This window comes from Atractosteus spatula, chromosome 3, assembly GCF_055471065.1.
Source record: "Atractosteus spatula isolate fAtrSpa1 chromosome 3, fAtrSpa1.hap1, whole genome shotgun sequence".
Lineage (NCBI taxonomy): Eukaryota > Metazoa > Chordata > Actinopteri > Semionotiformes > Lepisosteidae > Atractosteus > Atractosteus spatula.
The window spans coordinates 13,060,493-13,204,671 of record NC_142708.1 but is presented as its reverse complement, the minus strand read 5'-3'; positions in this window follow the sequence as shown (position 1 = coordinate 13,204,671).

Genomic DNA, 144,179 nt, shown 5'->3' with positions numbered 1-144,179 from the left:
TACATTTTACTATAAACTGTGATATGACATGTATATATATACAGTATTATATTATGAAATGCTATAGTTTTTGTACAGTACTTAGGTTTGCTTCAGAGAACAGAAAAATGGTAAATGCATTAATATTTTTAATAAAAAGAATTAAGAAGACTAAACTAAGTAATAAAATGAGTGTTTAATATTATATCTATTCAATATAATCTAGAAGTAGCAGACAAAAACAAATATTTGTCAAATATGATATATTTGGACATAACTTGCATTATATTGTAAGGGGTACGACACAGCGGACATTTTTCCAAGTCAAAAATCCACTGTTCGCCACTTGAGCTAAGGCAAAGAATTTGGTTTGGTCCTTTTCTCCCTGAAAACAATGTGGGCATGCAAAAATAATGTCATTGCCAGTAGCTGCTCCCTTTAATTGATGCAAACATATTAGATGCTCTGGCAGATGTTCAGCTTTCGTTGCAGAACCTCGTCCAAGCTCTATCTATCTTTTCTTTTCCCTCCTAAGAGGAGAAAAAGCTTTTTTCTACCATTCTAACATCTCCTTTTCATGGAGAGTAAGAATAATTATCCCCGAGAGATCTCATCTGTGACCTTCTATCTATGACAAGATGCATGGACGACAAGAGAAATCTTTTTACAGTGACATTTGTGATGCAATTCTTTCTTAGTCACATTCAGATGACATTAAATTAAGTAAAGAATTAAAGAATTCCTTACAGAAAATAGGCTGAGCGGCATAATCAATAAGTAAAATAAATAATTATAACCCCTAAATTGTAAAGATTATGCCAAGAACATACCTGAGTGGTTGGTATAATTAGACGCACATGAATTCTTTGTTCTCTGACACAGCTTTGATGAAAAGAGAATTAATCGGGCACACTAAGTCAAACAAAACATACTAAACAACACAACATAAAACATACATCTTATTATGTTACTCTATTTACAAACAAGGCGCTCAAAAAGCTCTATGTCCTAAACTAGCCAGAAAATTCAACAGCTGCTACCAAATATTCAAATCCTATATAACACCTACAGTACATAGGCCAACAAGAAAAATAATGTGCTTTCTAAACTAAACAGAATATACTGTAACCTATCTTTCTATAAATCTAGATGCTACAAACTGAATGGGAAACCTATCTCCCTGTTCTAAAAATGCATTCACTAACCAGGAGAGGCTGTTTGTTACCTAGGGATTCTCCATACTGGAAATCAGAGTTTTTCAGATCTTAAAGGCCGATTGGAACAAGAACCTTTCGCCTGGCGCATGCTTCCTTCTCTCTCCTTGTGTCTTTCTGTCTCTTCCATTGTCCTCTCTCTCTCTGGCTCTGTCTGTCTTTTTATGCAGGTTTCCTGGACTGTTTATGACTCCTAATCATTTACCATAACGTAATTAACCAAGGTAAACCAGATTATTCCTTAAACTCATGAGTCTCAGAGACTACTTACAACTCTGCAAACACCTTATCTTCCATACATTGTTTATATTTGCTTTGAAGCTCACAAAAATTGCAAATCTTGATAATGGCCAGGTGTTTTCTATATTTTTCTTTTATAGTAAAGTCAATAATTTGCATAACACTGAAGTGTTACTATGCCTTAATTATATACAGGAATGTTAATTCCTGGAAATTTCATTTCCAGCCCAGCCAGAAGTGGAGAGAAAACTATAGGATGCTTACAGCATGAGACAGAGATTGAGCTAGAGGTCATCCCTACAATTCAAGCAGGGATAGAAAGCAAGTCTGCACAGAAAGTTGAGCTAGTACTTCATGAATATCTCAAATGGAGAATGCATGCAATGCCATGGGAACAAAATAATTTGATCAAAAGCAAAATTCAAAGGCACATGATGTTACCTCTGTGGTGCCCATGGTTCTGGAGGAGGAGACCTACTTCGTGAAGTTTGGAGCCTTCACTGTAGCAGATTATATGGATCTGCTAGTATGACAGTGAACAAGTAATCACGAGGTCAAACTCCATCACTATGTCATGGACAAAGGTGTCCGCAGTTTCTGTGAAGGAGTTCCACTATGGAGGTAAGGTAACTTTTCACAGGACTGATGAGTGCAGCACCACCAACAGCATAGAAGTGGCCAGTGAGCCTGTCTGTGGGCAGGTTCAGTTTGTTAGTGTTCTATTTGTTGAAGTTAAACAAAAAAACGTTGTTTTCTTTTTTGAACTGGATTATAAAATCCAGAAATCTCTGCCACCTGGCATGTGGATTACATATGGCAATTGGGACTGAAATGGTTAAATGTAATTTTGGTGCTTTGCTAACTAAATGCTTTTTAGTTTTTCAAGAGCCAAGTGTTAAATGAGTGTTTAAAGTTTAAACAAAGCACAAACATTTGTCTTACTGGCTCAATGCAGAAAGTGAACCCTGTTGTTTCAGTAAATTTACTTAGGAAATTGATTTTGCCTTTTCTGTTGAAATAAAGCATTGCATAGAATGACATGCTGCTTCACTTTGAATGAAAAACATCTGTATTCTTGTCCTGTATTTCTTATTTATACAGTTTAATTTAACTCTTTTGTTTCTGTCACATTTCCTCTCAACAAAAACAATTAAATTAAACATTTAATTATTTCCAGCATTATTTTGTGTATTTAAAGCATAATGAACAGACCATCCTCAATTTACATAGGTTCCTGAACCTGATAAGAAAGCCTAAGATATGAAAATCGAAGTCGGAATAGATATACACAAAGCATTTCTATTATGTATAGTATTGAGTCTAATACCTTAGGTAACCCTATGTAACAGAGACAAGAATCAATGTGTTTATACAGTACATAAAATTACAATATTATTTATGAGTTAAAAAAACTTCACACTAAAAACCAATATGCCCAATCATATACTGTAATTACTGTATTTGTTGCATTTTATAAGGGATTGATACTATGTGTGAAAGACACTCACACCTACAACAAACACAAGCATTAGAGACATGATCTAATGCATCCATATATAGAATTTCAATAAATATCTATAGATTTCCATCTATCTGAAAAATAAAAATTATTTAATATGATCATTGAATAAATGTAATATTTAACAATACTTAATTGTTTGTATTCGCCAGTATATATGAACCGACATTTGTGGAGATATAGCAGGTAGATACAGAGAAAGAAGCCTGGTGGCTGGTGGTACATTATGAGGCAAGGTCTTAAGATCTATGAAACAAGCCCTTCCTGGCTATAAAACTAACCTCAGTTATTCCTTTTTGGTTTTCGAATCCTCATACAAATACTGTGCTTTTTCATGAATGAGCCTCATGCTTAGAGGCATGTGTTTTTCTGTTTAATCTTCTATCCACAAAATTAAATGTAATTCAATTTCCTCAATCATATTTCCTCTCCACATAGGATTCACAGTTCATTCACGGGGTCCACTATGTCCACTAGGTCCACAAATGTGTTCTGCTATTTGATCTTTGTCTTTCACAATGGTATTCACTGAAAATGCTAATTCAAGTTCATGTGCAATCCTTGATAGTGAATCATCTTTTTATTATTATTTAATATTCATTTTTGTACCATGATCATTTTACGCTGCTTATTCACTCTAGTAGCATCCATTTTCACATTAGATTTGCACTTGTTTGCCATGGTTAAAGCAAATCTGCAAGAAATTATCAAATATGTGTGCTACACAGAATGCATCATGGAGGCACAGCATGCATCTAAATTACTCAAAAGTATGAAAGTTGAATCCAACTAATGGACAACAAATCAAATGAGTAAAATGCACCAATGATATACCAGGACACAAAAGGTGATTACATGGTTATATATTGATTAAATATTTGGACAATTTTTATTATTGCATCGTACTCATAATGCCATGCAGCATTGACATTCGTTCGACTTAAAGTCTTACTTATACTGTACATGCCCTACTCACTTTAATTTGAACCCCATTGTATCTTATACAGAACTTGTCACTTTCAAAGTAGACCCCTTGTTTTTTAGCCCTACTGATGACAAGTATTAATTAAGCATAGTACACATTTTATGAAATGAAATGTGTCAGCTCACCTGTCACATATAATATTTGGTCATTTTTCTAACGATAATATTGTTGCTATCATGCAGTTCTGAGTGATAACATTATTTTGATGCTGTGTATACACATACATTATTTGCCTGTACAAGATTAGTTTAAGAATTATTAATATCATATTTGCTATAAATGGATTTGCCACTGAAGGCTTACTTTTCACACATACTATAACACTGGTTAATGTTACATTCATCACAGCTTTGTCAGTCTAGATTGAAAAATTTGATCCAGGTTATTATCCAATTAAAGACAACCATAATTCAGTCAGTTTTGTCATCCTACTGAAATTTCTTTAAACTATTGCTTGATCAAAACTCAGATGTATTTTGATAAACAGGAGAACATCTGTCTCCATACACATTCTATCTCATGGGTTGTATGTCTGTAATACACAAATCAATTGGCCTTCAGCTTGTCTTTTCCTGATGCATCTGCTTGGGAATACAGAAACATGAAGTGTCATTAATCATTTTTGTCTTGATTAAGACTTGTTAAATATAGATTTAAAATCAAGTAATAATTTCTTTCCACATATAAGCACCTAATATTCAATAGAGAGTGTATTTCCTTAAATTATTTATTTTACATTAGTAAATTACATTCCAGTATCTGAAATATATAATTTATAAAACAAAGTTTATCTCAAACATGAATAGAAAAAACTCACCATGTAACTAATCTTAAAATCATTAGCTGTTGTTCTAATTCACTCTTTATATTTACACCTACAAGCAGTCTGTTTTTGCTAACTTATTTAATTTTTTGTAACATAATTCAAAACTCTCATCTTTACATGTATCATGTACCTGTGACCTCATACTGTGGTAAAATCCCATCTACTTTAGTAACAAAATAGTGCAACCAAAATCAAGAAGCATGAAAAGAAACTGAGGCAGTGATGAACTCTTTAACCAAGATGTTACTGGTTTATTAACATAAGGTACTGTAAATGGAATTCCTCAAGCAGTGGTATACAATTAGAATTGTAAGGATTGTAAGAATTGTAATTGTAAGGACTTTTGTTTGCCTCACAGCAGCAATTGCTAGGACCTGCTTTGTAATCGTTACTAATTCTCTTGTGAGGTCTACTGTACCTGTGCATTTCGCATGTCAAATGATGAATGGCTCTTATTGATAAGTACTTTGGAAGAATGGATTTACTGAAACTATGGTATACAGGGATTACAATGATGATAAATTGGTATAAAACAGAAAAATGTTGATTTAATTATTTAAATGAATTAAATTCAATGCTTTAGGTAAAGTAGATAGAACTGAGTTTTTGTTCTTTTTGTACTGTACTTTAATAATAAAAACAATTTTGTTATGCAACAACCCTGGCAATTGGTTGGTGAAAGGTTTGTTTAGTAACACGATGATGAGTGTAAATACACAGTCTACTTTATCTCAATATGAATCACGTACATTAGGAAAAGAGAACAGAGTGTTTTAAAATTGATTGTCTTGTCTCACCAGTTGCCTGACCTTAACAACTCTGAAACTGTACGAAATGAGATGAGAGATGAGAGACAGGAGTGAAAAAATCCATCTTTTGATGAAGTCACCTGAAAACACGAGAAAGGAGAATTGAATTCAACATTTTCAGTTTATCAGTGGATCATTCTGGAGCAAATATAGTATAATACAGTGCTTTACAAATGTATTCACCCCTTTAAAATTACTGTATGTCCCATTTTGCTGAAATACAAATAAAGTATACACAAAATGGAAAAACTAAAATATTCTGGTTGCATAAGTATTCACCCCCCAAGTCAGTACTTGGACAAATTAATAAAGACTATAGTTAGGCCCATTTAAAGGAATGTTAGTGGAGAAAAGCTCTTGCCCTGCCAGGACTCAATCACAGATGCTCACAATAAACTCTGTGAATCTGTGAATCACAGGCTTCAGGCCACACACCACCAATCCCCAGAGAGTATGATTTTGCTATGTTATACTGGCAAAAATGCCAGCCACCCACTGCAGGAGAATTCAACTTTCCAGGTTTCAAGGGAATTTGCATAACATTCTGTAAAAATCTCAAAATCTCAGTGGGAAGCCCAGCACTGTCACACATACCATGCAATGATATTTTTTTATTTTACGTCTACAGTTTTTGTTCCTCATTTTGTTCCTCAGGTTTCCAACACAATAAACATTTAAAGATATTTTTGACCGTGCTACCAAAATAATTCTTCTTTTCTTAAAAATGTGTTGGTCTCTACAATTAAGACTGTGCTTATTTGTGTGCTCTTATAGAAACTCCCTCATATTATAGTTTGCTTCTATAAAGAGGACCAAAATGTTAGTGTTGAGTATTAAATGAGTTGATTATAAACACTAGTATTATAGCATTTTAATTAATAGATGATTGAGTTTATAAAAAGAAACAAAAACAAATGTAAATAAGAGAGCAGCATGAACAATGAGCCTGTAAAAGTAGCTTCTAATGTCCTTTAATAATTAAATATATGTTGAAATATAAATTGCCACAATAATGGGGCAATAGTAGGGTATGAACATTTGTGAGGACTCTTTGTAAAGAACTTTCACAGATAGCCAAATTCTCATATAACCAGGTTAACTCCTATATCATCACATAATGTACTACAGTATATAGTATGTATAATTAAAATTACTTTTATGTGTATAAATACAATTACATTGATCAACTAAAACAAAAGTAAACACAAACTTATGGTAATCAGCTGAAATAAACAACATGAACCCCTCTTTTTGCCTCCATGATTAGCTGTCAGTCAGCCTCCGTCATCTCCAGCCTGTCATTCCCCACATCGCCAACACAACCAGGAGCGTTTCTTACAATACAAAAACAAGACCCCATTAAGATGCGGATGATAGGTAGTGAGTACTTCGGCAAGGGGGCAGGAAAAGGATCACTCACTAGCTAGACACTTCTCACGATCTTAGTCTGTTGCACCACTAAATTGAGCTTAACAACCCTTTGTTCAATTTCATCCCACTCTGCTCTTCTCCCAACTCTGTTACTGTCTCCTTGTTTTACTGACGATACACAGAGAAGATAAAACTACCATACTTCAAGCGTATGAGATAAAATATGATGACCACATATCACTATCACATATCGTAAGGAGCTGTATTAAATAAGAAAAATTTAAAACAGAACAATGTTTCAATTTATTAAATAATCATTTTAACACAGATGACACCACACTCATCATGTAAAATGTGGTAGCCATGCAAACAAAACCGCTTAAGTCTTCTATTTGAACATACAGCGCTAATCCTGCTAATAAAAGTCCCAGAGCAGCCAAAAAAGTTATGAAAAAGAACATTTTTGATAAATGAAACAGGATTTCAAGTTTTCAGTTTCTAAAAGTATACTAGATAAAAAGGTTAAAAAAAAAGGTCAAAAAGGCCCAGCAATGGAACTAGGAGATGTTAACATGAAGTTTTGTATTTGTTTTAGGTGGAGAAAATAACAGGATCAACATCTTGCAATACTCTCAGGAAATTACTTATTTGGAAGAAATGTTAGTTTTCAACCTCCACCAGATTTTGTTGATAATGCACCTTGATTTGTCACAAGCGATAAAGATAACAAATGGATCAGTTGTCTGACCTCATCCCTGTAGATATAGCTATAGATATAGATGTAGTTATAAGAGTGCACCCAGTGCAAATATTGTTACAAATGGGGGTTACAAAACTGGTGAATATTAACAATAGGCTGAGTAGACTATAGACTGAGTAATCATAAACAAGTGTGCCAAGAAAAAACCCAGATGGTTGGTATAATTAGAGGTACCTGAGTTCTCAGGCACAACTTTTGTAAAAGGAGTAATAAGTCAAGCACTTTGGGTTCACAAATATTTATCAATAATGGCAATACACACAATAAATATCACACTAAATAAATATACAGCATACATGTTAGACTGTTTAAAAAATTACAAACAAGATGTTCCAGAGACCTACGATCTGAACACCCAGAAAACCCTAGACTGCTACCGAATATTAAACTCTTATATAATACCTACAAAGGCCAAAAGACTTAGTATGACTTATCTCTCTATATATAAATCTGGGTGCTGCAAAAGTGTAGAGAAGACCTGTCTATTCTAAAGTTGCATCCACTAATGGGGAGAGGAAGTTTTTTACTGAGGGATTCTTAGGAATCCAAAGTTTCCTAAATACAACAGTTTTGAATACTTACTGTAAGTTTAATCTCGCTTTCTGTATTTCTCTACTCTCTCTCTTGTTTTTCCCTTTTTTCTCTTTCCATGTCCTCCCTTCACCTCAAGCTCTTCGGAACCTACCAGTTTTATGCTGTGTTCCTGGACTGTTGATTGACACTTAATGATTTACCAAGAACTTACTGTAATTAATCAAGGTAAACCAGAAAATTCCTTTGATCAATATGTCTCACACCCAACACAACTAAAAAAACACCATGGTTCTTTCCTTGCTGTGAAGCTCTGAGAACTTTAAATGTTCACCTTAGCCACTTGTTAACCATTGTATCTAGATTCTTAAAGACTAAAACCTTCAATAGTCTCTTACTGTACAATAGGTGTAACACTATTATTAGGACTAAATGAATAAAATGCATGGCTGTGTAAATGAATGCCTTCTGTTCACGTTGACTACTTCTTAATATAAGTGGTATAAATTAATATAATTAATATAAATTAATAACATTCTATACTGCTTATATTAGATAATATATACATATTTATTACATAACACTATGCATGCAACCTAAGACATCAATGTTCCAGACAATTGTTATCAGTTATAAACATAATGTTTTTCCAAATTTGTTCTATCAAAAGAGATAATAAAACAATTTTAAACTTGATTCAGGAGTAATCGCTAAAGATTTTTTTAGCAAGAACACATTGGTATTTCTGGAAGGGAGCAAAGTTGTATGTGAGGAGTTTTAAATGATATACCTGGGAGAAACAGGCATGAATAAAATACTCAGAGGCAAGGAGACTCAAATTGAGTGTGTGGGTCTGACTCGAAGACTACAAGAACAGCCACTGATAATTTAATCAATAAAAAATTAATGTTTACTTTTAAATAGTTAACATAGCATTTTTGAAAATCTATAATATCAGTAATGTTCTGATCAGTAAAGTTCTAACAAAAACATAGAATGACTATAAGAACTTAATTCTGCCTGCCAGGATATATCTATTTTATGTACAACATGAAAAATTACACGTGTGTAATATAAAAGCCAATTGTCATATGCAGTCTTAATAGCATATTGTTTGAACAGTTAAAAGAAGAGTTATTGTTTATTTATTTATAATAATTGATGAAGTCTCTCAGATTGAGGGTGTGCAGGGATATTTATTAAATTTGATGTGTGTTCTGTCATAGGTAATGATAATGGTGCTGGGCTGGATGTGATTTGAAAGAACATCACGAAAGCCTGTCCTTGATAAAATTCAGTGGGAATCAGATTTTCAACTCACTCTCTCAAGTTATACCATGATTAATTCAGCATGATATCATTTTCCTCTAGTTGTGACAGTCTGGCAGAGGAGCTCTTGGAGGCTAAATTCCTGAGACCCAACAAATCCTTTGTGCAGATAGAAGCTTTTTATTCCTATTTTACTGTAACTCCACATAATTTATATGATCTTCAACATTACAAAGGACAGATATTAATAATTATTTAATGTATATGCTGGTGCATTAAAGAAAATAAAAAAATGAATAACATGATTGTCATGTTACTTGATTACTTTTAATTTCTTATGTACAAATATTTTGCCTGGATCTGTGCTATTTGTCTGTTCTTAATAAAGCCTACCTAAGTCAATACCTCTTGTTTTGGTGGAAGTTTCTATATGAGGTGATGTTTGCCCTTCAGGAATTGAAATACCATTTTCAGGCTCCTTGTGGTTAGCAATTGTTGTTGATCTGTGAAGTGTTTTATGAAGGTAGTGTACATTGACTATATTTATATGAAAATGTACAGTATGTGATGTTGCAGTTTTTCTATCTTGTGAGGATGATTTTTTTCATTTTTTAAACCTATAACATTTTTTCTTTTCAATAAACCATATTACTCCAGATAACATTTCATAAAATCATGCATACAAAGTTTTCACTGAGTAAGGGACACAACTTTTTTTTTACATTACATATCCCGAGGGTACTATATGTGCATCTTTACCTTTATTGTTGAGAAATCAGTTGTTGTAGTCTGTGCAGCATCCATTGCAGTAAAAGTCTGAATTAACAGGTTTCTTTATCAGAAAGACCAAAGATTTATAATATTAGCCGTTCAATATTACCACCTCCAACAAAAAAATCAGTAAATTTAAAATGTACAAAATGTGTCAAAATGCCACATCAAAAAGAATCCAATCAGAAGAAATCAGTCAGTAATCTGTCAGTATATTTAAATTACATCTCTGTTGCAACATTGTAGCTGCAAACCTCCAGGGGATGAGTGATTGAGGTGATAACCCAAGAGATTAGTGTAAAAATTCTCTCTCTAGGCAAGCTTTGAAGAAACATGAAAAGAAATCATGAGAGTCCCAGGGGAGAGAGAAGACATATCTTGTAAGTCAACTGGATGGTGCATGTGTTCCAGTGTGCAAAGGCACTATTTAGGACAGGGGTCAGCAACCTATTTCACATGTGCCATTATTGGCACACACAGGGGTTTTTAACAGAACATACAGTACAATGAAAGGGGCATGTGCAATAAATATCTTATAAAACACAAAAAAATAAGCTTTGCTTGACTGTTCTGGAAATCTCTACAACCCGCTATCCAATGAAAGCTATTTGTTGCTGAAAAAAACCCCCAAGTCATTTACTGCATTATTTTTAGCAGGGCTAGCCTATTGTTTTACAGGAAAGCTCGCAATTCGTACTGCTGATAACATTTTTCACACTTAAGTGTAAAGTCATTTTGGACAAAATATCAAAGTTTGCTGTTCACACAAAGAAAGAAAAGTTTGATGTTCACACATCACAAAACAGGCCTTTTGGAGAAATGAATATGGGTTTGTTCAACATAAAGACTGTGATCAAAACTACTTTGAAGTGCATAATGAAAAATGGGTTGCAAAACCAATGTTTCTAAGCAACATCACCATGCATACTGTATGCATAAACTTAACCTCCATTTGAAGGGTGCAGATGAAACTGTTAAGGGACTTTTTGAAACATGGAAGGCATTTCGTGCAAATAATTTTTCACAGGACATCAACACCTCAACTTTGCTATTTTAACATCTTAAAGAACTTTCAAATCATTGCACAATCTGTGTGTTACTCTTGGTGGGGTGTTGCTATGCCTGCCCCCTGCTACATTACGGCAGGTATGTTGCAGTTGCTGTGGCTGCCAGCTACGCCTGCACTGATCACTATGGAGACAACTTATGCAGAGTACTGTACTTGGCTGTTGTGATTAGGACTTCTGCGGCATTAGGTGCTCTAAGGTATTTATACCCTGCCCTGTTTCTCCTTGGCAATCTGGCATTGATGCTCACACCACTCTAATCCTGAGCAACCCTGCAGCATTCCAGCAAAGCTCTTCCTGTTCCTGGTCTCCAGTTCTCTTGGACTCCACTGGAAGCTCTGCCTGTGGCTGTGCTGTCCAGGGTTTTACCAGGCTACTGACTATGGACTGGAAGTTGGGACCTCGCTTCAGACCCAGACCTCAACAGACGACTCCCTTGGGCTGATCTATGGTGTGTCTCTCTAGTCTGCCCTGACGTTGTGGGCCAGTCTAGTCTCTGGAGAAGATCCCCCGATGAGCACGCACCCCATTCAGCCTGGAAACAGATGCACCTAGAGAATGACCACCCTGGCTGGGGAGTATCCCACCCAGCCTGAGGTCCATATCCCTAATCCCTGCACTTCACCCTGTAACGAAACAGAGCTCTGTGCCATGGTGGCTCTCCCTGTCCTACACCTTCTTCCCTTGCATTCTGTCCCTCCTGCCTACATTCTGGGTGTACATATCTGCTGTCTCATGTGGCTCTTACTCTGGAAGCCTGGCTGAAGGAATCTGGACCAACGTCACAAGTGCAACTTCCAGTGCTGCCCTTCCTTCCAGACTTTGACCGTGGATTTCTGCAGACAATACTGCCTTAGGTTTTATGCCAGCCTGTCTTGTGCCTGAGGTGCAGTGAGCCAGCCACTTTCACTGGAATTTAACACCCTTCATTTTGGGTCGTTGGCACCTACAGCATCCAGATGTTTGCGTGCTACTTAAAGTGTCAAGCTACATGCCTGAGATGGCCTAGCAAGGAAGTGCAAGGATCATACTAAAAGGTTAGATGTGCATATTAAATTATTAATTTTAAATAACCTTATATTTTAGTATAATTTTTTTATGAATCAAAATTCAAGTAGGGGTTATTATTAACATTAAAAATGTATCAATGTAACACAAAACTGTAGCATGAGCACTCCCCTTCTGATGGTCCCACAGAGGATGATTTTGTAGGCAGATACAGCTGCCAGGACACACAAAGTAGTCGAAAAGAGATTTGTGCCTACAATATCAATGTTGATTCTGTTGTGGAAAGCTGATATTGTTGGCAGGAATATTTTTATTGTGGCAGGTGCAGGTGCTTTTCCATCATCAAACAGGGAGTGTAGGAAGTAAAAGACTGGAGATGGGACAGGAGATTATGTCCATATTCTGAGTTGTTCACCAGGATGAGAAGGGTCCCCCCTTTGTAGGTTTAAAGGCACCTGGTAGAGGACACAAATGCTCTTTGAATAGTTTAAACCATAGTCAACTGTGGTCCACAATACCGCAATTGTTGAATGTTCCAGGAATTCTCTATCATTTGGGGGATTCCAGTAACTTCTCTGCAATCAAATAATGTTTTTTTAAGATTCAGCACCTTTGAGAAGGTCTGATCAACCTTTAAGATGGGGGACATGATCACACCTTACAGATGTTGGGGCTAATTCTGGAGTTGCTGTGAAGCAACAGAGAGGTGACTAGAGCATTATCAAGCATATGGACACTTTTTATTGTCTCAACCATCAAGTAATTGCCCTTGTACTTATGTACAGTGTGTTACAATGCAGCAGTGGGAGGAGCCATGGCAAACACCGGTAACTTAGCGATGGCTCATGTGAGGGGGCAGAAGCACTGGTGTGAGGTTTGCGAGAACCAAAAAGAAAACAAAAAAAAAGGAAAATACAAAATTAAGCCGTTACCAAAAGCGACGCTGCTCCATTGGTGTAGAGTGGCACCCAGGCTGGACTTACCCTATCTAACAGGGTCTAGCCAGGGAAAAATAACCCTGCATGACGGCGGGGACCAGACTGGACTGTTTCCTATCATGCGGGGGGCCAATCTGGGAGCAGGCAGAGAGCGCAAGGCCAAATATAAAAATAAAACTTGTGAAAAAGCTAAGCCTGCCCCAGTGATCTCCCCTTCTGGGGTAGGGCCCTGCTCATCCTGTCAGAGGGGTGTCCAGTGTGGTTATGTATTGCCTGTACAGCTGCTCTCCATTAGGCTAAGGCGGTCCAACTGTGACTTGTCAGGCGATGTGTCACCCCTTCGTCCAGGGCTCCACCTCCACACTAAACACGTCCCTCGCGTACTACAAGTGCCTTACAGAAATTTTAGACTCATCCCGTGTTAATTCAATCTCTTTCATTCTTCATGACAGATTCTACAATTTTTCAGATTTTTCGTAAGCTTTTAAAACTAATTAGGATGGTATTACTGTTACCTGTAATATTATGCACAAGAAAAAAGTTATGTGACTTAATTATGGTGCAAAAAACATTCCAGAGGTCAACAATGACTGAAACACAACTGAACAGCATTTAGATACTGAACAGCATTTAGGTGCTCCATATTCATTGAGATTTTGTCATTGAATATTGAAGATACCTTAAATAATGTCATGAGTATCAAATCATCAGATATGATAAATATCAAGTTCTGACACTAGGTTGCTAAGCAGACAAATTCTAAAAAATAATAATTACACCCCCTACAGGCAATGAATAATAATTATTTTTTGGCTTCTCAGGGACACGTTTTTGATAAAATAATAACCACATGGTGAGCTTAAATGTTTTTTACAATAAATTATATTTACACAACACCTAGTGTTCATTATTATGGATATGTGCAGTTCTCTTGGTGTCCCACCTTCAATAGAAATAAAAAACACAGAATTCTCCCTAGGATAAGGAATGCAATTAGAGAGGAAAGAGGGATGAAACCTGTGTCTTATCAAACACAAGGATTCTATTCAGGGCTAAGTCAATCTGTAAAACAGATGCCTAACAAATGGGAATCTATTATCCTATTCAAATAATGCATCACTAAACTGGCAGATGTCTTTAAGCTTGAAGGATAACACAATAAAAAATCAATATTTCAGCAAATATAAAACAACATATCTCTTTTTTAAGGCCAATAATCTATTTATCTTTTGCTTTCAAATTACCTGTCCAGATTCTAGTCTGTGGTTCATAGTGTTACAAGCATTTGTGATTTCAAAGAATGCAAAGTAGAAAGGTTGGTGTTTCTCACAATGTTTTTCTTGTAATTGACTGACTTAAAATATTATGCCAACTGTGCCTATAGATGTTGTAAAACAACACTGGGAGTCTGGTAAATTCTTGTAACAATTTGCCCATTTGGGATTTTCATCACCATGTATTTCTTCTTTGTTCTTCATTTGTATGATACTTATATCACCTCATTAAATGTTTGTAGAACTCTGTGCGTAACTAGGTGTTGTACTATACAGTTGAACATCCTATTGTTGTGATTATTGAATTAATGCAGAAACCACAGATATCTTTTGTCATCAAGATGTTGAATTTTCTTTGCTCTGTGTGTCCACCTTGTCTTTTTGTTTCTTCATGTCATGGGTCTCCTCTAATCTTAAGCATTTGCTTCCCAGTAGGTACTTCTCTTTTGTTATGGATGAGAACAAAAAAGGATTGAGAGCTTTTCTCTAATGCATCCTGTACTGTACCTTAACTTTTACCTCAATTTTAGATGGGCATCCTTCTCATCTTTCCAGGAACTCTAGTGGGGTGTTTTTCCAGAGGGGCGTTGGTGATGACAACTCCATGCTCCTGGCATTTGGTGTTAAGGAGGAGATTGTTGTTGAAGATGAGAAGAACATCTCTGGTGTTTTTGGAGTTCAACTAGAGTGTGGAAATCTGTCCAGTTAAAGTCTGAACAGTCCATGAAGGTTCCTTGTCCCAAATTTTTATATTTTCTTGGTGTTTTTTCAAGTGCAGAAAAATGATCCCTCTGAACGCAAATAAACAGTCATAAGTGATGAGTCAAACTATCTCTAGAACACCTTTTCAAATCTTCTTCACAAAAGGAGATGAACATTTACAGTTACAGCTGTCAAAATGCAATTCTGCCTCAACCCAAGTGCTTAATAACCCTCTTGTAACTGACATATATTTTCCAGATCATGTACGATGTAGTCATTTCCTAATCACCAACAGAATTGCAGAATGTTTTGGGTGTGGAAAATGACTGTGAAATTGGTTATTATGAAGAAAATTACAAACCAAATTTGATTGCTGGTCAAATAAATAATGACCTTGATCCAATGTCATGGAGACAAAGATGATTGGCAGTTTTTGCTGCAGCCAATCTGGCAGAGCAGCCATTGAGATATTCCATGTAGTACATCTTCTTTTATCTATACAGAACTGCATTTCCTGAAAATCCAGAACAGGAGTTCTTCTGTACTAAATTCTGTTGATGTTAGCTCTTTATTTATTATTACCCCAATGTTCCTTGGTGGATTATGGAACCAAAGCTCTTTTAAGCATTTAGCATATATTGCACTCATTCATACACTACAGAAACATTTAGTAAAAGGTTTGTCTTAAAAAACTAAGAAGAATAAATTCATGAATATATGTGGTTTTATATCAAGGGAGCAGTGCTTGATACAGTAGTCTCTTTTATAAAGCCTTGTGTGCCACTGTTTTCATTAGCTTTTCTCAAAGATTCTTCAGAGTGGATTTTTAATTTAAATGTGTATATGAAATAGGTCACACACTCCCTATAAAACAGCACAATACAGCAGGTATCTTAAGACAATCCTTTGAGATTAAAAAAAAGTTATTTATGCATTCCTTGCATTCCAGAATTTCCTTGATAACAGGAACCTGGGATATTGAGGGTACATAAAATACTTTATTATTATGGCAACTTACTGCTATCATAGAAGACCGCTAAACACTTTAGACATTTCAAAAAGCAGAGATTAATTTTAATGAGAGAGATATATTTATAAAATATATTTATATTTATAAAATATGTAATAAAGCTAAATTAGATTGCAAGCATTCTGATAATACTGTATTAATTTCTAAAGTAAAATATTACTCATTAATCATCCTGTGAATTTTACAAAACAGTAAACTTATTGATTGTATTGTTATACGAAGAAAGTAAATTTATAAGTGAGATTTGTAACTTGGGAAACTGTGCTTGAGTGGAAAGTGGACAAACTATTACAGTATTCCTTGTTTAGATCATATTTGAGCTGAAATATAATTTTTTCTTTAGTTTCCTGAAGCTTGCACTACCAAGAAACAGATATTTGCAATATTATATTGTTATGATATTGAATGAATATGGTATTGTTTTAAAAAACACTGACTACCTGGTGTAGTATGTATCAAATGGCATTGACTTTTTTAGAAGGGTATTCAAATCCAGTTTTGAAACATATTTAGATCAAGGTACTGTTAAAAGGAACAGGGTAAAAAGATGCCAAACAAACATAGTTTTTTTTGTGAGAGATCAAATGCCACTGCCTTGTCTTTCTCACACCTGAAGAAGGCTCCACGACTGAAACATTGTTTTTTTTCTTCTTTTTTTCAGCATGGAATAAACCTATTACTTGTTAGTTGTTTTTTTTGTTCTTACTTATAGTCTCCAAAATGATAGGTGCATTTTTACATATATAAAACATTTACAATTGTCCTCCAAAATGGAGATTCTTATAAAATGACTGAATCTGATTGCTACATAGAAGATAAGGTACATGATATTCCATTTATACGTTTATGTTAGCCCTTCTTATATACTGTAAGTTCACCAGTGTACTAAGAATGCTTGAACACTAACTCAAATTAAAAAGGACAATCAAAGGACTCAAACAGAAGACACTATCATTATAAAGATCGTTATGTATGCCCCAAACAAGCAGTACAGCCATTTTGTTGAAGCAGATTCCATTGGACCCTTCAAAAAACATCACGATGAGATCTTTGGATTTATAAGATTCCAGTAATCGAATTAACTGTTCTCTATGCCTCTCTCTGTCACGGTCGTCATCCCTCCTCTAGAGGGCGCTCCCACCTTTCTTGTATTATTTACTTTCATTCTGTGCACCTGTCCCTTGTTCTCCTCTTATTATTTAAGTCTGGCGTCTCCGTGGTTCCGGGCTCAACTTTGGAAGACGGACGCCTGGAAGCCCATCTACCACTGGGTCCAGGAGTGGCTCCGAGGGCATAGGTTTCAGCACGGTGTCCTGACCTCTGGGTCCGGGGCTCGGAGCGCCTAGCCCCATCATGCTTTTAATCCTTCATGTTCCTGGTTCTAGTTCCCTCTTCCCTGGCTTTAATTATACTGTCTCACATAAGGTCTTTACCAATGCATTTCACTAGAGTTGGATTCGGCTCCCATGACACTCTCCTTAGATTTCAGTTACTGTGATATAAAAATGTGCATACACAGAAATGTTTCAGTGATACAGTGATTACAATGTAATTTAAAATGACTTCACAATAAGGAATGAGGTTATTTGAGTGTCTTCACAATCAAATCGAGTTCACCACGATAAGAAAACTGAACTCTTAAAAAGAGTAAATAATATACTGTACAGTATATAGCAAACTTAAACATTGCTCTCAAACAGGCAGTGCTACAATAAACACTGAGGAAAGATATTCTGCTTTATGTATCGTTTAATAGCATGGCATCAGCACCACTTGTCATCACTATATCTTCCACTGCAGGGTTTCTATCCCAGACTTTTCACATAATAAGGTGACATACACAAATAAGAAAATTATTGGGTTTATTATTTTTTTAATAATAGCTACCATTCACTCGATGGTTATCAATTATGCATAAGGATTCTCTTTTTCTTTTTTGAACATTCTCCAATGTGGTAAAATTACCTTGATAAAATGATATTCTTTTAAATTAATGCTTTTTCACTTGTATTCATTTAAACTTTTTAGGTATCTTATTGCTTAAAGCATATTATTTTTTATTTCTTTCTTTCTACAAAATACTTACATGCTATCTAAACTTAGGGTGGTAAATAGCAAATAAAAGTGTGTATGTGATCTTAGTACACCATGAAAACATTTTTTTGGAAATAATGCTTAAAAGTAAAAAATCTAGACGGCATGCCTGCCAAGACTACTTTATGCTATAGTTTAATGTATGCTTGGCTGCTTTCCTACACCCTATGAATAATAGGACTAAAAATAATTCTATTCAGAAAATTCTATTCACCTTCTACATACATTTTGGTTGATGAGACGGTTTGAACATATATTGATATTTGTTCACAATACATATTTGAGACATTTTGGGGATCACATTACAAATATGTTGGTAACTTGCTCTTCACAGTGGTATGAAATCATAGGTATAATATTTATAAAAGATTCATCAGTATATCAAGAAAATCAGTGGCATTTTAGTGTAGTTTAAATGATTTTCAATTTAAAGCTTTTAGCACATATGGGTTAAGGCTGCTACAGATTTTACTATATTCATAAAATGTGAATTAGATTTAATATCTGATTTGTAAAAAAGGAGATAAGAAGCACTCTACATTTTATTAAATACAGCACATAAAGAAAAATTATAAGTTTATTAGAACTGACATTTTTTCATTAAGGTGTAGCAGCAATGCTTATTAATAATACAGGAATTAAGTTTGCCAATATCTCTCTCCCTCATCTCTGTGGTGCTGGAATCGCAAAGTCGATTTTCTAATAGCCATCAAAGAATCATTTTGTGATTGACTGCTACAATTAATCATTGTCCCAGTGAATGCACAAAACCCCTACAAAGGACTAAAAAATAGTTAACTGTTTAGTCAATTTATTTAATAGATAAGCTCTGGAGTTTTCGGAACAGCTCCAAAGCCTAAGATTCTCCAGCCACCTTAATGAATGGTCATCTCTGGCGCCTTTCTGTCTGGGAGATTGCAAGGGAGAGTCTCATCCCAAGTTGTTTACAACTCTACGGGCAGAGAGCATTGTTACTCATCCTCCACCTTGATCAGCCAATCAGGAACTGGTAGAGCAGGGTAACCCCATGTGGGTCTCGAATGCCCTCGAAATTTTCAACCAATGAACTACCATAGTTCTTCCAGGTAAAAGAGGCAGCACAGGGCTCCCCCAGGACGTTTTCAGACTCAGCTCGGACATCATGTGCCGGCCAGTGTGTCTCACTGCTAGGACTTTACCTTGTTCTAAGAGTCGAGACCTGAGGTCGCCCACCTGTAACCAAAGGCTCCGCCTGAGGTTAGCCCAACAGCAAGCCTCGTGAACTGTCGGTAACCCACCAGAGTGCTCGCCTGATCAACAAGTGAAGTACGGTTGGAACTGTTGACAGCTGAATCTTAGTATTTAGGACTAGCACTACATTGGAAACAAACCAGTCTTCCTTCCGTCTAAAGAGCGTGACTTGCTTGGACCCGTAGTCACTTTTCATGTGCACAGACTTTGCTAGTTCAGCCAGGACTAAATAGTCTGGTCCTTAGAGAGGCACTGCCAGCACGCAGCAGCAGGAATCCCTCCCTCCTTCTCCCACACCTCCAGCCTCAGCAGGACTGACTGGCACCAAGCCAGAGGATGCCGATTGGACGCAGCAACAGCTTGTTGATGTTCCTTTGTGTCCGCGGGAGATCTGAATCCACATGAATTGGATGAGTATTCAACATTCTACATTGTAGCTCGAGAATTCAATTGTTACCTCAATCCCAGTTTTAATGTCAATTTAATTCATATGAGTGATGTACTTGCTTTTGAATATCTAGTGTAGAAGTTGTAATCAAAAAGCTCATTAACAAAACGGTAGAAATGAATGGTATACTGAATGTAAGTATCTCTTCGTATTTGTAACTCTTCTTGATTGAATATATACCTTTTGTATTCTGCTAACCCTCACTTTAAGATCCGTTATGTCTATATGCACATTTTGTGCATTAATAAATGTTTTCTCATGCATTAGTATCATGTGTGTGCGTTGTTGAATTGTTCCGCAAGGTTGATTTTCTAATAGCCATCAAAGAATAATTTTGTGATTAACAGCTACAATTAATCATTGTCCCAGTGAATGCACAAAACCCCTACAAAGGACTAAAAAATAGTTAAATGTTTAGTCAATCTATTTAATAGATAAGCTCTATCCAACATGACATGATTTGCCATGACATATTATTTTAAACATTTTCACTTCTTGTGGATGACTCCATTTCATTTGGTATTCATTAAATATTAAACAAGGACTTGAATGCTTCCTTCTTTGCAAATCAGTGTTTTTTTTACTCAATGCGAAATGGCTTTTATTTTTCAATGTGTGATGTAAACCCAGAAATAAATCCCAAGCTTAACATTGTTAGTTAATGCAATAATGTTATGGATTACAGAGGCTTCGGTCTAATGAACTTTCAGACCAGACATTAATCATCTTTCAAAGTACTCTCTGATTGACAAGATCATTCTGATTTAAGGAAACTCAACTATCTACGCTCAGAACATTTTTAGCTCACTTATAAGTAATATGCATAGATTTTAAAACAGAATCCAAATATTAGTGGAAAAATAAATGAATAAAGGCTTTTAAATGCAAAAAGAGAAATAAACATTTGATTATAACTTCTTCTGTGCAACATTTTTATGCAAATTCAGTATATTGGAAATCAACGTACTGAAATACAAAAGAATGTAATGATACTCCTATGTTATTACTGCTTTTTAACAAAGTAGTAAAATGGGTTTTTATGCTTTCAGTTTTTGCTGTTTTAACATAAGTCCATATACCTTTTCAAGCAACCAAGGATTTGACACTTATGATATAGTAAGCATCACATTCCCACATTAGGATGATAGAAAGAGGATATCATAGCCTCAAGCCCACCCAGGTGATGGCAGGGTAAAATGGGGTTGAAAATGTAGTCACATTCAACTAAAGACATAGTCCAGAATCATGTTGCAATGTCTGGCCTCTCATTTAGGTGGAATACTCAAGAGCCTTAGGTAAGGCATTTTAATTCCAGTTCTGTACTTTAACAATAGTAGAAATTAAAGCTCTAAAAAAGGATGATGCATGAAAAAACATAAGAATTTAATCAAATTCTTCTTCTTTCAGAAATAATTAAACTCTTTTCACACTCACATATTTAACTACAGTATATATTTAACATAAACTATATTTATCACTTATGTATCCGCCTTTGTCCTAGCTATTTGTGCAGTATAAATCCTTTGCTCGTTTTCTCTGTTGTAGTTTTCAGTTTTGTCATTTCTGGCTCTTCTGGGTCTTCTAAATGCCTGTCTTTGAAATTCATTTGGTAATAATAAAACTCCACTGATTTTCTCACCTCTTAATCTAATACAGGGATGCAGAAGAGCCGGAGCCTATCTGAGAAAATAACGGTTGCAAGGATGCCAGTTTATCACAGGGTACACACAAACACATACACATTGGGGCAATTTTCCCAGAAGCCAATTAATCTAGGAGTATATTTTTGGATTGTGGGATGAAATCCATGTGAACATGGAGAAAAATCATATCAAAACCATGCAGATACCATCCCAGGAATGGAACCCAGGGCCCTAGTGCTGCATGGCAGCAATTCTAACCACTGCAGTACCATGCCACCCTAAAACAATAATTTCATCTTCAATGCACAGCATTCAAATGAGATTTTAGTTTTTTTCACAGAGTGTTTGAAATTTTTTCTTTTGCTTTTTGAAATTGGTATTTTCTTCCGGATAACATCTGCTCTGATGGAACCTAAACATCAAATGTTATTACACTCAAAGGAAAATACTGTTTCAAGTAATTGCTAGTGAAATGAGGAAAACAAACAGTTTAAAGCAAAAACATTCAAAGTGTCTATCCATCATCAGAAAACATCTTATTCATTTTGGAGCAACTCAGAACCAATGCCCGAAGTAATCTTGCTCAAGGCAGGGATGTACTCCATACAGGGTGCTAGGCCAATGCAAGGTGCACACACATGCTCTTACATACTGTATGGAAGGAAAATTCAGTTACATCACTTAACCTAGAAAGCATTCCTTTGGATTGTGAGAGGACACCTGGGGAAAGCCCCGGTGAACATAAAGAATATACATCCATGCAGACATTTGTATACGAGTTGATGTGACACTAGTCTGGAATCAAACTGAAGACCTGAGGTGTGAGGTATCAGCATTAATCACCAAGCCATTGTGCTATACAGTACACTAAAACAAAAAAGCACTGGCAGTATCATGACAGCCAAATAAGCTCAGTGTGCATTTTCTATTCAGGAAATCAATGAGTCAATAAATTTTCAAATAAATCAATTTATGCTGAATCATCTTTCCTTAGGTTTATTTAATTATGTAAATATGTATAAGGAGAGAAATAAGAGTTCAAAGTCAATATTCTACATTTATTGTTAATTTTGGCAGGAAAAGGAGAATATTTTGAGTATAACATGTATTAGCTGTCATTTCTTGGATGATTTTGAATGCTTTAATGATGCAGACAAAATATTTATGTCAAAACAGATTTATTGTGTATTTTGGCAGTTTCTCCTTTTTTCTTCATAAAGGGTCAATTAACAGGAAAAATATCCCATTAGAGGAGCTACTCCAGTAAGTGCATGTCAGTGATAAGCATCATAAAACGTCCATAAATCAACTCCTTGCTATTGAACAGTTAAAAAGGAAAAGACCATGGTGCAATCTGATAAATCTCCAAAAAATATAGCACTTTTATAATACCTTAAGCAATATCTTTTGATACAATTTAAATAGCAAAATAGAGTAAGGAGAGCAAAATAGTAGTGCCAATTACAAGTAATTCCTAACAGCACTGGGAATTTAATAAAATGTTTTAAAAGAATCGGCAAGGAGAGCATATAAAGTTGAAAAACCCAACCTTACAGCTAAAACAGATACCTGACTGTATATGCATAATGTATGTACTTGTATATAACATACAACACATACTGTACCAAATTGGTCTATTTGCATACATTATCTAGACACATTCCTCAGCACAGTGAAATCTTTTTCTCTAACTCTTTTAACATCTTCTTCCACTCATTCATGTGGGACTGGGCCTTATACTCATATTTCATTCACTTTAACTCTGTTCAGCCTACTTGCCCTCTTTTTGAGAGAATTCAATCACTGCTCTCTGCTGTAACACACATTGCATGATCACAATTTTGACAGGAAAAAACAAAGCCGTCCAAGGCCTGAAATTTCAGATAGACCTGTATTCTAGAGATGATGGCTAACCTTCAAGACCTTATATGACATACACTGAATTAATATCTTCTTTTCTATACTAAAAGTAAATATAGTTTTAGAAATGCCTCTGTGCTTAACAATTAATGCTCATGAAAAGTATTTTAGTTATAAATTACAAGTTATAAATCGTATAAGCTAAATATTTTAGTTATATGCAGATGCAGCTACCTGTATCTACAGTACTTGAAATATTTTAATTATAGTCTAAACAGTGTTAGGGGAAATTATAAAAAAAACATTCAAACATGCTTCTTGACTTATTCTCTTTTATGCTCACTCTTTTTTGTACATTAAGGAGTATCCAAAAGAAATATACTGTAATATTCAGACAGGTCAATGGAATTGAATGCTTTTAGTATGGAATAGAAAACATTATACTGAGACTTGATCTAGGTATGTAAAATCCTGAAAGGTTCTGACAAAGTCAATCCAGAGGACATCTTCAAAATCAAAAAGATACAAAGACCAGGGAATATAAGGGATAATTTGGTTAAAGAGAATTCAGGACAGGAAACAGGAGATATTTATGAGGATATGGAACAAGCTTCCTAGCCTTGTTATTGAAACTGACTGATGGGAGCTGAGATTTTTTTATTCGACTTGATGGAAGTCTTGGATCATTAAGCTACAAGCAATCAAATAAGAAAGATATGCTGATTGCTCCCCTACTGATTGTAACTGCTCTTACTGTATATGTTTATATCCATCTTATGTAAAATACATAATGGCTAAGTAAAATTAAAAGGCTTTTAGAATGAATGGCCCAAATGTTTGCTACAGTTTAACAGCCTTTGGCCCATCTAGCCCATTTAGTTGTTAGTAGCTAATTGGTTCAAAGAACTCATCAAGACATTTCTTGAAAGAAGCCAGGGTATTGACTTCAACAAGAACTTCCATGTAGTTTCCACTTTTGTCCTGTGGTTTTTATTTTAATGTTTTTTTCTGAAGAAGAATAACATTGAGAATTTTCAATTCTTGTATAAGGCTTACAAGTAATCGTCAATGCTCAGGACTAAAAGTGTTCAGTCTCTTAAGCCTGTCTTTGTTGGACATTCCTATTAGACCTTAAACGATTCTTTATGTCTTTTTCTGGACTGTTTCTAGAGACGCAATCCAGTTTTCCTCTGCTCTTTGATCATTTAGTTGTAATTTAGACCAGAAAGAAGAACAGTGTAATAATTGCCTATTTTTACCAATTCCAAACTTTTTAAGAAAAAATTACTTTGGGTTGCTTAATTGTTAGTCAAAACATTGACACATTGGGGAAAATCATGTGGGAGATATACAATGTAAAACAGACAAGCACCTATTTCTGCTGTGACCCACTATAAATCTTTTTCTTGACCTCTTCATCATTCCTTCTCTTCCTCTCTGGGCTACTTGCCTCCCTCTCTTACTAAACCAGCATTCTGTCTCTTCATAGCGATCTGTTCCAAGACCAGGGTTTCTAACCACCTCATATTCCTTTACAGATGTCGTTGTTATAATATAATTCCTAAACGATTTCACCTGAATTTTACACTTTTTCTTTTGACTCTGACACCACCTAGAGTAACATCAGAGGCTTCTACAACAATTTTCGAGGAAACTAATGCTTTCTACCATTTTCTCCCTCAAACAACAGATTACCCTTTCTGACAACAACATCAAAGAAGCCAAGGATTTTTTATGGCTAACAACTCCACATCATCTTCCCTTTATAATAAACCTCATCAGATACCTCAACTCCCAACCAGTTCCTCACTTCAGAGAAGGATAAAAAACTCAATCATCTTCTACAGAAAAAAAAACACCAACTCCTCTACCACCTCCAGCAATCCTAATCTTGTCGTTATTATACCCTCTGACCTTTCCCTTTCACAGGATGAGCGATCTCTTCTCAGCAAAGGCCTCAGTTTTGTACCAGTCCCCAAGACACTGGACATCCCCCAAACCCAAGTCGACCCCAACTGCTTTTACCGCAGGATTCATTTCAGAGCACATTTTGCTGATGACTCCTCCTCATAGGCAGCTGACAACAAACCGGTTATTGATGCCATTAACAATATTAATCCTAAACAGAGCTGTTGGACTCTCCCCTCTGGCCGTTTTCCACCAGTTGATTACTTCATTAACCAATGCATCAATCAAGCTCCCAAGACCGTTTCTATACCCAGTAAACACAGGTGCTTCAGTCTCTCCGCAACAGAGATGATATCGTCTTCAAACCATCTGTATCACTTCATCAACTTCCATCCGACCCTCAAATATACAGTTGACATATCCTCCGCTAGTCTTCCATTTCTAGACATAAACCTATCCATTAACCATCCCCAACTCTCTACTTAGGTCTATTACAAACCCAAAGATTCACACAGCTATCTTCTGTACAGCTCATTTCACCCCAGACACACTAAAAACTCTCTCCCTTTTTCACAGTTCCTTCGGCTACCATGACTCTGCAGTGATGACGTCAATTTGCAGAACGAAGCACTCAAAATGCACTCTTTTTTCATCAACAGAGGATACCCCACCCATGTTATTGACAGGGCCCTCAATCAGGATCTCCCGGCCTAACAACCGCATTCCTTTGGTGCTTCCTTATCACCCTAACACACTCTCTTTCCCCAGGATCGTAAGCAACAACTTAACTATCCTACAGAATTATCCTTCCATTAGGGCCCTCTTTCCTGACTGCCCTATAATCTCATATCGCTGACAACCTAATCTGCGTAACCTTCTTGTTCGCAGCTCCTTTGACCGCCCTCACCAGTCATCCACACCAAGTACTTTCCCCTGCAACAGAGCTAACTGTATCACCTGCAAGTACATATCTAACACCACACTCATTCAAGGCCCCTCAGGATGATTCTGGATCACTCAGATGACATCTTGTACCTCCAGCAACCTTATTGACTGTATCTTTTGCAGTAAATGCCCAGCCATCTTCATTGGGGAAACAGAAAAGAGACTCGGAGACCACTTCAGAGAACATATTAGGGTTGTGAAGATTAAAGGTTTCTCTAAGCCCAAAGTTTCTCATTTCACCTCTGACAGCCATGATCACACTGATCTCCCTGTCTGCATTCTCAAAGTAGGGTTTCTTAACTCCTATTTCAGAAAGACATCAGAAACTAAAATTATACTAAAACTTGGTTCAGACCTTCCCCCTTCACTCAACGACAGACTTGTTTTCTTAACATTCTCTCTATTCATTTGTAGGTTTCGTTTCACACCTCTCCTCACCTCTCTCAACCTCACACCACTTGATTGGCCACTCTACCTCTCATCTGTTCCCGCCTTCTCTCTCCTGGCTTTTGTTTTCCCATGCTACTGTATATTATCTTTGATGACTGCCCTATCTTTTTTACACCCGAAGAAGGCTCCACAGCCAAAATGTGTTTTCTTTCTTCTCTTTTCAGCATGGAACAAGCCTATTACTTGTTCCTTTGCAGCCTACGCATGCTGACACAGCTACCCACCTGAACTAAAACAGACAATGCTGTAAAAGAGGCTGAAGTCCATGCCATCATCAAAAAAACTGAAGAAAATGGAGAGACAAGACCCCAGATTAAACCAAGGAAGAACTAATGTTAAACAGAACAATATTCACTCAGCCAGTTGCATTTATAGAGAGATGCAAACACAAACCTCCATTAACCTTCTATGGCTTTCCATTTGTGCAAAATGTTTTCATTCAAGCCCTGTGACTCTAATACTTTCTCAGTCTACATAATCCAGTATGCAGGCAGAAAATTATAACTAAATAAAAAGTGAAAAGGATGGTGTATTTGTACTGCCAGAAAAAAAAGGCACTACAACTACCTGTACCACTTCTTAAGAGATGCTTAATATGTTATTTTAAAATTTTCCCGTGTTGATTTAATTCTCAATAATGATGTTTAGTTTTAGTGTTAGAAATCAGAGGATTTATAAAATGCATATACTGTAGAATACAGTACTTCACATTTTTACTGTTTATCAGATATAGTGGAATATCATGTCATGGTTAATAAGTGACGGCTTGTGTTATACTGTACAGTTCTTATAAACAAGCAGATGTTTTAACACCAACCTCCTGCTATCAGCTGTATACTCTTTGCATATTTGTTTAATTTCCATTAAAAAACAGACATTGATGAACTGAAAGATTGTGAAGCAGTATTGTAAGAATTTAGGGGATTTTGATTTTATTTGCTTGTGTTACTCTTCGAGGTATTGTTCTAATTTCTGTACATACTGTAGTTTATTTTCACACTAAAAGGGTTACTTCCATACCCAGATTTCAGATTAAGGATTGATTGAGAAAGGCAAAGGCAACCCCAAAAATGTATGGTACTGTATGGGTGTTGAAAGAAAATAACACAGAATCCAAACTCATTTGTTGAAGAAACAACTTAGAAAAATAAGTTTAGATTAAGGCTCACATTTTGATTTTTAGCTTCACAATTCTTTGAGTATAAAAGAATCTTGAAAAAATCTTGAAAATAACATTCCTCTGTAGTTCATCCAGAATAAATTTGGTGGTAAAACTGTAAAGGAAGCTGCCAACACTATAGTGTGCTATGAGCAATGTAAATGATGTCTTAATCTGTGTATAACTCTATTTTGTATGCAACTCTCTTTATAAAATACTGCATTGTTTTTCAAATAATGATGACAGATATTCACAAATAATGTTCTCCCATATTGAGTGAACTACAAAACATAAAGTATACAGTATGTAGCCTGGCAAAGAATAATTAGCACAGAACACAAATACAATTTTGGGGTTCTTTACTTCTAGGTGAGTATGTGGTCTGATCTTTTCTTAGTTTCAAAAAAATAAAAATAAAAAAACAAAAGAAATGACATATAACGATATTTCTATATACACAAAATACGGCAGTGGTTCTTTCACGCAGAGGGGAAAACAAAGAAAACATGTTTAGTTTTACAGTTTTTTACATTCCATCTGACCGTTACAGAAACGCATCTACACTGAACAATAAAAATAAATAAATAAATTACATTACAGTTGAAGTTTAAACAACTCACCACGCAGCGCGTGCAGAAATAAGCCGCTCACAGGCTGCGCAGGTCACCTCTCAGCCCTCACTGAGAACTACATCACGACAATAATTAGTATAAGACTTACAATTGCGTACACTTAACAAACGGTGCTAAACATAAGTCCCTGTAAAGAATGAAGGAACAGAAAATACAAGGAGCATGTTAAACCCATTACTTACAAACCAATAAACAGATATCCACAGCCCGAGTAGTTGTCTAAAAACTGGCTACCGCCTCAGTGTACTCCGTTAAAATCTAATATCCATCTTGCTAATCTTGTCTCAATCCTATGAAATACCCCTTTATACTCATTTATGAATGTTACAAATGTTACAAAGACAAAGGAACTGGTGGTAGATTTCAGGAGGAAAAAGGTCAAACCTACTCCTGTCTACATCCATGGGAGTGGCGTGGAGATGGTGGACTCGTACAAGTACCTGGGAGTGCACATCGACGATAGACTGGAATGGTATAAGAACACCGAGGCCATCTATAAGAAGGGACAGAGCCGACTCTACTTCTTGAGGAGGCTCAGGTCCTTCAATGTGTGTAGTAAGATGCTACACATGTTCTATCAGTCGGTGGTAGCGAGTGCCATTTTCTACGCAGTGGTGTGCTGGGGCTCGGGGATTAGAGCAGTAGATTCCAAAAGGCTGAACAAGCTCATCAGGAGAGCAAGCTCTGTCATTGGGTCTGACCTGGACTCCTTGGAGGTAGTGGCTGAGAGGAGAATGATGTCCAAACTAGAGGCCATCATGGACAACTTCTCCCATCCCCTCTATGACAGGCTTGCAGGAATGAAGAGCACGTACAGCAATAGACTGATTCATCCACGGTGCAACAGGGAGCGCTACAGGAGGTCATTCTTGCCGTCTGCCATAAGACTGTACAACGCATCCACCTTGCGTCTTGGCAGAGGCAACATCGACAGTGACCTGTATCTGGATTAAACGCATCTACACATCTACTGCTACATCTGTTCTCTTCTTCTTCTTTTTCTTTTTCTTTTTCCCGTTTACAACCACTTTCTGTGCAATATATGCCAGGGACCTGTGCAATACATTTATATTTATATCTACAGTTACATCTATATTTATATCCATATGTGTGATATGAGTGTGATATGATTTTCTGTGTACTGTTCTGTTCTAGTTTGTTCTTGTGCGTCTGGACTGTGAGTAACTCTTGTATTGTATTGTATGTATTGTACTATTATTATATAATTCGTTACATTGTGGCTGTGTTGTGTGTGTTAAGCTGCTGTTGCACTGCAATTTCCCTCACGGGATCAATAAAGTATCTATCTATCTATCTATCTATCTATCTATCATTTAGGGTGTAAAATGGGGAAACAACACCGTATTTACCATTACAACTCTCTGTAGTAATTTTGGGGTTTTTTTAACGGTAACTCACTGCTTCTTAGTTCCTACCTTTACTTGTTCCTTTGCAGCCTACGCATGGGAAGTACTTGAAGAGAAAGCTGGAGGCTGGAGGTAAAAGCTTCATTTTTACTGATAACAAAGAATAACACTGAAAGCTCACAGGAATGTTGCCTCTGTTTATTACTAGTGCAAGTGTGTTTGTATCCATTATAAACTGTTAATGAACTAGTTAAACTACTGGTAAAAAGAATACCCATCCATTCATTTTCTAACCACATTATCCAATACATGGTTGTTGACTTAGAGCCTAATCCTGTATGCAATGGGTACAATGCAGGAAACAGCATAGAAGGGATGACAATGTAATCACAGGGCACATAAAGACACAAACATATCTTTTTTAAACTCAGGTTTTGGCACCCTCAGCATACATGTTTCTTAAGCACGGCATCCAAACTCACTTACTCTTAAAAGTACTGTACAAGCCCTTGTCTTACTCATTCTTTCATGTGTTATACAAACAACAGTAGTTTGTATATAACTGTGGTTTCACTGGAACTGAGTGCATTTTTTTTACATACACGTATAACAAAATTCACTCAATACAGTGAAACCACAGCATACATGACTTATTTCTCAATCAGTGTTTTTGTGGATTTTTTAGGTGGTCTAGTGTGGCTGCAAACTTCTCTCAGTTTGGTGAGCTATGCCAAATATACTCTGCATATTTCTTTTCCATCTCACTTTTATTAGGATCTGACCAAACTATTGAACTGGAGTTTATCCCACAATCACAGAGCACAAGACAGCACTACAAACTCTATTATAGTCAGTCTATTATAGGACATGCATATGCACATTAAAAGCACTCAGGGACAAATTTGGAAGCACCTGTTCATCTAGCTTGCATGTATATATAGGGTAGAAACCTATCACCTGAGAAAATCACATGGACGTAGACCATGCAAAGCCCCATCACAAGGCCTGCAGTCCAGAATCAAGCCCATGACGCAGGAGAGCTGTTAAAAAGTACCACTGTGCTGTGCTCTTGTGAATGTTTCAGAAAATAAATCATGAGTTTACCTCTGAATTTCTAACATCTTAGAATATATTAATATTAGATATTGAAACAATGAATTTTAATGTGGGAAAGAAGAAGCTATTACAGGAAGCAAGAACATTTATTTAAAATATTAAAGGGTGGCAATGAACTGGAAAAGGCTATTTTTTAAGGAAAAATCTAGGAGTTTATTTAGGCTCATCACTTCCTTCAAATAGACAGTACTGGGCAACAAAAAATATTTTGATATACAGTACAACATTCCTTGCCAACTATGACTGTTACATTCCTAAAAATTCTCACGGTAGAACAGACTGTGGTTAGTAAACAGGACTTCATAGGCAAAACAGAATTACGATGACCAGTCACAATAGAACCTAAAAAAAGCCCTTAAACATACTTATTACAGCTCCAATACTAAAATGCAATGGAGGAAGCTGAGACTTAGTTAAAGCATCCTCCTTTTAGGGAGTAAATTGGACACACCTGGCTTGATTGACTGATTGGCAGAAAAGGATTCATTATAATTGAATGAATGAGCATAATTGGACATACTTCAGGAGTAGCAGAAGGCAGTATATTAGCAGTCAGGTGCAGATGGTACAGTTCAGGGAGAGAATGTAGTAGCACAGGAGTTTTTATTCAACTCTTGTGCTTTAACATCAGCAGTCAATCAATAAACTATAGGTTTATTTGAAAAGTTAGGGAGAGACAATGTAGACTTGCAAGGATTTTGTTATGGATTAGATTTTGTAACAAAGATGGTTTACAAGAGAATTCATCATTTGTTTTTCTAGAGTGTACAGTATTTCAGTTTTATTTGAATTCTCTGTAATCTCTATCAAGTAATAGACTGGTATTTAGAGTTGCAAAACGGATATCAGTAGGTTTTGGATGAGATTGGAAAATGTGTCTCCTCCAGTTAAGGGAAGACAGGCTGATGGTGAGAGAGCCCAGTTGAGTGGGCCAGGGGTTCCATCATATGAAAGTAATGAGTTTATATTGGCAAAGAAGAGAAATAGAGAACTAATAGGAGTTTGCTATAACTTTTGTCTGTTCTGGCCTTTCCAGTGGAATACAGTTTTTCTACAGGAGAACAGGAACTGAAGATCTTTTAGCTGACTAATACCTCTGTGAAAGACGGGCTTTTGGGGATTTAGGAGGCTTCTGCAAAAGGGGACCATCAATACATCCTAGGAGCTCAGAGAATTTCTGCAAGCCAGTAGTGACAGACCACTGAAACACGTACACATAATCTGGGGACATGCTGGCTCAGAGCTACAGTTTGTAGCTTGGGTAGGGGGATCAGCATTCCCACATAAAACACCAGACTGAAATGTAATATAGTATATCTCAACAAAAGATAATATGCTATCAATGTCAAATCTTAAAAATACAATGTGAAAAATGGTAGATAATCTCTTTTCTTAATAATCTTACCAATCAGGCATAGACTTCCAAAATAGACCAGTTTTGTCAGCATTGACAAATAGCCTTTTTATTCAATCAGCTTTTTCATTTTGGTAAGAAACCTGGATTCTGTTTCCTCATCTGCTGATGCTGTCTTCTTGATAACTACATGTTATGTAGACTGTAAAGTTTTTTAAAATTGCCAAACCACCCTTTTCAAATTAGAAACTTTTCTAATCTGGAGGAGTCTCACTCTCCTAAACGTTCTACAGGATGCTTGTAAATTAACTTCTCTTTATGACATATTATAAGTGTACTCAGAGGTATTTATTTGTCTGCCTTCAATCCAAATGTTTAAAACCTATTCCATTTTCAATGGAAAAGGTTTTGTACTAAACCTTAAATTAGACAGCATGCAATTGGCACCAATCATTCTGATAGGAGCCTTATTTTTCGTTACTGTACACGTAGTAGATTCATTAACACCAACTAATCTACATCAGCTCTATTGCTTTAACTGACTTGCATCTTTAATTTTATTCTCTAGAGCAGAGGTTTCCCAATCTTGGTTCCTCCCCACACCTGATGTTTTTTTTTTCCACCTGAACTCTCAGTTACACAATCAAGCCCTTCATTGACTTGATAATAATAAGATAAATCTAGACTATTTGTTCCCAGCTCTTAAACAATTTGGAGCTTTAACCATTGTATTTTGTAAGTAAAACAAAATCCCAAACTCTAGTATTAAATTTAGAAACTTCTTAGATCGGTTAAGGCTTCAATTACTGTATCTAATTAAGGTGGGATGGCATTTAGACCAGCAGATGTGTGTGTCACCAGGAGTAAGATTGGGAACCACTGCACTAGAGATATCACTGATCTTTCACACTTAGCAACACCCAAATAAACTCTTTCTCATATTCTTAGGAACCACGTTAATTGTTTTAGTTGTTTGGTCAAATTCTAATAATGATGAAATGAGCTGATGAGTGTAAAGAGATAGCGTGCTTAGTACTTTGGCTTTAACTTCCTAGTATTACCACAACAACTGACATCCCCTTATCCACTACTGTAATTACACACTAAGATGACTAACCACCAATATATAAGGCCAGTTTCTACACCATGCTTCATCTTGGAGCTTTGTCCTGGTCTTGGAGTTCCATTGGTTGTCTTCAGCTCCTCTGGTTTTGACTAGATTATATTCTGGACTAATTTGTGGATTTCCCTCTGGTATTTTGCTACTATGCTTTCTTGGCTATGGACTTTGCTTGCTTTTACCCAGACCCATTTATGCTCTGGGGCATTGATACATAGTGACTTGGTTTCTGTATTCTCCTGGCTTTGGACTTGGGATTTTCCCTGGATTGTTTTTCTCACGCCTGTTTCATCTGCATCTAGTCTCAACCTGCTCCATGGAGTACTGCACCACTTAAGGTAAGAGCAGGACATTCAATCTGGTTGAGGAAATAACAGTGTTGGTCTGAGATCAGTACTGTCACCTCCGACCAAAGAAATCCCCAAAATATCAATGCAGATTTTAAATACTGGTCTAAGAGCAAGTCACTTAGGCTGTGGTTGCCTAACAGAGCACGACATGAATGTAATAAATGAAAAACATGTATGAGGCAGACTTGCACTTGATTGAGCTAGTCAATTCAGATGCTATGCCAGATAAGTTTGTATTCTGTATGTGACAAAACATGAGTCAGAGAACAGATGGCAGCACTAGTGCCTAGCAAAAGTAGCTTGACTGGTTAGCTTGGATTGAAACTCTGTAGTGAGCAGCTGAAGACACTGGGCAACTGGAAGAGCTGCTGTGGCCTGGGAGAGATGTGTGATACAGAAACTGGAAGAGTTCTGCCCCTTGCTGAATTAAGTTAGAAGGAATATTAGCTGCATATGCAGTTGGAAGCTTTGGGTAGTTAGTGGAAGCCTAATACTGACCAGTGGATGCAGGGAGGATAAACGGGCCAGGGAACCCATTACTTTAGCCGCCTAAACCAGAGTGCAAGGGGGAGCATGGGGCTGAATAACGCAGACTGACTCTGTGTGCGTGCATCCACAGCGCAGAGCAGTAGTCAACATCCAGGATCTCCTGTGGTTGACTGTGAAAAGAAGAAGAGGCCAAACAACATACAATGTTCATAAAATCATACAATGCATTAATTAGACCTTGCTTACAATATTGTCAGACTGGGTCACAAGGACCAAAGAAGAATATTGCACAACAAGCATAAAGGAGAGCACCCACATATACTGTGTATGTATGAACTAAAGGTAAAACTTGTACTAAAGTCATAATAAGTGAATTGAATATTTTTATCCTGGAACACTTGAAAAGTATGTGTGGTCTTGATTCAAGTATTTGACATCTTGAAAAAAAAATATTGACCGAAACCTCTTCATATTAGCAACAACACAAGCAAGAGAAATTTACATTAAGGGTCATTTCCATAATCCTAGAAAAAAAAATTAAACAGCAAATCAATAATATAGAGTGATTTTTTATAATATTAAGCTACAGTATATGGAAGAAAAATGAGCAAGATCTGCAAAATGAATTTCTCTCATTTATAACCTTTCTTATGTTCTTAGTTTCTTGATGATGAGTAATGAATGCATATTTGGACTTGCGTTTATTGACAGGTGAGGCTGAGTCTGGAGACAATGAAATTATTTTTTCCATCTTAAAATCTCAGGATATATAAGTATGGAGATAAATGTGTTATGGTATGGATTATTCTCTCATTACCTTCTTACTCATAACATGCTGATGCATACTGATGCAGCCTGCACTCAGTTTGGTTGATAAGTCCATTATTACCATCCCAGTCTCATAGGATTCCCAGTATCAGTTTTAAGGATTGTGCAGTTGAATAAAATAAAAAGTAAAGGAAAAGATGGACTTTACTTTTTTTTATTTTTAAACATTTGCACATGAAATACACTTTGCACTAAAATAATTTCAATAGGATTTTTTTCATGTTTTGTGCAGTGCAAAGGAGCTAGACCAAAAACTGTGCTTTATTTTATATGAACAGTCTTAAAAAGCTGTTCTATTCTCGTAAGCTTTAGAACTAGCATTTGGACTGCTTTAAAAATTAAATTCAAAAGAAATATTTTTTTAAAAGAGTTTCAAAGGACAATCAAAAAACTTCTATATTAAATATTGAATGATATGAAACGTATAAAATATGTTTAACCTCTCGATTAAATTAGATTAAAGGAGTCTGTAGAAAAGAATAAAAGAAGATTATTGCAAGTTCAAATAGATTTTAACATGGAAGAAGAAGGACAAATACAGTCTAGTAATGCTAATTCTATCATAAGAAAAATAACAAAACCAGGAATAGGAATACACTCTTTGGAATTCACAATTACAACATAGTGCACAGAGCATATTTGTTTAAGGTAATTTTGTACATTCACAGTGATGTAGTTATTTATGTTGAGACTCTATTTTCAAATATTATTGATGGAGAAAAGTATTTTTTTTAATTGTGTTGATGCTGTTAATCATGCTTCAGAAACCAGTAGACTAAAACTGTGAAGTGTATAGCATTACTAGTTGATCGCTGGAGGGTGCAGTCTATCATGAATTGGTTCCAAAACCCTGGAACGCTTTTAGTGTTAAAAAAATACAGAGCTGATACACCAATTCTTTGTTATTTCTGAAGAAAGTGCATCATAATTGCACACCATTCTATGGTGTACTCAGGAAGAAGGGTGAAGACCTGCAGGCATAGGACCAGCAGAGAAAGAACTTGAGTCTAAAATGATAAACTGTAAGACAGATCCACTAGGTGTGCTTCAGCCCGGGTGAATTAGAAGAGAAACTAGCTGTACAAATTTCAGCTTTACAACAACAGCTTACATGCAGAACTAAAAAAGGCCAAACTGTAGAGGAAACACTCTTAAATACAATAGCAACTGACCAGGAATAGGAGGATTCGCAGTCCTAGCTACCAAGGATCTTTACAAATAATTAATTTGTAAAACGCCTTCCTATCTTAATACACTGAAGTTCTCTATGTTCTACCAACTTTGGATGCAGGTCATTACAAGTTATTAAAATGTCAGTGACTGGAAAATTATCTGCCTTTGTATCTGAAGGTTTTTGTAAGATATTTTATTTGTATATTGTTTTCATTTTGTGAATGTTCTTTTGTCTTCTGTGCAACAATGGTGTAAGTCTTTTGACATTGTGATTATGGTAGAGTTGGTTTTCAAGTAACTTAATGCCATAGATTTCAGTTTCAATCAAGTTAAGCAAGCATATCACAATTCAAAATATGGCACTTATAGTTTGCGTAACTTTGTCTAGGTGAATCTGAAAATTATTTCTATGTAGAGATTGTTCATGTAGCGGAGCTTGTGTGGTAACGTCAGCACCCTCACTGCGCGTATCAGGGTCCTCAGCTGCCTGGGCTGAGGGATGTCTCCTTTAGCTCACGCGGTTGGTGCCCTGTTGCGTTAGGCCGGAGACCCTCGCCGCCCGTTCCGGACCCCACACCTGGGGCGCAACCCTGCGCGGAACCATGACTGTCACATTCACATAATTGAAAATTCAATCACAATATGTTGAAATGAGGTCTGAGGAAGAGAAAATTGTACTGTATATTCTGAACAGCCAGCAGCATGGACCAAGTGATAGGAAAAATGACTGAAAATAATGTTATATTGTTTGAAAAGTGTTTTGCACAAATGTTTACAAAATGTAGTGTATTACAGTATTTCTACTTGGTTTCTGGCACCTTAGCATAGTGCAATCAAGCCAGGGTTTGCCATCTATAGATTTTCAGGTGCTTGGATAATAACTGTATATTTTAGATTTAATTACTTATTATAAATGGTTCTAAGTAAACTTTGTGTCTAAAATGTTTTTTCATTCAAATATGCATTGACATTGTGCATTCTCTTAACATATAAATAGAACAAAAAGTACTGGAACCTAAATTAGTCAAGGAGACAGTAGTTTTATTTCAATTGTGTTTGTTTGATGTAAAAAAAAACAATAGTATCAGTATCTTTTTACTAAAATATTGTATATGTAAAGTTAAAAAAATATGACCATAAAGCATAGCTGCATAAACATGTAGTTAAATATTCCAACTTATGTAAATATCTTCAAAAATCGTCCTGTTTCATAGGAAACAAAGTGTCATAGCATTCACTATTTAATTTTGTTTTTATTTTTGTATCCCTGTGCTGTCATCTTGTGTGGTATAGTGTGCATTAATGATTGATACAGAAACTACTGCACTTTTCTAGTCAGTCATGTGTAGTGCTGGTCGTGCCTACATAAATCATTTTAATGACAGAGAACAGTGAATACCAATCAGATGCTGGCATATTGCTAGAACTAAATCTAAGTGCATTACAAGTGATTTAAACACTGTTTAAGTATAACACTGGAACATAACAATTCAGTCCTCAGAAACTATAATGAGAAGACTTTAAAAAGAATCTTTACAAAAGAAAAATGACAAATTTGTTTACCACTGCAACAAATTAGCAATGTTATTATTAAGTAAATGGCAATTTTTTGTAGCACGTGTACTTTTATTTTAAGAGACATAACAGGTAGATGGATTATACTGATTAATATTTATTATAAACAAGGTTCAACGTTATAAAGAGTTACTTGTTCTCTTAATACGCAGGGTGTTTTGGTTCTTTTCTGACTTTTTCATTCTTTACATTGAACAAATTAAATTTCCTTATTCCCTTTTATAACAGACACTTAGTGATTATTATAAAATGTATAATTCATTTTATCATAGTGAAAGGATAAAGTAATACAAACACATTAGAATGGTGCTTGAAATGTAATTTTGAGGATATACATTTTTATATGCTGTATACAGTAGTACATACATGAAATGAAAAGTGAAAAATAATTTGGTTATTTCATTTTTCATCAAACAAGATGATTTTTAAATGCATGTGTGAATTGCCTGATTAAATGTTATCACTATAGTAATAAAAAAAAGACAATAATTCATCAATGTTCAGGTTACTATCTGACGTGTAGTTGTATCACCTTCTCAGCAAGGTAGGTAAAATAGCATTCATTAACCTTTAAGAATTATTTGAAGAAGCTCTCCACTATGTGGTAAAACCATTAACTCCTGTATATTGTTGTGAAGTATGAAGACATTGTAAATTAAAAACCTGCCTTTGTATTATAATAGATTGAAGATTGTTATCCCAATTAAGTGTAAGTGTTTTCTCTTTGCTGCAGTATCAATTCAAAAAGTTGCTAATTGTTAATAAGACCAAGACTGATTACAAAGTCGGTAACACAACCTTTTATAACATATTATAAAAACATAATATGTTACAGTTTTAATAAGGCTTTTTGTGTTAACAATATTTTGGAGCTGTGTAAAATACAACTGTTAAGAGTGTTTTCACATTACTACCCAAATACAAATATGCATTGCCATAACATGTATATGCTAAGTTGCAGCTGCTTATTATATTGCCACAATACAGTAGTTTCTGTTTAGCTGAGAAGCAGTTTTTAGAAAGATATTGAAACTGTAAGAAATGTATTGTTAAAAGTCTCATTTATACTGTATACAACACCATTAGAAGGGTTCTAAACCCTTCAGGACGGAGTGGTGGCTCTGTGGCTAAGGTTCTGTGCCTGTATAAATGGCTGACCATGCGCTCTGACCCCAAGCTTCTCTCTCCCCATCTGTGTGTCCCATGGAGAGCAAGCTGGGGTATGTGAAAAGACAAATTCCTAATGCAAGAAATTGTATTTGGCTAATAAAGTGATCTTATCTAAATGATAAGCCCTCACCCAGGCTCAATTTAAAAATATATATATATAAAATGAAGTACTCTAAAATATGCCATGCATTTTAATTCTGACAGATATGGCAAACGTTTCAAAGATCTCCATGTCTCTGCATGTGGGCTGACTACGCAGCTGTTTCAGTGTCTGTCTGAATTTGACATTGTCAATTAAAAACACCCTGTATTTTGTGACAGCCAAAGGCCTCAGGACATCGTATTCCAGAATATTTTCCATTAGAAAGTCTACTTTAAATGCTGCCATAGTGAAATTGTTATGTTGCCATAAAAGGCCAAAACGTTTATTTTGACCATCTGTGCAATATTCCTCAATGTTGCCTAGTTTGTTTGTTTTTTCTGTAATTGTTAACAGTACCCAGTTTGAAAAAATCGATGTATTTGATCTTTTACATTTTGTTGCCCATTATATTTAAAATAAATAAATCACTACCAGAAAGTGAAAACTATACAAGCTGTATGCCAAGACCATTTAGAAATCAATAAAACACAAAATTTTATAGCAGTCATAAATAACTGAACCTATTCATGCATTCTCATTCAGACGTTTCTGGAATCATTAGACTGACATAGAAGTAAAAGATAAAACACCAGCTGCCTCCAGTTAATTGCTGCATAAAATTATTAACAGAATAATTACTTCTAACAATGTCTATTCATGAAAATTGTTCAATGTATTCTACAGTATGTACTATTTTCAAAGTACTATGGCACACATGTTGTGCATAACTTATACCAGAACAAAAGAACTAAGTTCTAGCACATCTCAGTTTTAGATTGTCTGCATTCTGGAACCTCCTTGTGATTAAAAATATCTTAGAATACATTATAATAGCATTTATTATAAATGATATTTTAAAAATTTAATATTTTAACAAATAATATTTTATGTATCTGCTTTAATCGATTAATTTTAATGTATTTAATTATTTGATTTAAATGAATAACATATTTTATAATATTTTAACAAATAATACTGCACAGGAAGAAAGAACAGTGATGCACTAGATTCAAGGAATACTTGAAAGGAAAGGAGAAACCTAGTCCTGAAACAGCACTGATGGGCAAGAAAACAAAGATTTCTGCATCAGCACCTTTGAAGAAATACCGGAGCTGTGGGGAAAGGAGAGACAGAGCAGGTGCAGACAGTGAAAGAGTGGTCAGCACTGCAGGTCAGCAATCCCAGGGGGACTGTGACATCACAATCAATAAACATCTATTGTAGTTTTCAATGATCAAGAAAATTAGTACAGTTGGACTTTCATTGACCAGCCTGAACACAAATCATAGTATGTTCAGTAGTAGCAGGTACGTCCCAGATAAACATATTTTCTTCCCACTTCCATATCACTTGTGGAATGGACTAGAATCAGACTCCACAAACTGTTGGAAAAGATTGAATCTACAGTAAGAGGGATTTTTTCCATGCTAGAGAAACCAAGGACAAAGAACTTCTCTCTCTTTTACCTTCAACACAGGCCACTTATGGTGACATTCTACAGAACAAGTAGAATAAGTGTGAACACAACTGTGATTAACCCTGCCCATTCTCACACTGGGATTTTCAAGCTATCGATTGACTGGCCTGCCCAAACCCCTCCCCACCCCTCCAGCTTAACCCAACTAGTTGAGCTCAGACCTGCCACAAGGACCAGACAAGCATCAGTGTTATTCTTTCACTCCTGGGTCAAATGTCTAGCTCCTTGCTTACAGTATTTCCACATGCATGTGCTCCTTCAGCAGCATGCCAGGGTAGCTGTGACCCTTTCTGGGAATAAGGGCCTTGCTAAGGATGGATGTGTAAATGAAAAACATGATTTGCAGATCCATCCTCAAAAATAATAAAATTTAACACAACATCATTGATATGAAAAATAGAATGCACAAACTCATTTCACATTCTGACAAACGTTTTTAGGCATCAGTAAGTCATTATTTTGAGTTCCTGCTCATTTGCTTCCTTTATGGCTTCCAGTCTTTTTTGTACTTAGGAAAGTTACTCCTGGTATTTTTCCAGATGTTCTTGTTTTTTGCACAAACCCTGCAACATATATAGTACAGTTCACTTTAGCTTCTCTGCAACATTTTCCTTGAAGTCAATCCATAAAGTTTCAGTGTAATTCAAGGGGACTGGGAGGACCAATCGGTAACCATAAACCCTTTTTTTCTGAAATTCTTTTGTAGACTTTTCTCAGAATGCTCAGGGTTATAATCCTGCTAGAATATGAACTTCCATCCAATTAGCCTTCTAGCAGTGGGTAGCATTCCGAAAGTGAAACATTTCTTGATATTTTGATTCTTCTACAATGAAAAGGTTGCCAGTGCCCAAGGAAGCAAAACATACATATCATCTAGCAGCCTCTACCACTGTATGTTTAATACCTTGCCTGAGGATAGCTCCAGTAAAGTCTTCTCCTGTTTACCAGCAAATGTATTGTGTTAGTCCTAAAAAATAACTTTTTACTCTGGGTTTGTCTGATTGAAGAAATAATGCAGTTTAAGTATTCAGTAAAAAACTAATAGCTTTGATTGCAAGTTGTTTTCAACAGAAGTAGCATCTTGTTTTCTTTTTTCCATTGACTTCACTCTGCAGTTTTTGCAGTACTGTTTCCATTTCACCATCATCACTGCTTTTTAAATTACTCAAATTAAATTATTTTGCAGTACTCAAATGTCCCCTTGTTTTCTTATTATACAATAATTGTAATTTAATTATTTTAACTCTTTGTCCAATTACTTTTGTCCAAGTACAGCATTTATTTTTATACATTTATATCATAAAACCATGTGAAGCTAAATATCTGCTTTGCATTATATCTTTTCGAAAGAATAATTAGAGATTTTAGAAATTGCTCAGATTAGTTGGTTAAAACTATGCTTGTGTATACAGTATAAAAAATGTCTTAATATTTAATTTGGTCACCATTTAATAAACATCAGAAGTTATATGATTGACTGTATAAGGTTTAGAATTTGCTGCAATATCTTTAAAATTCCTTCAAGGAGTTTAGAAGTCCATCTGAAGATTTAGGTCAGCTGGTTGTTTTGCTGGTGACCATTGATTCATAAAATAAAGAAAATCAAATGATTTCATAAATATTTTAAGAAGCTGTCAGTGATATTCAAATCAAGGAATCCTAATATTAAACTTATGATCCATACATTTATGATAACTTGGTGTCTTTAACACCATCTTAACTCATGTTTTATCTACAATATACTATACGCAGTTGTTTCCCACTAATTTCAATATGGATTTAAATAAAGTTTTATATTTTTTTTGTATGATGGAATTCTGCTTTAATTAGAGATTGAGCAGGACATAAAAATAGTTTCCCCTGTGTATCTTATACCCAGCAGATTTTCATTAGATTTAGCTCAGCATCAATTACAAGTGCATTCATTAATTTAGTTGACAGATAATTTATTTAGGATGTCAACAGAGAAAAGGAGATATGAATATATATTTTAATATAACTACTAATTGGTGTTCAACATGTTTAAAATATTTTAGGTATAGTCATTTGATTTTTTTAAATTAGAAATACATTATATTTGTATAATTTCAATAATTAAATATTCATAATTTTACATACATATTCATCTTAGTGGAATTTCTAAAATTAAATATCAATATATGTTTTACAAGCGCAAGTTCGTTCCATTATTTGTAGTTTAGAAAAATCAATTACCATGATATCTATTACAGAATCTAATTTGCACAGGCTTTTTGTCATTATCAAAACTGTATTGCATTTTAATGAACATAACTAGGGAAGGTTAGTACATTAATGACTTTCATTTTATTATAGTCGCTTAGTTGATACTACAGTACAGGTTTCGTTGTTACTAACAAAGAACATGCAAATATTGATCAGTCAGTAGCCTCTTACAAAAATGCTACCAACAGCTATGTTAAGTTTCAAATAAGCTGTTAAAAAATCTAAAATATTATTCTAAAAATTGATTTCTCTATATCTGACTGTAGAACAATAAAAGTGTTCATATGCCTCTCAAGGTATATGAGAACTGCTCATTAAGAAAAGTGTGCATTCAAGACATTTTTATCTATAAGAAATATAAAAAATATTTTATTGTTTTTGAAGTTTTTGCAGACATTTAATTTTTTTTCAGCAATAGAAGTGTGAGCATTCATGTTGTGACTAAAATACTAACATTACAAATGTGTACATGTCATTTGTAATTCAACAAATACTTTTACAAGACACTATTTAATATTGTAAAATGTATCAGCAATGAAAACACAGGCACCAGTCTTGTGGTTTCTATGTCAATATGTCAAAGTACACTATTACCAATCTGCTGTAATGTTGATGTGTATCCTTCATTCAGATCTTTATACATTCAACTAAATATTTTAAGAACTAGCTCTGAAAAGGTTTGCACTGAAAAGTCAAGGAATACAACTAAAAGCAAATAGTTAGAAATGCTGGTATTTTATATTTATATTTGTTATTTTATTTAACATTTTATATGTGGTATTCTGTGTCATTCAATGGAATTTGTTTCTCAGACTAAAGTTTTAAAAAAGGAAATGCAGTATGGGATAAGTTTATGTTAATGTGCTAGATCACACACATCACAAAATTGCAATAAATATATATGAATTGCAGTATTGATATCATACAGTTGTACTGTCCAAAATCTTGTTTTGTTAAGGTTGTTAAAAAAATCATATGGTGATGTAAGTTTTACAAAACCTTTTTTTCTTTTTACTTCATGTTTGCTCAAATTATGTCAGGGCTGAAGATAATTCCAAAGAGAAATACAACAATTCCTGCAAACAAACAATTTTGTTACTAGAATTTATGTGGCTCCAGGATATCATCTGTCTTTATTAAAACCACAAAAGACATTTGAGAAAGGTTGCCAAACTTCAGACTAAAGTTTAGAAGTGAACAGTAAGGAAATATTGATCCAGGCTTGTATTTTGTAGCAAGATAAATGGTCAAAAATATATATTGTATGTATACACAATATGTTAAGAATGATATGTACCGTAGGTCTGAAGTTTGAACATCAGTGCCTTCCAGAGTCATATTTCAAGGATGATTAACATTTATAGAATCTGAAAATTCACATTAAAACCCATAGTAATCTATAATACATGAACAGAACATTAATACAGTGTGGATACCCTGGTGGCAAGTTATCCTTACTAATGATTAATTGCATGGCTCATTCCCTTAAATGTCCCCTGGCTAAGTGTTTTAGAGGTACAGGTATTATAGCTGTACCTGTCTAAAACAATTTTATATTCACAGTTCACAGTTTATTGGATGTGAATGAAACATTTGTATTATATGTGATTATCAATAATAATAATAATAATAATAATAATAATAATAATAATGTTTAAACACAGAGACTCCTGCTTATGAGAAGTATTGTATCAGACCCTAATATATTTCAAATATTTCTTTATTAAAATCAATTAAAATTTTAATTGAACATACTGTAGGGAATTTAACTTCTGAAGAAAGTATATTTTAGATTTAGATTTATTTTTTAATTCACTAAGCTTACTGATAATCACAATCGCAATTCCATTATTATTATTATTAACAATAATAAGAATAGAAATAATTATTTTGATCTTCAATGACTTTTGAGTTGTTGTATATTTCTTTATACTGTAGATTTAATAAAAACCTGTTTCCTTGGCATAACTACTTCTTGTAAAATATCAGATTTTGCAGATACAGGCAATTCAAAGTGATGAATTAGAACCTTTTATCTATTATCTATACTTCCTAGATTTTAAAATGCAATACATCTGAACAGAAACATTAAAATTTCAAAATGAATTGAACTTGAAGGAATTAAAGTTTTGATCCTTACAACCCAAACTAAACTTGACCCTGGAAGACCTTATGATTTATCCCTAGCGACAAATAATACAGTATATAAGTGCTTTACAGGCACTAGACTCAAAATTCTGATACAATTGAAAACCAGATAGGCCACTGAACCTCAGTTCATCAGCTTTCTCCCACGTTCATACTTTTGACAAATTCTTTTTGTTGCCTCTTTACCTCAGCTCTTGTCTTTTTCTGTGCTGCATTTAAACATTATTTGTGGAAGGATTGAAATTCTGTCCTATGTTCTACCAGCTTTTCTGTATTCAATTATCTCTCTCCATTGCATGGCTTCGATTCTTTTCACTCTTATCTGTCATCCTCAATTTTCATTTGATCTCTGCTTCTACAGTACTGTATATCATAGCTAGCCCTATCTCAGAGGGGATAAATAGGATTGTGGTCGGGATTCTGAATGAAAAAAAAAAGATTTCAGCATAATTCTACATAGGATTTATTGTTCCATTGTCTCTTGGAATGTTGTGTACAGATGCAGCCATCTAGAATACTGAATGCACTGGGGTATTCTGGACAGCAGTGTATCATGTCATTTTTATTTATTCAAATAATGTGATGCACGATCGCAGTACTCTGTAAAACAGCCGGGTGGTACAATGTACTGTATCTTTAATGTTTTTCTTAACTCATTAGCCCAATAGCCAATAATAAGCAATAACCCATTAACCTGTTATTAACGCAATGACCCCCCCCCCCCCCCCCAAAAAAAAGCTTTATGATATGTTTTGAGTACTTGCTGTTACATCCCAGTGTGTGGTCTATGTGTGTTTGTTGTTGTGTTCCACACTTCTGACTTTGATTGTTCTCCCTCCCCCATTGGCCCACCATTACACCACTGTTTCCGAATGACATCTTTTCAATCAGCTTCTCAGCCAATCAGAGTGCATCTTATTCAGTAAAAAACATGGAGGTTTTCAGAAGGAAGGGGCCTTTTGTTCGACTTCGATCCCGCTTGGCTTTGGTTTTTGCTTCGCTTCGCTTCGTTGGTTTGTTGTTTTGCTTTGTGTGTGTGTTTTCGTATAGCTTTGTTGTTTTGTTGCTTTCTGTTCATCTCTTTGTACTTTGTTTGTGTTATCCTTATTTTGCCATTACCTTGCCCAAACTTGTTATTATATCAACCTCTGTGTTCTTTTGTACCCTCTTACTTGTCTACTCTTGTTTGTATTCGTAGTTCACTTGTGTATTTGTAAGAGAACTTTTGTGCATAGAGTTAGTTCAGGTTGTTGGGTACATTTTGCACACACATAGTTGATTCTTGTATTAGCCACACTAGTTTATTACGGGTGAGTGCCGTTTGTCTTGTGTGGTTTTGGGTAGTCAGTGGAGGTTAGCCAGGGTGTTGAAGACACCAAAGACTGTGTGTTTCGGGTTTTCTTTTGTAGTCAGGTTAGCTTTCCCTCACTTTTCTAGCCAGCTCCATTTTGTTTGTTATTTTCTTTTCTTTGGCACCACTCTAGTTCCCTTACCCTGTGTGTTATTGTCTCCAATTACAGTACTGTACATCCAGTCACTTATTCAACTTAAGATCATCACTTTTGCACCGACCCTTGTTATCACGCTTCCTAGTCCCTCACCAGAACCCACCTGCTTCCAAAAATGATCCTAAAGGTTACACCCCTTTACCCCTAGACACTTGGGGTCATAATACTTGCTCTGCCATAAGGAAACAGAAATAAGGCAAATATTTAGAATACCTTTGGATAATTTGAGTGGCATTGATTAATTTTAAAATTCTAAAATTACATATATATATTTATTGTTAAAGGGTGTATTTAAAATGGAACAGGAAGTGTCTCCTTCACAGCATGTAGTTTTTAATTGTGCATGAGCTAAATAGATGCACAAAAAATCACATTTCCTCACAAATTATAATTACGGTGCCACACGTGAATTCTGTGATGTATTATCCACAGATATCCATACTGTACATCAACTATAGTATTAGCATTGTTCTTGCAGTCTGCCTTCATCTAGATGCTATTACTTACACCACTTTTTTAAGCATGTGTTAAAGTGAGGTGACCCCTCAAACAAGAATTATATCTTGCCTCGTAACCTAGCAATACAAATGGGGTGCTAGGCCCCCTCTTCTTTACCAAAGGTTCTGTTTACCTCCCAGAATCACCAATGCACACACAGACCAGCAACAACCCTTACAAGCAATATAAGTGCCTTTTTTATTTTATAGGTACATTTACTATCACCCCAAAACACAAAGAAACTCATTAGTGTAAACCAAAACTTTTTTCTCTGTAACCTCTCTCTCATACAAATAAAAGAAAACACACAAACTTCCACAACATGACAATTTTCTCTTTTTTTGCGAACTAAACAGTTCTATACACATATAATACCGGTGTGGCTCTGTTACTGATTTTTTTTTATTTATTTTCATTTTTTTAAGTTTCATTCGCAGCAACACAAGGTACTTCCAAGGGTTATAATGAATTCCTGAGGATCAGCTGTCCTTGTAGGTGATGAGAGAGTGTTTGAAAGTCTTGATGGTACAGAGAAGAACAGCACTGCATAGAAGAGAGATGCTGCACATTCCAATTTGGTATATCTACTTAGCTCTTATCTTTAAACAATTCAAGCAAACAATAACTTTCTTAGCTGTAAGCAATGCTTAACTGTTTGCCTCCTTATAAAAACACATATTTGCTTAACACCAATACAGTAAAATACTATTCTGTGAAAACAGCACAAAAGTATTAATTTGGCAGCAACACTCACAATTCTGCCTTCAGTTTTTAGTTTTCGTAATTTTGCTCCCCCTGCTGGCCGTTTGTATGTTGTTAACGCTAGTCAAAAATCAATCTCTGGAAACAGGATGTAACGTTATTACTGAAGCGCAGTCAGTTATCGGCTGCCAGTGTATCAATCTGACACAATCTGCTTCGTTCCTGCCAGCAAAACCATTGCCTTTTACTCCTATTTCAAAGTTACGTGCTTGGTGTTTGTTTCAATAGAACACTGAAACTTGGATTCCTGATTCCAATGTAATTTTTTAATGGAGTTTGACTGGGTGTCAAATTGCGGTAGAAAACACGCAAGAAGGACATTACACTACCTAATTTAAATAACTTACTGTATTACTTTAAATTGGGTTTTGGATTTAAAATACTTTTTAAGATTTTTAATAAAAACAGTGTAAGCCACAGTTCTGTAATTCTGTCTGCTTAGTGGTCATATATGTTTTTAAATAAATTAGGAGACTCCTTATCATTTTTAAGTTTTAGAAGGAAATTTAGCCTCACAGCCTCTAAAAATGAAAATTTCTTTTTTTTGACAACTTGTGTACTATATTTCAAAATACAAATAGAACACACATACAGATTAAACCACTGTCACATATACTATAGAAAGAGAGACGATTTAGTGTAAGACACAATTCAGTTGATATTTTTTAGAAATGTTTATTTTATTTGGTTAAAAAATGTGCTTCTACTTGAATTTCCAATATTAGATATTTTTATACTAGTCTTGATTTATTAAATAATCATTTATATTTTATCTTAAGTATAAAATGAAAAAGTTATTACTTTTCTCATTATTTTAGGGGATGTTAAACAAACCATCCAAGATTACAAGACATTATATTAAGGCATTACTGGTCATTAAGTTATCCAATTTTTAAAAGCCATTTATTACTGGTGGTGTTAATATGTGAAATCATTGTGCCATTACTAAACTTTAAATATTTGCTCTTAAATTAATTGTACTACACATTTAAGTTTTAAATTTAATACATAACTTGTAACTAACTTGTAACATAAGTGCCAGATTTATTTGAGGCACACACCAAATGAAATTCCCTTTTACATATCCTGACAAACTAACATAAAAGCAAATATACTCTACCTAAATTGTGTGTAAAAACACTTTTAGTTTTGATTGTAATTATATGAGGTGATTGTTAAATTTTATTGCAACAACATGTTCTAACATTTTAATTAAAAAGGAAAATTAGAAATAGGACAATAATTGTCCAGAGTTAAGTTTGGTGTAACTGAATACATTTTAAAGGCTGTTGATAACAAGACTCATTTATTATGTCAAGGATAGTGGAACAGAATTGAAATAAAACAGAAGGAATGGGATCTAGCAGACAGGTGGTAGACTTCATATGCATTACCAATTTACTAAGGCAAAAAGTTGAAAAAATGATGCAAAGTTGAGATGAGATGAGGTTATGTTACAGTATATTCAATCTTCCAAGACTTTAGATGTACACTCAAGTCAGAGTGATGCCACCTACTTTCTATAATGCAGGAGACTGTCTTCATTGAACGCAACTGGTCAGTACACCAAGGGGCACAGCAAGCTTAAGAGATGGATAGCATTTCAAGAGGATCTAAGGTATCAGAGTAGTAAAAAGAGAAGTATTAAAGGTTTACACCTTTTGCATAGAGTATCACAGATAGGAAGGCAGGACAATGAAGAGAGAGTAGACCTACGTACTGTAGCAAACCTATCCTGGTCAACTGATTGCCAGTTGAGGAAATATACAGACTATAAAGAGTGTGAGACAGGGAATTCTAAGTAGAAGAGAACAGCTAAGTGATCAGAAAGACTTAGTTCAAAATAAGTGTAAAACAAGAGTCATTTACAATGATTCCATGCAACATGTTTTTATGAATTGGACTGAGAACAAGCTGTGTGAGTCCAAGGCATTCCAACAGGGCTAAAGAATCCTTAGCTAAACTGGAATGCTGTGAATCAATGAGGTAATTAAAATAAGATATTTTAATGATCTTTTAAATGTGAAACTTAAAGCGGTACAGGTATGTTCACTTAAAAAAACACCATTATGCTTGGGGAACAAAGTAACTTACAAATAACAATCGTGCCCCCACCATGGCCAGAAGGTTGAAATTGCACAAAGACGCCTTACACTGGAGGAATGATCTGCTTAAACAGGAGACCATAGTTTTGACTGAAACCTGGCTCAGTCAAGCACAGAAAGTCAAGTTTTTTGGTCAGTGATGAAGTCATAAAAAGACTACTTTGTTGTTTGCAGAACGTTGGTTGAATAAGGCTGATGTGGCCAGTCCTGGTGAGGCAGGAGGTTTGGCAAGAAGTGAAGTGTGTTCCAGACACGAGAGGTAGCATAAATTGCTCAAGTCAGCACCAGAGCAGGATGATTTAGGGGCTTGGCGCTGAAAAAAATTTTCCGCTTAAGTTTGCGCTAATTGCAACCTTACGAGCATTGTGGTGAAATCCAGGATGAAATGACACATATCAGGTAAAATCCAAGATCACGGGTTTGTGAGTAGTTTGAAGAAAACCTCTAAAAAGGAGTACAGTTGGAAAGGTAGACACTGGCAGTAGTCAGGAAAGAAAGAAATGCATACAGTATATAAAATATATTGGAAGCACATAACTTTTTAGTGTTTTTTTTCTCCATTACATGAACTATAGGTCCAAAATAGATTTATTAATTTTTTTAGCTATTTTATTTCTTACTAATTTTATCTTTGGACTTCAAAAATTGCTTTATGCCTTGAAATATTACTCGCTGGATATTCACATACAGTTAATTTTTGCAATAGTAGTAGCAGTGCAGTATTGTTGAGTGAATATCAACTCCCAAGGGCTGTCAACCGAGCCTCAGTTTGCACCATCAAAGTTAGTGAAGATACTGACAAAGAGATGGTACACATACAGACAGGGATGTTATTTTTTACTCAAACACACCTCAGACATTTCAAACTGTGAAGCACTAATTGCACACTCAAAAGAATGCAGTTAACTACACTACAGAGATGCTAGGTGCTAAATAAATGTAAAAAAAATAATTTAACTGTTCTATGTTTGAAAAATTATTATAACAGACACTTGAAGACACAATGCTGTACTGTATATCCAAGTGGTGGTGCATGCATTGTGGTGTGGAACTATAATTTCTATGACACATTGGTTGTTGAACATTGTTAGATGCATATCCACTTCAAGGCAAGGTTTTGTGAAAGGGCAGCAATTTGGTAATTGTGTCAGGTGGGGATGACATCCTGAATTCGTCTTCAAGCAGTATGGCATCACACTTCTCATAGCTATGCATACACAATTGTCAGGATATTAAATTTGCTTACATAGAGTTTGTGCAAACACTTAGGAACTACTGTATATTAATCTGGTCTTCAGTGCTCATGTTTTTCATAGTAAAATTCAATGCACTTTTGCAAATAATAAAAAAGAAAATGTCCTGTTACATTTTTCAATGTGATTCAAAATACCTGGAAGCATTCTAGAAATGTTCACTGGTTTCAGAAGGGGAACTGAGGACAGCACACCTGATACTGTACAGTATATCATTTTCATTAAATTCAATGGTATCAAAGCCATGACCGCAGTCTGATATTCGTTCTCAACAGGAAATTAAAAAGGATTATGAATTGAATGCTTCATGGTTCGCAATGATATTTACAGAAGTACATCTTTAACTGTACAAGCTGAACAATCATTCCATTTATGATTTTTCAGAAGGTGGCATAGTGTATGTTGTGCCATTATTACAATTGGACAAACCAAGAGTTTGATCCATTACTACCATAGTACTGTATGTAGTACTACTGTAGCAGTTCATTACATCCAGCTTTGAAACTCATATTCTAAACCTTCAGCTGTATATATTTGTGTGAAACAATTATGTGCTGTACAAAAACCTATAGAGGTGCTTTAGTATGCAATGTGTAATTCCTTTGTGTATATTTTTGACAGATGTAGATAACATATCACTGCAGACCAAGGAAGCAGCTAGCTCATTTTTTTTTCTACTAAGCCTCTTGCTTTGTTGAACTCATAATCCATCATGATAAAAGGGTAGCATATGCCTGGACCCAAACAGGAAAAACATCTGATTACTTTATTTAGATTATAGTGTTTGTCATTATAAATGTTTCCTGCTCCCTTGAGGTTGATCATATCAATAAAATTTCCCTCTCTGCAAGCTGTTGAGATAAATTACACACACATAGTTTAATTTTATGTAGCCTGATGGTACAAAACTAGTTATCTGGTCATTGTATCTTTACATTTTTTATTTTCTTTGCCAGGAAGTATCTTGATTTGACAGTCCATTTAATTGAATGCCTCACACTTATTTTGTCATCTGCATAATGTACTGGTATTTCCCCACAGGACAATTAACTATTGTAGAACTTGTATATTACCATACTATGCATGAGATTGTACAATAATTAAAACAGGTAGCTCTGTAAGGTTAATTCTTAAGATATGGTCTGTTCCTGTTATGAAGTCAGGTTAAAAAAGTATATGTTTTTTGCAAAAATATTCAATTCAATTCAACTTTATTTGTTATTATACTTACACAGGTGTATGGTCTCATTAGTCCCTCAGGTGTAGTACAGTATATACTAGAACAGCAGACAAGACAATAGACAGAAATACAATAACAATAATAGTGTAAACAATAGTATGGTAGCAGTGCGACAGTACCCATATCTGTTAAAAACTGTGCAAAAGTACACAAACAGAGCAAAACAGTGCAAAATAATATGGCGATTATCAAATAGTATAACTATCAAAAAGTATAACTACAATCAAGTATAGTTTTAAGTTCAAGTCTGGCTTACATTCAATTGTCAGAGGTATGGTGTATGTAGTGGTGTGGGAGTACTGTTGTTCTGGGCACAGGAAAAAGTGAGGAGAGATCATAGTTTGGTGGGTGGGAGTGGGGGGTCACTGGTATCAATAAAAGGAAATAATTAAATCAACATTATTTAACAGTAGGATTTTTCCACTTTAAAATAACTTTAACTTCACTTTAAAATATTTGCTAGTAGAGATGTGATATTTAATGATAAAATAGTCAAGACTGGGGCACTGATTTATAAATCATGGTTCCAAAGTGCCCACAATACCATTTGGTAGTCTGCAATCCCACCAAACCCTGCTTACTATATGTACTCAGATTTAATTAGATCTGTCTACAATGTGGTAATGCTGCTAACAAATTAGCAGTTCTTTTGTGTACTATGCCACATTTTTGGTATTTAATTAATTTATGCACAATCTATTACAATCTCCTCATTAAAGTATTTAACAATCCCTAGTACATACAGAGCAAGTTCAAATATAGGATATTTGGAGCATACCCCACAGTTCCCCAGGATGCAGTACCAGTACCCCGCATCATCCAAAGTGACGTTCTACTTTTACATAACAATGTGTGGTACTTGATATAAGACAGGACATTTCATACAACAAGCCTACCACAGAGAAAGTTAAGTCCCAAAGTAAAGTCCCTTGTGTTAGTGGCATCACCCCACCACTGTTCCATATACAGCCTCATCAATCACATTTACACAGACACTACTCTCAGGGGTTATTAAACAAAAAAATCAAATAATCCTTGGGTCATGGAATTATGCTGAAGTTCTCCAGGGAAATAGAATCACAATCCACTCGAGTGGCCAAGGTTATTTTTTAAAAGAGATTGCAGGGCTGTTTAGTTTCAATATTTACTTTAAAATATTCTAAAAATTATCTACCTATTCATTTTATTGCTGGCTTTGTATTGTACAGTATTGTAAGTCTTTCAATCAAAAAACAAACAAAATACACATTTTTTGACAAATAAATATCAAGGTTGGAATCAACATATATTTATTACTTTACATTTTAATAACATGCTCCACTTGAAACAAAATATAAATACTGTGTATATTTGACATTTTGAGAAAAATTATCATAAACTATTGAAAATGAAGCTTTCAATGTCTTATTGTATTATTACTGATATTTTATTTATCTTTGTTGTACTGTAGCTCTGTGTGACAGACTTACCTTCTTAAAAGCGGTGGACTTCGAACACCAATTGCAGCACCAATCCATATTTCACTGAAAATCCTCCACCTGAGTACTGACCAGACACAGCTTTCCTTAGCTTCTAAAGTGGTGATCTAGCTACAGGGTGGTAATGCTTCTGTCAAATTAGCTTTATGCTGTAAGCATAACAGAAACAGTAACTAAAGTACAAATTTAACTCAGACTTACAAATGCAGCCATCTAGAATGCACAAGGTGTCTGTTGGATAGCACTGCGTCATTTTTATTGTTTTAAAATAATCTGATACAAAACTGGTGGTACGGTGACTCCTCAAATCAGTACTATAAAAATGTTTATTAATGCATCAGTGCTGTCCTGCACTAATCATAATATACTGTACTGTATGCATACAGCTCTAGCAATATAAAATTAAATACAATGATTACATTGCTGAGACAGTCACTTTACTGTACAACATTAATATCATCAAATACTCCTGTTTAAATAATACTCCCCAGTTTAAAATATGTTTTGAGTAGTAATTTGAATGACTTTGTTGGTTGTATACTATAAGTTGTATTGTAGCTGAAACAAGTCTGTACAATATTTATATGTTTAAAGTGTTAATATTGTAATTTGCTGTTGAGGTACAGTATGCTTTACTGGAAACATTAAAGAGAATTTGAATAAGCGCTTGTAAAACAGTTGTGTACTGTAAGTAATGTCATCGAGATGAAGGCAGTCTCCAAGAATGATGCAAATACTACTGTGTACTGTAGTTGATGTACAGTATGCCTATCTGTGAATAATATTTTATGGAATTCATTAATGTGTGGCACATTAAGAAATGTAGTTTTTTGTCTGTGTATTCACCTCACATTGCCAGATTACATGCTGTGATGGAGACTCGTTCGGTTCCATTTTAAGTAGACCCTCTAAAAATTAAAAAAAGTCTGACCATCTTTAATTGTTCAGAATGCGAGCATGTTAGATATTAAACTGAAAAGAATATGTTTTTATTAAAATTTATCAGATATCTACAATGCAAAACATCATATCCTCTATTCTTAACTCGATCTGGGAAAAATAAGCCAATCTTAGCCTGAGTTTGTTGTCAGACAAATCAGTCCTATGCAAAAAATGATGTCACTTTTCTTAAATGAGAGAATGAAAGCTTAAAGAATGCCAAAATCTTATACGATAACTTATACTGTTCTGTGTTTTAAGGGGAACTTGGGTTTCCTGGGTAAAAGATACCTCAGTTAGAAACTTTAGGGTGCGTTTTTATGGATAGGGATATAGGCTCCTATTTATTTTGTGGTATACGAGGAGCAGAGAAAGAGTCTTAACTGCAGGTTGTATTGTATTTAATTAGAAGGCAGATCATCTCTTATGTGGTCTCTATAGGCGTTATGAGTTTAATGTTTAGTAGCAGTCTGGGATTTTCTGGGTGATGAGAAGGTAAGGCCTTTGAAACAAGTTGTTTTTTAAATACTGTACATAGAGTAACTTGTGTGTTGTCTGTTTTGTTGTGCTGTGTTCTTAATGATGATGAAAGTGAATATTTCTTCTTCACTTTCTTCAAACAAGTGCTATCTGGATGGTCTCATTTTCCAAATATAGCTATAGCTACAGTATTTCTTAAATTGCATCAATGAACCCTCAGTCTTTGCTGGTAGGTACAATACATTTCAGCTTAAGCTACAGTTAGTAAAAAAGTCTTCACAAACTCTTAGAAGCTCCTATAGTTATTCACATTAGAGCTTTCATATTTGGCTTAATCCTAAATTTTATTCTATGTAGCTTCTTGGTGGTTAAGTTAATTTTGCTAATAATTATGGAAAGATTGATTGTAAATATGCAAGTCTACTGAACTACATTTAGGTCTTTAATTCATGTACTCCTGTATAACAAAGTCAAATTACTTCCAGTGGTCTTATTATCAATTTTGACATGATGTTTCATGGTGACCTTTTCAAGAAAATTTCTGAATATGAAATATATGAAAAACTAACAATGCACAGCTGAATTTGGTTGCAAAATTTAAGAAGATGTTTACCTTTTTTCCCCACTTGTTATCATAAAGCCCTAAGCAACATCATCATTAATTGTTGTGTTGATCAATATTTTCTAATAAGAAACAGTCAATTGATTATATTTTTGACACCTTGGTGTAAATTGTATATTTAAGGCTGGAATGATGATAGGCTGAAGCCTACTGTATGTAAGACAATACACTGTGATCTCACAATGTTTCACCAACTATTATTTCCAGGTACAGATGATGCACTACAGATTTTTATTTTTTATTCATCTGATACCTTTCCAAAAGAAAGCATATTTGGCAGCTTGGATAAAGCCAGCATCTGCAAGTCTTTCCTAGAGCACTGTGATGTTAACATTAGATGTATCTAAATCATGGTCAACTCAAGTGTCACTTACATGCAGTATGCTGCTCATGTTCTCTAGTTCCCTATTATCGTTTATCTCAGGACACATTCCTGACACTCCAGGTTCCAAACCAGAAAGTTCTAGAAAGTTCCTGTTATTTCCAGGTACCATTTTCCATATTCCTTATTTGGGGCTCTTTGGCTGGATGAAGCCAATCATGAAGCTTCTGACACTTAACTATAAATAAGGTTAAATTATAATAGATAGAGAAATGAACCAGAAACACTAACCTTTTATTTCTTTGACAAAAGAGAAAACCTACTTCCAATAACTTCTTACCTTTTTATTAATTATTCATTTTCATTAAAATATAATGAACAAAGTGCTTTGCAACTCATTTGCCATCAGCATTTAAACACTGAATGGCACTTATCACATAATTCATGCTGGAATAATCCTACTTTGCTTTATAACATGGTTCAGTGACACAATCAGCTTTTGACAGGGGACACAGTGCCTTTCTTCAGATTTTAACAGCCTGTGTTTAAAGTTTTATGCAGAGGTGATTAAATCATATGGAAGATGTCCATTAAATGATTGCAAACCTGACTTTGTATTGCAGGGCTATTATGTCTTTGTCTACCTTAATACATTAAGCATGAACAGATCAACATGAGGCCTCAGTCATCTTAAAATAAAACAGTCTTGCAAATAAAGTATTAAATAAGAAACAAAAAGTGTTTATCTGTACCAATGAAACAGAGATATGATTGTCCTATATTTCCTATTGGGTATTATAACTGATTATGTCCCCTCAAACGTTTTGCAATATTTCTGGAAGTTTATGAACATTGAAAGTAGAACCTAAAAAAGGTTACAAACAAGAAGAGACCGTTTATCCCACCTCGCCCATTTGATTGTGCTAGGTAATTGAGCCATGCCTTTCTTTAAATAAGATATCAGCTTCAACAACATGGCTGGATTCTGCTTCCTGTTCTCAGAATTTAACATACATCCATGTTATTCCCACTTGTTTCTTCTAGTTTATATCACACTGTTGATTCTGAAAAAGCTCACTTGGTCAAAGATCTATATCCAATATTCTTGAACTTGGAGTACATAAAAATAATGCAGGATCTAATGGCAAAAGAACTTAGGCCTTCTGCCATTTGGGTTCTTTTAAGTCCTCCAGGGAATATACAATAAGTAGTACAACAGTAACTAGAGGAATACTACGCATGGGATGTGCACAAACTCACCTCCTTATCTTATCGCCCTTGTTTTCGTTTATCTTTATTAGAACCCAGAAACATCACAGGACGAGAGTTTTCAAAGAGAAATTGTTGTTTTCAATCTGGTAACAAGCATAGATGCACTGTTGAATAAGAACACTTATTTTTCAGATTTGTTGTGTTTGTGTTTTGGTTTTCCCAGAGATAAACACAACCTGCTGTGATATACTGTATTAAAGTCTGTTTATTACTCTTACATTTTAAAGTTATTTTGCATGAAGACCATACTAATATCACACCGTGCTCACTAAAATGAGTTTTTATTCTACTCAGTCCTTTAGTGTATAGTACATTTCCTAGTAAACTGTTAATGTTTTAAATGGGGAACAAAGTACTCTATGTACTGTATATTAATACAAATTTGCTTCCATCATAGGAGAAGAAGGTTGATCTATACTATCAGCCTTCTTATCATTTATATTCTGATTACTTAGAAATGTTTTGTTTCTGTATCTAGTATGACCACAACAATAAACAGTCATTTGTTTTCAAAGCATTTCATTTTGTCAGCTTATCAAAGGTGCATAGGTCAAACAATAGGAATTCCCTTTCATCTTGCTGTGTACAGTATATGAATATATGACTTTTTGACCAAATGACATTTGCTTCCAGACTGTCAAACATGTGATTAGAGCAAATATAAATTCAAACATAAAAAATAAATCAAGTTCCGCAGTTTTTTTTTCAAAACTAATACCAGTAAACCCAGTGGTTGCAAAAATAATTTTACTTATCTGGTAACCTGTTGTATTCAGCTAATTTGTTAAATTTTATTTTTCCAGACAATGCCATTATAGAGGTCTTCTTGCTTCTCCACATCCACAGTACCTAGGTGCTTTTTCTAGGTAATGCTATTAGTGTGAAGTGTTTATGTGGAAATACATCACAGTTATAGTTTGAATTCATGTCCCTTTTTTGTTCACTGAATGTTATTGTATGCAGTTTCTCTTTGATGTGTTTTAAATTATTTTTGCAGGGTAAATTTAATTAAGAAACTCTAGCAAGTTGTGTACCACATTTCATCTGGTCTGGCTATTATAGTGGACGTCAAACTGTACACTACCAGATGTGATATGGATATGTAATAATTGTTGTGTCCCATTAGTTTGGGACAGTAAAAAAAAAAACCTTTAGCATTAGGTTTGTCTAGGAAGCATAGCTACCAGAAAGTGAAACCTCTGCTTTGCTCCGGGTCTAAATAAAGTGCCTAATGTCCAACCTGGGGCTGCTCAGTATTATGCCTACACACCCTCTGTTCTTAAAAGGTTTTCCTCATCACTATGTAAAGGTGTAAAAGATTTCTATGCATATACTGCTAAAACCTTAAAAAAGTTTCCAATAAGAAGGAAAGAGTACAGCGTATTTGCTAAAACCTAATGTATTACGAAGTAACCTGCAAATGCAAACGTATTTTCTAAATGCACACATATTTTCCCTCACATAGATAGGCTAAGCTACTGTATAGCTAAATGTGCTGTGTATAAGTATCCTGCAGCTTAATTGATGCTGCCTTTGAGTACCATGAACTATAAAGCGTGCTCATCTGTGAGTCTGAAACCATAATCAATGCAGTGATGCACACTGGAAAAGAAGGCTCCGTATTCCATAATTTCGGAGTCAGCGGTTAATAAAATCATTTTGTATGGTTTTTATCATATATTGTCAGGAACAAATTTACATCAAGAAAACATTTGTGTGACCTGCCATATGCCTTATCCTTCCACTCAGCAGAATGAAAGCAATATAGCTAGAGTTTTCTTATCAGCAGAAAGCGGAGGTTAACTGTTGTTGAAACTGCTGGAGGCATACCTACTTTTTTCTGATTTATTTCCTGTGCTATCCTCACTACATCCAAGCACTTTCAGAACAGACATAAAATGTCTATGAAAACTTTAACATCGCTCTGGCTGTTTTTCAGAAATAAATATAGCAGCTGAAATGGTACATTTCTATCAAGTTACAATTTACTGAATGATAAGTTTAATTTTTTATTTGAACACATTTCAGGCCCATTTCTTTCAAATGTATTTTGTCTCAGACCTGGATATTCAGTTTTTTAAAAAAGCCTACTGTTCCTCATTTTATTTGACTTATACGTCCAGCATTTCATAATACAATAAATAATATACTGTAATACATTAAAGAAAGTAGTACGTAGTAGAAATAAAATTGTGATAAGTGTTAAGATACCAAGTCAATTCTATTTTTGCATTCATCAATGCACAATATTTTGAATGTACTTTTATTTCACATTTGTTGCAACAGGATTTATAGGTATTGCATCAAAATTTATAATGACAAAAAATCATTTGCCAGCTTCCCAGCTGTGAGTCCAAAGTGCTATATATACACACACAATGCCTTAAATTTGCAGTGAAGTATTTTGAGATAGCTGTTAAATGTAGTGGATTATAATTCTCATAATAAGTACCTTAATGTTAGGTGATGATTTTTGTTTTCTTCATCATGTTAAGTAGAGGTAAACTATGCAATGCGTTTGTACATGCATGAAATGTGGTTTTGGAATGTGGGTTTATGTGCAACAGATATACACACTTGAGTTAGTCAATAAATTGCATGACATTTGTAAATCACCCACCAAATTTGATTCACAGGAACTGAATAATATAGTCCCCTTGCACATCCCTTATACTTCTGCCATTGCTTTATATGGTTATGGATGCCATTGCAATAAAATCTTGTTGGTAGATTCATCCAGCCATCCATTTTCCGATACTTGTACCTTGTTGTCATCACTGAAGGTTTGATGTTGGAGAACAGTTTTCATTCAAATGAAAATCAGATGGTGCAGGATCTTGGTTATAATGCGAGTGGGATAACAGTTCAAAATCCAGCCCCTCAATGCACTACACTACATTATATAATAATAAATACTAATAATAATACCAGATTACCTAGTATCATCTTGTTTTCAGGCTAGGCTATTTGTTACCATATTATTCCATACTGTAATATTGTGAAACAAAACATCAGTTTGATTAACTAAATTAATCTAATGAAAATGTTCGAAAGATAATTTGTCTCATAGATCAAAAGAAATTGTGAGTTTACAGGTACAGTATGTAGATGCTCTAAATCAGGGGTCAGCAAACTACGGCCCGCGGGCCAAATCTGAGTGGCCCTCAGCTCACCACTGTTTGAATTTCAAGGGTCACTTTTTGCATCAGATATTGAAAATCTTCCACCAGTGGCCTCTACTTGTTAGCTCTGCTTCTCTCTCAACACTAATGGTAAATTGCAGAACAACACCTATTGCACAATGCATTTTACTTTTAGCCCATCAGACGTCAGCTTTAGCCTACGTTACATACAATTGTGCTATAACTGATTCTTACCGTGAATTAATTTGGATTTTTGTTGCCTACTGTGATTGGCTCAGTCATGCAAATGACGTCTAGTGTACGCTATCTTGTTTGAAAGCAGGTAATGATTTCAAACGGTTTTTAAAGTTAGAACTGACAAGAGGCTAACTGTAAATTATTCCTGCCATGTCGGAAAAAAAAAGAAAGATCGATGCAGAGGGTCGAAAATTCAATGACAAATAGTCAGAAGATTACTTTTGTGTCCCTTGGAAAGAAAAGGTAATGAGTCTTATCTGTCAGGAAACAATTGTCGGTGATTACAAAATACAACATAAAATGGTATTACAAGACAAAACAAAACTAAGTTTTCAGAATATGCAGGAGATGGATGGAGGGAAAATTTAGAACAGTTGAAAAAGTCGCTTCAGAGGCAGTAAAAACTGTTGAAGAAAATATTAAGACAAACATAACCTACTGTATTCTGGTCAGTGAGTTTATCGGCTAGATAGAGGATTTCACTCAGATGGCACAGCAAGGTTAGTAACATTTTTTTAGTGGCCCTTGCTCTAAAAAGTTTGCCAACCCCCGCTCTAAATAAAGATTGATGGCTGCCTGCGACAGAAGCTTATGTCTTTTTAATAAAAATAAAACAAAGACTTATTCCCAATGTAACAGAAATATCATATAACAGTGAAAACATTTCTTACAGCACTGTCACTTTCATCACCCATAAGCACCCATCTTTGATAAAATAATATGACAAAAATATGGAAAGAATTGCAAGTACAAGATCTCAGTCCTTGTAAATTGTTTCAGATAATTAAAACTAAGCTTAGGAGTCTGTATAATTCTATATAATTATGACGTGAGCTCGGACTTGTTTTCGCCAGTCACAAAATCTTAATTAATGACAGACTTTACACACCTCACATGGAAAGGTATCTGTCACTTCCATCCTGATAAGTATTTGATTGTGCTCAATAAAATGACAGAATATCAGGAGAAAAGACATCAAAGTTAAACAGCCTTTAAAGGGGAACTGCAGTCCTAATTTCTCAAACCGGTGATTAAATCTCTGTAACAAAATAAATTAATTGACAGTATGTCAAAATTCTAAAAATTTCAAAATGCAAAATCTTGAACTTGAAATCTTGTAAAAGTACCGAACGGTAATATCATTATCAGAAAATAACCACCAATCTAAATAATAGAGCACTTTTGAAAAACTTGAATATTATTATGAGTGTATTTTAGTTTCTTGGCAGGTTGCTCTTTTTGTGCAGTAAAAAAACATGTTTTATTAAAGTATTTAAAATGAATATAGTAGCACAATTTGCTTGGTCTGAAGAATGTTTATAATGTACTAGGAACACTTTTCCATCACCAGACGTTTTACTGGCACGTTTTAAATCACAGAAAATGACAGAATATGGTAAATATGCATACTGTACATTGAACGTCATCTCTTTTGTGATGTAAATTGGAGGTTGTACACTTTACCATGTAGTTGGTAGTTGCATTGTGGTTTGAAATGCACTAATCATTGCTGAGTCATTATAAAACCAGAATGTAAAAATAGTTTTGCAGTTTCCTTTAATTCTATTCCCTGGTCTCATGGAGTGTTGATTAAACCTAACCCACAGCATAGGACACCATCCTCCCCACTCAGCCCAGGCTAACAAAATACACCATAATCAGTAACCAAACCAAAAGTTTTGTAATATCTGAATCCCAGCCTATCTTGTCACAACCGTAACAAATGGTCAGTCTGGTATGTTACAGAAGCAAAAACATCATTTCTTAATGTGTAGGCAAGGGTCAATTCTTAATGTGTTTTCTATATGCCAGAGAGATAAGGGTCACCTGTGTAACAGAAATAAGAAGTGATCCCTTGTTTTTGAGATCTTTTAGTTTCATTTCAATTTCATGTCTCGTAGAACTACTGGCACTTTAAAGTAATGTATCTTGATCTTTCCTCTGGAATATATTCCTCTATTACCTGAAACACTGAATGACCTACGCAGCTAAAAAGCTGTGACCAGTGATTTATCGATGTACAACCTTAGGAACAACATGCTATAGAGGGCTAGCCTGAATAAAATAAGAAGTTGAAAAGGGGGGATCCTCTGATTTTAATGAGCTAAAAGACATTTACCTCTGTAAGGAGATATATAGGGTTGTATGGGTATGGATTTCTCTATTACATCTTTCTTTCCAAACACAGCTACCCCCAGTTTCTTTTAAAATGGCAAATTTTAATATTCATACTTATGGTTTGATTTTTTTCAGGAACTGTCTGATCTTCTCCTTCCATCAGACACATTGACTTACAGTACCTCTTAACTCAGGTCCAGTCTTTTGGTAGCTCATACTGTAGCCTTCTCTTCAGCTGATTGCTATCTTTCTTCCAAACAGCTCTAGTCCAGTTCTAGTTTAAATTTAAATCTGTGTGAGCTTTTTATAGCACTTTTATAGTCAGGAAATTTGGTCGGTATACTGATTGTTTTAACATTGAGACACTTCATGTAAATGCATAAGAAATAAGGAATGAAAGAGATCTAATATTAAATACTGTGGCACCCTACATGTCAGATCATGTTGTTATAGTGATTGACCTCTAATTATTGCTCAGGGCTTACTCTTTGTTAAAAGCAAAATGAAAGAACTAGTAGATAAATAAAGCATATGCTTTTTCAAAGGTGACAGACTTTTCTACTTGTGTTATATGATGAATAGCATACCTTTAGTTTTTTGTACCTTAAGTACAAAACCCACTGGCATGTTAAAGTTACACAATTCTCAAATATTAACCTCTTCTCTAAAAGAAATCATATGGAAATAGTCACATAGACTGGGGATGGGTGAACTGTACTCCCAACTCCTGTACCTTTTCCAGCTTCATGCAATATTCAGAGCACATTATTATGCATTACACCCAGAAGGAAGCAGCATTGTATTCACCTCAGCTTCTAGTAAAATAGTTTCACTTCAGACAGTAATTAATGATGAATCGCAAACAGTACAGTGTAGTTAAGGAACAAGACATAATGGTGCATGTCATGAAATAAAGGCATTGCTTTTGGCAAACATAATATAATAAAGTTCATTTGAGAATGAATAAGCCTTGACATTTATCTATACACTACACAAAAATAATTTAATGCGAGGCATATTTCAAAATGTCAAATTATTTTCAGCAATAACAGATAATTTATTTTAGCAGGTCTTTTACTTTGAAGAAAATTTGCAGATGATATCTGAAAAACGGAACTAAACCAACATGGCCATAGTCATGAATGCTTTACTGCCCAAAATAAACAGCTGCTCTGATACCATTCCTGTACACCCTTCAGGATCAATTAAAGCACTGTACTGATACAACAGTATGATGCAAATTATTCCTGTTGTTTATTGAAGGATTGTAGCACCATAGCATTTTTATTCTTGCTCAGTCTTGCAGATGGAAACTGACAAACTTCTCAGCTTGCTATATCTTAAAGTGCTCTGATGCATTACCAAGTGGCAGGAACGGCAACCTATGGAGAGCTAATATAAAGACAGTGTATTGCAATAGGTATGTAAAGCATTTTAGCACAACATGGGAGTGCTACACTGAGCTACTAAAATCAATACTACTACAACCTCCAGTAAATATATTATTGTCATTACTACAGAACACAAGAACAAAAAACAAATGTCATTCAGCCCATCTAACCCATCATTGGCAGGGGAGATTGTTCCATAATCACACAACCGTTTGCAAAAAGAAGTGCCTCTCAGTTTAAATGCACTTACACATAGTTTTCACTAGTGTTCCCTGGTTTATGTTTCATAGTTTATTCTGAGGAGGGCTACAACTTAAAAATGCATCATTCTGACAAGAAAACATCAAATGCGCATCAAATGCGTTTTTAGATTCATACATGTTGGAACATTCTGACTTTTTCACCAATATTGTATATGCTATTTTTACAATGTATTGTTAGACACTATTCAGTTTTTATACAATATCAGTAGGATAGTCAATTTGGATATTTGTCTCATCCACTAATATTTGATCAATTTTTATGTTGTGATTTTTGCCATACTGTAGTTTGAAAATGAGTGTCTTATAAAAATTGTATTTAACAAAAAACAAGAGCAAACTTCAAAGATACAGTAAATCGGGTAATTTGTTTTGGGGTTTTTTTCTGTGACAAAATATCTTAGTCAAACATCTCCTTACCAGGAGAAAAATGGAAACCTTCCAAAATCTAACAAATCTGTTGCTGGGTTTTAAAACATGGTTCACTAGTCAGGGGTGCTCATGGATTCTTCCAGTCTGTTGATCGTGCTGTTAGATTCTGCAGCTGGAAAACAGAACTCATGAATTCCCTGATGAATTAACAGTGTGACATTTCTGCCAGCAACAGTCCTAAGGCATGTATCCTTTATATAGGTGGAATGATGGTGTTGATTATTATTGTAACCAACAAAGAAAACAGAAATGATGATGTTAGATAATAATGAAAACCACCACAGAACATCCTTAGGGAAATTCTGAAATCCATTGGGATGTACCTTTTTTTTAAGTCCATAAACTGCAAATCTCATCTCCATGCATCTTATGAGATGTAGTTTGAACTAGTTTTCTGTCGGGCTACTGTATGTTTTAGGTATAATACATATTATACAATGGGAGAAAATAGCCTTCTCTCATTTATAACCTTTCTTACTTTTCACATGTAAATTATGACTAGGGTGGAAAATTGTTTGTCCTCTAAATTATATTTAGGTCTTTCTTAACCTATGTTTTATGAATCCATTGATAGAACTGAAGATCTGATTTATGTATTCTAAATTCCATTAGTCATATATGAACCTTTAGAACATCAAATTGGATTTTAATTATTAATCAATCTTTATTTTATATTAAGAATATATGATTCATTAATTTAATTCTGCTACTTATGATTATTTTGGATATTGTACTGCTGCACTTTTCTTCTCTTATATAATGATGAACACATTATTCTGTGGTTCAATAGTCCGCTAGTTCAGTAGCACATTCTAATGAATGTGATAGAGAGAAGAAATACTGTATGTACAAAGTATTTGGTATGACTCACCTAGCTGGAAAAAATACCTCTTTCTTAACTTTAGAAATATTGCAATTTCTATGAAGGTCCATTGTTGAATGCTTTATACATGCATTTATAAAATAATGCTTCTGTACAATTATTTGCTCTATGTGATCCCTAGCTTGGTAAGTTGCAATACATAGACTTCAAACTCCCACCATATTACTCCTACTCTTAAGTCTCTACAATGGTTGCCTATGAGGTCACATACTCAATGCAAGATCTTTATTACTTATAGGGCTCTGAATACTCTGGTTCCATCATACATCTCTGAACTCCCCCACATTTACACTGTGTAAGTTGAGGCCGGTCCTTTTGCTCACTGTCTCTAGGACTAAATGGCAGACTTTTGGTGAGCATGCTTTTTCTGTCACTACTCCATTGCAATGGAATGTCCTTCCTTTAACTCTTTAATTTCTTTGACTTTTTTCAAAACTTAACTTTAAAACTCCTTTTGCTAGGGTCTTTTTCTGACTGTCTTATAGTTTGTTCTGTATGTACTTGTATAATTTGATTTACTTTTATTGTATTTTTTCTTCTTTATTACTATGTATGGTATCCTTGGGTTTGGAAGGTCTCTTTATAAATAATTGTCATTACTGTAATAATTGTATAAATATAATGTAATAATTGTAATTGTTATTATTATAAACACCACTGAGTGCAGTAGTCGGAGATTCATTTTTTTTTTAAATCATACAATTAAAATCCTCTGTTCCTCAGTTAAACTTATGATCTTCTTTTCCTGGTCTTGTGCATTCTGAGTACTGCTATTCCATTGGGTTTTTTTTTTGCTTGTTTTGTTTCTATATTTGTTGGATTTATTTCCATGTCCAATTAAGTGCCTGTCAAACAGAATATGCTTAAATACCCTACGTCAGTGGTTCTCAAACTGTGGTACGCGTACCGGCAGTGGTACGTGGAGTGCCGCCAGGTGGTACGCCAAATGACCCTGGAACTGTGTCGTGTGCGCTGAAAAATCGGGACGGGTTTTCATATTTTGTATTTTAATACGTGTCGAATACGCAGCCTACGTACTACGATACAGTGCGCGCTAATACTTCAGTGGACACAAGAGATACTCTAATTCTATACCACTCTATAGGAATGCGTGCTATGGATGCAAGTGACCAATTGTATTTAAAAAAAGCTACTGTATCTCCAGCAAATAGGGAGAAAGGCGAATGTGCGTGATTTAGGAACAATGCCAACGTTGTAAACACAGGAATGCATAGAAATACGTGCTACGAACGCAGGTAATCTTGTGAGCACAGGAAAGCGTGATAGATAACAGAAAAATATTTAAGAACTGTTCTAAGTTAATTTGAGAAAAATACACCGAGCGTCTCTGTGTTTCGCTCCCATGCGCATGAAATAAAAACTTTAAATAAATACGGAAATAAAAACGGAAACACGGAAAAATGCAAGCTTGCGGATTGCGAAAGCAGGTAAACTACACTATTTTTGAAGAACCTTATTTACCGTTGGCAAAAGAGCTGACACGTATTATGTGTAGAGAAAAAGCTGCTAAACAGCTTGACCTGCTGCCCCCCTCCCCCTGAAAGACACAGTCATTCATAGAATTATTGAAATGAAGGATTATATCAAAAGTACACTGATAGAGCGCGTTAAAATGAGCAGATGTTTTTCACTGCAATTAGATGAGTCTGTAGTCGATTTGGCCAATTTGCTCGTTTACGTTAGATACGAGTTTGAGGGCATGTCCCATGAAGACTTTCTGTTCTGTAAACCGCTACCAACAGGAACTACAGGAGAGCACATATTTCAGCTTCTGAATGAATTTCTCGAAGAGAATGGCCTCGACTGGATAAAATGCGTCTGAGTTTGTACAGACGGTGCTAGAGCAATGACAAGCCGACATAACGGTGTAGTTGCACGAATTAAATAGGTTGCTCCAAAAATTAATGTACGCATTACAACATTCACCGCGAGACCTTTGCCGTCAAGAAAATGCCTGACGATTTAATATCTGTTAGACTCTGTTGTGAATTGTATCAAGGCTCAAAGAATGAATTCACATCTGCTTTGCTCAACTAAACAGGCTCACCCCTCTCACTGAAATGGTGCTTTTTTATTAGTTGTTGTTGTTAATGTTTTTTTTCTGTAAAACACTTTGAGAAGCCACCTTTAAAGGTGCTATATCAAATACAGTTTATTATTATAATATTTATTATATGTATGTGTGAGTGTGTGTGTGTGCACGCGCGCTCATGTTGGTCATTGAGAATGTCTGGGGTTCCTATGAGAAGATGACTTGTAGGTGGTACTTGGATGCTTTGGTTGGATTAGGGGTGGTACTTGGTCCAAAAAGTTTGAGAACCACTGCCCTACGTAGCTTTCAGTCTTCAGTTAACAATAAGGGAACACTGAGGTCTACAGTATGTAAATCCATTGCTATTGTGGATTTCTAAGTAGACTCTCTACTTAAAAGAATACTAAGTATTCTTATGCTAAGTACTGTATATACTGAGTACTAAGCACCACTACATAATTTACAGTTTGCAAGAACAATAAAGATTTCTCAGGTGCTACTGCAATCACTTTAAATAAGGAGTAATTAAATGTTATTTGAAATAATCATTTGCTCAGATCCATGACAAGCATTATCAAAGTTAAAAAGGGTTTATGGCTAATTAACCAATGTACTTAATATAGTTCACCATTTGAGAAATGAAAGAGGCCGCTGGTTGATTCTCCTTCACAACTGACTGTCCTGTCCACTGATTTGTTTTGGACAATTCCATTTTATTTAAATTATTTGCTGTGCTTCCATTTTTAAGCCTCTTTAAAAAAGCCTTAACAATTTTCTCTTTGATATTCTGTAATAACATTGAATACGTAAAAAAAAAAAGAAATAACACTTTCTTCTCTTTACTGCACTAAAAGTATACCCAAAGAGGGCCCAGTTCTGGTTAAATCATTGCTATGGTACTTTATCTTACTGTATGTGTCGTGTTTCTAATAAGTAATCACGTTAAATTAAATTAATATCATGGCTATATATCATCTAATATAATGATTCTATTTTGTAAGTGTGTTTTCAAAAACAATTTGTGTACAAATCGAATATACAAATGCAGCATGAGCTAAAATATATTTAGATTAGTTAAAAAATTTAAAAAACACTTTTAGACACCCATGTACTGTACAGTATATTTCAATTACATGTCCTTTACAACACAGGATCTGTGGGTTTCAATGAGCATAACTAATACATCAAATTTATCAGGTCTTTCAACATTCCATTGTGCATCTGTTAAAATGATACATTTTAATTACAACATATATATATATAACAAAATACCTTTAATTCTTCAGGCAAGTAGAATACACACAGAAGTTGAGATTATAGGCGTAAACATTATTTTTCAGCTGCATTTTTAGAACCATTTAGTTTTCAGCTGCCAAATTGCATACTTTTATTTATGCTAAAAAGCTGTGTTTAGAATAACTATTCCAAAAAAAGAATTAGCAGTAGAAGTATCAGTACTCAAATATTTCTATATACAAAAATGTTGCTAAGCCATAAATGTACTATTTGTATTGATCAAATAAAGCACACTTATTCATTGGAAAACAGCTTCTTTTTGTTCAAAAAGCAACATAGCCTTTTTATTATTTTGTCTGTATTGCAGTTACCTACTGTAAGTTAGCTGAGGAGTACCATTGTGCTTTGGAGACATACTGTATTATTGTGTGCAAAAGTATATGCAGTACCTTGTGTATATTTTTTTCTGTTTTGTATTACATTTTGATTGGGAGAAACTTAGTGGTCAGTGACCTATTTTGATTTAGCACATTTGATTACCAAAATATTATAAAAGATTTAAAAAATGAAACATTATTAATTCAAAACGTGTTTGAAACACCGGTTTCTTGTGTTTGATTTTGATAATTACTCATAAACGGTAACCTTCAGGTAGCTTTAAGCACTTAAAATCTTTTGATTGATTAAAACAAAGAACAAGCACTAAAAGTGTGATGTACAGTAGCATACATTGTTTTCCTTTTCATAGTCGCCATGCAAAAAAAAATCATTAATCTATGGCTAAAAAAATGGTTTTGAAAATGTTCACCTATTTTCAAAAGGTTATCAACTATTGTAAATTGTAACTACTGTATAATAACAATCAACAGAGTTTAAATTATTTTTAACAAAATCAAAATGTTTTACTCTAAAAAATGTCTTAACAGTATTTGGCAAAATATGTACCTGTTATCTAGAACTGCATCTTTTGGATAAAAAATAAACAAATGAAAAGATTAAAAAAATATTAAATAATTATAAACCTGTTTTTTTGTAATTTCTGTACATGTATAAAACATAAATGGGATATTTGTAAAGTGCATTTAAGTAAAATCATAACGTGCAGAAAGTAATTTTGGATTATTAGACCATTAGATAGATAGATAATACTTTATTAATCCCGTAGGGAAATTGATGTGTTACAGCAGTCCAGCCCAAGACAAGCAAAAACAGACATCAGAATAGTTATAAAAAAGAAGACAACAAAATAAATAAAAAATAAATAAATACATAGGTGTGTGCAAAATGTGATGATCATAGTCACTGTAAAAACAATAAAATATGTGCAAAATGTGCATAGGTTTATACAGACTGATTGTCCAAAAAGTACAATGGAGCAAACATGCTGTCCATAGACGAGCAAATGAAGGGCTAACAGTCCTAGCCTTGGGCAGCATTGTACACCCTGACAGCTGCCGGGAGGAAAGACCTGCGGAAACGTTCCCTTGAACACCGTAGCTGGAGCAGTCTGTTGCTAAAAGTGCTCCGCTGCCCAGTAACAGTCCCATGAAGCGGATGAGAGGTGTTGTTCATGATGGCTGTGAGCTTGGTCAGCATTCTCCTCTCAGCCACCACCTCCATGGGGTCAAGGCTCATCCCCAACACAGTGCCAGCCTTCTTGATAAGTTTATTGAGCCTATTTGCATCTTTTGTCATGATGCTGCTGCACCAGCACACAACAGAGTAGAAGATGGCCGCCGCCACCACTGATTCATAAAAAATGTGTAGCAGTGTTCCACACACACCAAAGGACCTGAGTCTCCTAAGAAAATAGAGTTGGCTCTGACCTTTCTTGTACAGGGTGTCAGTGTTACCAGACCACTCCAGCTTATCATCCAGGTGTACCCCTAAGTACTTGTAGGAATGTACGCCCTCTATGTCCTCACCCTGGATGGAAACAGGGTTCAGTGGAGACTTATTCCTTCGAAAGTCAAAGATCATTTCTTTGGTCTTGCTGGTGTTAAGCTGGAGATGGTTAAGATGACACCACTCCACAAAGTTGGAAATCAAGCTCCTATATTCCTCCTCCCTACCCTCTCTAATACACCCCACAATTGCAGAGTCATCCAAAAACTTCTGCAGATGACATGTCTCAGAGTTGTACCTGACGTCAGAGGTGTAAAAGGTGAACAGGAATGGAGCAAGGACAGTCCCCTGTGGAGCCCCAGTACTGCTAACAATCTGTTCGGACACACAGGTCTGTAGCCGTACATACTGTGGCCTGCAGGTCAGATAGTCTATAATCCAGGACAGCAGGGGAGTGTCCACCTGCGCCGCCCTTAGCTTATCTCTCAGTAAAGGTGGATGGATGGTGTTAAAGGCACTGGAGAAGTCAAAGAACATAACTCTCACAATGCTCCCTGTCTTCTCCAGATGAGACCATGAGACCAGATGAGACCAGATGAGACCATGACATTAAAGACCATTAAAATGATGGATAACTTTCAAATAATGCTACAGTATATTGCTATATATAAATATATTATGGTTTGAGCAAATAGTCATGGTTATTCTTTTCATGTACACAGAAACATTATTAGAATTTGATGATAAATAAATGGATTTAGAGATTAACGTTTTCTATAAAGAGCTAAAAAATTAAACTGCAGTAAGTTACAATTGTAAAACATCACAAACAACCTTTGATGTAAAATTACTAAAGTGAAAGACTTAATGATAAAATGTAATCAGTACAACTGATAAACTCACTAATTTAATTGGCTTTTATTTAAAGTGACTTATAATTGCATCCACTTACAAAGCTGGGAATTTTACCTTGCTCAAGGGTACAATAGCACTTGCTAAAAGTATTTAAAAAGTTAATTAACATTTACTTTTTAAAAATGTGAATACATAGAAGGATTTAAATTCTTAAACTGAACTGTGGAAATATAATTTATACTACTGTACAAAAGCATACAGTAGGTTAATTGTACACAACATTCACATAAACACAAATTGTTCCTTAATTGTTCTGTAAGGTTGTGCGAACACAGTGTTGTCTGTAATTGTAATGTATAGTAAAAATATGAAAGGCAACATTATGCATTTAAAAAATTCAATTACAAATAAAAATAGCATAATATTATCATTTTCCTCCAGAAAGAGTCTATTTATATCACAATAAAAGATATAATTCAAGTCTTGAAATTAGCTCAAAGATGTATGATTGAACTTTCTGTGTCTTGAGGAAAAAGATGTTGATGTTGATCTACAAAGGGCAGCTTGATGATTTTATTTTAAGGGGAAGATCTCTTCTGTTAAGTCAAGATTGCAAACTTGTTATCAGTACAAATGGCAGAGATTCCCTTTAGTTTCATCTAGATTTTCTAGATGATTTTTATGAATACGTTTAGTCTGTGAGCTAAACACCATATATTTTTGCTACATTTCTTTTAACCATTTTTCTCCTCTGATTACCTTAGATTTTCATAGGTGGATTTTCAAAAGTTTCATTTGTTTTGATTTTAATTAATAGTATTTTGAACTACTATAAAAACATTACAAACAGACCTAATCTGAACTGCCACCCTACTCTTCAGCAACCCCCTCACATTTAACATCTTCTGGTCACCCTTCAGATCCTCTCAGGTTCACCTGGACAATCCCCAGGACTACTGGAAGAAAGATCTTTGGACAGATAAGTCAAATCCTGACCTTTTTGACCAAAACAAAAAATGTTTTGTGCAGTGAAAATAAATACTACCTTCTAGCACAGGAATCTAATCTTGAACCTTTAAGAATGGTGGGGGGTGTATTACAATTTGGGGTTGATTTGTTACCTCAGGACTTGGATAGCTTGCCAGCATTTATTTGCAGTTGTATCAGCAAATTATGGAGGAAAATGCCATTCATTCATCAACTGAAGCTAAACCAAAAGTGGCTCATGCAGGAAGACAATTAATAATAACATACAAGTAGATCTGGCTGAAGAACAAAAAGAAAATTTTGTGTTTGATTGGTCAAGTCAAAGTCCAGAGTTTTTAAGCACCTTAAGTGAGCCGTTAATTCAAGAAAACTCTCAAATGCTTGAAGCAGTTCTGCCATTAAGATTTGGACAAAATTTGTGAAGGACTGAGAAGGCAGTGGCACCAGTTACTAAATCTAAGGGATCACAAACTTCACTTAAAATGAAATATTTACATGAGGATATTTAATGTTGCATCATGTTGTAAATACTAAACATAAAGTATATTGTAATAAATGGGGGAAGGGGTTATGAACCCATTAATAATCAAGTCTTAACACCATATTGCTATGCAAGTAATTCATAAAAATGAATTTCATTCCATCCCCTAAACTCAGGAAGTATCCAGAGTTACACAGCATGTGTTCTTTTCTTCTCCGGCACAGCTCAGTAACAGAGTAATAACCAGACCCAAGTTTAGACAGGAAAAACAAAAATTAATAAAAAATAAATATCAGAACACATTACACAGAACACAACAGTAACACTGTGGACAGCTGTTTACAGGTTTGTGAGTTCCAGAGTTCTTTTACAAAATAGAAGAATTCTTTAAAGAATTTTGCCCCTAAGCACACCTTCTGTCTTCTGTACTCTAAATACACAAAACACCTTACAAGGAAAGGAGAGAACCTGTAGTATTTTAAACAAAAATTGATCCTAACCCGCACTAATTCAAACAAATATACAGATTTGGAGACTAACCTAATGACCTCAAAATGGCTCTGTCAATGTTAAACATGTTTCATTATGATTTACTTAATAATTTGCAGGGATGTCAGTTAACGTGAATTATTAGAAATTTTCCCAAGTTTACTTCTCTCTTATGCCAAGGACAACAATACCCTGTTTCAAACCTTCAGAACAGGGCAGTCAACCAGGAAATTGGATACAAGCTTATTCTAGCTGAAACCCAGCTTCCTCCATTCTGATGTCATTCTGTAACAATCTTCTGTTTTTGTGTTATAATCTGTTAAAAAAGATTATTTGCATCTGTTATTGTGATGTTTGTGAACATCTAGTTATATTTTACATCTGAAATATAAGAGAATATGGATCAACCTCGGGGATTCACAAAGATTTTTTCAGCATTATTGTTTTACTTGTAAAAGTAACTTTGCACACCTAAACTAATTTAGGTTTTCTATTGCAAAGGAGGTGAATACAGTATGTTATAGATGCTGACCCCTACAGTAGTTGACTACATCATCTAGTAATTTTAAGTGTGCTAGAACTCTTTTTATCCTGAAACAGTTTTCTACTAAAATCAACAGTGCACCCACTTACAGACAGATACAACCACCTACTGTAGAATGTGCAAGATGTTAGTAGATATACCACGGTTATGCAGAACACATCGCTTCATAATTTTCTTCTTTTTTCAAATAATCTGATACAGCAGATTACAGTTCTCTGCAAAACTACCTGATGGCTCAGTAAATCCTTAAAAGTACCACAGTTGTGCGTGGCTGTCAGACAAATTGGTACACTATTAAATGTTTAACTAGTGCTTTACTGGACTAATCCTATTGTTTGCATTGCAGTAATAATTTAATTAAATACAATGCAATCCACACCCAAAAAAGCAAAGTGAAAAAAATACAAGCTAAGCAAGGGAAAAAAACAAAACTATAGTACGATGATTGATGATTGATGATTGTAAGCATCTCCTATTCTACACTACTACCAACTTTCTCCTATCTCCCCTCTCCTCTCTTGAAACGCTCCTTTTCTAGGTGAAACTCCTCCCCCTAGAAAATTCCACTATAAAGCAAAAAAAATTACACAAAAAATCTGAATTCTGCTATACACCTTTCTTCAGTGAATACACAATTAAACAATTAATATATCGCTAAATAAATTAAATGTTATTAGTCCTTTTATGTACATAAATATTTTAAAGAAAATACTACCACCTCTTAATGGTATGTTCTTATGAATCGATCCACGCATGCGCAACCCTGGAACAGGCACTACTAAGCCAGTGAGGTAGTGAGGTAGTGAGGTGAGGTAGACACTTCAAGGTCCATTTTAAATAGACCCTTAAAAAAGCTTTTACAAAATTATTAAATGACACTCGACAAAATCAGAAAGTAGTCTATTTTTTCTTTGTCCTCTCATGTCAAAGCTGGCAGTCAAAATATACTGTATAATAAGGGAGCTGCAGGTCTACTGTGGCTTATTAGCACCACACATAAAAAAAATGTTGAAATGAGGTACAAGGTATGAGATAATGTTGGATTTAAATGCAAAAATGATTATATTTAAATGAGATAAGTTTGCATATATGCCCGTTTGCTGTTTTTGCTGGTATTTTCCTTCTTTCACCTACAGTATTAAAGTGTTCAGTTTGAACATTCATGTTTTAATTGCAAATGCATTCACTAATTATATACTTTATTTGTAATGCAACAAAATGGATCATTGGAAAATAGGTTGAATACATACTGTATAAGGTGCTGTGCATACTTTTATAAGATCTCTGTAATTACCAACATTAGTTATTTTAAGTACTGTATATAATTAGCAAAATAAATTACTGTTAAAGAGCCACTACTGTTTCTGGCACCATGGAACATCGAGCTGTTGCAAGACAGTACTTTTTTACGTCATAAAGATCACTATACATGTTTTTTGTTTAGTCTTTTAGTCCATTGTAAGCACAGATAATGTGGTAAGTATCTCACTGAATTTCATCTGTTTGTCCTTACACGCTTAATCAGTACACGCTGGATATGGATAATTTTTAGTGAATGGGTGCAGAGTTTTTTTTTTTTACTGCAGATGTAATTACACAGCATGTAGATATTTAATCCACATACACTATGATACTGACATACTGTACCAGCACAAGTCTTTACACAATGTTAAAATATGTCTATGATGTTTCTAACCTGTATTGAGAGATAAGTGTCTTATGAGATGATTTAGGGAATGTCATAAAATATGCCAATTCTTTGTGTAATTCACATAATCAACATGCTAATCAGTGCTGACTATAAGTCACTATGTCTTGATTGTGTTATCAACTTACTGTATGTGAATGGTAAAACAACATACTAACCCCAGCATTAGAAGTAGTGGGCTTTTAACCAGATCAACAGACAGTAATGAACTCACATTACTCAAAATTGTGAACCATTTTCTTTCAGCTCAATTTATATTATAAGATTGGTAGTTCTGATACAGAAATCTAAATTTGTTTTGAATGTACAAACCAATGTTTTGTATTATATAACAATATAAATACACAGAAGTTTGAAAACCCTACCCTTTCTCTATCTCTTGCTATTTGACAAATTATAAAATTAAATAATTGTCAATAAATTACTCTTTTAATGTAAAGTTCCCAAGAACAATACACAGTGAAAATGTGTGATAAAGAGTTACTATATTTTTTATTTCTGGTATATATAGTTAGTATATTAGTATATAATAATTTCAGTTTTATTCCAGTAGTAATCATACAAAAAGTAAAGAGGAGTTTAAATAGCAGAATCTTTTTTTAATTTTCAATGTATACAGTACAACTCTTGGTGAGTGTCTTTTTGTTTTAATTTCACTATACAGCATGTTTAGTGCTATTAGCAATGTTTGATGTAATATTTTGGAGATAAGTAAAATAGCACCATGACTAAAAGAAAGGACTTAGTACAATTGGAAAATTAATTCTAACTAAGAATTAAACACTAAGGACTAAGGTTACATGAGCAGGAAAAGACTGTGGAAAGACAGGAAAATATCAGTTTATTGTATTGGATGTTTTCTATCTTTATAAAAATTACACAATCCAAACCCCGATCCAGCCCTTGGAAATCTGTTCATTCTACACCTTATTTCTTTTCATGCATTCTAATTTTTAGTTCCACTACTGCTCGTATATCTTTTAGTTTTCAGTGTGTTCCATTTAGGTAATTAAAATGCAGGAGGGTGGATGATTTAAAGTTTTAAAACTATTCGATACAAAAATTGTTAAATCTTGGAATGAGTGTAAACTTAATGTGTAATGTGTAATATTGTGTAATATTTTTTCAGCCTATACATCACCCTATGAACATTTAAATTGACATGATTCTTTTTACCACCATTTTTAAAACGGGAACTCAGTGTGCAAATTGTTAAATGAAATCTTGCAAATTCTAACAATTACAACTGTATCTAGCCTCTATTAAGTTTGTTACAAGGGAGGATGAGAAGGAAAAAAAATGGAGTAGAGTTGAGTCTGGTTCTTGCTTTTCCTTTTAAAACATAATTTTGTGTCTTTGGGGACCTGTTCAAAGATGTAAAAATTAATAAAAGATGAACTGGATTACTTTGGAGGTTAAACAACAGACATTTTTCATGTATTCAAATGTGAACATTGTTACTCTTTGAGAGCATTATGTAAGCTTAACAAATTCAATGAACTGGAAAAGCACAGCAATCTAAGGTTACACTACTTATGGCTGTCATTTCTTCTAGCTTGAGTATAGAACTCCATAATTTGAATTTTAATGACTGTTTTTTTATTAAATAAAAATAAATTATCAGCTTTACATTCACAAATATTTTCAATGAATAGATATTGCGTCTTTTGAAGAAATCTGTTCATGTATTATTGTATAATGACAAAACACATTTTTCAAGATAGGGAAACAAGAAAGACTTTGCCTAACAGACAGGAAAGCATTTCTGGGTTTCTGTATTAATTGATTTGTCTCCCTTTCAAATATTCTTGGTTTTGGTGGCAATGATAGCATTAGTTTTTATGTGTTGCACCAACTATGATTTCCTTTCTCAGACCTTGGTCACAAGAATGATATTTGTTGACAGCAACAAGCCATAAACAGGTGTTAAAAGCTTGTCGCCTCCTTTTGCCCAGCACTGGGATTCTACCTTGGAAATGTAATAATGTAAAGCTATAAGCTGCTACTTTGATTAGCAAGCTATACACAGAAGTTGCTCCTGAAAAAAATATAGCTAGATACTTTTGAAAAATTGCTTAGAAAAACATTGTGATCTTTCTTTCCAAATATATTAAATAAACAAAGCAGCTGCTAAGCACAATATATTTCAAGTAGTTATCTGATGGTGGCTATCAAAAGAAAAACTGCTACTGACCCAATTCTCTTTCATCACTAAGGAGTCACTGGTGATACTGTTGAATGATTAAAGTTCCGGAATGATTTTCACCCTTACAATATCATAATATAAACTATATACTGTATGTATTCTTATTACTTGTACTTTATCTGCTCTCTTAAAAGGCTCTTGTAACTTGCAATTATATTTCAATTTTGCTAAAATATTTTTATACTTAAAAAGTTAGTAAGTTTTTCTAGCTTGTATTTATGCACTTTGTTGTGAATAAGCATGAAACTAGGTGGAGATGAGTGTCTTTTTTTAAGCTGTTAGTTCTTGGAAAGTTGTTTATCTCTCATGTTAAGCAGCTAACATTTTCCTTCTTATTTCACTTTAGTTTGATGTAACAGAAGGGAGGTTGACATTATTTTGTTCATACTATGTCAAGTATGCATATCTGTGTGTAACCACCCTGATAGTGATACAATGAAAAGAGCTATTAAGCAACTGTTTCGTATTACAATATTTACATGCGATTGAAGGCTCTGGGAATAAATACAGTATTTGTATTTCTTTCAGAACTGTCTCTACAAGAAAGTCAACATCATTGACATAATTTATCTTAAAACTTTCTAAGTCTTAATATTATAAATATTACCTATCAACAAAATCATTTACAGTAATTATAGAAACCTCCTTAATGCTATGCTAGGTACCATAGATTCAGCCTATAAACACTTACATATTATTCTTTCAACATTTGTTTTGCATTATTTTACAGGTGCCATTTTAGTTTTTTCAGATGAAATTTTTGAAATTGTTATTAAGTTTATTTTTTACTATTTCACATCAGAAGTTTTTAAAATATTTCCTATTCATATTGTCTATATTCTCTGCATTCTGCATTGTTAGAACACAACATAAAAGGGATATTTTTATAGACAGTTGGTGCTCCAATTCAGTCTCATCCCACAGAAGATTTATGTATTTTAAGGATCCCAAAGGTCTTCCATATTCATGGGAACATGCAAGAATGGAGATAAGGCAAGACAATTCATATTCACCCATGTAAAAAGCACTTAGGTGAAAATTTGATTTTAGCATGCTCAGGCAGAAATATGCATTAAGGAAAATAAGACATTTTCTCAAGTTTATATAATTTCAAGAGTTACCATGTAGGTCTACAGTATATGCATTTTATACTTCTTTGTAGGAGTTTCAGTCCAATGTATATTTGTACAGCTGATTTAAAAAAAAAGGTAAGACAAAAATAATACAATTAAGAGTTAAAACATATTATTGAAAGTTAATGTTTAACATTAAAAAACAGTCAAAGCACACACCTGAGAACAGAACATGAAATGTCCAGTATTAAATATAACACTTTTTCTATAAGACAATAACTTCCAGTTATTACCAGAATTAACAGTACCCCAATATGCTGAATACCAGGTATGAGGTGCCCTCCTTTGGATGATATGTTAAACTGAGGTTCTTATTACAATGTTATTAGCAATCCTACTCCCGTGTTCATAAGAGTAATAACGTTAACCGTCCTGGCTAAATTCCACTGTGGGCTTGCAAAACCTGCCCTACTTAAAGTTCCTCTTTACTTATGTTGGTGAAGTAAGTACTCACTTCAAGAACTCTGTTGTGTAGTAGGGCTGCCAGAGCAGAATGACTGCCAGATACTGCATCACTCAGCTTTTTGAGTGGTGAATGAAATGGTCTCCTCCGCTATATGAAAATAGTTAATGGTGAAAAACACCAAATAAGTCTATTATTATTACATCTATTTTCTAACTGTTTTATCCATTACAGCGTCAAAGGCGTATTATTACATTCAGTTTTCAAATGGTATTCAATACTTTTATTAATTTTCTTCAAAGAATGAATACTGTTCTTCAACCCAAAATGATCATTGATCTATACTGGTTTTGATACTGTTGAGTGTGGTTTAAGGATGAAACCCTATTTTAGCTACTGTTTACATGGTGTAGTTAAATCAGAAATGTCCCCCCTATATAATTGAATCAAATTTGATGCAAATGTATCAATCTGCCCTTTTAATTTGACACTTCTGCTCAAACTGCTAAAAATAAAATTCAAAGAATAAAACATGATTAAATGTATGCATGAAAGCAGCAACTAAAATATTTTCATCCTCCAATAGTGGTAGTTAAGGAGTCAGACCTGTATCTCATAGGATATATTTCTGATTCACATATTTTAAAAGCCTCAGTTTGGTGCACACTTCAAAGACAACAGGCTGAATCACTGAAACCACTGTCACTCCTGTGTTATGTGATAAGTCTGTGTGCTCTTTTATGACATTCTTAACACAACATTGCCTTGAATAAAATGACTTGGGCAAACGCCAAAATGGAGCAGATTAAATTCAATTCCAAAAATCTGTGAGTTTTATTTCCAATACATTACCTAAAAAGCACAGATGTCACAGACAGTATTTTCCTTAAAATGTAGATATTCAAATTCTGAACTTCATATTAATTGAATGTATGAGTTCACTCAATAAAAATCTTCTCAAATATGTTTACAGAATGTAGTTTAAATAAGTTTAACTACAGCATGTAAACAGCCTAATATAAGTGTTATATTATATACAGTATATCAATAAAATATAATTGAATAAAAATATTATAAATTATACATTTTACTTTATTTAATATTATATACTTTTTGCTTGTCTTTTTCTAAAAGCACTGCATTATTCAATAATTACTCTATAGGTTTATATAAAGTAATTTATTTTTTGCTTTAATATTACAGTAAAAAAGTATTAAAAAATTATCAGAACTGTGTAACGATCCATATACAGTATATCTGAACAGGAGTGTATAACTTTCACAAAACCTTAAAATACTGTATGTCCGTTTCTTTTTAACAATAATGTTGGAAGAGCTTATCCTGATCCTGAACATATTATATCTAGAATGAGTGATCTGGTGTAAAATATTTGTGATTTAAAAGTTCCCATGGTTGACAGAGATATTATTAAAAGAAACAATCCTATTACACCATTATACAGGATTTATACTCCATTTCTATTTCATTGACAGATATTTGGAAAGTTCAATAATAAAATGACAGCTCAACTATGCTGAAGGTAGAGTTCAATAACACTGTGTGACAAGCCATAATAAATATACTGTATACGGTTAAGCAATAATAAAAGTTTTCCATAAATCTAGCAATGTGTATTAGACTGGTGTATTTTATTCCCCATAATGACAGTTAATTAAAAGTACAAAATCATAATGTTTTATGGTGATTGTGTCAGTATGTTGCTTTTAAATGTGTCACAGGAGTTTGTATTTGTAATATAAACATGAAGTACTAAAACCATGTGGTATCTATCCATTTAAGCCAATGATAGATATTTATAGTCAGATGTACTGTATGTAGTTTCTCTCAATGCTTTTTAATTTTAGCTGAACTTTAGGTCATGCAGCAAAAAGCATGTAATTACATTAATATTAAATTGAGGTTAATTAAAAGTCTACACTGTACTATAGAATATTAAAATGTAATCCTGTAAAATAAATGGAAAAGTGGGGAGGAATTACCTTACACTGATAATATCTGTGTAATCTTATTTTTCATTTATTTACCAGCGAGAGGTTGTTAACCCTATTGGCCAGATACATTTTCCAGCACATTAGAGTTTAGTAGAAAGTCCTGTCAATTTTGATTAAATTTGAAGTGACTGCATTGAACAATTGTGTTGTTATACGATAATAACTCTTAATTTAAAGTTGTTCCTGCACTGAAAACAGTATTTCAAAATGAAAAATTAAAATTTACTTTCATTTTTTTTACACTTATATTGGTGACAATTGTCATTATTAATTACATATTTTAAATCACAATCGCATTATATTATTTGAATTCTTTTTGAAGGATGAATGATGGAGGAGTGGTCCAATAGCACAGCGGTCAGCATTGCTAGGGACCTGTGTTCAATCCCCTGGGTATTATCGACATAGAAATTTTATTTTCTTCTCGTGTTTGTGTGGGTTCCCTCAAGAAGCTCTGGTTTCCTCCCAATCCAAAAACGTACCAATAGGTTAATTCGCTTCTGGTAAAACTGCCTTGCGCCCATTCCTTGCTGGCTTCCTGCGACCCTGTATTGGAACAATCAGTTAGAAAATGATTGGTTGGATGAGTGTGTGTGTGCCCTGCAATGGACTGGCATCCCATCCAGAGTGTATCCTGCCTTGCGCCCCTTGCTTTTTAGGTTAGGCTTCGGCATCCCCTGCAACCTCATATAGGATAGCGTGGATAGAAAATAGATGATAGGGTGAATAAAAATCAAAATGAGCATTATCAGTTTCTATGTGAATTACACATACAGCTGAACACCATCTTTAGTCACAGACTAAGCAACTGTGAAACAGGGCCTTCTGAGGAAGGAACATATCTCTGTTCATAGTGATACTTATCACTGTATTCTAAAATCACCATTCCTTTGTATTAGAATAAAAGAAGAAAGAAAGCAATTGTTCCATTTCATATCTCCTTGTATTAAAACTGTTTCTATCACAGGAAACTCATAGTGCATACTAAGTGGAGCTGAAGTGGCAGTATGGCTCTTACACTGTAATTTTTGTCACTTAACATTCATTTAGTTACTAAAGAGAAATATATATTTTGTTCCATTTACATTGCATCGGATGGATATCCTATAGTGATAGGATAAGGAATTTTTAGTTTAGTTTTAGGGAATGTAGCTGATTTTACCTTAATGCTAGTTTCTTATTTCAAAGTGTAATAAAAATAACAGCGGATTTCAAATAAAAAAGAAAGTGGTAAGTTTCCATTCCGCACTTTATAGATTTAAATTATTTTTGATTTTTCTGAATTCCTAATAAAACATTGTGCTTTTGTTCAAATTTATATAGTTAATGGAAATGTTATAGTTAATGGAAATGTATTTCAGTGTTCAAAATTATAATTGTATTATTGTTTCACCCCCAAATGGTCATAACAATGGGTTTTACCATGTATGATTTATTAAAATTGCTTTGACTTGTGAGAAATCATTTTAAGAAAAAACAAGTCACGTGTTCAGGTCTTTATGGTTTTTATAACTAAAGGTGAAAAATAACTAATTTCAACTTGTATGTTCTGTTTACGTTTAATGCTTTGAAACATAGTAATACCAGGCAAGACCGGTGGCACTTTATTCACTGCTCAAATATCAATATACATTTCATCATGATGGAATCGTCTTTTAAATCTCTGATCAATTGTATCATTTTGAACATATGATAGATTTAATTTTGCAGAGATTAAACACTTAGAACCTCAAGGCTTTGATTTATGTGGACCTTATGTTACAATTACAGGTCTACAGCAATAGCCACCTTCATGAAGATGTATTGATTTATGAAATCTCTTAATATAAAATGTTTAACTTGGCTCCAAATCATTGAAAAAATCAAATGTTTTTCACCCTGAAGGAAACTTGCCACATGATTTTGTGAAATAAACAGTACAGAAAAATACTATTAATAGTGCAGTACAGCATTGCCAGTGAGAGTATGTGTGAATTACTGTCTCTGCTGTAGGCAGTATTGGGCAAACTGTTTGAAAAACGCCAATACACTGACAGTTTATGTCAAGGTACGCATGTTGTCTTTATCCCTTCCTTGCTGGTACAAGTGTGCAAAATGTTGACAGCTAGAAACAAAATCTCCATCAGCTGTGGACCATTGTATATCTTTCTAGGCAGCAGAGAGATTGATGGAGTGTTTTATTGACTGATGAATGCCAGACTAGTCAGACTTGATGGAAGAGCCCTGATGGTCTGGAGACCTCATAGAGAATCACGTTTAAAACAAGAATTAATTTGATGGAGATTGACGGCCACCTAACTGCTCATAGAAATGTTCAGAAAGTGAGTTGAAAGAGGTGGTGTGGTGGCTCTATGGCTAAGGATCTGTGCCTGTGGCTGGAAGCTTGAAATTATTTCTTGAAGTTGTGCGATTATTTTACTGAAAGATTTATACTTTGGATTACAGTAACACAAACGTTTAGATCAGATAAGATCACTTTATTGGCCATATACAATTTCTTGTATTAGGAATTTGTCTTTCTGCATACTCCAACTTGCTCTCCATGAGACAAACAGACAGGGAGAGAAGCTCGGGGTCAGAGCGCAGGGTCAGCCATTTATACTACGACCCTGGAGCAGTTGGGGTTAAGGGCCTTGTTCAGGGGCCCAAAGGGGTAGGATTCCTCTGCTGGCCTCAGGATATGAACAGGCAGCCTTCCAGCCACAGAGCCACCGCACCACCCAGATTCTTTTTTATACTGGATAAATAGAATCTAGATAAACTACTGTAGATTCTGTTTATCTAGTATAGAACCGCCTATTAGAGGATTGCTTGCTGTGGTACCCCAACCCCCAAGTATATCATAATATCTATGTGTAGAATATTTGATTAAATTCCACAGACCTGAGTGTTGCATTTTATGCCATTTATGTGTAGATATGAAGCTCATAAATAGTTTGGAAAATGCCTCCTGCCAATCAAATGCTTGTAAGGATATAACTCTGCAACTTTTCATCATCGTCCAGCACCCTTCCATCAACCCCAGTGTCACCATCAATGCAGAGGTTCATTTAATTCTCACCCACATGGCCTGGCTGTCATCCCTCAAAATGAGCAGGCTGCATCTTCTTTTCACACTAGTTCTTTTTGTCATGCCTTGGGCAAGACCGATTCATATTCCGCCTGTTCAAAGTGAGGATGCCTCTCAATTAAACCAACGATTTTCCAAACAGTTACTTGATCCCAATTGGTCTAATCTAGACCCTTTTTAAGGCAATTTAACCTGCTGTGTTGCTGCGTGGTCATTGAGCTCACTAGCATCTATAAAACCATTTGCTTAGCTGCTCACTTAAATCTTCCTTTTGCTTTTTTTCTTCTGAATTGTGCAACAACTTGGAACAATATTCTAACCTCGCCTTGTCTTATATTTCTTTCTCCAATTTTTCCAAATTTTTTCCTCACTGCATTTTTCTAGGCTCCAGCTCGCCAATCCCTTCCTCCTTGATTTTTCACTTTCGAGTCTTGCCTCCTAAAGCAGTCTCTCCTCAGCAACATCGCTCCATCTCATTTTCACGGTGAAATCCTTTTAGGAGTCATTCAGCTCATTTTTCTTTTTATGTTTCCCTTCCTGCTTTGCCTTTCTCACTAATCATCCTAGTTGGACAAAGACCATTTACAATTTGTTAATTAATTGTGAAATTACATTTTCACAGATGACATCTATTTTACTTAATTATGTGTGTGTATTGTAAATGTGATACTGTAACTTCTAATGAACATGTATACAGGTACGTCATACCTCATATATACAGTAGTTGCCTTTTTTTTACTAGAATTATCAGCTAAAACAAGCCAAAATATTTACAAGAAAAAAATATTTTTCAAGGTATACGTCTTTACTCACTGCTGAGAAGTAACCATGCAAGTGCTAGTTGGCTGTCTGAAATTTAGAGTAGTAGACGAAATGTGTGTCACAACTTAATGGTTTGCATATACATTCAGAAGGTACTGCCCTAACTATGTAAGTCACATTAGCATATTTATAAGGCAAATAAACCATGTCTTTGCATCCTTCCAATGGCTGCTAAAGAGCTTTAGATAGGATAGAGCTGTCATGAATGAGTGCACCATAGTAATGTATTGCTCGTATTTTTATCATTTCACAGTATATTGACTGAATGATTACTATGTTGCACTCAGGGAAACTCCTGAGTGGCTCAACTAGTAAAGGCTTTTTTCCTGAGTGTAGATAGTGCTCTTGGATCCAATTGTCACAAGTCTGAGTGAATTCTTCTCTTCTCATTCTCCAAGTTACTCATTCTCCAATTACTGCATCCTTTCTTGAGGGACATGCCACTAATCTAATTGACACTAAACATCCTGTACATTATTGTAGACATTGTGTCATGTCAAAACATGAATGACTCAATTGCTGGGTGGTTCAGAAGAGCCCGTACTGTATATCCGTTCTCACTCTCCCTGTTTGGTACAGAGGTAAATGTTGTGAGCAAGAAACAAATGTTAATCCAAATTTCAAAGGTACATAAATAAATGGAGGTTCTCAAACACGTGTTGAACTCGTGGCCCACGGGCTGCAATCGGCCCTTGCAAGACTTTTCCCAGACTATTATAAGAGTCCCGCGGCAGCAGGAACTCCAATTTCAATGAGCCCTTGGCTCCAGTCGCATCACACAACAACTGAGTATTAACGTCTTCCCCACCCTTCTGGGGTAAAACTAATTAGATTGGCTACGTGTACACGGATATCACCGTGAATCTAGTCGTAGAAAAAACGCTATCTTCTTGCTAATAATACGTAACTGTGGTGAAGGCAAGTTTTATCGTGGCTGAAGAAATATCTAAATCAGGGAGACCATTCTGTCAGGGCGATTTTCTAAAGCGGTGCCGGTTAAAAGTCAGTGAAGTAGTGTGTCCAAAGACAGGGTCTGCTTTTGCAAACATCGGTCTCACTAGTATTACGATGACTACTCGAGTGGACGAGATTACTAACGATCTACAAGAGCAGCTTTCAGAGAAAGCGACCAAATTTATTGCATATTCACTTACCGTTCGTTGCCATTCAGGATTTTATGCAAAGATTAGACTTTCTTCCATCAATGAAAAGAGCTCAGGTTTCTGGCTTGGCAAGCAACAGTAGGCTAACAGTTTGTGATGCAGACCTATCCTTATTTGTGTTTGTTTTTATTTATTTCAATTCATGTATTTTATTTCAATTCATTTTGTGCAATATACAGTAGCTACGTTGCCAAAAATGACCTAAAATGTTTGATCTTATTTTTATCTTGAATAAATTCTTTTGCTCAACCATATTCTTAAATAGAGGAATACTGACACAATATTCTGCTTGTAAAGGCTACATTAACTTACATATGTGGAAAAATGTATAATAAAACTCTAATCAGTATTTATCTCTGCATGTGTGGCCCGTGATATGATTAAATGTTTTTAGTTTGGCCCCCCCTTAAAAATGAGTTTGACACCCCTGTTCTAAAACAAAATATTGCTGGTATACACATTTCTTTCCATTTGTCCTTAAAGATATAGTTTCTTATCAAATTTATATTGTGACATTTAGGAGGTGCTATTTCCCTGTGTTAATGTAAAAAAACAAAATTAATACATTTTTTATTAATTCACACCTTCACACCTGAAGAAGGCTCCACGGCCGAAACGTTGTGTTTTCTTTCTTTTTTTTTTCAGCATGGAATAAACCTATTACTTGTTCCTTTGCAGCCTACGCATGCTGACGCAGCTACCCACCAAAATTAATAAATGCCACTCACAAATCTAAAAGTACTGTAAATTCTTTTGTCTTTGTCTCTTCATGTCTGAGCTAGTAGTCAAAATATAAAAAAAGGCCTGGGCAGGACCTGCATTATTGAAAGACTCAGGTTTTGGTTTCTGTTTCATTACACATTGAGTACAATAAAAGGGGTATGGGGAGTGTTTTTTTAAGACTGAGCTTTTATGTGAATGTAAACTATGGAAGTTAGTCCTTGCAAAAGACATTTAGTGAGTGAAACACTTTTCACTATAACAATATAGTTGCTTACCCTCACAACCTGTGTTTTATGTTTAAGTAATTTAAAATCAGATATTGTTTAATAATTGTCCAATAAGGTAATACCTGTCAGAAACAAACATAAATGTAGAAATTTGGAAATAACGTTGAGCTTTTAGGGGGAAATGAAGAGTAAATCAAGTTCTTAAAAGCCTCTAGGGTGATAACCTGCCGGGGGTAGGAATCTACAGAGAAATTTAGTGAGAAATTTATAGTGAGTATAACACAAAGTAAAATGCAAAAAGAGACCAAGATAAAACAGCAAGCACTTAAATGTCAAGGGTGTTTCTCTTACAAAAATGTAGGAAATAAAAGCTATCACATTAAAATGTGACTGTGATATAATTAGAGCTACAGAAGCATACTACCTTGCTTATGCATAGCATTCTTCATTCCAAAGGAGTCCAAGGCTTTTTTACACATAGTTGTGGACCTACTTCAACAGAAGTCCAACACCCACCTAGGGGATGTGTGGCAACCAGCAGGTAGATAATAATAATAATAATAATAATAATAATAATTATAATAATAATAGTTAACTATTGCTTACATTTGTATAGTGCTTTTCTGGACACTCCACTCAAAGCACTTTGCAGTTAATGGGGACTCCCCTCCACCACCACCAATGTGCAGCATCCACCTGGATGATGGTGAGAAGTGAAAACAGGTTCATTAATTGAATTAGGTACTGTAGGTAAAAAGCATTTTGGTTTTTGTAAAACTTAAAATATTAGTCAACATACTGTTGCAGCTTTAGGTAACTGACAAGTGTCTCTTAGATTTTAGATAAAGTTTGTGACACTTGGCAGAGTAACCACTTCTAGCTTCAAAGCAGAGAGGATGTTTGTTGAGATGTGGGCCTCCCCTGATCAGAAACCATTATAATGTTCACCTTGGTGTACCCAGGTAAGATGTGGGTTAATGATTGTTAATAAGCAGCACAGAAACATACAACTTAAGAGCACAGATACAGTATGTTTTTAGAATTAAAATCTAAAATAAATGTACAGTATCTGTTTTCTGATGACTACAGGGCTAAACCTGGATGTGTGGATGTTTTCCATTATTATTATAGACATATTACACTATTATTAACTTTTTCCAATCATCATTTACATTTGCTATTATAATACTGAAAGAACCGTTATTATTTATTATAGCTTTCATTACTATATTACTTTCAAAATTTCTCTTGGCTTTTTAAAAAACCTTTAAACACTTTCCTACAAAGAGTCAAATATATTTGAGTGAAATCTGGGTTTATTTTTTCATCACTGCTGAAGCAGAATTTGTTTCAGTGTTTGTTTTAATGATTGCTTGGTTTATTTAAGGCATTTGTCCTTAATGATTGCTCAAATTTTGATTTAAATGCTAACTTCTGACAGAGCCTGCTAGTGATTGAACACTTTAATTTTCTTTTCGTGCTTTAGCTTTTCTGACTGTCTCTGTGCAGGCTAGCTGCACTTACATGAAATATGTTTGGTTTTACATGGGACTTCCCTGATGAGAACAACGGCTATAATATTTTGATTACATTCAGACAATGTATTTCTGCATTATTTTATGATGATCTGCCATCTGATCAGTACAACAAACTCCCTTTCTTATTAAGTGTTACTCACTATTTTACTTTGTTTCATACTGACAGCCACAGACAAAAGTATTTGAGCAGTTATGAAAAAGGGTTCAAAATAGTGATTTCTACAAACTCCAATTTTGTATAATAGAATTTGATTGCAAGCTTATTAAATGTGATTGGCTGCCTTTGAAATATCCAGATTTCCTGATTTTTTTACACAGTGCCTGAATGCAAGTACTGGGAGATACTGAAAATGTGAAAAAACATGAAAAGCATTCAGTAATTTGACAGAGTGGGGAGAATATAAATATGAGCTTCACAACAGTATCCTAGGGGACCCTGTCTTCTAGAGGGTAAAAGGATAGGTCAGTTTCCATGGCTACACAATATGTTGCCTTTCTAATGCAGGGCTTTCATTTTGTTACTGAGATCAAACTTTTTTTTTGTGGTCATATTCATTGTGACATTGAGTCCAGCAATATTCAGAAATTCATACAAATAGTATTGTAAAAACAGCTAAAGTTTCAATTAAAATATATATGCATCCTTAAAGGAAATGTCGCTATGGTGGACAAATTGTGATTACAACTTTGTATCATTTGCTTTTCAATAACACTTTCACAAGTATTTTTGCTATTATTAATACTTTATACATCTAATTTAGTCATTTTTCTTGCCATGAAGCCCTTAAATAAATATATAAATTGTTTCCTTTTGGCAAGGCCTTTAATATAAACAGCATATTAATATTGGCAAGAGTTACTGTATCTCAGTACTATTTATTTTGAATGCATTTGTAAGATATTTAAAATATTTCTGAAATCGCATTATCATTTGTGTTGCTTTTATTTTATAAAACTTCTTAATTGGGTGTAAGAGTGCATAAATTATCTTTGTATGAGATCTGTTTGAAAAATATTACAGGCTATAATAATAATGATCTGGGCTTAACAGGGAGTAGAATTACTGGAAAGTTTCCTTCCATTGCATACAAGATGAGTAGTATTCTCATAGTTGTTACTGATTCAAAAGCAACAAAATACTATCGTGAAATATCTGAATAAATGTTTGTTCAGTTACTCATTGGGATCACTTTAAATTAACCAGATTTGAACATTGCACTATCACTGGATTACTCACATTTATTAAATCATTTTAAATACAGTAACTGTGTGTGTAACATGGAACACATTTTTGCTTAACAATTCAATAAATATCGGTATATCTAGTGTATATACTTTTTAAATGCAAGCTGTATATTAATATAAATCTGATTAATATTATTGTTTGTGTTAATATACATTCATAAATAGCAATACTATTTCCAAATGTGTGGAAAGTACTTTGGAAATTAAGGCCTACATTACAATTGCTTCAGTCCTTGACACAGTAACAAGACAAACAATGTCATAGGAGCAGCTGATTATTATATTATCTCAATATTTTATCATAGAAAAAAGTAATATTACAAACAAAAAGCTTCTCTCACCTGATGCAGTAGTGACATGGATGGTCAGGAGTAGTCACAAGGCAATCCTTAATTTCGCAAAAAGGCTCCAGTATGTTCTCTCTATACACTATACAGTATATTGGCACAATGTTGTAGTCAGGTCCCTGACCACAGACTCCCATAAACACATGTCTTAGGGTCAAAAAGTGCAGCTTATTTGTCAGAGTGAATAAAATAATAAACTAGAAGAAAACCTGGCCCTTTTCTGTGCTCCTGGCTAGCACTTTATATGCTGCCCCAAACTAATAAAAAGCTACTTACCACCTTCTATACAAACTCTGTATCCAGGAGTCTTCTATCTCAGTACAGCTGTTTTTGCTCTCACAATCAGCATCTTGTTATCCTCTAGCAGTTGATGATCTCCTAGCTGGGTTTGGCCATCCCTTGTACCACTCACACATTGTGATGCCACTTCTTTCTTCCTTGTCCGGCAATTGTCTTATATAGGTTGGGTAAAATCACCCAGCTGCTTCCCTGCCTATAGATGATTGACAGCAGCCATTGAATGGCTCACAGCTCAGGTCGGCAATTTTAATAAGGGCATGGGCATGTCAACAGTGAAGCAATTTGGGGGAAAGCACCAACCTTCCTGGATCCTGTCTGTGTTGGCATCACAATATTTTACTTATTTATTTTTTTCTTTTACAACTGCAATGATTTTGTTTTTAATGTGTTTATGCAAGCAGTGATCTTTGATGGCCTCCTTTTCAACAGTCTTCACATGCTTGCTCATGGCCAGGTCAAGCGTGTCTGTTAGGTTGATCTGCCTGAAGGAAGTTTCCATTATGCAGGTCATGTAGGTTTTCCAAATGTCCGCAGAATACCTGATTGGGTTCAGTCAAGGAGGTGTTCATCTTGATCTTTCTGCTCATTCTTTTTCTCTCACACCTTCTGCAATCTTCACTTGATCATCTCTTTCCTTTCTTCTTTCTTTTTATCCCCTTTTCCATCATTGGGCCATGTACTCAATACACCTTCAAGAGCGGCAATGTCCTGTCTCATCTCTTTCCCTGATTCCATCCAGCTCTTTCTGTAGTTCAAGTATCCTTGTTCGCTACCTTTGTTGGCCTACATTCTTTATTCCTCTGAGTGTCCCAATTGCATTCCAGGCAGCTGTAAAAATGCCCCTCTTACGTTTCTTTTTGTTCCCCATTGCATCCTATATAGCACAGTGTCCGTCCTTTCCACACAAGGCCCTGATTAACCTGTCTGTGATCCTTGAATTCTGCCTACAGCAGAAATTGGTTACAGCAAGGGTATTTAAAAAGTGTCCTTAAATATTAATACATTAATTGAATAATGTATTAAGAAGGTTTACGGGTTATTGGAAAAAGAACATAAATGGGTCATTTTTGTTCTCCATATGGCAGAGCTTCATTTACTGTAAAATTGAAAGCTCGAATAATATCTGATGAAGTAGAAGAATCATACAACCAGCAAAAAAATCAATCAAACTATTGTATTATGAAATGGAATATTAATGGTCTTATTCATTACCAAGTAGTGCTCAGATAATAGTTACAGTAACAGGTTTTCTTATCACTATTCATCTGACTTTTTGGAGCACTGCTACTGAATGGTGCAATTTACAAAATAAGCTGCGAGAACTGTCCGAAAGAAAAGTTTCAGATGGGAGCAAATTACCACTCATCCAAAAGTTCACTTGGGAACCAAATTCCATCAGTGAGTGTAAAAATTGTCTAAGTAGTGTTGGAATGTTAACCCTAACCCTAGCTTGGATTTCAACAGAGCAATTCTGCAATAGATCTCTGAAGGCCTCCATTGATCAGTTTTCAAAATGTTCTTCAAACCAACATATATAAGTCTAAAAGAATCAAACCTTTGAAAAATGCTCTTGAAAACTTATCTTCTGAAAAAGAACTTCTTTAGGCAACTTACAATCAGCTGAAAAATGCTGTGAAAATGGTAGTGAAATGAGCGTCCTGTGTAGGCAGTGCTGTCTCAACGGGGGCGGCCTTTAAGACATGTACAGTATATAAATACATACAGTACATGTATATACATACATGTTTCAATATTTAAATAAATTGACACACAAAACTCTTATTTTAACTCAAAATAAAATCTAAAGTTAGTGGGAGAGCAAATGCTTTATTCAGAACTGGAGGCGTTTCCCGCACTAACTACTGTACATCATAGGCCATCAGTTGCAAGCTAAAAGTTTTTGCGGTATAACTAAACTAGCTTGGGAAAAAAAGTTAGTAGGTGAAAAAATGGCTAGCACAAGCAGAGATGGGGACAAATTAAGAAAATACTTCAGTGTTTGTGAGAAATGAAAACGAAGCAGAAGAGGGAGGATGCAAGTGTGGCACTTAAAGGGTTTTGGAAATGTACAGTATGTTGTAAAAACTAGTAGCGAAGAAGAAACGGACACGCGTGGTGATCTTGACGACAACAAGGATGCTAGCATTGAGACAACTGAAGATACCAATAGCATTAGCAACAACAGCGATTAGTAGTTATGTTCGGTTCTGTATGTCTGTTTGTGCAGGCCAGTTAGGTAAATATTTTTCATCACCTCAGTGCTGCTGCCTGCTGCCACCACTACACACAATAACCCCCCATCCTGGGCCCTGCCCACTCCCTGAGACGCCCTGAGTGTAGGGTTTAGATTACAGGTACCATTAAATATTGACTCCAATATGTCAATGTCACCACCTTTTTCTTCATTCTCACAAGCAGGGCACAGGTTCTCAGGTGAGACACAAAAAGCAGTAGAAAGGCGGGGTTGTTACCTTTCTGAGATGGCCCAGTGTATAGCAGAGGTCAGAGTTGGTTGCTGTCTACAGCAGTCTTTTCCTTGTGATTATGTCAGTGTATTAGCAACCTGCCCAGTAGAAATATGGCTGTGGCAACAGCAGCAAAACTACTCTACTGCCCTGAGGCTGGGATTGTGGAGGTTTAAGATACAGCCCTGAAGCTGGATCAGCAATATTTCAGCCTGTACTGTGTGATGATCTTGCAAAGCATTAGCTCAGACTCCTTATGTGCTCTATTTCTATGGTCTGGAGCAGGATACATAGCTAATGCCTGCTCCTGTGATTGTAGGTTTCCAGTCTCCAGTGAGATGCGAGTTGCTATTTTAAGTAGGGGAAAAGCTTTGAAAGATCTCAGGAGTTCTCAGGGAAAGCAACACCCACGAGGACATGGACCCTGACAACATCACTCATGTAAATGCTTTGAAACAGGCAATATTTGTGGAGTGAATGGGATATTATTACATCATGGACATTTTATCTTATTTCCGCTCTTGAACTCATTAGCTCTTTCACGGTTGTTGGTCTCACAGTGGCATCCCTAACTAGTTTCTTCCTTACTCCACAAATATTGCCCAGCTTCTCAGTTTGGAGAGGTGGCCTGATCTACAGGTAGGTGGTATCTGCAGTGTATGATGTATCTTCCATTTCTTCATGATTGGATAGTCTGTTTTTTATCTTTTTAGTTCTTTTATATTGTTTTTTGTTTTAGGTGCAGTCAGGTTTTCTTTCACTGGCAGCACTGCAAGTTTTTATTTACTGTTTTGTTTGGATAACATGGGAATATACTAGTGTCATTGCTCACCTATCATGAACAGGGATTGGAATTGAGGGAATTATTCTTAATTCCTTGTCTGATAAGTCTTTTACAGTATATCTTCAACACTTGTGTCTTGTTACTTTCCACTCCAGCAAGTGTGAAAGTATGAAGTTTTGCTTTTGTCTATATATGCTGAACTGTCAACGTATGTTAAGTTGCAAGCCATAACTGTGATATGTTCCTAGCAGAGTTACAAAAACTGTGTTCTGTGTGTGTTTTTTCTGTTATGTCCACACTGCTGACCCTTGATTGTTCTCCCTTTCCCATTGGCCAACCATCACACCACTGTTTCAATATGATGTCATCATCAATCAGCCCTCAGCCAATCAGAACTCATTTTATTCACTATATAACATGGAGGCTTTCAGGAAGAAAAGGCCTTTTGTTTGACTTTGGTCCCGTTTGGTTTTGGTTATCGCTTCTGGTTATTGCTTCGGCTTCGTTTGTTGGTTTGTTTTGCTTTGTGTGTGTATTTTCGTATAGCTTCGGCTTTGTTGTTTTGTTGTTTTTTTTGTTAGTTTCTTTGTATTTTCGTTTGTTTGTGTGTTCATCCTTGTTTTGCCCTTACCTTGCTCCAGTGTTACATGTTCAACTTTTGTGTTCTTTTGTACCCCGCTCCTGTTGATTACTCTTGTTTTCCCTTATTTGTATTCCTGGTTCACTTGTGTTTTTGTGTGAACTTTTGTATATAAGGTTAGTTTAGGTTGTTGGGTACACTTACACACTTAGTTGATTTTGTATTAGTACACTAGTTTAGTACGGGTGAGTGCCGTTTGTCTTGTATGGTTTTGGGTAGTCAGTGCAGGTTAGCTAGGGTGTTGAAGACGCCGAAGACCGTGTGTTTCGGGTTTTCTTTTGTAGTCAGATTAGCTTTCCCTCACTGTCCTAGCCAGCTCCATTTTTGTTTATTTTCTTTCCTTTGGCACCACTCTAGTTCCTTACCCTTGTTATCACGCTTCCTAGTCCCTCACCAAAACCCCCCCTGCTTCCAAAAGAATTATCCTAAATGTTACACCCCTTTTCCCCTAGACACTTGGGGTCGTAACACTTATCAAAGAGCATGTATGATTATATCTATGTACTTTAGAACTTTCTTTAATCCCATAGATGCTGTGAGTTGACCTACTGTATGTGGCAGATCTTGTGAGATTTTTAATGCAAAACATATCTTTTTCTAATGTACAATGCAAAGTTTTGTCTAAGAATTATTCATGAAATAATCATATTAAGGATCTTTCTCACACATAACCAGGAACCTTATGAATACTTATGAAATGAATACTTCCAAAGCTGGTAAGCCTGTGTGAGAAAGCAGAAATCCCTAAGGTTTTAAGTCTCTAAATTACCATTTCTGTTCATATTTTTAATTTAGATGTTGATTAACAAAGCAGTATCTGATTACCGGAAGTTATCTGAAGCCATTAGCTGGATGATGTACTGGAAATTCTGTATAATACAATATAATAATTATATATAATATGATTCTATTATATAATAATTATAATACAATATAATTTATTACAATAGGTTGTTTTGTACTTGCTAAAGAGCTCTTATCAATACCTGATTTTTGTGTTCACTGAATGTTTGTTAGATGCTTTGTTTAAGTAACATCTGTTCAGTATTGTAATGAATTTTATTGTAGTACCAGTGTCACATTTAATTATAACTAACTTAATCTGACTATAAATACCTTCCATTAAATCACAAATGTCACTTACCCATTAATTGCAATTCAATTTCTTACTGAGTGCTCTGGTTTGTTTAAGTGCTACAAGAGATTGTTTCCATGGTTACAAGTAGCATTGATTTAGTTTTCCTTTCATTGCCATGGAAACTCTCTAGTATTATTTTTTTTCCAGTTTACAGCATCAGTCACAAAGTAATTTGAAGACATTTATGAGATAGTGATAAATTACAATTTTTCTGCCACATGCCATGGAGAAACAGTCCTGAGGCTTCAATACCTCTATTCCTCCAGTAGTGCAAACTCAATCACGTGTTTTGTAATATTCACATTGTAGTACCAGCTCCACCAATAAAGTTGTAATCACACCTCAAATTATTATGGAAATTTCTGTTATCAGTTGTAATAAACATTATTTTCTTAGCGCCTCACCTTAATTAAGCTGATACCCCCTTTAATAACATTGGTTCTTTCTTTCATTTATTTTTGCCTGTTGTTATAGTGTCCACCTCATAAAAGGCTTTTTCACCTCAGTGGTCAGGGAAGGGGAGTGGAACGTACCCTGTAATCATTGTAATCCTAAAGTTCCTATGTTGCCCTGGGGAGGCCTTCTAAGAGGAAACCCCTAAACCCCTAGTTAATTTTGAATTAAAATATTGTTGTATTGGTTGTATTGCCACAGTTTAGATACATCCAAACTTTGGATTATATAAGACTTCTTCAGATCTTCTGGAAAGTAATTTTGGTGTACAAACCAGCACTATTACCCAAAACAATGGTAATGGTTAACTTGCCATGCATCTTTGAAGGAAAGGATGATTTAGGACAGTTTAGGATTACAGAACACCTAGACTTAGGGACTCGCAGTCTTTGTAAAATTTAAAGATTGCCTCTTGCATTTTGCTCAGTATGCAATTATTGTTCGTTTGTTTCGCTTTTTAATTTTCTGCCTCCTCATGACACTGACATTATACTGTGCCACAGAAAACCACATGATATGCTTTTTTAGTTTTCATTTCTAATAACAGCTTTGTCTCCTGTTTATTGCTATGCTATTAAATTGTGCTAGAAACAAAGATTTACCACTTGGTCACACATGGTATTCTGATTGATGGAGGATTTTTATTCAAGTAGTTATATTTACTAAAGTTGTTTTCAGAATTTATGTATTTAGAAACATTTATTAAAACGTGCTGTCCAATTATAACATATACAAATCCCTCAGCAGTAGAGAACACTTACTGCCTGAGAGTTTCACATTTCTCTATTTCTAAAGGCACTCGTCTTGGTGTGCTCTCTCTTCCTGCTACTGTTTGCCATTTCGTTCTGAGATCATTGATATGGCATGTTTGTCACTATCAAGATTTAAAAAAATGCGATATTGTAATACACTTTATGCTGAGAATTTCCTCTTCTGTTTCTGATGATATTGTTGAATCACTCACTTTCTTACTCTTCTCTTACTCTTATTCTCTTTTCACTGATTTTTAGTATGGTTTTGGAATTATAAAAACTAATGGTATACGTTTTAACTGCTTCCTTTGAGTACCTCAAATATGGCTCTACTAATTTGATGGTTATGAATATAATATTTACATTTACTCATCCTTACACTTATTCTAACTTTTATTTGCAACTTAATTTTTATTGTTTGTCCATTTTTCCACGCACAAGTTTCTCAAACATTCACATTTACAAATACTTGTGGATACTTCAAAACAAATTATTGTATGTATTGTACATTTTTATTATATATATGACAACATCACCATCCAATCCCAATTACAATGAAAACAAAAACAACTTACAAATAAATACAGTACATATAAAATATACAGGAGAGCTTAGTGACATGCTGTGACCTAGAGAAGTCTTAATTTCATGCAATCACTTTTATATTTCTGTTAACTTGGGGGAGGTACAGTTTCACACTTTTGGTTAAGTTTTACTTTTTCATCAAGAGTTACTGTACACTAATTTGTCCCATGGTCCTTCTTCATTGTCCATATGCAGCTTCAATCTCTCTTGAGCTTCAGTCTCAACAAAAAGGTAATCATTCCATCAGATAAATTGATTTTATTAGTAACAACCACTGCCCATAGGTTAGAATTATTTTAAAGACAATATAGTGTCTTTTTTGCAGCTGCTACTAGAATTTGTTACAAGCCTATTTGTTGTATGAATAATGTTGTTTTATCCAATTGTCATCATCAAATTTTCATCCATTGCTGGTTTCAATCAATATTATAGCTATCATCATCAAGAAAAGTGCCAGTATTGGCCAACCACTCAAGTCTTCTTTTATGTGCCCTGTCAAACTAGTATAGGTGGCTTCATATTTTATTGATGTCACTAGGTATTACTGTCCTCAAGTAGGTAATGCCATTTAAAAGGAAAGTGGACTTTATATGGGGTGTGATCAGCTTATTTATGGCCAGTGCTTCAGTTATCTATGTTTACCTTATACCCTCAGTAAAAACCAAATGTTTTAAGCAGCAGCATTAGTTTATGAACTGAATTTGAGAAATGATATATATATAATATGTCATTAGCATACAGTGATAGTTTGTACTCTTCTCCACTGACCCACACTCCAGTGATATCTTTGCTGTCTCTTAATAGTCAGGCAAGGGGTTCTGTACTGAGAGCAAGCAATAGTGGGGAAAGGGGAGAGCCCTGCCTAGTGCCCGTCTCCAACTAGAAAGACTTTGAGAGATTCCCATTAACCCAAACCATCACTTGTGGGGCTGGGAACAGGCAACACGTGCCCTTTATAAAATTTGGACCAAATCCATATTTTTCTAATGTTTTATGAAGATACCTTTTCAGCATCCAAAGATAATGCCATACATGATATCAACTGGGTTTTTGTGTGAAACATATTATTCAAAAGCCTATGGATATTGATGGAGAGATGGATTCTTACAGTACTGTATATCCTGTCTGATCTGTGAGTATAGGTTTTGCCATGATTTACATTATTCCTTGCTAACATGGTGGTACAGATGCAGCCATTCAAAGTGCGCGTTACAGACACGTACCGCAGGTGACGTCGCTCAGTATGACGCAAGATGACGCGGGGCACCGCAGTACGTGATTGGTTGACCGACAGGGGCACTCGTGGTCCGTTGGTCTGTCGTAGAAAGACAGTAAACGTCTTTGCTGTGCCCGTTGTAGGTATTGAATTTTACCACTGAAGGGAAATCTTAGTAGCTGAGCATAAAAAGAATAGGAGCATACTGTAACGCGTGTGAAGGTCATAAACGATATTAATTTTGGAACATAAACATACAGTGTATAGCTGGTCTTGGTACTTTAAAGAAAAAAATACACACCAGTATTCCATTTCTCCCTAAACATTTTAAGCTTCGAAGTCTTTAACTAACGCGATACCGGAGTCAACAAGCATACTTTTAGAATTTGATTAAAAGGGAATATAATATGGAATCGCGTATCTAAAGAATTTAATAATGGTATTCGTGTGCTGCGACAGGGCTGTGTAGGGCTGTTTCGCCTGCCTGTTCATGTGAGCTGTCTTGTAGACGTGACTACCAGCTGACAGGTTGTGTTTTCGAATCCAGCTGGTGCTGGTCTTTTCTTTTAAGAAACATTTCTTCGAAAAAATAGAATAGCGATATTATGGACAATCAATTGACTTTTATATTTCAAAATATCGCAACATGATCGATATTTGCGATATTTTGAACATATCTTCCCTTCTGACAGCGGTGCCTGCTTCTATTGTGTGTGTGTGTGCAACAGAGTAAATTTTTAATAGCGTTTTAAGCGAATAGGTAATTAGATTGCTCGTAAACCTAATCGCTTTTTCTACATAAACACAGCATGATTACTCTCTGAAAATGCTTTTCCTTTATTTTTAAAGTAGGCTCAGATTTCAACTATAGATCGTATTATTATAAACTTTCTTGGAAAAATGTATTTTATGTAAACCATGTTTGCTATTAATTCATTTAGGGCTAAAATACGTTCATTGTCTTCCAATCGAGTCGAGTTGACATTGGAAGCCTGCCACACCCGGACTGTTAAACCAACGCATTAGCACGTCAAAGCCCATTGAGGGTATTGAGCCAGTATTGGCTTTAGTATTCCCCCCCTCTCCCCTCAATTCAATTCAATTCAAGGTGTTTTATTTGCATGACAGATGGGTACAAGCAGTGTTGGGTATGTATATTGTAACGCTTACGGCAGACAGGCACTGTGTAACAGCCGGCGCACCAGAGCAGCGCACCGAGGGAGCGTCTGCATTTATAACTTGGTTTTTAAAATTAGTCAAGCAATATGAAGCATCTTCTTTTACTTTTGAGTCCCTTAAATACATTGAACACAGCTTTCTCACCACTTAAGATTGCTCTTGATACCATCCTTACACAAAGCAGAAGGGAGATTTTAGTGCCTGAGCATAAAAAGAATAGGAGCATACTGCAACGCGTGTGAAGTCCATAAACGATATTAATTTTGGAACTTAAACGTTCAGTATATGGCTGGTCTCGGTACTTTAAAGAAAACATACACACCAGTATTCCATTTCTCCCTAAACATTTTAAGCATCGAAGTCTTTAAGTAACGCGATACCGGAGTCAACAAGCATACTTTTAGAATTTGATTAAAAGGGAATATAATATGGAATCGCGTATCTCAAGAAATTAATATGCAATAACTGAGTCAAGGGACTCAGAGGATCCAAGGCTAGACTGAGTATAATAGGCTTCGGGCTTCTATTGTGACATCTACTGTAAATTACAGAAATGTTAAAAGTAAACAAAATAAAGTAACTAAAATGTGGTCTAAAATCACCCCTTTAGACACCCCTTTTACTTCACTGGTGTCAGATATGAAAGGCAATAGTCTCCCGTTCTGTCTGCTGTGTGTTGCAGCAGAGGGACTCCCTGCCGCTGAAAGGGGCAGAGTAACTTGCATGCCCTCTAGTACAGTTTACACATGCACGACTTTAAAAGCTAGCAAGACAGGTTTCGATTCACATTAGCTGGCGAGCCTTGTTAAAAAAACGAATGATAATGTAACATGCCACTGTTCATGAACAAAGTTATACTGAGATTTCCTAAGATACGCGATTAAAAAATAAATAAATAAAAATTTGAATCTCCCGCGGAACACATTCCATAAGAATCAGTGGTTTTACAGTATATATCGCCTTTAAAGGTGGCTTCTCAAAACGCTTTACGGGATAAAAACAACCAGAACAGCAGCAACAACAATATTGTATTTCGTTGCACTTTGAAAACCAAGTAATAACTTAACTATACAGTACGTGCAAACGTTTCGTATGTTGCTGTCGTGAATGTCTGCGTACCCATAAGTATCTTATTTGCCTTGAGTCTGTCTACAGTATCTCTGTCCCACTACCCCCATCTCTCCCTCAATTCAATTCAAGGTGTTTTATTTGCATGACAGATGGGTACAATTCTTGTTGGGAATGTATACTTTGATATTTACACCCGGCGCGGCACCGAGGGAGCGTCTGCATTTATAACTTGGTTTTTAAAATTAGTCACGCAATATGAAGCATCTTCTTTTACTTCTGAGTCCCTTAAATACATTGAACACAGCTTTCTCACCATCCTTACACAAAGCAGAAACTGTCCGATGACTCACAGTACAAGTGGAAAGATTACAGATTTTAATCGTCTTTAATTTTGTCTTTAATTTTGCCTGTGGAGTGTATCTTATTAAGCTCTAAATTGCATTTTGAGCGCGTTTTTTTACTTTTTTTTAATTGCATTTTGGGCGCGGACAGCACATACAAGGGTTAATGAACTGCGCCAAGAAATTTAAAATAGTATTCTTTAGGTGTGAGGGTAGGAGTGGACCGCAGCAGGCATAATCAGCAAACCAGGAAAACAAAGAACAGGACAGGTGAGATGTGTATCCAGAAAGCGAGTGATCAGAAAAAGGAAATGGAAAACGCAGAAAAAGAAAACGCTTTACAGGATAAAAACAATAACAACAGTAGTGGCTGGGCAAACGATTTTTTTTATCGAAATACAAATTGAGATACTGTACTGTATAATGATGTGCATGAACAAAGGTATACTGCAATTTTCCTTAGATACGCGATTAATGCTTCGTAGGAGGAGGCGGTCTTTTCCTCTTGTCTAACAGTTTGTCCACAAACAAAACATTCCTGTTAGACAAAAGGAATTGAAAAAAACCAATTTTGTCAATGAAAACCGGTGTGTGTGTCTCTCCCTGCTGGATGTTCCTCTCACAAACTGCTGAATGAATAAAATAATTTTATTGAAAATGCGTTTGCGATTGTCTGGTATTTAATCTGGTCCCTTTTAACTGTTTTTCGATCTACTGTATTGCTTTGAGATGCCACTTTTAAAGGCGATATGTAAAATAAAGTTTTTTTTATTATTGTTATAGAGAAACATGATCAGATTTTCCCTGGTTCAGAAAAAAGATCTAAAGTGCTACACATAACTTTCTTAATTCGATGTATTTAAAGCAGTGAACTACTGTAGGTGTCACATAACATTCAGAAATACAATCACGTATTTGACAAATAAAAACGATTATAATCTAATCCTTCCACGTTTGATCCCAAAATCCCAAGAAATATAAATCTTGACGGGTAGAAAGCTATGCTGAAAGTTTATTAAGATGCTTAGAAGACAAAGATACTGTATCAATTTATGTTGCATTAGCCTGATTATGATTAAAAAACACATATAATTAAACACGCGTTTGCGATTTAAATCAGAACACGATTTAAATCAATATCGATTCCATATTATATTAGCAGAAAAGCTTAAAACTACCACTTTTTCACACGCTATTTCACATGCTAGTTAAATACTTCGATGCTTAAAATCGTTAGGGAGAAATGGAATACCGGTGTGTATTTTTCCTTTAAAGTGCCGAATCCTGGAATCTGACTGGCTGACACCCCTCTGAAGTGGTTCCATAAAATCTGGTATACGGAAAAGAAAGCGTTGATAAATACAAGTGTCTTTTAATACACTCTTTGCTGTGCTCTTGAGGCATGACTTTTTGCATGACTCCAAGGCATGACTTTTTTATGTATAAACATCAGTATTTACTGCTATTAATTACTGTACGATTTATAGTTGAAATCTGAGCCTAGATATAAAGTTAGATATAAAGTTAAAATCTTGACAAAGCAATGTAGGAAATACAGAGAAAATAAATTCTTTCTGACATCTAAAATCAGTTTCGATCAAGGTCTCTAAAACGAACAAGAAAAAGAAGATTTTCGGAGGGCAATTACGCTGTGTTTATATAGAATAAGTGATTTATGAGCAATCTAATTTCTTGTTCGTTTAAAACAGTGAAATGTCAGCTGTAAAAGATCGCACCAGAAACAGCACTCACTCTGCCTGTCATAGACGTTCAGGAAAGGCTGAATGAAGTCATGTCAAGTACAATAATTCGGAGAACAATAATACCAGTTGTAGGACAGTATATAAGGAGGATAAGGATTTTGAAGTTGACTCGAAATCTGATAGGTAACCAGTGCAAGGACTTGAAAACAGGTGTAATGCATCCCTGATAGGATTCTTGCTGTCATATTCTGAACATATTGAAGATTGCTCAGTGTGGATTTAATTTCCCCAGTGAACAGGATGTGCATTTATTAATTCTAGAAAAAAAGCCTTTCTTGATTTCTCTAGTTCTTAGTTTCTCTAGTTCCCTTTAAAATAAACTATTATTCCACAATGCAGAGTATTACATGGCCAGTATTTACACATGATATTTGTGATTTAAAGAAATTAACACAAGCAGCTTTTGGAGATTTAAGTGTTGGCTGAGTTATTGCAGGATAAAAGACTAGAGATGTTGGCAAGAAGAAGATAGTTTGGGGAAAGCTGAGGAATACACTTATAACAAGAACACTTCCTAATGGGGTTAGGCATACTTTTGATGAAGATGATGAAGTTAACAGACTATATGTTTACATAGATACTGAAATAAGGATTGTATTTTAGATTATGTGTAGTTGCTGGCATTGAACTGTGTGTTGGATGCACATGAATTGAAGGAATGGGCAAACATAGCTGATGCGGATCCACAGAGCCAGCATATTAAGATGTTTATAATTAGAGGCAATTTGTTTAAATAACTAGGTATGGATACTGATGTGCAAGAGAGGTGGAAAGGCTGTTTCCTTAAGCCAGCAGTAAAAAATATTTTATTCTCAGTGAGATGCTGCCATTTCATAGTGGGTTTCTAACACTGTGTATAGTTCCATCCACACAGTGCCTTTACTTCCATTTCTAATCTCTTTATCCAGTACAGAGGATTTGGAGCCTATCCCAGTAAGCAACGGACACAAGGCAGAATACACCCTGGACATAGCGCCAGTCCATCACAGGACAGACAGACACAAACACACACAGACCAGGGCCAGGTTTCCCATAAACTAATTAACTTACCAGTATGTTTTGGAGTGCGAGAGGGAGTCATATCACACATATGGAGAAAAACCATGTAACCCAGAGAGAACATGTAAACCCCACACACACAGGATGGCAGGAATTGAACCTAGGACCCCAGTGCTGCAAGATAGCAATGCTAACCACTTTGCCACCATTATAAATGGATGGATATCTTAGTTATCTTTCTAGTTCACAGGTTTGCATGCATAATTTAATTTTGAAAGCCACTGAGACATCAGGTACTACTGTTGTATTTATGAAAAAGAAACAAAACAAAAAACATACTAACAACTGTGCCATCCTACGCCTTAGCTAATACATTTTATTATTCATAAACAGTTAACATTGTTAGCAAAATATTTTGAATTATATTTAACCCTATTTTTTCTTTAGTTTTGTATTTAACTTATTATATGATAGTCAGACTTAATGTATATTTGAACAATGAAAATATATTTTTACAAGATTTTACATTAAGCACTTAAAATTAATATGGTTAATAATAGTAAACTGTAACATGCTGTAACAAGATCGGTTAAACAGCGAAGAAAATGCTTTCAGAGAAAATGTTTCAGGTGTGAAGAACATAGATCTCCAATGCAATTTCAACCAAACCTGTTCCCACACACCCTGCCCCCACTACCATTAGAATATACACAAAGCACTCAAATCTTTCGAGCTAATGATCAGGTGACCCGAGAGAGAGCGAGAGAAACACCAAGGGGTATCACCAAGGGTATTAATAATACGATCTATAGTTGAAATCTGAGCCTAAATAAAAAGAAAAAGCAAGTGATTAGGTTTATGAGCAATCTAATTACTTATTCGTTTAAAACGCTATATAAAATAAAGTTTATTATTAATTTGCTGCACAGAGCGGTGAATATTGTTATGCATAAGACAAAGATAACGATCCTGATCAGTTTAGAAATCTGTGTACGCTGTAAGGTTTTTACTTCTTAAACTTTTAAAGTACACGTTTTGAATAGAAAGAAATCCTCTTCCTGTTACAGTATGTATAGCAAACTAGCACGTCTTTTTTCTCCAATCAGAGGGGTGTCAGATGGTGTCAGCCAATCACCATTCTGCGTTGGGTAGCAACGGGTGACTGTTCTCAGGCGGAAGATGTAAACAGCTTAATGTTCGTGTTAAATAATTTTTTAAAATTCAATTAAACGGGCACAATTAAGACATTAAATATACATATACATACTGTATACAGTACAGTTTGCATACGGTAATATGTTACGCGATTAAAAAATAAATAAATAAAACTGGAAGGTTCAGCACCAGCTGGATTCGAGCACACACCCTGCCCGTTGGCAGGCACGCACCTAGACCAGTCGGCTACAGTCAGCTCGCATGAGCAGGCAGGCGAAACAGCCCTACACAGCCCTGCCGCAGTACATGGATATAATCATACCGTTATTAAATTCTTGAGATACGCGATTCCATATTATATTCCCTTTTAATCAAATTCTAAAAGTATGCTTGTTGACTCCGGTATCACGTTAGTTAAAGACTTCGAAGCTTACAATGTTTAGGGAGAAATGGAATACCGGTGTGTATTTTTCCTTGTGATATTTTAAGCTCTAGTTGAATGATAGGTGTCGCATTTTAAATCATTTTCGTAGTTAGAAATTATGAAACGCCCTGTTAAAAGCAAGGAAGTTTTTATGCCCGTTGAAGTAAAACAAAATGCCTGACAAAGTATGGCTTGGACAGATTCCAAGTGCTTGTACAAATGTGCTAAAGAAATTATACTTTGAGTATACAGCTTGTCCAAAGTCATCCATTATTAATACTATTAGTAATATCTCCGGTAAAGGCTTTGATGCATAAATATTTCTGATAAAGGTAGGTTGTGTACTTTTGTCCAACTGAGCAATCTTGCTTTCATAAAATATACCAACATTTTAATGACTGAAGATTAACATGCTGTAATACACTGTTCAAAATTAAAGGCTCAAATGCTGTACATGAGAGGTTAAGCTCCCCCTGGCGGTTTTACAAGGTGACGCCGGATAGTTTCCGGCAGAGCGTCAAATGACGCGCGATTAACACGTCACACTGCGTGACACTGCGAGATGCCGCGCCACGCCCACCGGGGTATGCCGCAAAATAACGCACGCATTTTGAATGGCTGCATCTGTAATTATCTTACAGTCTGTGTTGAGTAGGGAAATAGGCCTGTAGGACACAAGGTTTGTTGGATCTTTGCCTTCCTTGTGAGTAACTGAAATTATGGATTTTTGCAGTTAACCTTGGTATTATGCATACATATAGGTTTTTCTTATAATGGACTAATAAAAATTATAGCTTTTGCATCTGAAAAAACAGATCAACAAATTGGAGAGAAAACATAATAAATCAATTAACTCCTGACTGTCTAAGCCAATTAAACAAAACAAAGAGAGAACTAGAGACTGCACTTGCAGGAAAATTGAACATAACCAGTGCTTCATAAAAGTAAGATTTTATGAACATGGAATTAATTTTAGCCAACAACTAGCATTAAGACTTAAAAAACAAAGTGGACTGAGAGTTGTATAAAAGAATCAAACATGATAACTCATATAAACTGTTTATATGTAAATCCCATTAAATATTAGAGGCCTTTGCTATATTTATCAGAAACTTTATTAAATACTGTAGATTAATGTACAGAATTAGACAACGTAGACTCTTATTTGGGAAATATTTATATACATTAGGTGCTGCCTCCTGTAAACCAATGAATGAATGTATTACAAAAGAATTATTTCAAGAGATTGAACAAGCCATAAAAAATCTATACAAAAGTCCTGGTTCAGATAGCTCTCCGAATAAATTTTATAACCTCTGTATAGACTTAATTAGTTCATTACAGGACACTAACTTTACTTTATAAAAATTAATGTACACCTCCAGATATTTGTTTTTGTTTGATGCATTCATTGCTCCCTCCTTTGTGCATTTGCCAATTGAACTTGGCAACACAGTATACATTATACATTGGAACAGGAACTAAAATTGTGTCTAATACGAGACAGTGCATCATGAGGAATCACAGATTCCTACTAAAGTTCAAACTGTTTTTGTTGATACTGTATGTATTCAATTGCAGTTGGATTTGAAAATGTAGTCATTCCTTAAGGATTAAATTAATTATTTTATTCTAGAATTTCCCTTGATAATAAAATATGATGTGGTTGTGTTTAGTATTTGATCATAGTGTAGTATATACTTTCTAGGTGTCTCCCCTTGCATAAAATACAATACAAAGGCACTGTAAATGGGACTGGTGTACCCACCTATAGAGATTCTCAAATAAATAATTGGTAATCACTTGAATAGGTTCATAGGTCTGTTGGACATTATCCCTTGAGATACTGTTTAGAATAATTTGATGTTATCCTCTAAAATCTTTAGCCTTATATTGATCCAATTTGCCTACAGAAATTGTCTAATCTGAGATGTATCTCACAGATACTCCCACATGCCCTCAGAGAGTAACAGGTTCATTTTTGTCCACATGAGGTGGGAGTGCTCTTCTATTTTGGGGGAACATATATTCCTTGTTCCTGCTCTAATTTGGTGAATCATGACTTGTCTGTGCAGCAGATGTAGCGTTGGCTGCTGAGCCTTATTGCTGTGAAAAGGATAGTTGTTCAGTATTTGCAGCCTCCACATTCTCTTTCCTGTAATCAGGGGGCACTTTCTTTTCTTAATGTTATACTGTATAAAAGGCTCTACATTTCACAGCCCCTGGGACCAGGAAAGGGCCTGTTGGAGGCTTTAGTGTGACAGCGGATGCTAGACTTGCAACCCATTCCTTTAGATACTACTATCTGATTGGGATTCCAAGTGGCATCAGTTTATGAGGCGGAAAGGAGGTATGCGACAGAGGACAGGGTGTCACTAGACATGGGTAACACAGGAAAATCACACAAATACACACATTCAACTGGCCAGTTGCTAGCTAACCCCTGAGGGTGCACACTCAGGGCTTGGCTGATTACTTCATTTGTTAATTTGAGGCATAGTGGCATCCAGATACAGATGCAGCCATTCAAAATGCGCGGGCGATACCGCATTATTTTCCGGTACGCTGTACGCAGTCTACCGCAAGCTACCGGTAAATACCGCGAGTTACCGGTAAATACCGCTAGCAAAATAATAGTATCCGGAATTTCCGCAAGGTGGAGCTAATAAAGCTCAACCTCTCATGTTTGAGCTGTAGCCATCAAAGTCTTTAACGAAGATATTAATAATAGTATTAATAATAAATGACCTTGGACAAGCTGTAAACTCAAAGTATTGCCCTGGTCCACATTCTTTTTTTCATTGACCGTCTTTGTAAAAGTAACGCCACAGCATTTCGCAATCACGCATTTTTTTCCAATCATGCAAAGTACAGTGATTCACCATGCCTTTCACATGCTCATAAAAGAGATTGATTTAGGGACATAAACATATTACCGTATGCAAACTGTACTGTATACAGTATGTATATGTATATTTAATGTCTTAACTGTGCCCGTTTAAGTATTGAATATTCATATCTAATTTTACCACTGAAGGGAAATCTTAGTAGCTGAGCATAAAAACAATAGGAGCATACTGCAACGCGTGTGAAGGCCATAAACGATATTAATTTTGGAACATAAACATACAGTATATGGCTGGTCTCGGTACTTTAAAGAAAACATACACGAAACATGGTTTCATTATGACCAGAATCTTGAGATATTTTTAACTTGATTTACAGTATTTGAGAGGTATGTCTTAACACCGATACTACAGTGCTTAAGTACTACTCACGTATATGTTTCTAGGTTTATATTATGCATTTCATACGGTCAAATTACTTTTGAGCAACTAATAAGAAGCGCGAAACGGTATGCGTTTTACTTTCGTTTCGTGCTGGGACCCGTGGATTGATTAGAGATATCAAGTACATACAAGTCATTTTTTAAATGTTGTAGTTCGTCTTGAAAAAATGTTACGAGTACATCATCTATCAACAATTACACAGGTTCTGTTTCCATATTGCGGATTTTGGTTACGTAATATTATTTTCTAGATTTCACGTTGTGAATATATGATTTGGGCAAACAGAGCCGCAAAGAAGTACATTATGGGTTGTTGTTTTTTTTTGCAGTTTTATCTAGAACAAGCGATGCTTAAACCTTTGTCTGATTCTTGTGAAACTATCCACACGACAGTTACAGTACCTAGGAGTTGACTTCAGTGATGTCACTGATGGGATGTTTCTAAAAATCCATCCTCTGTAAAACGTCTTCTCTAGTTGTCCTGCATATGTATTCGCTAATGAAGCTGTGTGTTCTGAGCCTGGATCTCTACATTTCTGTATGAACCACCTTAGAGGGCTAAAGACAGCTTGTGTTTAAATTGAGCGTAAGGCAATTTATGCTTCTAAAGTCATGGTCAGCATTTTTGTACTGTGCTGTAAACTTGTTCTGTGCCTAGTCACATTATTTTATAGCGTTTTCATAGCGTTATCAAATCTGGTGGCGCTGTGTTAGTTTCCTGACTCCCATGTCACATGGTCTGTGATTGTAACCTGTAATACCGGTTTAATTCGTCACAGCCAGCACTCCGGTTGTAAAGTAGAAGCAGGCGAGATTTCCAGCGAAAAACACCTCCCCCTTCTTCAGGTGTGAGGGTCTTCTGCTCAGAATGAAACGCTAAAATGTAATGTAGGCTCTGAATGGGTTCTGACTTGCTTTAACAAAATATGTTTACAAATCCTTTCACCTGGCATTTTCGTAGTTAGAAATTATGGAACGCTCTGTTAAAAGCAAGGGAGTTTTTATGTCCGTTGCAGTTCTTTTGCAACATGAATATAATTATATCGTTATTAATTTCTTGAGATACGCGATTCCATATTATATTCCCTTTTAATCAAATTCTAAAAGTATGCTTGTTGACTCCGGTATCGCGTTAGTTAAAGACTTCGATGCTTAAAATGTTTAGGAGAAATGGAATACTGGTGTGTATGTTTTCTTTAAAGTACCGAGACCAGCCATATACTGTATGTTTAAGTTCCAAAATTAATATCGTTTATGGACTTCACACGCGTTGCAGTATGCTCCTATTCTTTTTATGCTCAGGCACTAAGTAAAAGGAGATGCTTCATATTGCTTGACTAATTTTAAAAACTAAGTTAGAAATGCAGACGCTCCCTCGGTGCGCTGCTCTGGTGCGCCGGCTCTTACACAGTGCCTGTCTGCCGTAAGCGTTACAATATACATACCCAACACTGCTTGTACCCATCTGTCATGCAAATAAAACACCTTGAATTGAATTGAATTGAGGGGAGAGGGGGGAATACTAAAGCCAATACTGGCTCAATACCCTCGATGGGCTTTGACGTGCTAATGCGTTGGTTTAACAGTCCGGGTGTGGCAGGCTTCCAATGTCAACTCGACTCGATTGGAAGACAATGAACGTATTTTGTGATATTTAGAAATATAAATTTGTTTGGTGCGAGTGAGGTTTTATTTAATCTCTGACCAAGGGAAACGTTTCATTTTTTCAAAGAAATGTTTGTTAAAAAATAAAGTCATAGTTCTATGGGATTCAATCACAGACCATGTGACATGGGAGTCAGGAAACTACTGTAACACACAGCGCCACCGGATTTAATAACGCAATAAAAACGCTATAAAATAATGTGACTAGGCACAGAAAAAGTTTACAGCACAGTACAATAATAAATGCTGACCATGACTTTAGAAGCATAAATTACCTTACACTCAATTTAAACACAAGCTGTCTTTCTGTATGAACCTCTAAGCTGGTTCATACAGAAAATGTAGAAATGCATTAGCCTGATTATGATTAAAAAACACATAATTAAACACGCGTTTGCGATTTAAATCAGAACACGATTTAAATCAATATAAATGTTTATATTGTAACGCATACTGTCCAGCCTCCATTTCTCTATAAAAATTTACTCTGTTGCACACACACACACAATAGAAGGAGGAACCGCTGTCAGAAGGGAAGATATGTTCAAAATATCGCAAATATCGTTCATGTTGCGATATTTTGAAATATAAAAGTCAATTTATTGTCCATAATATCGCTATTCTATTTTTTCGAAGAAATGTTTGTTAAAAGAAAAGTCCGGCACCAGCTGGATTCGATCACACAACCTCCCAGTTGCTAGTCACGCACCTAGACCAGTCGGCTAGAAGACAGCTCGCATGAACAGGCAGGCGAAAAAGCCCTACACAGCCCTGTCGCAGCACACGAATACCGTTATTAAATTCTTTAGATACGCGATTCCATATTATATTCCCTTTTAATCAAATTCTAAAAGTATGCTTGTTGACTCCGGTATCATGTTAGTTAAAGACTTCAAAGCTTAAAATGTTTAGGGAGAAATGGAATACTGGTGTGTATTTTTTTCTTTAAAGTACCAAGACCAGCTACAGTATATACTGTATGTTTATGTTCCAAAATTAATATCGTTTATGGCCTTCACACGCGTTACAGTATGCTCCTATTCTTTTTATGCTCAGCTACTAAGATTTCCCTTCAGTGGTAAAATTCAATATCTACAACGGGCACAGCAAAGACGTTTTTACTGTAAGTCTTTCTACGACAGACCAACGGACCACGAGTGCCCCTGTCGGTCAACCAATCACGTACTGCGGTGCCACGCGTCATCTTGCGTCATACTGAGCGACGTCACCTGCGGTACGTGTCTGTGACGCGCACTTTGAATGGCTGCATCTGTACATACCCATATAAGTATACATGTTGATTGTATTGTCCGTTTTTATGTTGCGATCATGTGAATGGAGAGGGCTCTCAATTTGTGTGGTACTTACTGTTTGTTGGCTGTTCGAAACTTCCTGGTTCTTTTGTGGTGTCAGCCTATGGTGGCTCCAAAGGTCCAACCCTAACCTCCCACTTCTAAAGGGCATATTTACGGCGTGTAAAGGAAAACCAAAGGCAGGTTTCAATGGGGAGGTTCCATTTTTACTTTTACTTGGGGAAAGGGTAAAAAAGGAAGTGGTAAAATGTTATTTTTGGATACATCCGTTTTTTTTCTTTCTTCTTTTGTTTTGCAAATTATGACCAGACTGACAAATTTGTGAAATATTTTGTATGTTAAATCAAAGATAATTAGGATAATGCCTGATTCCAGGGGGGAGGGGCTTACAAACGATATAGGCTGTTCCTCGAAAGCCTAGAAAGTCAATTGTGTTGGACGTTCGGGAGTGAAGGATGAAGAGTGTCAGAGGATGTATGCAGAGTTCTAGCTGGATCTTTTTGTGATTTCTTTTAGTCTCTGTTTTTGTAGCTTTTTTTGTAAATCTTTTTGTATTTTTCTTGTTGGGGAGAAAGATCACTGTAAATAAATTGCACTTTGATATAACTGAGTGCTTTACGGTGGTGTCATCATTTGGGGAAAAGGACCTGCTTTGGCCACCACTTAGGCCATTTTGTGACAAGGTATGATAGGTTGGGAAGGGGGGGTGGAGAAGAATTAGAATTAGTTTTTGTTATTCTTCCTCCAAGATAAATAATTACAGTATTGGCAATGTTTTTGTAAGTTTCTGCTGTTTCTTTCTTACCAAAGATTCTTACCAAAAATGGTCTGAGCACAAGCCTTTAAAGATTCTGAAATAAATGTGATAAGGGGTCGATATGTTTTAAAAAGAAGGGCTAGCTACTGTAGGTACACATTAAAGTAGGAATTCAAAATCTTTGATTATGATTATTTCAAGGCAACTTTAATTGTTCAGTTTATCATGTGTAGAACTGTACAAATTTTCCATCAACAACCAATTGTGAATATGCTTTATGCATGTTCCCTATGTTTTATGTATGTTCCCTACAGATAAGTATTTTTATGCATCATTTTTAGGTGATGAGAAAACTGTTTAATTCAAGGATGAATTATGAGACAGACTTGGTCCACCTGTCTGCACTTTCCTCACAACATATTATACAGTCATAACCTAGTGATGGATAATAACAGGGAGTGGTGATATATAAACAAATTGTTCCTATGTGGTTGAAGGTCGTGCAAGGTATGTGCACAAAAACAGGCTAAATGAAGTAAAAAGGAAATCACGCACATCTTTCATTTAAATGCTGCCTATGGATGGATTTTTTTTAATTACATTTATCATTTTAACAAACTCAGTTCCATGCTGAGAAAAATATTGCATGCCACCTGTTTTCCATATTATTATTAATAGATTAATTTAAGATGCAAATTTAATGTGGAAGTGAATGCATAAATACATAACTAATACATTTTATTATACTAGAGTAGTATGTTAAACAGATCAATAAATATCGATAGAATTATACTGTATAAGAAATTACTTCCTTTTTTAGTATATATAAGCACATATAATGTGCTTTTAAAAATTCAGTCCATATCTTTTTTTTTTATGTTTCAATGCAGGCAGGTCCAGTGGATTTTAGAAGAGCAAGACCACATTCAACCTCTCACAGGTGAAAATGTTGGTGTATTTTTTGGTTGCTGTTAAAAGCTGCAATTTCCCATTTGAAAGAGAATATTTTACCAAATTGAAATGGCAACACTCTGCCTGGAGCTGTGGTATCTAATACTGTTGAGAATTTAAAAAGTACTTCAGAGGTATGGGGAACTTGTGATAAACTGTTCAGTATTTCCCTTAAGGACTTTTTGTGGCCATATAAATAAAAAAAGGATTGTTACATCTACTAACAGCATGAGGAATAAACATAATTGCCTTGTCAGCTTTATATAGAGCATTTAGCTATTTTCTTAAGTGAATCTGTCTAATGCAAATGTTTCCATGCATGTCTTATAAGGTAATGTATTACATCAGTCTCAAACTAGACAGGTTAATAAAAAGATGGTCAGGTTGTAAAGAGGCTTTTTGTTTTAAAGTCATAGAATTGTATAACTAAAATATGAATAGTGCAAACATTCTGTGATGTCAGCACTTGTCTTGTGTAAGAATCAATACATACAGTATACTATATACAGTGTCCTACAAAGTCTCCACTCCCTTACATTAATGTCCCATTAACACTGGGAAATAGTGTCTAGACATCACACTGTGATTCACAGAAAACAAAACTAAGCATCCTACTGTATGTCAAAACAGTTGCAGATGTTTGTAGAAAATCACAAGAGAAACATGTAGAACTTATAGACTGAGACATCTACTGTATGATCGTGGCAGGTGGGGGCGGGGAGTCAAGTCAGGAGATTCAGACTCCTGAACAGGAATAAAATAGGGACAAGGCAGAAAGATAGCATTGTCACAGGGGAATTTCACTAAATTTCTCATTAAATTCCATGTTGAATTGTAGCTCCCATTGGTGTTATATTGTTTGAAATATCAACACCTTAAGAAAAACAGTTCTATTTTATGGACAACTTTTTTTAAACAAAATATCTCAAAATACTTCATAACACTTTATCAGGTGAGCTGAAAAATTCTTCAACTTTCTTGAAATGCACAATGAAAATGGAAAATACAAGTAAAAAAGATTATTTTGTTGATATAAATAGAATTTGAAAGTACATGATTTTACTGCATTTTTGAGATTTTAAGGTTTCTATAGATTTGATCTTTGATGTACTTGAGTTTTTCAGAATCTGGGTGCATAACTTCAGAATATCACATGGAGTGTATGCACTGGAATTGGCAACAAATAATAGGCCTAATCAGTAAAACTTAGGTAGTGTGAAAGAATCTACAGAGCCCAAGGAGATCATTTATGCAAAGTGGGATATGCTTTTGTGTGGGTTGTATATGAGCAATACAATTTTAATATTAATTTTCTTCTTGTTAAAATAAAAGCTGCTTCATTCTAATCATGCTGTAACATCCTAACCAGTGCAAAGCATGACATTAATCTTATAAAGAGCTGATAAAATTATATATTAATTTTCCAGCACTATTTAATTAATAAAAAGGATAAGCAAGCAATGTGGCACATATTAATAAATTCTGTATTTACAAAAATGAAAACACGGGCATTGAAGATTAAATAGGGATCGACAGTAATACCATGATTCTTAATTTCATATTTGAGTTGAATTTTGGTTTTATGAGCTACACAGGTTGAGCTAAGCCTTCCAACATGTCATGTTGTCATATTTGTAACAACAAACCTGCAATGTCAGGATAATATTTAGTGCACAAATAGATGTGAGCATTATTAACACATAAAGCAGATTTTACTTCATGTATCTGGAGTAAAATGTATGCTAAGGGATATATATATATACTGTATATATATGAAACAATGGTCCAAAAGTAGTCCCCCTGTGGGACACCAGGAACCCAAGAAAACATTGGACATGATACTATGACCATTTCTATGAACTGCTGAACTGAAATCAAAACAAGATTAATGACAGAAGATAAGGCATTAGTCTGTAATTATCATAGAAAGTAATCTAAAATATTATCAAGATATTAATGGTTTGTTTTGTTTAACCGTTTTTAACAAGTTGTATAGTGACTGACTTTATAACAGTGGGTGAAAATGTGGAAATTATCTTGTTTACATGGCACTTTTAATGGATCATCACACAATTAAGTCTTTATTATACATTTTGCATGATAATGATTGTGAGAGGAAACAACATTGTAAGAGACAACAGCAAAACATTTTGTGTCTATACACTGTTTGCTAATGACGCAGCCACTGTGAGCTTTTTAAGGAAATGAGAACATTATCAACATGATTTTATTAAAAAGTGCAATGGGTTCTCTTTGGAGTTAAATGATTTCAAAACATAGGAGTTAATTGTTCACTTTGGAAGATAGCATCCCCCTCCAAATGAATAAATACAAATATGAACACAGGTATACAAGTATTTGGGACTGGTTAAACATAAACAAGCAAAACAAATGTTGTCAGGCCATTTATAAGAAAGACCAACTGACAATTTTTTTCCAAATAAACTTCTTTAAGGTGGACACTTTTCTATAAATCTTTTATTCAAAGTGTCTTAGCATGTTTTATATGTAGGTTTAGTAACATCACTGCAGATTGTGACAAATTGGGTAAAATATTGAACATAATTAGAAAAATAATGGGGGTAGATTTAATCAACTTAAATGTACTCTAGAAACGTAGGGTTCTTTAAACCTAACAGCATTCTGGAGTATGGATGATCATCCACTGGGAATCTACACTTCTATCTGGAAGACACCTCTATGCCCAATAATGTAAATTGTACTGCATTTACAGTAAAGTAAAATAATTGATAAAATACATCATCCAAACTTTAGACATTATCCTTACATAACTTTCCTGTTAGACATTACATCTTGCACAACTTGTATGATGTCTGTTTAATATATTTCTACACATAGATATTAATTTCTTTTCCCAAGTAAATAAGTTAAATTTAAACACTTTAATTTACAATTAAACTATTTTTAATGTTAACTTAAGGTATGGCAGGAAATTTAATGTTTTAATATTAGTGTAAGGATAACAACTAGGAAAGCTTTTGGAAACAAAATTGCAGCAGATGTAGACTGACCTGTTGACACATCAAATGATAGGTGCATTACATGTGCAGTTGATGTGGTAATCACAATCTCCAGTGAGCACTAATTACCAGCTCTAATTATGCACATTATGTCTGTTTAGCTTGAGCGCAGACATAAAACAATTTTTCCTTCTGTTTTATGTGTATGAAATGCTAATGTTAACAGTGGTATTTTTATAACAGTGGTATTTAAGTTTTGAAAAGTGGCTCACTTGTGTTAAGAGTAATGTTATTAAATATTTCTTACCATATTTTAATGGTTCTTGAGAGATTTTCTTTAATAAAGTAGCCTAAAGTCATCTATGATTTTTCCATACTGTTTTATTGGATGATTTATAGAAAGAACATGTGTAAAATACAGTAACAAGTAAAATAATTAAGACTATATCTTGATAGGTTAATGGTTATATTCTGACACATTGTCAAAGACTGAAACACATGGCAAAATATTGTTTATTTAAATTTGCCATTGATATCAGTCAGGAAACAAACATCAAGAAAAAAGAATTAGTGCCACACTTGAATGTATCAATATAAATGGTCACTTTGTGGTGATTGTGTCTTTTTTTAAGAATCTGGGTACATATATTGATAACAAGCTAAACTCCTCAGACAACACAAAGTACAGTATGCTTTTTAAAAAAAGCCATTTAGAGATTTTTTTCTCTTGAGAAAGTAGAGTAGATATGACATAAACAAACACAACCTAGAGTTGGCTGTGTCTGGTAAAAAGTGTGACATCTGCACTTGGTAAGGGAATCTCGATCGTAGGGAGAAATAAACCACTTGTATACTAAGAGTATTTGCAAGAAAGCAATGTCAAAAAGTAAATGATGCCTCATACCCAATACTCTATGTATTTGAAAAATTACCATCTAGTCAACATTTTAGATTAACAAAGGCTACAAAAACGATTTTAAGAAGTCAATCATTCTGAGTGCCATTACTCTTTCAAACTCTGATGTATAAACTGCTTTAGAGCAATGTATTGATAGCATGTACTGTACAGTATATGTATGTCAGGCTTGAATCTTATGTTTTTGTACTATATTGCATTGTCGATGATGCTGCATCAATTGTATTTTGGATGTTTTGTAAGTCCATTGGATGTTTTATGTATTCTGCATTAGATGCCTCACTGTGGCCAAAGAAAAATTTCCACTGTAAGAGGACAATAAAGCTTCTGATTAACCTTTGTACCTTTTCACTTTTCTGCATATACATTAGCATTATATAATTAAATTAGTAAAGTTACTACACATTTTCAAACAACTACAAATTTTCCTATTTCTGTATTTTAGTACAACTTGTCGGAATATTTTATTTATAATAGTGATACGAATTAATTTTAATATCAGTACTATGTTAAGAAATGAGAAGAAATCGTTTAGCTCACTTGACATGTTTGATCGCTAATCAGTTAATCAGTTAATGATCCATTAAGCTGTTTTTTATATGAAGTCACATCATCAGCGTCATCAATTTTTACAACATGAAACCATGTTTATAGACCTAAATGCTCTGAAACTTAATGTAGAGATACAAGAACTCACAGGGCAGCTCAGTGAGGCTTTGAGATAAGTTTAAATTTGTGATGGAAAAAAGGCCATTTCTGGAGAAAATTGAAGAAGACATGCACAAGAGCATCCCCCACAATGCCCTTTTATTACCATGAAAGGGTGTTTTTGAGTGACCATTACCTATGTACTGGAACCATAGAAAGTACTTCCACTTATGGCACAGTGGCTATTCCTTATAATGTTATCCCTTTCTTTCAATTATTTCTGAAATTTGATGTACAACATGAAAATCCATTTAGAAATGCACTCAAGAAAGGTCAGAGGACTGACCCTAGGCCAGATTCAGATTTCTACAATAATTTATACTTACTGTAAATCCCTGGGTTTTATATCATTGTTTCTTTAGAACATATAGGTTGTGCCCTGGATTGACTTTGTCAGTATCTTTCATGATGGTTAATATAGGAATAAGGTCCTCACCTCATCATCATTTCTATTAAAAGCTGGGAGATTTAAGATCCCATAATCTTAGTATGACATTTCTTTCACACCAGGAATTTGTTCTGTTGATTTTCTTTGCACTGCATTAGCAATATCCATCTTGTAGTATGATGACCGAAGTCAATTACAATATTCCAGATGAAGTCTAATTTTAGGATTACTTCTCTTGATTTAAATTCTGTATGCATAGTTATATATCAAGTGCTTATACTTAAATGACAGGAGCATTAGGAACAATATGCAAGAAATGTATGCTGATGCAGTAGCATCCATCTATGATTTAACTGGAATCAATAAAGCATAGCTAACCGAGGGTGATGGTGAAGAATACACTATTAGCGGATACACAGAGTTCCAAAGAGAGGGAAAAGATTCAAAATATGAAAATACAGCACTTTGCATTAAAGAGTATTCAGTCTCAGAAACTTAACATACTTTAGATTAAGATAGGGCTTTGGATTCTACTGTATATGGGTCAGACTTATAAAAAGAATATGAAAGGCATAGCGCTAGCAGTGTGATACAGGCCTCAAAATTCAGATATCACACCATTTTTTGAAAGGTGTGCTATAGACCACCTAATTGAATATGGGTGTAAGCAGCTTCAATTATGATGAGATCAGGAAGATATGCAGCAAATGTAATGTAACATTACTGTCTGATTTCAGTTTTTAAGAAGAGAAATGGTATATCATAATGGGAAATACTGAAGATCAAATTATAGGTAATAGGTAACACAACTGATGTTTATTTATGGGTTTCTTCTCAACTTACAGTGCAAAGACATGATGACTAAGTTTATTGGTGTCTCTAATTTCAATGCGCTTCTCTGTGCATACTTTGTAAAGGACTGGCATCTTATCCAGATGTGGTCCTGAATTTTACCCTGTATATCTAACATGCTGGATTTGACTCTATGTTGCGGCAACATTTATAACAAATAAGTAGCTTTCTGATAATGGAAAGATGAAACAGTATCTTTCCAATAGTATTTAGACAATGTAAACGAAACTGAGACTTTCACAATGAAATCATTATTTATGAAATAATACCTCTAAAGTATTTTATTTTTAGCAAGTTAATTCAGTTCTGCCCTCTTGGGTCAATTAAACAAAATTTGAATTTGTTGAATCTTTTTATTTTTATTCATATCACTTTTGCCAAGAAAAGAAAATATCTACTGTTAATGACAGACATCAGAGCTGTCAAAGGAAAATTATAAAATAAATGTTTGAGGAATCACAGGTCAGGATTGTACACTGGTGAGGATATCAAAATCCACACTTCACAGAAGACTGAGGCTTTTCCAGAATTATAAACTCTAATCTGCACCAAGTACAGAAAAGGCATATTAGGAGTTCTGGAATAAAAGTAAATGGACAGATGAGACCTTACCAAAGTAATGGAAAACGAATGTGTAGAATGAAAGGATCTGCTCAAGCTGCAAAGAGCACCACATCATCTCTGAAGAATGGTGGAGGTAATGTCATGAGTGCCACCTTTGGAAACAATTCTCTCATCTTTTATTTATGTCTGCTTGTATAAATTTAAACACTTCCATAATTACTGCAAACATGTCACTTGACTATGCTGCATGACAATAACCCAAAACATACACCTAATGGAATCAAGGAGTTCCTCACAAGAAAAAAGAAATGAAAAATCCTAGATCTGCCGAGTCAATCTCCAGATTTTAATCCAAATGAATACACATTGTAAATGCTGAAGCAAAACTGAAATAAAAAGGGATAAGCGTCTGATATAACACAAGGAGTTTGGTGAGGTCAGTGGGTTGTAGACTTCCTGAAACTACTGCCTCAAAGGTACAGTATATGCAGCCAAATACAGGCTTTTACAATATGACGTTTACTTAAAGTGAATATGTCCTAATAATTAGGGTCACTTGAAATCACTAGGTTGATCACCAAGTATATTTTTGTACTATAAGATCAAATTGGATTACCCCAAAATAAAGTATTTGTTGTACATCTTTCATATTAATCTCATGATCAGAAATACAAATTGCTTGACTGTTCAAATTCTTTGGAGAGCAGTGGAATTAAGCAGATATGTTAGAAAACCACACATACCTTAGGAGATTGGATGCAGAGAAACTCTCTTGGACTATTAATAGACCAGAGAAAGAACTTAAAAGAAAAGAGGAAAGAAGGGTGGATTTAGACAAAAACCAAAGGAATCATGAAAAGAATACATCTATGGTCAGTAATTTTAAATACAGTACAGTACAGTACAAGAGTACAGAGATGCTATCCTAGCTTTCACAGAGATGTGGCTAAAATACCAGATTTCTGACCAGCACTTGTTTATTGATAGTTTTGGAACTCCAATCCGCCTTTATAGAGATAAAACCAGTACCAGTAAGGAAAGAAGGGGTGGTGTCTGTTTATGTCTATGTTAATCAGAGTTGGTGTGAAACTATTGTAGTTCAAGAACGCCTTAACCTTCTCAACCTCTAGAGATAAATGTATCAAAAAACAAAATAAATGATTGCTGATTTTAAAAACCAAAGCAACATCATTGATTTGAGTTCCTTTGGAGTCCAAAAATTAATTTAAACATTTTATAGTGCTTTTATCAAAGTATTTGTCTTTTATCTATTGGTTCACTTCACTCAGTCAAAAAGACAAAAAAAAAACGCCTCCAAAATGTTGCAAACCTCAGCTCTAAAATCATTGGTGAGCCTTCACAACTGCTGTCACAGCTGTGTGCCCAGCAGATCCTGAGGACGACTTGTGAAATCATTGAAGACCCTTCTCTTATTCAGTCTTTTTGAACTTTTGCCTTCAGGAAAATTTGTTCAAAGGTTTTATAGTCTGAGTACAGCTATGACCACTCTCTAGTGTTGCTATGAATGGGCAATTAGAAGTGATTCTAATATGTGAATTAGAATCTCTACACAATTTTTCCACACATGGGACAATGGTTACCCCAGCCTTTCAGTTATTCCTGAAATGTCACATATAACAGATGCCTGTATTCTTTGCAAAGAGTATACTGTATTTAGAATGACAGATGCTTCAGATCAGATTAGGTCAAATCCCATGTGAGTCATCTTCTTGATGATTTTATATAAGATATAAAAATTTTAAACAAAGATATGTCTTTAGCATTTTACTTTACATGACCACTGACCTTTATTTCTGTGTCTTGTCATAGGAATTCAAGGATTACTACATTAGAAAGACATCACAAGATACAATTATCCTTGTAGTTCAGGTGGGTACAGTAGCTGCGTCAGCATGCGTAGGCTGCAAAGGAACAAGTAATAGGTTTATTCCATGCTTAAAAAAAGAAGGAAGAGAACACAACGTTTCGGCCGTGGAGCCTTCTTCAGGTTCTTCACACCTGAAGAAGGCTCCACGGCTGAAACGTTGTGTTCTCTTTCTTCTTTTTTTCAGCATGGAATAAACTTATTACTTGTTCCTTCACAGTTATCCTTGGACTTGTACTGCACTCAGTGATCAACAAATTTCTAAACATATTGGAATGTGTCAACCAGACGTCCATCTCTTTAGCCCCATTTTCAAATGTCCTGTATCCACTCTTAATTATCCTGTGTTCTCTATTCCATACATTTGAAGAAGGCCCTATAGATCAAACATTTTTATTTTTAGTTTTAACTTTACAGTGTGGAATTAACCTCTACTTGTTGAATTACAATATTTAACCTGAAGATGGATTTAAATTAGCCATGAATTTAATATTTCATGAAGTAACTTTGAAACTATTAATTTTATTGACAAGAGATGGCTGTTTTGGAGCAGAGAGAGAATATTTTACTTACAGAAGATAGTAAAGCTTTAAAGGGAAAAAAAGCAATGATGTTGTTAGAATAGTAAAGTCTTATAGTTGTAAGAAAAAAAAAAGACAAGTGCTGTAACAATGTTAAAGCAGAAAATGTGTTATTGTATCCTATGCGATACTGTTAAGTAGCAGAGGTTGAGATCCAAAAGAAGAAAGAATGGAAGCCAGGTATACTTAGCCAATTGAGTAGTCAGGAATCGTAGTCAGGGTCGGATTGCTGGTCAGAAAGCCAAGGACTCAGAGGTTTAGCAATAATAAAGGCGATCTTGATATAACGAGAACAGGGAGTTCCACTGATAAGTCCAATACTCAGCATTGAGGTGCGGGTAAGCAGTCCTAAAGTAGCATGTACTGTAGTCGGAGGGTGTGGTGCAGGACGGGGAACGTGTTTGGATAATTACTGTTTGCGGGAATCTGTGCTCGTGGGAATGTGTCTGATTATGTGCAGTCATGTCAAGTACAAAAGGAGAGCATTACAGTCAATTGTTTTTCATTAAGGAGTCATGAACAAAACATGATTAGTTAAATAATACAAATAGCTTGAGTTCTTAAGTTGTGCTCAAGTTACCAAGGCATAAGAAAAGAAATACATAAACTTTCTTAGGAAAAAGTTTATTATGCAATCTTCAAATGGTTCAAAGCCCAAACATGAGTTTTAAAAGTTAAAAGTTAAAGTGGATTCAGTTTATCTGATACAAATAAATACAAATTAGACTATATGTGTGATGCATACATAATTAAGGTTTTAAATACAGTGAGCATACAGATCATAAGGAATCAAATTCTGACTTTTGTACTGGTCTAGTACAATTCTCATAACCCAGGTGTTTTCTATTTTTTCTTCAGAATTTCGGTTCTGATCTGTCAGTTCTATTTTTTCTATATTCTTGTTTTCTGGTTTGTAAGAATAACATTTAAACATGGTTTTATATTTAATTTAATATAAATTATATTTAATTTTTTAATTTTTTTAAATTTTAATTTTCTAAAAAGTAACAGTTTTTGGATTAGTATCATGAGCCAAGTCAGGTAATGAGGCAGTGGCACAGGAGTCAGGAGTAGCAACCTTGTGCATGCTGGCAGTTAGATCCTTGCTACCAATTCCCGTAGTACTCCTAGTACTATAGTACAGTAGTACTCCTGTCCAGTGAATAGGTCTGAAAACCCTACATTTTTAGTAAGACCAATAAACATAAAGCAGTTGGGATTCTAAATGTACTTTTCTGTTTATGGATGTTTTTTATATTTATGTTAACCTTGTCTAAGGTTTAAATTTGTGTCTGTTGTGAATTATGTAAGGTAAAGTAATGTTAGAAATTGTTAGGTTGCATCGTGTTTAAATGTATTATAATGGATGTAAAATATTTTTTTTAGAAAAATGTACAAGGCTGTGTAGCGGCAATGCTTGTTAATAAGACAGAATTAAGCGTTGGTATGCTGTCCTAAAGGAGGCCCCATCTCACCCTCCATCTCTGTGGTGCAGCCACAGAGAAAGTATTCATGCAGGCTGATTCAAGATGTTTTCTTTTGATAAGGAACAAGCTCCCAGACGGGGATGCACTTAGCTAAGCCTGGCTATCATGGTCAATGGTCATCCATTGGCGCCTATCAGTCTAGGGAGTGCCGAATGGACATCTGGACTGCATTCCTAAGTGTCAAGAGTAAGTGACTTATATCTCATCTTGACCAACCAATCAGGGACTGGCAGGGCGTGGTAATACCACGTGGGTCTCCAATGCCCGCCAAACTCTCAACCAATCAGCACACATCTGGGTCTTGGTCAAAAAGGGAGCGCAAGCTCAGATCGGGGCTCTCCTTGGCCATTTTCGCGCATCCTCAGAGACAATCACGTGACAACTGCTGTTGTCTGCAAAAGGACTTGGACTTTGTTCTAAGCGCGAGGCCGAGGATCCCGTACGTACTCAGAATTCTACCAACGTGAATGCTCCGCTTGATCAACGGCAGCCTACAGTTGGACCCTCGTCGACAACCTGAATAGCTTATTCAGAAGCAGCGCTGGACCGGGAACGAACCAGCTTCTTCCCAGGCAAAAGAGTGACTTGTGAGGACTCGCGGTCACACTCTGTGCATAGAGACTTTCTACTAGCCAGCCGGACTGCTGGTAGATCCCCTCGGAGCAACGACTGCCCTGCGCGCCGCAGTCAGATTCCTCCGCCCGTCCTACTCCGAGCTGCACCTTGACTGGTTGGCCGGTAGCCAGAGAACGCCGACACAACGCCCATTGGACAACCGCTGCAACAGAGGCTGCAACAGAGCCTGTCAGCTGGTTTGGTGTTCGTGCCGGGATATTCCAAATCCATACACAGTGGATAAGTAAACCCGATGTTCTACATTGCGTCTCGAGAATTCAATTGTACCTCAACACAAGTTGTTATCAATTTAATTCATGAGTAATGTATTTACTTCCGAGTTTAGAGTAACAGTGGGTAATAACACTGATTAGCGATTTGGTAACCGAACGATATATATTGACATATATTCTCTGTTGTGTATCTCTTTGTGTTTGCATCTCTTCGAGATTATATACCTTGTATATTGATAACCCTCACAGTAAGGTCTGCCGCTCGTATCCAGGCAGACTAGTATATCTTTGGTGCACAATTTATATTAATAAATGTATCTCGTGTATTGAACCCGTGTGTGTGCGTTGTTAGTTGTTCTGACGATTGATTTTCTAAAAGCTACAACGAACTACCTCGTGACAATTAATAATTGTCTCAGTAAACCCATCTAACCACTACAGCTGGGAGTTAGATCCCTGCTACCAAATATAATATTCTTGTCCTTTTAATAACTGAAAACTGAATATTTGTTAATTTGTTTTATTTCTTTTATATTGTTGACTCTATTTTGGTCAACTAATATGATGAAAATGAATATTGTACTTAGTTCAATCTTTAACTTTGAAGCAATGCGAGTTGATATTTAATTCAAACAACAGTGTATCTACTACTGTGCCAATGATGTAAGGTGTCCTACTTTATTCTGTCACTATGGGGAAACATTTTTGTCTTTCAAATGCAATATAGTTAAAGGGCATATCACATCATTGCCTTTATTATATCATGTTCACTCTGTTTAAAACAAATCTGTCTACATCACACTTTGAAACTTAATTTTTAAAGAATTGAAATAATAGTGGAGTCTGGTTTCTTGGTTGTTATATTAATAATTCTTTTCTTTTATATAATGCTTTTAATCCCAAAGCACTTTGCCTCCTACATATACAAGCTTTATTCATCATTGAAGTGCAGCACCCACCTGAGTGACACAAAGTAGCCATTACAACAGGTTCTCTACAAATCAGATCAGCTAGAGAACTCAGAAAGTGCTACACCAACTGAATAAAGGGGAACTTTAGGATGGACAGACAGTACAAGTCTTGAGTTGAACTGAAATAGGAGAAAGGGTTGACACCATCACTCTTATAAAGACTGCAATGGAATATTTTAGTCACCAAGAAGTCAGGAGTAGCAGTCTTTGGTTTAACATCACCTCCAAAGGATAACACCTCCTACATAGGTTATTGGAAAGTTCGGTCAATAGGTGGTTGGTGACACATACTATACTGGTCCGCCAATAGCATTCTGACCAAGTAGTTCTGACCAAGTCCATCCTGCATGACTTCTGAGGTCTGATGAGACTAGGCTTGAATGTTGTAACATTGCTGTGAAAATTCAGCTCATTATGAAATGAAGTGAAAGAAAAGTAGGTTTAGACTGGGTTGAAGTTTATTTTAATGTGAGTCTTTTTGGATACATACTTTATTACCTAGGATAGGGTCTCTTTTCACACATCTTTGACCATTTGTATTTCAAGTTCAAGTACTGTAGGTACTGTATCTAGCTGCGTCAGTATGCATAGGCAGCAAAAGGAACAAGTAAACGCTAATTCCATGCTGAAGAGAAAAGAAAAGCGACACACTTGTTAGGCTGTGGAGCCTTCTTCGGCAGGCACACAAGTGCATCAGGATTTAATATTCACATGTGAACACCACCTCACCCACCCACCTGAGAACCTCCCAGCAACAAAATAGAGCTTTGTATGTCTGGTGTTATTGAAACAGTTGTCAATTAATTCTTCAAACATCAATTCCTTTAATGTTGTTACCTGATCTAGAATGTGAACATTTCTTCTATGACCTCATGCTTGTAAAGTAATAATTTTCAGTTGTAAATCATGATCACTGCAATTAACCACAGAAAACATTATGCATGATGTGCAAAATAGCTTTCTCATTAAGTAAGCTTGAACCACTATACAAAAAATAACATAAAAAATGCTGCCAATAGACTGAAAGAAGATAGTAAAATTAACGCACTTGAGAGAGCCAGCAGTTTTCCACAAAATGAAAATACAGGAGGGGTATCTATAGGAGAAAAACTCTGAGCTGTGGCAGACGAAATCATGGCAAAACAGTGTCAGAACAACTTTGATGCAAAAAAGGCAGATTCAGTTTCTAAAAAAACAGTGGTCCAAGCTCACAGCTGACAGGTGTGAACTGTGACAGAGCATCCTTAATACAATACAAAGGTTAAATATAACCTTTTTAAAAACATAAACGTTTTGCACATAAAAATCACATACAAAGTGGAAAAGGTGCAGGCAGAACAGACTACTTTGACACAGTTTGCATCATTGGGTCAACAATATTACCCTAAGAAACATTTCACTGTTTACAACAGAATGTCATTAAATTGACTTTAGAATAATAAATAATGGTTTTTTACAATATCAAGCATAAATATGAAAACAAAAAGGTTAAGCAAATGATCAGTTGTAAAAAAAAATCCTTGTATTTGACATTAAAAATGAATCATAATGTCTTCTATAAAAAATTACATGACATGTGTACTGAGTTTTGTTTGCTTGTTCTATTGGCTTTTGTGCAAAACATATAAAAAACATACTGTATACAGCACTGTCTGTGGAGAGCAGTGTCCCCACAAATATTCAAGCTTTATTTCATTCTGTGTTAATGAGATACATGTTCTTATTTTTTAGCAGTTGATCAAAAACGTTTTTTATAACTAATTAAAATAATTCACCTTACTTCTCTAATAAATACTCAGAGGGTCTGCATGATACACTAAGAATCTCTCCACAGAGAAATCAATGTATATCAAGACAGCTGTTTCTCTTTTTTTCAGCTGTTTTTTTTACCTCTTGAACTGCAGCAGTGCCCTGAGACAGTACGTGCCAAAAGTTTTTATAACTAAAAGGTCAATTTCAAGACAAGATGTGGCTAATTTCTGACAATGATTATTCTGCAGACATGCTAAGTAAAATCTAAGGTTAGACAAACAAGATACATTATATGTTTTTGAACTCTCTAGTAAAGAACATACTGTAGTAGTTACTGACTTGATTATCATTCAAGAGTAAAGCAGATTGTAGAGAAATTCTTTAAAAACTGGTTAAAACACAGTACTTGCAAAATCCAACTCTCTGTTTAAAAAGTCAACAGAATCCATATGCATTGTTGAAAAAGATGCTTCCAGCACTTACATGAAATAAAGAATGATCTGAACTGGGTGACCAAGAAATCACAGAAGCATTCAGTGTATTTGGTCCCTAGCATTAAATAATAAAAAAAAATCTCTTTAGTAACAGACTTAATATTCATTCCTGAAAAACTCTTGGCCATATGCCATTATAAGCAACTGAGTCTCATTGCTGTTTACAGTCCATCAGATAAAAAGAAGTACAAACAGCCTAAAGCCTGGAACAATTGCATCAGGGTTATAAGCATTCACCAAGACTGTAATTTCATGCCTGGGGCCAAGAGGTTGTTCAATTATGCTTTGAGGAATTCCATGTTTAAATAAGTCTAATGGTGGTTATATTTCCATAATAATTCTGTCATCATTTTGCATAACTTTGAAACTTTAGAACTGGTAAATGATTACTGTAGTAGAATATACTCATGTGTATGTGTGAACAAACTGTACAAACAATTCAAATAAAATATGTACTATAGCCTTTTGTAAAAAGAGATCAGGACAAAAATTGAATGTTCTCAGGGGTCAAAAATGCAAGATTGCTTAAAATCTAGTTTGGCATCTTCTTCAATAGATAGAATTTGTCGGGACTTTGATTAACTCAGGCATGGTGGTGAAAATATTATGTGCTAGTACTCTTGGTTCTCATCATCAGGGACTGACAAGCTTGTCAAGACTAATGGGGGCATAGATGGAACTAAGAACTGACCAATCTTAAGTGAAAAGTCAACCTAACATCGAGACAAAAAAGTACTTTCTGCAGGACAATGACCAAAAGCACAAGGCCAGATATATTTTTGACTGATAATTTCATAATGTAAAATACTGTAACTGTCAGTTTTGAGTTTAGTTACTGTTTATCAAAATTGCTGGTATTTGTTGGTTAGTATAATGAAATACAGCTACAGTATGCACTTGAGAAAAGGCTGAAATCCCTTTCTAATTTTAGTTATTTTATCCAAATTACCTGCACATTGTAAAACTGTTTAAATGTGGGGATTTATACTCATGTTTCAAAAGCATCAATAATAAAACGCTATACAAGGGTATACCCTTGAGACAATTTGATCTTTTGCTTGGTATTCTTCATAACATTTTAATCAAGTACATTTGGATACAGTCTAAGGTACCGCTAGTCTCCAGTTGAAATGCATTTAAATGTATTCATTTTTTTCTAGCATTGTGATTTATGTTACGTTCTTGTTACTGTTTTGAATTTCACAGATTTGCTAATAAATGCAAATTTCACACATGCAAGCAGACTTGCAATAAAGATTTAGAAATGTGAATTTATATCTACCCCTAAAGAGGTTTATGCACTTCATGCATATCTCATATGGCTCTGATGATTCTGATGATGTGCATTTTAAATATTTTTAAAAAATAAACTGATTAACTGATTTGTTGGAGGGACAGATAACACTTATAACATAACTACAACATAACATAAATATAATGTAACAATTATAACATAAGTTATTACTTATAATTTAACACAATACATAATACTTACAGTATAAATGTCTCTTTACATTATATTTAGAAAACATTTTTTTCCTGACTTAGGGGAATGAATCAATTTAATATCTGATGACATATGAGCAACAGTAGTGCTTTTGATATTATATTTATACAATATTATATTGGGCAAAAAATAGTATACAGTACTATATTCTATTTGCAATGAACTTTCAGTATGACTAATGGATGTCTATGAGTTGGCTATAATGAATAACATATTGTTTGAGGGCTCTGTTGAGGAAGAGGCATGACATACTGTATGTTTCTGTTTGAAAGGTTCTGATTTATAGTCTGGAGCAACATAAAAAAAAAACATATCTTTGCTATAAAAATAGTTTTGTATAACTATAACAACAAAATAGGATAGTGTCAAAGACTTGCAAACAAACCCTACACTCCACCTGATTTTCATTCCTTGAAGTGTTAATAAGAAGTAGTAAAACAAAATGTTTCCAGAGATCAAAATTTTACTACAGCCAATATAAAAATAGTTATTATAACATGGCTATCAAGTTAAAGTTCTTGCCTTGTAAGCAAATATACTGATGGAAAAAAGAAACGCAACACCTCCTCCTCCACACTCTGGCCTTCCCGTCTATATGGAACAGGCTGAAGAGTGATTCATCCGTGAAGAGGACCTGATGCCACTGATGACCAGTCCATCGCAGCCTCTGTCTGGCCCAAGCCAGTCGGATGTGATGTCTAGGAGGTGTGAGCAGAGGGCCTCTGACAGGTTGCCTTGCTCTAAGGCCAGCAGCATGGAGTCTCACTGTCCTGTCACTGATGCGGACATTGTGTCTGCTGGCAGTTTCAGCAGCAGTATGGGTGGCAGATCTGAAACGATCTCTCAGATGGACCAGTCTGATATGTCGGTCCTGCTCTGGTATGGTCACTTGAGGGCGACCTGATCTTGGATGGTCATCTGTCCTGCTGGTCTGCTGAAACCTTCTCTGCAGTTAGGATGCAGTGGAGTGGCTTACTCCATAGTGTCTGGCAACGCTGGCACATGACATGCCTGCCTGCAGCATGCCAGTGGGCCTCTCCCTTGCTTCTGGTGAGATTCGAGGCATTATGGAAAACACAGAAAACTGACTAAGTGTGGCCTTTATCTTGCAGTGACCTAAGCTTTGAATTAAGGGCTTTTTAAAGGTGACCTGATCAGGCATTGTTCCAATGTTAAGTGCACCAAACGAGCTTTAGTGTGATTGGCAAGTTTCAATGCCTCACTGCACAAGCTGTATTGCTGGTCAGAAGGCTTAAAACAAATGACAACTTTTTGTGAAAGGACATAAGCTATAACTATAGTATTCCCATTCCAGAAATGTTGTGTTTCTTTTTTCCATCAGTATATATTTGAATAGTACTTGCCTTTCAATTTCAACCAGCAAAAAGAAAAATGATTGGATTGCCACAAGCAGTCACCATGATTATCACTTGAGAACTTCAACATAATTATCACATAAGATCTAGCATTGACACAGGAATTCTAATTGTGATTCCCCCATTACAATTCTGCACTTTAACCTGCTGAAGGTTTTGTTTACTAGATTTATTTGTTACAAACCCAAACACTCTATTACCTGCATCATTCTTTAATGGAAACAGAGGTACTGTCTGTTCTTGATTAATCGCTCAGGGCATTTAAAATGTCTTGGCCAATCCTGCTAGATAAGGTCCTTGTTTAGGACTGAAAACACTGCGTATCTGAAAAGAATTACCTGCTCCTCTTGTCTTTTCTTTTTTTTTTCAAATTAGAATTAGGAGAAGCGTGTTTTTATATAAATGTTTGTTAGCACCTACTGTACATTCTAGCAAAACAATCTTGTCTTCCTTATGACATGCAATACAAAAGTCTATGATAAGGAAAATTAATCCTTTTTTCTTCTGATTAGATTGACCTTTCAATTCACATTCCTTGAAAAGAAAGCCTTACTTTATGTTTCTGGAGCTTTTTTTATTTTTTGTAAGCATGTTTTTATTTAATTCTAAAATACCAAAAACACAAAGTAATACAACAACCAACCGTGTACTGGTATTTGTGTGGCACACACACAATCAATGTAATAAAGTGGGTATTGCGTACAGTATTGGTGACTTCAGCTTGTTTGGTTGCTAGTTGCTACTTGATCCAAAAATCCAGATGTTTCTTGAAAAACAATAAATTAACTCCCAGGCTTAAACCAAGGTCCTACTGTACACTTACAGACTACAATAACTAAAACTTTTTTACTCGAAAATACTACAGTGGAATATTACTGAAGTATTCAATCCATTGGATTGAAACATGATCCAGTCAATTCAAATGAAAATGAATTTAATGGAGAGCAAGAGGCACTTTGTTTACTCAAAGTTCCCAGCAGTTACATCATGTCTGCTGGAGTGAGACCCAACAAACAGCTGCTGAAAGAGATCAAAAATTGAGTTTTCAGTTAACAGCTGTACTAGGTGAGAGCAAGAAATATCCTTGTTAAGAATAGTGGAGAGAGGAATGGAAAACATGTTTCCAAAGGAAAAAGCTCTATAAACTGTATATCTACTGTATCTTGACACACTCAAACAGTGTACAAAGGTTCTTGAAAGCATGCCAAAGAGTTTACATAGGGGATTAGAGACAAATTTTAAAAAGCCAGTCAGTAAAGGCCACATACTATACACTGTGCGAAGAAAATGTAAAGGGAATTTTGTATAGCCACAAATTTCCTACACATTTCCTATTCCCAGATCCCTATCCCAAACAGTAACAGCTTTTCAATGTTTGTGTAAAACCTTTAACAGAAAACATAGACATGTTTTACCCATAATAGTCAGCAGATTATGCATTGGGTGTGTTTTATGAGAGATTATGCCATGTGCTTCTGGGAAAAACACCACATTGGAAATTAGCTTTTTTACAGTATATTGAACGGGTGTATGAGGAACTTTGTTAAAAAGCCATGTTCACAGAGGACCTTTTTAGTCTGTGTTGCATCTGATAATGTTCTCTGCCTCCTCCACATTATACATGCAGCTACAGCCATTGATTACCCCTTGACTATTTTTTTATTAAATGCCAAGAAGGTATTGATAGGGTTGCTCAGCAATTATGTTCATTTTATCTGTGTTGTTTGCCTTCTCTCTGGAACTGCTAGTTTGAGCTCTCCATGAATCTGTGATCTTAAACATGATTACTGTTAACAATAACCTAAATCTATGCTGATATACAAATGAAGTACAGTTATACAATATTGCAAAAGCATCCCCTCCCCTGCAAAGTTTCCACATTCATAATTATATTTAGACTTTATATTTAAAATCTACTCCAAACTGAAAAAGATAAAAATGCATATGGGATGTTTCAAAATGAGATTTTCATGAGGAATTAGATTCAACATTGCATACAGAAAGTTTCATCACTTTGCTATTGCTTTTCTAAATTAGTTCAGGTGCAAAGAAATAGATTGAAAGGTCAGAAAATTAGTATAATGTTCTCTGTATGTAATCAAAGTGATTTAACTTTTCTTCAGATATCAGGTATCTTTCCCTGGAGGTTATCATAGACACATATTAAATTTTAAACCACAGCTCACACAGTAATAAGTCAAATTGCACTTGATGACCAGTAAGCTTTTGAAACAAATTTGAGATAAAGTGTGAGATAGGCACAGATCCAGAAAAGGTTACTTTTCCTTTTGAGTAGACTGAAGTCCATTCTAATGTGGATTATAACAGGCAGACTATGCCTAGATCAGGCCAAACTTCCACACTGTGCAGCCAGGCAAGCAGGAAATTTGTTAGGGGTGAAACAATTAACCACACAGGGAGTTTAAAAGATTTGTGAAGGTCTCTGTCTGAGACAGGAGTCACTGTTCATACAGTATATTGACAATATCCTGGTCCCAACACAAAAAGGCCTGGTGGATCAGTTGCAACAAAGAAGCCATTACCGAAAAAGATCAATTTTAAATCCATCCATTAATCTATCCATTTTCTAAACAGCTTTATCCATTACAAGGCAGCAGGAGATGCTGAAGGCTATCCCGGCAAGCAGCAGACGCAAGGCAGGATACACCCTGAATTGAACACCAGTACCATCTCAGGGCACACACAGACACTTTTCCAGAAGCCAATTAACCTAACAGTACAGTATGTCTTTAGACTCCTGGGAGGAAACTATTAACTACTGTGCCATTATGCCACACCGCCCATTTTAAATCATGAAAGATATACCGTATACAGCAGGGTTGTTGCAGATTATTTTACAGTGGTAAGACAGAAAACATTTTTGGTCTTAATACATAGTGTTATGTCTGGAGCAGGCCCAACTAGCACCTCACTCAGCACCATCCCAACCATCATGTATGATGGTGTCATGATCCTATTATTCGGATGCTTCTTATTCACAGGAAGTGGAAAGTTTGGTCAGTATTCAGGGAAAACTGTCAGGACTGAGGCTTGTCTGTGAGGGAAAAACAAATGGTGAAAAGTAAAAGGAAATCCTCAAGGAAAACCTGCTTGATTTTCCTAAGAATCTAAAACTGGGTCAAAAATTCAATTACAGCAGGACAATGACCTGAAACACGAGGCCAAAGCCACACTGACATCATTGTACAAGAAGAGAGAGAATGTCCTTGAATGGTCCACTCAAAGTCCCAACTTGAATCCAATAGAAAATTAATAGCAAGTCTTGAAAATTGCAGTCCATCAAATAATTCCCCAATGAACTTGTCATTACAGGAGCAGTAATTGCTGCCAAAAGTGCTTCCACCAAGCAATGACTTAGGGGACTGAATACTCAATAATTTGTTCCAAATTTCATTTAGTATATTTTATTTTCAGATTTTGCTGACTTTCAAAGGCTTTCACCTATAAAAGTGTTGAATTTGGTCATTAAGGTTTTTAATAAAGAAAAGCTCATTTAAAAAAATATGCACAAACTTTATAATTCATCAAGATATGATGATATTGTCAGGGAGATGAATTCCTACCTCATTTACCTATGTGTAAATGCCTACCCTGAAAATATTAAAGAGCACGATTGGTGTATAAAACATCTTGGTCTACCCATTCTATCTTTAATACTTTAGGGTAAGTGCAAGCCTAATATTTATCGGGCTTCTAGCCAAGTCTATTTTGTGGTAGCAAACACCTTTGTGATTTATTGTGTATTTATTGGTATGTGTGATGAAAACCACACGTGTCCATTTTGAGATTTCCGTTGCTCAAATTTGCAGTGCTGAGGCAACGGGGGTCAGTGGAGGCAGGGAATGCTGTTCCAAAAATAGTTTGAACTGGGCTTCTACCATTTTTTAATGAGTTCACTTCTTTCATGGAAATCAGTGTTTTGTATTAAATATTTTAGATAGTTTAAAATAAAAGTTTGTGAAAACGTTCCCATCAAACCAGTAAACCAAACTAGTAGATATACTCCCTAAATGGTTGGTATTTAATCTTTGGAACAATGGCTTAAGTAATAAAAAGGTATCACTCGAACTGTAATACAACTGTAACTGTAATGCATCTGTTATTTTTAGTTCTTATAATGACAGAAGAAGTCTGCAATTTTAAAGAAAAATTGTGCAGCAGCACTATTTTATTACTTTAACACAAGAAATAAGTGAAACAAAACTCTTCCTGTAGCTTTTTCTTCTATGGATTGTTTGTCTCTTGAAACTTCTTCAGTTCTGCAGCACTTAGTGCCCTTGTTCCTGCTAAGACTGCCTTCTGTTCTTCTTTTTAAACTCATTTTCTCTTGCAGAAGTCAGTGTCCTTGCCTTTTTTAGGGCTGCCATCACAGCTCGTCAAACTCCTTCAGTCTTGCAGCTGTCAGTGTCCTCACTGTCTTATCAGCTCTTCTGCAGAGCCATGGATGCAGTCCCTCCAGCTCAACCTCCACACACCTACTGAAGAGAGTATTGTGTTTTTTATAGGGAAAACCATAGCTGCCCTGTCAAGCCAGTAACTAGTGGCAGCTGTCGTCTAGGTAAACAATGGCTGATGCCTTGGTCAGGTGACTGCCAGCAAAAGTTCATTCCTCCTGAATTTTCTGGGCAGTGTGGTACAGTACATATAGTATGAAACTGTGCTCTCACATTATGTAGATTTTCATTCAGGGTAGGTTTCTCACATTATTTCAAAGGCATATTTTTTTATTTTAGAGGGGTATCTTTACCGCGTATAATGATATACTGTAGCATTCAAAGAATCTTGTGCTCTAGACCCTGCTATTAGTCTGGCTTATCCAAAGTTTTAATTAGCTCTTTGACCTTCAGACTGAAGCTTTTGCTTTTAAGCAAGCTATAATCACTATATTATTGAAAACTGACATGGGACTAAAGCTTTTTAGCAATTACAGATGTAGTGTTTCATAGCCGTTCAGGGACGCCAAATATGTAACGTTGTGGCTCTCTGAAGGCACCAGTTCTGTAGGGATTGGGCATTTACTGTGACAATTATCAATTGTAGCAGTAAATCACAAAGTTGATTCTTTTGATGGCTTTAGAATCCAACCATGCGACATAACTCAAACAACGCACACACACAGGTACTAATACACGAGGATACATTTATTAATACATAGAATATGCATGTAAACCTAACAGATCTTATCGAGAGGGTTATCAGAATACAAAAGATATATATTCAATCAGTTACGAAGTGTTACATATATCAAGAGGACATACGTTCAGTATATCATTCATTAAGACCGTTTCGTAAAGTGAACTTGGTTACAACTTCTACATTAGATACTCAAAACAAGTACATAACTCTTAGGAATTAAATTGATATCAACTGGTTGGGATAACAATTGAATTCTCGAGCTGTAATGCATTGAAGTTGAATACTCATCCAATCTCTGGGGATTCAGATCTCCTGCGGGCACAAAGAAACAGTTGCAGGCTGTTGCTGTCCAATCCGCGCTCTCTGGCTCGGTGCCAGGTTGTGCTGTGCGGCTTGCGACGGTGCGCTGCTGATGCTCACTGACCGGCTAGTTAGTGTTGGCTTTAACTAGCAAAGTTTGTGCACAGGAGAAAAGATGACTGTGGGTCCCAGCAAGTCAGGAAGAGGACCGGTTCGTTCCTGATGAAGCGCTAGTTCTGAATAGTGATTCAGCTGTCCACAGTTCCGACCTGTTCACGAGGCCTGCTGCTGGTTACTCTCTGGCAACCTCCACTCTAGACTCTTAGAACAAAGGAAAGTTCTGGCACTCGGACACACTGGCCGTTCCGTGGTTGTCCGGGCTGAGTCTCAGGATGGTCAGGAGGCGCGCTGCGAGAATGTCCTGCCCTTGGGAGCCTTCTGCTCCTGGGCCGTCCTGCCCTGGAATTCTCCTTTGAATTCCCTTTAGAACAGTCCACAGAATCCTCTCCAGAATCTTACTGAATCTCCCGAATCTGAATCTCCAGGCCTGTGTTGCCTGTTTTTACCTGGAGGAACTTCAGCTTGTTGATTGGCTGAAAGTTCCATGGGCATCAGAGTCCCACGTGGGTTACTCAGCCCTACCAGTCCCTGATTGGTTGATCAAGGTGAGATATGAGTCACTTAGTCCTGACACTTAGTAATGCAGTCCAGATGTCCATCTGGCACTCCCTAGACTGATAGGCGCCAGTGGATGACCATTGATCATGATAGCCAGACTTAGCTAAGTGCATCCCCCTTTGGGAGCTGTCCTAGGACCTTAAATCACCCTGCACTAATGGTCTCTCTGTGGCTGCACCACAGAGATGAACAGAGAAATGGGGCCTCATTTGGGAAGCTCAGAAACACTTAATTCTTTCTTATTATTAAGCCTCGCCGCTACATATCCCCCCTTTTTGAAGGTCACGAGGTCCTGAGGCTTTGTTGCCTTCAAAACAAAACAGAATTAAGTCATGTCCCTTGCCATTAGAACATTAATCTTAAATGTCCACATTACTCCTCGAGAATTCATACCGGAACCAGCATTGGATGCAAACATTATGAACAACATCTGGAGTATGTATAAACACGGTAGGAGACATTATCTAAGTCTAGGAATTACACATCAGGAAGTTCACTGTCAATATCTGATACCTCTGTAGGCAGATATTTGGGGAGAAGTCACTTCCTTTCTTTTGACATGCTACCTTTGACTCATTCATGCTACCCGGAGTACATCTTGATGTGAGAGTACATCATTCAGAGTACACTGTCAGTCATGATCCAGCTACCCGGCAGCAGTGTTACAATAACACCAGTTCCTGTTCCAAGCCTCCCAATAAACCACAACACCTGTGTTTGGTATCTGCTAGGGTGGTTTGGAGGTTTGTTCCATTAAAGCAAACTAACTACCTGTACCTCCTCAGGGCTTACTGTTTCTTGGATTTCTATCCAATTCAATAGTGTGGCACCTGAAGGCATCCATGACCTCAAGTATGGTCTTATGTTGTCTGGTTCTAGACAGTACAGTGTTACGTTCAAGAGCACTGTGGCCTCCTCGGGAACTTGCAGGAAAACTGTTTTGATTAGGTAGCTGCATTGCGGTAGCTGTATCATGCCTGTCACAAGTCATGGTGACAGTTAAATGTGGTGTGCTGACCAGCCATTTACTTCCCACCTGCTCTTCATGGGGTTCATTAACCTCCCTCTGCCCATTAGTAGCTTTACACCCTTCATTGGTGAATCGTTTAGACACAGCCAATGGATAGCTTTGGTAGCCATACCCATCTCAAGATTTGGAACCGAATTCAATCTTGGATTGCCTTCTGGGTGAGCTATGAGCGATGGGGTTAATGTCACATACTCCTCTACTGAGAAGAGTGGAATCAAGTGGGTTGGGATTTGTGGCATGGTTAGACTGGCTACAGTGGCACTAAACTCCCTTAACAGGTCTTGTGTCAACATTCTGGCCTGTTGCACACAAGCATAAACCCACTGTATAACACTGGCAATCATGTCCACTGGTTGGGGAATAAGGTTTAACCCTGTTGCATAGGAAGTTGCCTGTAGGATTTTCCCTAAGCTTTCCAACTTTTGCTGCTGTCGATACAGTCTGTCACTACCCTCTGGCCTCTCTGACACCTGCCTTCTTGGGGCAGTCAGGGTGAGAGTGCCAGTAGCACACAAACCTACCAAAAAGAGCAAATGCACAACAGTGGTGGCAGCAATCAGTCCTCCCAAAAGTCTTTTAGGGTGGCTGATCCCAGTCATCTCCTTCTGAGTGACTGTTGCCTTTCTAAGCTGGCGCAGCGTGTACATGGTGTCTTTCTCAGTATGCCATGTGGCATCTTGGGCACCAACATCCTGGAAATCTGGGGAGATCTGACACAGCTGCTGATGCTGCTCCTCCATTTCCAGGGCATCTGCTTTTTTGATTTGTTCATGCCTGTGCTCTAGGAACCCTGCAGGGGGTGGTGCAGCGGTGGAGCATGCCTGACCCTCGGCTGAGTGGTCATCTGGAGCACCTGAGTGATCTGAGATTGTTACCCCATACTCACTGTTCCGGTCCACCGTGCACACTTCCTGATTGAGGAATCCCTCTATCGGCATGTTTACAATCGTTCGCTGGGCGTGGGTGTAGGACACCTGCTCGCTCCCCCCTTCCCTCGCTAGGGGTTCAGGGAGCTGCCCCAGCACTGGGATAGCTAGTTCACTGTCTTCGAACTCGCTATCACCCACCAGGCCCATGTCAGTGCAGGCGGGGATTCTGATACCCCTCTTTGCGATGTCCTGCACTGGCAGGCGGGTGGCTTGACCATCCAGCTCCAGTCTGGGTGAACCACTGTTGGTCAGACTCAGACTGACAGACTGAGCTGGTGGCTGTAAGAAAACCGGCTCGGCTTTCATTCCCTGTCCCTTCTGGGGGACTGGGTGTGTTGGAAACCCTGCCGTTGAGGCAGGAACAATCAGGTCAGTCTCACTCACTACCTGGTAGTTGTGAGAAATAATGTTACCTGACTGCAGGTTCCCTGGGTCACAGCAGAGGGAATCGGCATCTGGGATCAGGTGTGTCCACAGCGCAGTAGTCTCAGCGTCCAGCTGGACCTCCTGTCTAACCTGTGAATGTTGCACCAGGTGGCCCCGTGACAGCTGCTCAAGCAGATCCTCACTAATAGAGGACCTCTCAGGGCTAAGGGTGAGGGCTACATCACCAACCTGCTCTCCTGCCATCTGGATCCCTTCCACCACTGCAGGGTGGTGTTCCTGACCCCTCTTGGGTGCCAGGGTGCACAGGGAAAGCTCCTTTTCATCGCCAGGTGGGGAGATCTGCTCCTCTTTAGGGATGTAAAAGGTGTGTGCTTTACCTGGTGGATCAGGCGGCTGCTTGGAGCACCGCTCCTGTGGCATGGAGGCTGTTGTGACCTCAGCCGGGACACGACTTCCCTGTATATCCGGGGAACAAGGAAATATTTGTATTTCTTGTCCAGAGGGAACAGAAGGAATCCCCACATAGGCTTCTGTGTTCGGTGGGCACTGTGTGAGCACAGTCTGCCTCTTGGCCCCCCTTTCCTTCTGTACAGAAGGCTTAGGAGCCTTGACCTGTTTCCACACTTTGCCTTTCTGGTGATCCACCAAAGGTTCCTCTCTGAGTCGCATGCCCTTTTCTTTTTCTACCCGTTTGAGCTTGCCGTGTGACATCAAACACCTTTCAACCTCAGTGTCAATCAGTGTCTCACTGGGTAAGACATCTCCCATGGCAGCCTTGAGGTAAAAGCTTCCTGCTTTTCCTCTCTGTTTTACTGCCTGCTCTGTGACTTCAGGGGTGGAGTCAGCACTCGCTTGGGAGTGGCCGACCTCATCCAGGCAGGAACCCTTCCGCTCAATCAGATAGACTGAGGGAGTGGGAGGGGGCGGGTCTCCGCCTCCTCCAGTGGAGAGTATCAGCTCATTCACGCTTCCGGCAGCCTTGGGGAGCGGTTGTCCCTGTCCTAATAAAGCTTGTTCAAGCCTGGCCAGGCGGGTGGCTACTGAATCCTTTTGTTCAGCTTTATCTAGCCCTTTCCCTCCCCCGGTGTTCTCATGGCACTTAGGACGCTGGGTGCGGTCCTGTGTGCATGCTTTGGAACGGGGCTTAGCCAGCTCAGGAGCCTGTGCTCCTTCGAGCAGGAGGGAATTAACCCTGCTGGCTCTGACGGCGAACACGGTCGCTTTAGCAGCTTTTTGCTCAGAGCGACTTTGGACATCATACTCCCAGGCTTTCTGCACGAATCTCTTAATATCAGTCATTTTCATGGTCTGTGCATCTGTATGCATTAAGATCATCTTTCTGACTGATGGGTGGAGATTCGCAATGAATAAACCCTTGAAATGTATGTTCTCTTCGCAACCCTCATCATTTCGCCCTGCAAAATAAGTTCGTCTAAGTCTCTCGTAATATTCGCGAGGGGACTCTGCTCTCTCGTGCTTAATGTTAAGAGCGGCAGCTATCGCGGCAGTCGGGTCAATAAACGCACTGTATTCATGGATAAGTGCTTGACACAGCTCTTCAAAGTCATTACAGACTTCTTTCATCTGCCTAGCCATCCACTCATGTACGGCTCTGCTGGTAGTTTTCCTGACCAGAAACACTTTCTCCTGTTCTGTGGCGTTTGGCAGGTACTGCAGGGTATACCTGAGGTCCTGAATATAACTCTCGATATTATTCTCTGACACTGCGGGGTCAAATCTCTCTATGTCCTTCGCTAGCTCTCTCAGAGAATGGAGGTTTATTCTCCTAGCTTCTCCGCTGACGGAGATATGACGGAGATCGTGGTCAGACTTGTCACTGCTAGAGAGAGTGCTTAATAGCGACTCGAATTCAGACCTTTTAGCAACCATCGTTAAACTTAAAGAGTATTACTTTTAAGTACGAAATCACAGTTTTACCACAGAAAACCACAAGATCAAGTATGCAATCAACCCGGTAGATTGCAAAAGATCACAAAACACTCAAGCACTGCTTAAAGAGCAAGGGGAACTTTTTCTTTCGGCTTTCAGCACACTGTATTATCGTGTATGAAACCCGCGGCGTTTTATATTGAATTATTCCGCTTGGTTGATTCATTTCAGTCTTGCCACGCCCGTGCCAGGGACGCCATATATGTAGTGTTTCATAGCCGTTCAGGGACGCCAAATATGTAACGTTGTGGCTCTCTGAAGGCACCAGTTCTGTAGGGATTGGGCATTTACTGTGACAATTATCAATTGTAGCAGTAAATCACAAAGTTGATTCTTTTGATGGCTTTAGAATCCAACCATGCGACATAACTCAAACAACGCACACACACAGGTACTAATACACGAGGATACATTTATTAATACATAGAATATGCATGTAAACCTAACAGATCTTATCGAGAGGGTTATCAGAATACAAAAGATATATATTCAATCAGTTACGAAGTGTTACATATATCAAGAGGACATACGTTCAGTATATCATTCATTAAGACCGTTTCGTAAAGTGAACTTGGTTACAACTTCTACATTAGATACTCAAAACAAGTACATAACTCTTAGGAATTAAATTGATATCAACTGGTTGGGATAACAATTGAATTCTCGAGCTGTAATGCATTGAAGTTGAATACTCATCCAATCTCTGGGGATTCAGATCTCCTGCGGGCACAAAGAAACAGTTGCAGGCTGTTGCTGTCCAATCCGCGCTCTCTGGCTCGGTGCCAGGTTGTGCTGTGCGGCTTGCAACGGTGCGCTGCTGATGCTCACTGACCGGCTAGTTAGTGTTGGCTTTAACTAGCAAAGTTTGTGCACAGGAGAAAAGATGACTGTGGGTCCCAGCAAGTCAGGAAGAGGACCGGTTCGTTCCTGATGAAGCGCTAGTTCTGAATAGTGATTCAGCTGTCCACAGTTCCGACCTGTTCACGAGGCCTGCTGCTGGTTACTCTCTGGCAACCTCCACTCTAGACTCTTAGAACAAAGGAAAGTTCTGGCACTCGGACACACTGGCCGTTCCGTGGTTGTCCGGGCTGAGTCTCAGGATGGTTAGGAGGCGCGCTGCGAGAATGTCCTGCCCTTGGGAGCCTTCTGCTCCTGGGCCGTCCTGCCCTGGAATTCTCCTTTGAATTCCCTTTAGAACAGTCCACAGAATCCTCTCCAGAATCTTACTGAATCTCCCGAATCTGAATCTCCAGGCCTGTGTTGCCTGTTTTTACCTGGAGGAACTTCAGCTTGTTGATTGGCTGAAAGTTCCATGGGCATCAGAGTCCCACGTGGGTTACTCGGCCCTACCAGTCCCTGATTGGTTGATCACAGTGAGATATGAGTCACTTAGTCCTGACACTTAGTAATGCAGTCCAGATGTCCATCTGGCACTCCCTAGACTGATAGGCGCCAGTGGATGACCATTGATCATGATAGCCAGACTTAGCTAAGTGCATCCCCCTTTGGGAGCTGTCCTAGGACCTTAAGTCACCCTGCACTAATGGTCTCTCTGTGGCTGCACCACAGAGATGAACAGAGAAATGGGGCCTCATTTGGGAAGCTCAGAAACACTTAATTCTTTCTTATTATTAAGCCTCGCCGCTACACAGACCTACTTCCCCATCTTTGATTAAGGATTTGTAATTACAGTACTGTATATCTTCTATTATTATTATTTGATATTCATTAGATTAATTGTTCTAATATGAATTTTTGATTTTTTAAAGTACAGAGACTTTATTTATTGAAGCTGTCAATTACTCAGTGTATGACATTGCTTACAGATCAATTTCTTTATTTGTTTTACAGGATTTGAATGATTGAATATCATAGAGATCTTGGGGTCAACAAGTCTGGCATTGCCCTTTTCTGAAGAGACACTTTTTCACACTTTTGGAAGTATGTGTTTCA